The 144,179-nt window shown below is 36.1% G+C and overlaps 2 pseudogenes; one reads left to right on the forward strand and one right to left on the reverse strand.

The window, feature by feature from the left end:
• Positions 1–29,101: 29,101 nt before the first annotated feature.
• On the reverse strand, positions 29,102–29,551 carry LOC110215097 (jupiter microtubule associated homolog 1 pseudogene; annotated as a pseudogene).
• Positions 29,552–34,972: 5,421 nt separating this feature from the next.
• Positions 34,973–103,735, forward strand: LOC110215096 (phosphatidylinositol 3,4,5-trisphosphate 5-phosphatase 2 pseudogene; annotated as a pseudogene).
• Positions 103,736–144,179: the final 40,444 nt, after the last annotated feature.

Raw genomic sequence — 144,179 nt, forward strand, 5'->3', positions numbered from 1 at the left:
AAGTGGCACAGTTTGTATTTCAACCCAAATCTAACCCCCCAAATAAAGTATAAACTCTCAACTCAACCAGTACCCTGAAAACTAAAATTATGTAGTATCTTCCTCTTCTACTTTAAACATTTTAAGTTCAAGGTTTTGCTTCATCAAGCACAGTGCCTGGAATACAATAGATAAATAATTAATGCTTGTTGACTTTTATCCTGGGAAATCAAATTTATTAATATAAATCTTAATATGTGATGCCCAGTGTTGAATGAATTACTGCAGATATGATCTAACTAATGTGGAGAATATATCCATTATCTTAAGCTATGATTGCATAAGATTTCTTATTATTTTTTTAATATTTCCTACTGCAATATATTTTTTCACATCCAGGTTGATACACCTCTAACGGCAATAATTCATTCTACTTCAGTCTCTTTTTCCCCTCTACAATCCTCTTCGGGATCAATCAGTCAACAAATATTTATTTAGTGCTTTATTCCAGACAATAGTTTCTGAATATACAAGGCTATTATAGTATCACCTTTCCATTCTGCATGCTCACAAAATAATGAACTTTTCCTTGAGTGTTCCTTATACTTATTCTTATTATTGAAAATTCATTCTCTTCCAGAATACCTACATTCCATGAATCCTGTTCAAATGTTTTCCTCTCTACAGGTGTCCAACTGTACTTTAACCCTTCACATTCTTTGTAAAAATATCCCTCCTACTTCACTAGCACTGTCCTGATTATATAAAAGGACCGCTCACCATTTTTCATGTCCACACCTCTGAATTTCTCTGAATTTTTATAATTCCTCATGCTTCCCATCTATCTTAGACAAAAGAGCCAGCTCTCTTTCTTGACATCTGTTCCACCTGTTGTTTTGATCATATTCCTTTCTACATAGGATCATAGAATCTCAGTGTTGTGAAAGGAGCTGAAAAAACATGATTAGTACAAGCTACATATGAACAAGAATCTCTTCTGATATTCCAAGTACAACTATAGCATTCACTTGAAGAGCAATTTGCATTTTCCTAAGGCAATCCATTTCATTTAGTGTTAGCTTTAATTAAACAGACATTGTTCCTTGTATTGTGCTAGTTCTCCTTTCCAAGTTCTACTTTCTGGGAGGAAGCAGAGCACGTCTTATTCTTCTTCTAGAAAATTACACCTGTTTTTACAACACTTGAAGAAGCTATCATGTCATTATTGTCTTCTCTTCACTATGATACATATCTCTAGGTCATTAAAATGATTCTTATATAGAAAGGTTGCTAATTTCATCATCATTCAGCTTTTCTTCTAGACACAAAGCAAGTTATCACTGTCATTCTTCAAATATGTCCAGAATTGTAGAGATGGGCTAAATGTCATCTGATTAGGTGAGAATAACTAGATTTGAAAACAATCCTTATTCTGGACAATATATCTTTGTTATTATATCCTAAGTTTGTAGTAGTTTCCATGTCATGCTTTTGTCTCATATTGAGTTTACAATCCACTCAGATATCACTATTTTATGTGACCTGTTGCCAACTATCTCTGAATCATCATTGGATAAAAGGATTTGAACTAGAAAGAATCTCAAATTTCATATCCTTTATAAATAAGGAAATGGAATCCCAACATGATAAAGAGATTAGCTTAGGATCACACAAGTTATAAGTGGCAGCGTGAGGATTAAAACTGAGTTTTCTGACTATGATTCCAGGGGGATTTTCACTGTACCATGTAGTTACCCGTCCTTTTATAGATGCTTATTGAACTATAGATTTATCAGAAATTGATCCATCGCATTAGATTGAGTTCATCATTCTAGACTATTACAATTGATTTTTCTAGATTCTGTTATCTAATACATTACCTGCTCCTTTCTCCCAGGAATGTGTTATTTATAAATATCATAAATGTTTTGTGATTTGTTGCAATGTTGAATGCCATAGGATTCTAGCCAGAGCCTTGTAATACTGTATCAAAGAGACTTCTTGAGTTTGACAATGGTTTATTTATCAATATTTTTAGGGTCTAGTAGTTCAACCTATTCCAGATCTCCATAACTGAAAAATCTACATATTGTTTACAAGGATAATATGAGACATTGTCAAATGTATTATTAAAATCCAGGTGTATTTTTACAGAATTTTCATGACCTAACACTGTCAAAAATGCTGCCATAACCTATTCATGATAAACTAATTCTACTTCGTAATTGTCATTTTTTCTTTTTATGGGTGTATGGACTAGCACTGGGGTTTCATTGTTCTAGGGAACTCTCAGATGAGGAAACACCTTTTATTATTGTAGGTTAGTGGTGGTAGTAGTGGTGGTAGTAGTAGCAGTAGTGGTAGCAGTAGTAGTGGTAGTAGTAGTAGTAGTAGTAGTAGTAGTAGTAGTAGTAATAGTAGTAGTGGTAATAGTAGTAGTAATTGTCATTGTTGTTGAGTTGTCTCAGTGGTGTCTGACTCTTCATGATCCCATTTGGGAATTTCTTGGCAAAGATACTAGAGTGGCTTGCCATTTTTTCTCTAGCTCATTCTACAGATGAGGGACTAAGACAAAACGGGTTAAGTGACTTGAGCAGCGTCACAAAATTAGTAAGTGTGTGAGGCGAGATTTGAACTCAGAAAGATGAGTCTTCCTGATTTCAGGCTTAGCACTCTATCCACTGAGGTACCTGGGCTTCAGGCTACAGGCTGCCCCTGTAGACTAGCAACATCTTAGTAATTTATTGTCCAACAGAGCTATCTGATAAACTAAGAAGCTAAGTGAGAGTTGCACAGCCACTCTATTTTCAGGACAGGATTTGAACCTCAGTCTTTAACTCTGTATTTGCTATATCATCCCTTTCATCTTTTATTCTGGCATAATCACAGTCCATTGCATTCATATACCATTATTTGTTCAGTCATTTCCAAATTGATAAGCACTAATTTAGTTTCAATTTTTTTAACCACTGTAAAAAGAACTGCTAGAAATATTTTGTACATTTCCTTTTTTCTGTTTTTTTTAATCTCTTTGGTAAATAAACTTCATAGTTTTATTGCTACATCAAAAACATGTATGATTTAGTAACATTTGAGAAATAGTTCCAATTTATTTTCTAGAAAAGCTAGACCAGTAGGTAGATATTATTTTATCATGACCACCACAGCCAGCATCCCATCACTGTCATCGTCTTGACTATGTACCAGGAACTGTGCTAAATACTTAACAAACATGATCTCATTTGATTCTCACAATGACCTTGGTTGTTGTTAGGCATTATTGTTATTCTCATTTATTGTCTGAGGAAGCTATAGTAGACAGAGGTGCAGTGAATTGCTCGAGGTCACATACTTGTAAGTGTCTTGGGCTGAACTTCAATTTAGGGTTTTTTTTTGTTTTGTTTTTTTCTGACTCCAGGTCAAGCTCTCTATCCACTGGGCCCCCTAGCTGCCTCTAGGCATCTCCTAGCATCTTCAGTTTTGATTACCAGTGAAGCATTTGGATTTGTGCAATATTCTCCTTAATAGAAAAGTAGAAATGAATCAAATCATTTATTTTTTATATTTTATTAATTGTTATTGTGCAATTTATCTCCAAAAGCTTTCGGTTCCTTCCATAGTACTGAAAATAATCTATCTTTCAGTGATCATCAAGTGATCTTCCACTTGCCATGCCCAAAATTCTTCTTTTTATTCTCATTCTCCTTTGTCTTTGTGCAGCATTTAAGGAATGTACCATTCCTTCCTTCTTAACACCTTCTCATGCTATTTTCCTACCACATTAATAGCTACTCATTCTCCACATCTTTTATTGGCTTCCATTCTTATAATCTCCTAAAAGTAAGGAGTCTCCAAAGTTCTTTTCTCTCATCTATTCTCTTTTTGTTTTTAATTATTATTTTTATTGCAAACTTAATCATTAAAATATATAACATTCTAATATAAAAGAGTTTTGTATATGAAATCATGAACCTCTGTTATGTGCATTTTCCATTTTAAAAGTGTACATTAAAGTTAATGAGTTTATAACACAATTGTTTGCTTATATTCTCTTTTGAGCATCATTTTGTTTTAAACTGAGAATTTTTTTTTGTCTTATGATGCTGTTTTCTTTCCTTCTTTTCTTTTATTTCCTTCGCTTTCCACTGTAGCTCATCACCCATACCTTTCTCCCTCACTATGGAACATTCCAATACTAAAACAAACAAAACAACAAGTCAAACTAAACAAATTATGTAAATTGTTTCATTTCTGCATATTTCACTCCACATTAGTTAATAACTTCCACATTTTTTCTGAATCTTTCATATTTTTTATTGCTTATGGTATAATAATTGTGCATTGCATCCATTTGCTATAATTTGTTCATCCATTTCACAAGTGACAGTTAGTACCCCCAACTTCTTTACTACCAAAAAAAAAAAGTCTTACTTCTGTACCTATTAGTTTTTTCTTTCTGACTACTTCACAGAATTTCCATAATTGTACTTTTTTTCTCAGTCAAAGAATATGTACAGTTTATTTACTTTTGAGGCAGAGTTTTAAATTGTTTTCCAGACTGATTCATTGCTACATTAAAGGTACATTAGAATGTTTTGCCAGAGCCTCAACATTTTTTGTAACATTTTGTAACCTTTGTTAATCTGATTGGTGTGAAGTAAAAACTGAAAGCAAAAAGAAAATGCATTTCATTAATTGATGATTTGTATTCTTATGCCACATGGGTTGGCTCTCTTCTTTTTTTTTTCTTGGTGATCTCCTCCATCCAGTAATTTTCTTTATCCGCATAATTATTAATGTCACTGGAATGAACTTCTTTGAATTCCATGTCAACATTTATAAATGTCAACTGGATAGCCTACATATCCATAACAAAACTCATCAGTGATCTCTGAAATCACTTAAAATGCTGAATCCTACTCTATCCCCTTGACCCCTAAAATTTAACTCCTCCTCTTGTATTGTTCATTTCTATGAAATTATTCTACCAATTGCCTTTACATTAAACTTGCAAGTTATGTTTGACTGCATGCCCTTACACAATTGTATCTGTCTTATCCTATTCAACACCACTGCCTGACTCATCAACTTTTGTAATTATTTCCTTCGGAAATTGAAATAATTTCTTAAGAATTGTCTTTGTTTTCATAGGATTATAAGATATTTCAACATGGAAAGGACATTAAACAGCATTAAGTCCAAACTCCTCATTGTACACATAAAGAAACTTAGGCCGAGAGGTCACGTAACTTCTCCAGGGTCACAGAACTAGTAGGTATTTGAGACAGGATTGAAACTCAGGTTTTCCTGAATTCAAGTTTACCACAGTATCTATGAATCACCTACCTGACTTTTCTAATTTATTATACATATTGATTCTAAAATAATCTAAATGAAAAAATCTTATATAAGTCCACAAATTAAAAATTTTCAGTGATTTCGTAGTTGTGATTTTTCAGTGGTTTCTGACTCTTTGTGACCCCATTTGAGTTTTGTTTTGTTTTATTTTGTTTTGTTTGCAAGCATACTGGAGTGGCTTGACATTTCCTTCTCCAGCTCATTTTACAGATGTGGAAACTGAAGCAAATAGGGTTGTGTGAATTGGCCATGGTCACATAGCTTATAAGTGTCTAAAACTAGATTTTAATTCAGGTCTTCTTGACTGTATTTGGTGCTCTATCCTAGCTGCCCTAATTTCCTAGTGTATACCCAGTACATTCTAACCTTCTATCCTTGCTGCCTATGATTGCCAAATAACAAACCTATAAAACTTGGCTTCAAATAATTTTTTTTGAGTAAGTTCTGTTTTCCCATTCTATATTCCAGTCAAATAGAATTAATCTTTATAATTCTCCACATATATCCTGTGTTTTCCCATCATTTTGCCTCTACCCACACCTGGCATACTTTCCCCTCCAAGAACTAGATGAATTTCTTCCTTTTCCATGAATGGTTCCTAACTGTTTGTAGACAGAAATAATCTTTCCCATTTTAGCACTTTCAAGATTTTGCACTTTTCATATACTCATTAGATTCTCTTTTTCCCTTTCCATTATGTTTATACAGGTCATATATTTCTATTTGACAGAATACATGCTGAAGTCTATACAAGTTAATGTCATTTTCTATAACCACCTTAGCACTTTGCTTTATACAGAAAATAAATGTTTATTGAATCTTTTAACTGGCAACCACAACATCCTCATGTATATTGAGTTTGAAGTCAACTAAAGCCTTATTTTTCACAGACTTTGTTAATTCAGTTCTATTTTATCCCGGCTTCATGGAGTTTTGTTTCTTCATTTTTTTTTTGTTATTGTTGTTGTTTTTTTAATCTAAGTGTAGGACGTTGGATTTATCTTCAATAACTTTATTTGTTTGAACTCATTGTTCTAGTTTATGAAGGATTTAATTATCTTCATTCTATTATCTAATATATTTATCTTAACTATCCTTCCCTTTTTGGTGCAATTTGCACATAAACTCTTTTTGACAAGTAAATTATTTTACAACCTGACTCCTACCTACTTCTCCAAACTTGTTTCACAATATTCCCTTTCACACATACTAAAATATACCAAAATTCATCTTAATATTCCTCAGACATGGCAAACCATTTGTCATCTCTGCGTTTTGTCTTTGCCTCTCCTCCTACTCCATCCATCCTTTGAAGAACCTTTTTATTTCTGCCTCTAAAAATCCTTAGGTTCATTCAAGGCCTAGCTGAAACACCATTGTGACTTTCCCAAATCTGAACTTTCAAAGCCTAATCACACCCAAATTATCTTTTATATATTTTGTAAAAAAAAATGTAAACAAATAAAAAACAAACACAAAAACAAACACAAAGAAACATATCTACATGTGTTGTTTGTCTAGATTGTTTTAGTATCTTGGGTGCATGGCACTGTGTCTGGTAAATAGCAGATGCTTAAGAAATGGTTGTATGAAAGATTCAAGAATAAGGAAAGAGTCTCAAGAATATAAATAAAAAGTAGCTAGGTGAAGTAAAAGTATAAATTAATATGTAGATAAGAAAGTAATTAAATAACCTCATGTTAATTCTGACATGGTATGATATTTGTGGAAAATCACAACTTCTCTTGGTTTCAGCTTGCTTCCTTTTCAATGAGAAAATTGAGCTAGATAACCTGTAAGATCCCTAAGATGTAAACTTCGATTATTGAATCACTGCTAAGTAGATTTTCTGTAATATAGCCAACAGGAATATTATCTTTGAGGGATCAGCATCTGCTTTGGACTTTCATATTCATAAGTTTGTAAAATATCCCCACATGGATATATTCTATAGAGTCTGTGCATGATTAACAATATCCTAGTTAAACATGGCTGCCTTTAAAGTCAAAATGAAATACTGTTTCTGTGTCTGCTAAGCTGGAAGATTTTTTTAAAGGTTTCTAGGGAATAAGATGCATATGTGATTTCTAATGACTAGCTCATTACCTTTTTAAATTTTAAATTCAATTTAACCAATGTTTATTAAATGTCCTGTATTGATGACTTTGGGGTGTGGCTTAAGTATCAGTACTCCCATTCACACAATCTATAGTCCAAACAAACTAACCAGTATATCTTCTGTAAGTTTGACTTTGAACAGGCTTTTTAATCATGCTTAGCATGTGTTTCACTTTCACTTTTGCTTCTTAGAGGCCTTAGTTTGTTTCAAAGCTCTGGTCAAGTGTCACTATCTACACGAAGCTTTTCCTGATCTACTCTCTCCCCTGGCCAGTAGCTGCTCTTGTCTTAAATTATCTTTCATCAATTTGCTTTGAATGCATTTTTTGATGTACTTGTCACATCCAAGAGAATGTAAGCTCTATTTTTTAAAATTTTATTACCCAGAATCTAATTCATCTGGCACACAGTAGACACTTAATAAATGCTTATTGACTAACTTACTGAATAATGGCTATAAAAGCTTAAACATGATTTGAATTTGGGATGATAATTTTTTTTTTCCCTAATGATTTCCAAGTCCACCTTTTCCTCAGTGACCTCTAGTCTAAAACAGGGACAATAGTAGTGACCTACTTTTCAGAAGAAAGTACAGGTAGAGCAACAACATAAACATGTAAATGATTATGTTAAAATGATAAGACAGAGATTGGTTCAGTATAAATGCTAACTAGAAGAGGATGCAATACACTTCACACTATAGTTTCAGTGCAGAGGGAAACCTCAAAGTATTGATTACACCTCTCAGATGTGAAAAATAGATGAGAAGTAATTCTATGTGTGCAAATATAACAAAATGCTTGCTCAAAGCTCTTAATACTACATGTCTGCTTTAAGTACCAAAATGTTTATTTCAAAATTATGCCCAGAAGGCAAATGCAAATGGTGCATGTTTTAGAATTTATTAGGAAAAAAAATATTGAGAGAAGGCTGTAGTTACTTCTTTTTAAACAACTTTCTCTTCTTACTTCTTCACTCAGCCATTCCTAATGAAGGAATAAAGTTTATATTGGTAAATTAAAGCTTGTTTTTCATTCTTTCAGAGTATCATTAGTAATTATAATGTATATTCTACTCCTACCCCATACAACAAGTATGATTATAAAATCTCAGTAACCATTGCCCACAGCCTGTCAAATGTCATTATTAAGTGTAAGAAACATAATACAGGATGCTATTCATGTGATTATTTTAGATTTGTTTTCTCCTCCTTGTATGCCATTATTGGTTGTAGTATCAATTCTAAAACCCTTGTTTTGTTTTTGTTCTTTGTTTTGCTTCTTTTCTTCATCTTTGTTCCTAAGAACCAAGAATAATTTTACTTGCAGATAGGAACTTAATTTTTTCTAGATAATAATAATTTTTTAAAAAATAGATCATATGATCAAAATTTCCAACTGGGATAGACCTTATATTCTATTTAGTAAAATTCTACAAATATCGTCTTTTTATAGACAACAAAACAAGGGCCTAGACAGGTTAATTGAATATCCTGAGGTAATACAGGTAGTAACAAAGCTAGGATTTTATGTCACTGGTTATGAAATACCAGGTTTAAATATTGGCTTGTGAATATAAGATGGGAAATAAAGACAACTCTGGACTAGAAGAAAAGAGATGATAAAAGTCTCATGAGCAAATGAGATAATATTTGTAAAGCACATAGCACAGTGCATGGAATACAGTAGAGATTTCAATAAATGTTCCACTTTCAATCTTATGAAATCTTTCATTAATATATGACTTATTTGGTTTTATTACAAATAGGTTATTAGAACTACTATTATATCTCAGTGAATTATTGAAAAGAAGCTTAGTTTATTTTTCAACAAGATTGTTGTGAGGAGAAAAATGAGTTATTATTTATAATGTTCTATATAAATACTTATAAAATACTAGTTGTTATTATAATTGTTGTTGTTGATGTTATTATTTGTCATTCCATAGGATGTGATATACTTATGTGGTTCCATGATGAAATGTACTTTTATAATGTTAATTATTTAATAATCACAATTTCATTTCAGTTAAAATATTTTACTATCTAGAATATGCAAGGCACTTGAAATAGCCATTGAGTTAGCTTGGGTTTACAAAGTGATTTGCATAGCTTAACTTATTTGCTTGTTTTTCATGGAAGTGAGAGAATTAATTTCTCAGTATAAACAAACTAAAATTCTAACTATAAATCTTGATGGGCTATAAAATACATTGTATGACAGAATCAGATTCAGAAATATCTGGAGAAAGTGAAGACATGAGTAGAAACTCTACAATTAAACAGGAACATATTCAAAGCCCATCATGCATATAAAAATATCAAGAAATGAATTGAACAAAAATAGCACAAAAAGTCTCACAGTTGAATAGCAGTGCATGTTGGAAGGAATAGGAGATGAAAGGGTGTTTGTAAACCTAAAAGGCTATTTTAGCTAATGAATGAAAATGTACTAACCATTAAAGAAAGAGGATAGGCAAATTTTTAGTATGTGTGGAGAGATCTGCTCAATGGGATAGTTATGAATTGACAATCCATGATCATCCCTTGATACCTTAGCTGGAAAAATCCCTGGATCTAAGAAGGAGAAGAGCTTGGAGGGGTGGTCTTGTCCTGGATGGTCCACCTGGTTATATCTGAAGAAGCTCCTGGGAATTAAGATAGATATTCAAGAGGAAGGATGGTGGAGGCTTCTCTTGGCATAGGATAGCTGAAGAGGTCAGGGAAGGAAAGGGAGATTAGACAAAACCTAGGAAACAATGGTGGCATCTTGTACCAATGTGCTTACCTGGGCTTATCTGGCTAGAATGTTAAGAATGAGAAGGAAAATATTGTATGAGTAATTATCAAATGGTGCTGTAGGTTAGAGCTAAATTTTGAATGACTTTACATGCTAAAAAGGGGGTGTATATTTGATACTAGAAGTAGTATGGGATGACTAGAGTCTATCTGGGGTTATGCTTTGGGAGGAAAAAATCACTTTGGCAGTGATATGAAAGATGACTTGGAGAGTAAGAGAAGTATGAGTCAGGAAGACAAATTAAAATGTAGCCCTATGGGTGAAGAGAGGGACAGTAGATACAAAAGATGTTAGAGTAGTAGAACTGACAGGACTTGGCAGCTCTGCTTGATACAGAGAATAAATAAAAGTGAAGTTTAGGATAATTACAATAGAAATCTCAAATAATATGAGCAGCAGTCATTCCATTGACAGAAATAAAGAAGTTAAGAAGAGTGGTGGGATCTAGGGGGAAAATAAGAAATGCTATTTTGTACATGTTGAATAAAAAATACCTAAGGAATATCCAGTGGGAAATGTTCAATAAGCAGTTGGGGATACGGGACTGACAGTGATCAACTATGCTAGGATTCCATATTTAAAGTGAGAAGACATCTGTCTAGGGATGATAATTGAGTCCTTAGGATTTAATGAGATTGCCCAGGGAAAGAGAAGGAGAAAAAGATAAATGAAGGTCCAGAAAAGAGTCTTCAAGGATGCCAACAGTTAGAGGATAGCATAAAGATATGGCAAAAGGAAATAATAATGGCTGGGCAGCTAGATGGTACCATAAAGAGAGTGCCAGGGCTAGAGTCTCATCTTCTTGGGTTCAAATATGGCCTCAGATATTTATTATCTATGAGACCCTGGGGCAAATCACTTAACCCTGTTTACCTCAGATTCCTCATCTGTAAACTGAGCTGCAGAAGGAAATGGTAAATCACTCCAGTGTTTTTGCAAAAACAACAATAACAACAACAATGTGGTCATGGAGAGACAGACACAACTGAAAAACTCCCCCCCCAAAAAAAAAGGAAATTCAAAGGAAGACACACACACACACACACACACACACACATCACAAAGTTAAAAAAAAAAGATGGGATTGCCTCAGAGGAGATGTGCTGAACATTGTTAAAAGCTGTGGAGATGAGAAAAGAATGAAGGCTGAGAGAAGGCAATTTTAGTAATAGATGGTCAGTGACTTTGGAGAAAACACTAGCATTCGATAGATGAGATCAGAAACCATATTGCAGTGGTGTGAGAAGTGAGTAAGAAAAGAGAAGGGGAGGGCAGTAGTGTAGAAAGATTTTTCTGGGAGTTTGACTTTGAAATGGGAGAGTCATAAAGCTTGACAGCTTCATGGATTTGTAGTAGGGTGAAGTGAGTGTTTTTCAAGGATGGGGGGAAATTACATATTTTTTTGGTGGCATAGAAGGATTATAAGCAATGAGGGAGAGTCATATGCCTGGAGTTTAGAACAACTGGTAGTGAAAATCCAAATCTTAGGTTATCTGTCAAAGGTGCTAGTTCAGGTAAGGAGAAGTTCAGTGGTGGCAGATAGACATTGAGGTAGACAGTGTACCACTTGATAGTATGTTAGACTAAAACATGATTTGGGGTCTAGAGCTAGTCAGTAGATTGAGAGTGCTAAATGGGCTAGTTTGCTCACAATCATGACATAGTTTCTAGAGAACTTAAAGCACTCATCTTTGGAATATCTATCCTAGACCCCAACACAAATGATAGGTAAGTGAATATGTCTAAACTAGCCTTAACCCACTATATCTGCAACTGATCCTAGATGACAGATACTGTTTGAACTTGAAGTCCCATTTAGCCATTCACCCAGATAGCTTCAACATCTTCCTCACCCAACACAACTCAGTATAATCCTTTTCAGGGAAAATTGATGTTTAATGAAATAGATCACTTTCTAGAATTCCTGATGAAAAGACCAGAGCTGCATAGAAAATTTGACTTTCAAACATAAGATGCTAGAGGAAAATAAAAAAAAGTTAAACATGAAAGAGACTCACTCAACAAAGGCAAACTGTTTATATTCCTTTATTAAAAGATGATACATGCAATTCCTGAGAACTCTGTAATTTTTAGGGCATATAGAAGCAGTCTACATGGTCATGGTTGTTAGTTGACTATGTTGAGATGATCTTTAAAAAAAATGAAGTGAGAAAGAAGGATGCATTGGGAGAAGGTGGAAGGGAGAGGTAGAAAAATGGAAATTATCTCAAACAAAAGAAATGTGCAAGGAAAAGCTTTTACAGCAGAGGGGAAAATGAAAGTGGGGTGTTGCCAGTCAATGGTTTAATGCCACTCTCCATGGAATTGATTCAAAGAGAGAAGAATAGGGGGACAGAGTCAAGATGGAAGAGTAAAAGCAGGGACTTGCTTGAGCTCTCCCCCAAATCCCTACAAATACTTGTAAAAATGACCACACAAATTCTAGAGAAGTAGCACCAACAAAAAGACAGAATTAAACAAATTTCTGACCCAAGACAACCTGGATGGTCGATGGGAAAGGTCTATTACACCAGGCTGGAATAGGAGCATAGTTCAGTGTGGGCTGCACAGACAAAGACCAGACCTCAGCAAACCTGGAGAAGGCCACAGAAGACTGAATCAAGGGGAGTTGTGGCAGTTTCCAGACTTCTCCACCCACAAAAACTGAAGATAACTTAGAAGGTCAGAGGGAAACATCTCTCAGATCTGATTGAGAGAGAAACGTGGTTGGTCCCTAGCCCTAGCATAGCACCAGGGCAATGGCCACAACTGTGATTGCTTCTATAGGTTTTGAACCACAGATGGTGGGGGGATTGAGTGGCTGATCAGAGGAGGATGGCAGGGATCTCTTTGCTGACTATAAGGCAGGAATTTCTTACTTTGCCTATGGTTGGATCTGGGTTCAGTACTGAGAGGCAGTTTTGAGGCAAAGAGGAGTGCTGGAATGGCAGAACTTGTGGCAGCAGTGAAGAGGGAACCCTCCTCTAATTTCCAGGGCAGAAAAGAGTGCTTGTGTTAACTTACAGACCAGAGCACAGACCAAGAGAGGAGTAAACACCTCTTCTTAGATCATACCACCTTGGAAAAACTGAAAACTTACAGATCCATAGAAGTATCTCTGAAAACAGCTTCACAAAACACCTGCAGTTTGGGAAAGTATACCCTCCACATTAGAATCAGAGCTTACCTTACCAAAGAGTTAAAAAGTCAAGGAACTGGCTGGAAAGATGAGCAAACAGAAGGGAAAAATCAGAATATAGAATCTTACTTTGGTGTCAAGGAAAATCAAAACATACAACTGGAAGAAGATAACAAAGTCAAAACTCCTACATCCAGAGCCCCAAAGAAAAATGTGAATTGATCTCAGGCCATGGAAGAGCTCAAAAAGGATCTTGAAAGTCAAATAAGAGAAATAGAGGAAAAATTGGGAAGAGAAATGCGAGTGATGCAAGAAAATAATGAAAAACAAGTCAACAACTTGTTAAAGGAGACCCCCCCAAAAAAAAAATACTGCAGCAAATAATACCTTAAAAAATAGATTATGTCAAATGGAAAAAGAGGTCCAAAAAGGAAATGAGGAGAAGAATGCCTTGAAAAAACAGAATTGGGCAAATGGAAAATGAAGTCCAAAAGCTCACTGCAGAAAATTATTCTTTAAAAATTAAAATGGAACAAATGGAATCTAATAACTCTATGACAAATCAAGAAATTTTAAAATAAAATCAAAACAATGAAAAAAAAAAGAAGGTAATGTGAAATATCTCATTAGAAAAACAAGTGACCTGGAAAATAGATCCAGGAGAGATAATTTAAAAATTATTGGACTATCTAAAAACCATGATAAAATAAAAAGCCTAGATATCATCTTTCAAGAAATTATCAAAGAGAACTGCTCTGATATTCTAGAACCAGAGGGTAAAAAAGAAATTGAAAGAATCCACTGATCACCTCCTGAAAGAGATCCCCAAAGGAAAACTCCTAGGAATATTGTAGCCAAATTCCAGAGTTCCAGATCAAGGGAAAATATTGCAAGCAGCCAGAAAGGAACAATTCAGGTATTGTGGAAACACAATCAGGATAACACAGTATCTAACAGCTTCTACATTAAGGAATCAGAGTGCTTAGAATATGCTATTTCAGAGGTCAAAGGGGCTAGGATTACAACCAAGCATCACCTACCCAGCAAAATAGTGTAATCAATGAGGGGGAAATGTATATTCAATGATGTAGAGGAATTTAATGCATTCATGAGAAAGAAAAACAGAGGTAGATGGAAAAATTGACTATCAAATGAAAGACTCAAACATGAAAGGGTAAACAGAAAACAAAATCATAAGAGACTTATTAAAGTAGAACTATTTACATTACTACATTGAAAGATAATATTTGTAACTCAAGACCTTTCTCAGTATTAAGGTAGTGGGAGGGAATATGAATATATATATATATATATATATATATATATATATATATATATATATATATATATATATATATATATACATATATATATATATACACATATATATATATATGTATATATATATATATACATATATATATGTATATGTATATATATATATATGTATATATATATATATACATATATATATATATATATATATATACATATACATACAGAGAGAGAGAGAGAGAAGTCACAGGGTGAGTTGAATATAAAGGGATGATATCTAAAAAAAAATAGGTAAATTACTGGATGAGAGAGGAATGTACCAGGAGAAGGAGAAAGGGAAAGGTAGAATGGGGTAAACTATCTCATATAAAACTGGCAAGAAAAAGCTTTTACAGTGGAGGGGATGAGGGATGAGGTGAGAAGGAATGAATGAACTGTCCTATTATCAGATTTGGCTTAAGGGGGGAATAACATACACACTCAATTGGGTATGGAAATCTATCTTACCCTATAGGTAAGTAGGGGGGAAGGGGATAAGAGAGGGAGGAGTGGTAGAAGAGAGGGCAGATTGGGAGAGGGTGTAATCAGAAATAAACACTTTTGAGAAGGAACAGGGACAAAGGAGAGAGTAGAATAAATGAGAACTGGGATAGTGTGGAGGGAAATATAGTTAGTCTTTCACAACATGACTATTGTGGAAGTGTTTTGTACAACTATACACATGTGGCCCATGTCAAATTGCTTGCCTTCTCAATGAGTGTGGATGGGAAGGGAGGAAGGCAGGGAAATTTGGAACTCAAAGTTTTAGAAACAAATGTTAGAAATTGTTTCTATAAGCAACTGGGAAATAAGATGCATAGACAAAGGTGTATAAAAATCTATCTTACCCTCCAGGAAAATAGAAAGTAAATGGAATAAGAAGGTGGAGGGAGGAATAGAAGAAAGAACAGATTGGGTGAAGGTGGAATCAGAATTCAGGCCTTCATTGGGTGGGGAGTGGGGATGGATGGGGAGACAAATTTGGAATTCAAAATCATATACAAGTGAATTTTGAAAACTAAAAATAGGAGCCAAGATGGTGAAGTAAAAGCAGTGAGTTACTTAAGCTGTCCCCCAAACCACTCCAAATACCTATAAAATATGACTTTAAACAAATTGTAGAACAGCAAAACTCACAAAAAGACAGAGTGAAAGGAATTTCCATCCCAAGACAACCTGGATGGTTGATTTGAAAGGTCTATTGTGCTGGGCTGGGACAAGATTGCAGTTCAGAGTGAGTGTACAGGAAAAGACTAGGCCTCAGGAAACCTGGATCAGGCCTCAGAAGACTGAATCATAGGTAGCTGTGGTGGTTTCTGGGCTTCCCAACCCACAAATGCCAAAGACAACTTAGAGGGTCAGTAGGAAAGGTCTGTGACCACAATGATAGAGAAGCTCAGTCCCAGACCCATTCCTGGCACAGAGCTGTGGTGGTGGCTTCTTCCCAATCTCTTGACCCACAGATGGGGGCAGGGAATTGAGTAGATGATCAGAGGGGGATTGCAGGGATCTCTTTGCTGGTGCTGAGGCAGGAATCTCTTGCTTTGCCCATGCTTGGATCTGAGTCACAGTTCTTGGTGGTCCTCTGGCAAGGAGAAGCACTGGTGTGGTGGAGCTTGTGGTGGCTGTAAAGAGGGAGTCCTCCTCACAGTTCAAGGCAGAAAAGAGTGATTGTGGTCACTCACAGAGCAGAGCACAGGCCAGAAAAAGAGTTAACATCTCATCTTTGATCTTACCATGTTGGAAGAACTGAAAATTTATAGGTCCCTAGAAGTATCTCTGAAAACACCTGCACAATACATTCTCCACACTGGAAGCAGACCTCTACCATAAGATAGAGTTTAAAAGTTAAGTAATTGGCTGGGAACATGAGCAAACTGCACAAAAAAAATCAGACCATTGAATCTTACTTTGATGACAAAGATCAAAACATACAACCAGAATATAACAAAGTCAAAGTTCCTACATCCAAAGCATTTAAGAAAAATATGAATCAATCCAGGCCATGGAAGAGCTCAATAAGGATTTTGATAAGCAAGTAAGAGAAATGGAGGAAAAACTGGAAAGAGAAATGGAAGTGAGTGAAGGAAATCATGAAAATAAGTCAACAACTTGACAAGAAGACCCCCCAAAGATACTGAAGAAAATAACACCTTAAAAAATAGGCAAACCCAAATGGCAAAAGAGTTCCAAAATCCAGTGAGGAGAAGAATGCCTTCAAAAGCAGAACTGGCCAAATGGAAAAAGAAGCCCAAAAGCTTCCTGAAGGAAATACTTCCTTAAAAATTAGAATGGAGCAAATGGGATGTAATGACTTTATGAGAAATGAAGACATTGTAAAAAATATATATAAAATTAAAAGGAGACAATGTGAAATATCTCATTGGAAAAAATAGCTGACCTGGAAAATAGATCCAGGACAAAGAATTTTTTAAAAATTATTGGACTGGGGGCAGCTTAGTGGTGCAGTGGATAGAGTACTGGCCCTGAAGTCAGGAGTACCTGAGTTCAAATCCGGCCTCTGACCAAACACTTGACACTTACTAGCTGTGTGACCCTGGGCAAGTCACTTAACCCCAACTGCCTAAAAACAAACAAACAAACACACAAACAAATAAAAAATACTGGACTATCTGAAAGCCATGATAAAAAAAAAAAGCCTACATATAATCTCTCAAGAAATTGTCAAAGAAAAGTGCCCTGATATTCTAGAACCAGACAGTTAAATAGAAATGGAAAGAATCCACCAATCACCTCCTGAAAGAGATCCCCAAAGGAATACTCCTAGGAATATTGTAGCCAAATTCCAGAGTTCCCAGGTCAAGGAGAAAATATTGCAAGTAGCCAGATAGAAACAATTCAAGTAATGTGGGAACGCAATCAGGATAACACAGTATCTAACAGCTTCTACATTAGGTGACCTGAGGGCTTGGAATATAATACTCCAGGTAGTCAAAAGAGAATCACCTACCAAGAATCACCTACCCAGCAAAACTGAGTATAATTCTTCGGGGTAAAAAGGGACATTCAGTGAAATAGAGGACTTTCAAACATTCTTGATGAAAAGATCACAGCTGAATAGAAAATTTGACTTTCAAATATGACTCAGGAGAGACATAAAAAGGTAAACAGGAAAGACAAATCATGAGGGATTTATTAAATTTGAACTGTTTATATTCCTGCATGGAAAGATGATATTTGTAACTCATGAGATTGGGGGAGGGGGTAATCAGAAGCAAACACTTCTGAGGAGGGAGAGGGTCAAAAGAGGGAATAGTATAAACGGGGAATGTGATAGGATAAAGGGAAATATGGTTAATCTTTCACAACATGACTACTATAGAAGTGTTTTACATGACTACACATATATAACCTGTATCAAGTTGCTTGCCTTCTCAATGAGAGTGACTGGGGATGGAGGAAGGGAGAAAATTTCAAACCCAAAGTTTTCAAAACAAATGTTGAAACATTGTTTTCACATGCAAGTGGTAAATAAGATATACAGCCAATGGGGTATAGAAATATATCCTGCCTTACAGGAAAATAGTAGAGGAATGGGATAGGAGAAGGGAGGGAGATAGAAGAGAGGACAGATTAGGAGAAGGGGTATTCAAAATGCATGCCATCTTGGGGTAGGGGAGAGACAAGATGGGGAAAAATTTGGTACTCAAAATCTTGTGGAAGTGCATGTTGAAAGCTAAAAATAATTTGATGAAAACTGAAAATAAATAAATTGGTGGAATTATTAAAATAAATAAAATTTAAAAAAAGAGGGAAGAATACCCATATACATTTACTTGGGTATACAAATCTATCTTACCCTAAAAAGGAAATAGGAGGAGAAGAAGATTATAAGAGAAAGGCAGGGGAAGATGACAAAAGAGAGACCAGATTAAGGGAAGAAGTAATCAGAAGTAAAACAGAATTTTGACAAGAGACAGGATAAAAAGAAAGATGATAAAACAATAAATTAAGATACAAGGAAATACACATTTAGTAATCATAATTGTGAATGTAGAAAACAGAGCTCACTGATAAACTGGACATGTACATCATAATGGGTTAGAAACTAGAATCCAGCAGTTGCTTATGAGCAATCCATTTTTTTTTTTTTGGTTTACAAGAGATATACTTAAAACAGAAAGACACACAGAGTTAAAATAAGAGAATAGAGCAGAATCTATTATGGTTCAACTGAAGTTTAAGAAAAGGCAGGGGTATTAATCAAGATCTCAGACAAAGCAAATACAAAAAAAATGACCAAATAAAAGGAGACAATCAGAGAAACTGCATTTTGATAAAAAAAAAGTACCAGAGACAATGAAGTAATGTTTTTTAAAAAATACAATTTTCTCTGCTAAAGGGCTTTTTTCTTAAATACATAGGGAACTGAGTCTAACTAATAAAAATAAAAACTATGCCCCAATAGTCAAGGGATATGAACCAGCAGTTCTCAGAAGAAGAGATCAAAGCTATTTATAGTAAAATCAAAATTATCTAAATCATTCTTTATTGGAGAAATGTAGACCAAAACAACTTTGAAGTACCACCTCATACCTATCACAAATGACAAATCCTGGAAAAGATAATGGAAAATAGGTATACTAATCAATTGTTGATGAAGGAGTGAATGGGTCCAACCATTCTGGAGAACACTTTGGAATATGTCCAAAGTTCTGTACAGCTGTGTAGACCCTTTGACTCAGCAAACCACTACTAGGTCTGAAAAAAGGAAAGTGACTTCTACATAAAATAATATCTATAAGAAATATTGTTTATGGTGGCAAAGCATTGGGGGGGATGCTCAACGATTGAGTAATGACTAGACGAGTTATGGCATACAATTGTGATGGAGTATTCTTGTGGTATAAGAAATGATAAGGGGAAACACCAACACCTGGACCCTCCAAGTGCCTCACTGATGGCAAAGGAACTGGTGGCAACCAGCTCAGAAAACCACCAGGTGCCTGGGCATCATTCTACAGCAACCTGGCTCTTCCAGTGCCTCAGCAGAATTAAGTGAAGCCATGCTCCAAGGGGGCTCATGTAGATAAATACCCTACAATATCCATCTGAAAAGAGCTAAAGAAAGCAAAAGGAAAGAAAGGCTTGGGTGAGCAGAAAATCTCCAGGAGTCATCCTACTCAATCCTACCCTAGAGTTCCAGTATTGCTGATTCCAGCCCAACACCAGGTAAGCTGCCAGAATCCTGCAGCCTCCAACTGCCATCAGTGGAGGCCCCAGCACACAAAACCAGTGAACAGGCCCTAGGCTCCCAGCACAAGAAGCTTGGGTCAGTGCCCTTTACTGTCAAGCAGGAGAGCTCAATCTCTTTAGAAGCCAAAAAATAAGCAAACACCATGACCAAAAAGAAAAGTATGGTAGATTTTTATTACAGAAAGAGTGAAGATCAAGGCAGAAATTCTGAAGGGGAAATCATTGTCAACAAATGTACATCTAGAACCTCAAAAGGGAATATGAACTGGTCTGAAGCACAAAAAGCCTTCTTAGAAGAGCTTAAAAAGGAGTGTAAAAGTAAAATGGGAGAGGTAGAAGAAAAAATGGGAAAAGAAATGAGAGGTATGTAAGAGAGAATCAATAGCTTGGAAAAGGAAGTACAAAATTAACTATAGAAAACAAGTCCTTAAAAAATACAATTGGCCAACTAGAAAAAAAAATACAATGAAGAAAACAAGTCTCTAAAAACACAATTGGCCAAATGAGGAAGGAGGTACAAAATCTAATTGAAGAAAACAATTTGTTAAAAATTAAAATTGGGCAAATGGAAGCTAATGACTCTATGAGAGAGCAAGAATCAGTCAAACAGAAACAAAAGAATAAAAAAAAACATGGAAACATAAAATACCTCATTGGTAAAACAACTAACCTGGAAAATCGAAGCAGGAGGGACAATTAAAAACTTATTGGTCTACCTGAAAATCATGATGGAAAAAAGAGTCTGGTTAGTATCTGTCAGGAAATCATCAAGGGAAAACTGCCCTGAGGTCCTAGAACCAGAGGTTAAAATAGCCATGGAAAGAATTCACCTCCTGAAACAGATCTAAAATTGAAAACTCCAAGGAATATAGTATCCAAATTCCAAAATTACCAGGTCAAGGAGAAAATTCTGTAAGCAGCCAGAGTGAAACAATTTAAATATCAGTGAACCACAGTCTGGATTACACAGGACCTTTCAGCTTTTACATTAAAAGATATTAGGGTGTGGAATATGATATTCCACAAGGCAAAGGAGCTTGGATAAAAACCAAGGATCAACTACCCAGTGAAAATGAGCATGATCTTTTAGGGGAGGAGATGGATATTCAATAAAATAGGAGACTTCCATACCTTCCTGATAAAAAAGACCAGAGCTCAATAGAAAATTTGATCTTCAAATACAAGACTCAAGAAAGACATTAAAAGATAAATGGGTCAGAAAGAAACAGCATGTTATTAAAAAGGGCAAAGTGTTTACATCCCTACAAGTGAAAATAACACTTGTAACTCTTGAGAACTGTATTGTTATTACATCCATGTTAAAGAGGTATACATAAAGGGAGTGGGTATAAATTGACTTTGATGTAATGATAAAAAAAAAAACTTAATGAAGTGGGTTAAATGAATCCAAGTAAGTGGATTAATCTAATCTAACTAAAAAAATGTACTGAGAGAAAAAGAAAGGAGGAGGCAGACAAGGGTAAATTACATTACAGGAAAAGGCACAAAAACTTATTACAGCAGAGAGAAAGAAGGCAGGGAGATGAGCATTGTTTGAACCTTACTCTCATCAGATTTGGCTCAAGAAGTGAACAATATAATCAGTTAAGTATAGAAATCTAACATGCCCTATAGTCAGTAGGAAGGAAAAGGGTAAAGAAAAGGGAGGGGGATAGAAGGGAGGGAAGAAGTGGTAAGTATAAAGGGGAAGAAAAGGGAGGGGGCTAATAGAAGGGAGGTGGGACTGAGGGAGGCAGTGGTCAAAAGCAAAACAGTAATGATGAGGGAAAAGGAGAAAAGATAAAGAAAAGCATAGACAAGGGAAAAAGGATGGAGAGAAAGGCACAGAGCAAATCATAATTGTGAATGTGACATATGAATGTAATGGAATACTATTATGCTATAAGAAATGATGAACAGGCTGACTTCAGAACAACCTGGGAAGACTTGTATGGTCTGATGCTGAGTGAAGTGAGCAGAACCGAGAGAATGTTGTACAGAGTAACCGCCATGTTGTGCAATGACTAATATTGATACACAATCCTTCTCAGCAATACAAGGATCTAAGACATCTCCAAAGGCCTCATGATGGAAAATGCTATCCACATCTGAAGAAAGAACTATGGAGTTTGAATGAAGATTGAAGCATACTATTTGCTATGTTTTTTTTCTTCTGTTGTGTTTTGTTTCCTTTTTCTGGTGGTTCCTCCTATTAGTTCTAATTGTTACTTACAACATCACTAATACCAAAATATATTTAATAATAATGTGTATGTTTAGCCTATATCAGGTTGTGTGCCATCTTGGAGAGACAGGTAGGGAGGAAGGGGGAGAAAACTTAAAACTCAAAAGCTTATGGATGTGATTGTTGGAAAATCAAAATAAAATAATAAAAAAAAGGGGAAAATAAGCAAATAAAAGGAAAAAAATGCAATTGCCCAACTGGAAAAAAAGTACACTGAAGGAAACAAGTCCCTAACAAATACAATTGGCCAAATGGGGAAGGAGGTGCAAAATCTAATAGAAGAAAACAATTTGTTAAAAATTAAAATTGGTCAAATGGAAGCTAATGATTCTATGAGAGAGCAAGAATCAGTGAAGCAAAAACAAAAGAATGAAAAATAGATGGAAACGTAAAAATACTTTATGGGTATCTCATTTCCATTTGGACTCTGCAATGAACTTTTTGTTTTTTAATACCATTCCTGTTTTTCTATGTAGGAGATCTGGGATCTGTGTTTCATTCTAAATGTAGGGGTGTATTTGGAGAAGAAAAAAATATTTTTAATAAAATTCTTTATTATCTAAAAAAAAGAAATGACAAGAGGGATGGTTTTAGAAAAAAAACTTGGGAAGGTCCATATAAACTAATACAAAGTGCAATAATCAGAACCAGGAAATCATTGTACACAGTAAGAGCAATTTATTTTTTTTAAATAATGGTCAAGTATGAAAGACATAGCTATTCCAATCAAAACAATGATCTTTGGGAGATGATTCAGGGAATATGGCACTGTACTTAAGAAAATTACAAGTTCTCCAGATTTCCTCCAAAAATAAGACAAAATAACGCCTCAAGATGAACATAGAGAAATAAAAATAAACAAGTTGAGGCAGAATAGTGGTCCTCCTGGGATAACTGGAGAAGATCCAAGGTTTGGTCCCTGTGAAGGGTAAACACTTCCAGGCTAGTTCCACTGAAACAGCAAGCAGGCTGCCCTGGGTATAGCTGGGATGGGAGCTAGCCTCAACATAAGCCCCAGCCACAGGAATTTTTTACCTCCCAGACAGTGTGGGGAGTTAATGTCTAAGCAGGGGAAGATTAAAAGAACTTCTACTGATAAGAGACTGCAGGCCCAGCTGTGCTGCTTAGACATGGCCTTGGGCAAGAAGGATATAGACAATGATGCTGTAAGATTTTGAAAATTATTTTTCTCATTTCCTATATTCAAACTAGCGCATCATTGTTTCTGTATCTCAAGCTTCCTGAATGAGTTAGTTTTAACAACATAAGGATTAAAAGCGTTCTGAACCATAAAGTGAAAATAATAATTCACCAAATACTTATCAACATACTATTATGTATTGGACATTGTGGTATGGGTTGAGGTTCTGAAGGAAATACCCTCACATTCTATCAGAAATAAATTGAAATCAATACTCAGAAGCTATTTCAGTCTTAAAGTGACCTAACCTGTTGCTGAATTAAGTAATCTGTTTAGTCTGAAGATCAGTTTTTAACAGGGGAGTAGCAAATTGGTAGTCAACATGGTTAAGCCCCTGGGTAAATAGAATTGGAGACTCACATAATATAAAGAGAAAATTAATCTATAAATCAATAAATCAATAAACTATTAAATGTTCCTTATGTCCTAGGCACTGTGCTAACTCCTGGAGGGGAAAAAAAGAAAAAGTAAATTGGTTATTCTGCATCAATAATTCAACATTCTTGATTTCATGACTGTATGTCACCTCCTAGGTGGCACAGAGGGTAGAGCACTGGGCCTAGAGTCAGGAAGCCCTGAGTTCAAATCCAGGCTCACAAACTTACTAGCTGTGTAACCCCAACCAAGTCCTTAATCCTATTTGTCTGCTATAATACTCATAATACAATAGCCAACAGAGTACAATGATAAGAACCCTGCACTGGGGGTCACAGGGCTGGACTTCAAATCCCATCTCTGAAACTTTTTAACATGATCTTGGCAAGTCACTTCAACTATCTTATCTGTAAAATGATAGTGTTGGCTAGAGGCCTTTTAGCTCCCTCTCACCTCTAAAGCTATCATCTATGATCCAATCTAGTGATAAATCTTTCTGAATTTAGCTAAGCTAGACTTATAGTCAACTAGCAAGCATTTATCAAGCACCAGTTCTATGCCAGAGTTGGGATAAGTGCTGGAGATAGAAAGACAAAAAATAGTCCTTGCTCTCAAGGAGCTCAAAGTGTAATGAGAAAGAGAATATGCAAACAACTATGTGCAAGAAGCTATACACAGGATAATTGGAGGTGATCAACGGAGAGAAGACTGATGAGAGACACAGTCTAGATTGGGTCCATACTCAAAACCTTTACAAGTTAATAGGACCAGTCAGGGCTTCTCATCTGGTCCATTGACATCACCTCAGAGAATACAATAGAGAAATATAACAGAATATGATTGTATTGTGTAGGATTGAATTTGTAGGGTATTGGGGATAATGAATACAAAAGACCCAATAATCTGAAGCCATGTATCAAGTTATTATTTCTAACAGATCCAGTTGGGGAAACATTTGACTTACATTCACTTAATATTCAAAGCTTCAAATGTAGTAAAGATAAATGAGATATAAAGCCTAAAATTATTTTCTTTCTCTTTTTAGGCAACTGGGGTTAAGTGACTTGCCCAGGGTCACACAGCTAGTAAGTGTCAAGTGGTTGGTATGAGGCTGGATTTGAACTCAGATCCTCCTGACTTCAGGACCGGTGTTCTATCCACTGTCCCACTTAGCTGCCCCCTAAAGCCTATAATTAAATGATAATGTCAACTTGCTATCAATTCTTTATTTTGCTTATATTAATATTTTGCTAATGCACTTTCTTTTTTTTTATATTTCAGTCACTTCTCCCAAATCTGCTCCTCTTCCTCCTACCCCAGAGTATCCCCCCATTAGCTTTGTTAGCTAAAAGTTATTTCAGCAATGTGAAAAACTCCTGGTATAGAAATTTCCTTTTCTGTCTGAATTAGATGAGTGATTTATCACTGATTTATATTTTCAAAGGGATCCCTGAGTCACAGAGAAGTTCAATTATTTGGTGATATAGCTAGTGCTTGTTGGACATAAGACTCAAGTCCAGGTCTTCCTTGCTCCAAGTCTTTCGCATTAGACAATAGAGAATCAAAAAATTTTCAAGTTGAAAGCACCTCTGAAGTCATCCAGTCCAACACATTACTGAAAAGGAATTTCCTCTGTCTCTGTTCCAAGACCTGTCAAATGAAAGAACCAACTACATTCCAAACCAATCCATCAACATTTTTATAGCTTTAATTGTTAGGAAATTTTGTGTTCATTTTTTCCTGGTGTTCTCAATTTCCATCCATTGCTTGTTTGCTCGGTCCTCTAAGGCCAAGCAGAGTAAAAAATTTCATCCCTATTCCATGGGGCAGCTGGAGAGCTACTTGGACATAGCTATCAGATATTCACCTTGAGTCTTTTTCTCTCTAAGTTAAACATTTTAAAGTTTTCCAACTGAATTTTATAGGACAAGGCTCAAGACCCTTCAGTATCCTTCTTGCCCTTCTCTGTATACTCTTCAATTTATCAACATCTTTCCTAAATATTGGCCATGAGAACTTAACACTAGACTCCAAATAGAATGACACCAGGAGTTAGTACAGTAGTATTATTAATTATTTATCCCTGGAAGCTATGACTCTCTCAATATAGCACAAAATCCCATTAATTAGTTTGTTGTTTACGACATTATACTTATAACTCATATTGAGCTTCAAATCCATTGAAGTCCTCAGATCTTTTTTTCAAACTCCTATCTAATCATACCTCCCCTATTTTGAACATGTGAAGTTTATTTATAAACAGAAAAATAAAATTTTATATTTATGCCTATTAACAAGAATTAGACCAACACTTTAAATTTTTACAAAGCCTGGCCAGAGACACAATCTCCCATACGTCAGGACAAGAAGTTATTACAATAACAAGCTGCTATAAATTTAAAAGAAAACAAACAAACAAGCATAAATAGTCAAAGGAGAAGGAACCAAACCATAGAAAGTTACTATGGGAATACAAACTGAGGTTCATTTTCAGAGGAGAATACTGAGGAAAAAATCTCTCCTACCCCCAAGAGTAATGTCAAATCATCACCTGTCCAAAAAGAATTCATAGAAGTTAAAGAAAAAGACTTCAAAAATCAAATGAGAGAGACTGAGGAATTTTTTTTGGATAAAGTGATTTTTTTTCTTTTCCTTTTTTCCTTTTTCTAAAATAAATTCATTTATTTTTAGTTTTCAACATTTACTTCCACAAGATTTTGAGTTCCAAATTTTCACCCCATCTCACCCCTCCCCCTATCCCAAGATGTCATGCATTCTGAATACCCCTTCCCCTAGTCTGCCCTCTCTCCTATCTCACCCCCCTTCTTTTATCCCCTTCCCTTCTATTTTCCTGTAGGGCAGGATAGACTTCTGTACCCCATTCCCTGTATTTCTTATTTCCCAGTTGCATGTGAAAACATTTTTTTAAACATATGTTTTTAAAACTTTGGACTCCAAATTTTCTCCCTTCCTCCTTCCCCATCCACCCTCATTGAAAAGTCAAGCAACTCAATATAGGTTATACATGCGCAGTTATGCGAAACACTTCCATAGTAGACATGTTGTGAAAAACTTACTCTGTTTCCCTTAATCCTATCCTGCCCTCCCATTTATTCTATTCTTTCTTTTGACCTGGTCCCTCCTTGTAGAGGGCTAGGTCTGGAAGGTTGGAGGGCTTAGGCCGGTCCGGGTCTTACTTGTAGATGGTACTAAGCCCAACAGCTGTGAAACTCAGGATCTCGGCTCACCACCCCCTGTTCCGTCTCTTGAGAACAGGATGCAGGAAGGGAGGAAATAGATAGGGTGCAGGACAGGACGCAGGAAAGAAAGTAACAGACAAGGTACAAGGAAATAAGGAAATCACTTAATTAGGTTTGTACTTTACATGGAAAATAATGTGACTATTGCTTGATCCAGTACTACATAAGCCTGAGCCCTCAGATCAATAAACGGAGTTTGTTCTTCACGTCTCCCACCTGGCCCATGTTTCTTTCTCTCTTCACACTCTGCCAGCATCAGATCACAGCCACAGATGCAGGTGCTCCTGGCACCTCCTCAAAAGTATTTGCTTCTGATTACCCTGTTTCCAAATCTGCCGTCCTCTCTATCATCCCCCTTCTCTCTTGTCCCCTTCTCCCTCTATTTTCCTGTAGGGTGAGACAGATTTCCATACCCAATTGAATGTGTATGTTATTCCCTCTTGAAGCCAAATCCTGTAAGAATTAGATTCACTTATTACCTCTCACCTTCCTCTGTTTCCCCTCCCCTGTAAGAGACTTTTCTGGGTTTTTTTGAGGTAATTTACCCTGTTCCACCTCTCTCTTTCTTCTTCTTCCAGTATAATCCTCTCTCATCCCTTAATTTTGTTCTGAAGATATGACCCCTTCATCTTCAACTAATCCTGTGCCCCCACCCTCTCTCCATCTATCTATACATGCATATATAAATATATATATATATATATATATATATATATATATATATATATATATATATATATATATATATATATATATATATATATATATATATATATATATTTTTTTTTTCTCCCTCCAACTACCTTAATACTGACAAAGGTCTCATGAGTTATAAATATCATCTTTCCATGCAGGAATGTAAACAGTTCAACCTTAATAAGTCTCTTATGATTTCTCTTTCCTGTTTACCTCTTCATGTTTCTCTTGAGTCTTGTATTTGAAAGTCAAATTTTCTATTCAGCTCTGGTCTTTTCATCAAGAATGCTTGAAAGTCCTCTATTTCACTGAATGACCATTTTTTCCTCTGAAGGATTATACTCAGTTTTGCTGTGCACATGATTCTTGGCTGTAATCCTATCTCCTTTGCTCTCTGGAATATTATATTCCATGCCCTCCAGTCCCTTAATGTAGAAGTTGCTAAATCTTGTGTTATCCTGACTGTGTTTCCACAATTCTTGAATTGTTTCTTTCTGGCAGTTTGTAATATTTTTTTCCTTGAACTGGGAACTCTGGAATTTGGCTACAATATTCCTAGGAGCTTTCCTTTGGGTATCTCTTTCAGGAGGAGATAGGTGGATTCTTTAAATTTATATTTTGCCCTCTGGTTCTAAAATATCAGGGCAGTTTTCCTTAATAATTTCTTGAAAGATGATGTCTAGGCTTTTTTTTTTCATCATGACTTTCAGATAGTCCAACAATTTTTAAATTCTCTCTCCTGGATTTATTTTCCAGGGGTCAGTTATTTTTCCAATGAGATGTTGTATATTCTCTTCTACTTTTTCATTCTTTTGGATTTGTTTTACAGTGTCCTGATTTCTCATAAAGTCACTAGCCTCCAGTTGCTCTATTCTATTTATTAAGAAAGAAAGTATTTTCTTCAATAATCTCTTGGATTTCCTTTTCCATTTGTGCAAATTTTTCCTTTTAGGGCATTTTTCTCCTCATTGGCTTTTCGGACCTCTTTTGCCATTTGGGTTAGGCTATTGTTTAACATGTATTTTCTTCAGTACTCTTGGGTCTCCTTTAGCAAACTGCTTATTTGTTTTTCATGATTTTATTGCATCACTCTCATTTCTCTACCCAGCTTTTCCTCTATTTCTCTTACTTGCTTCTCAAAATCCCTTTTGAGCTCTTCCAAAGCCTGGGACTGATTCATATTTTTCTTGGAGGCTTTGGATGTAGGAGGTTTGACTTTGTTGTCTTCTTCTTGTTGTATGTTTTGATCTTCTTTGTCACCAAATTAAGATAACCTGGTCTGACTCTTTTTGACTGCTTGCTCATGGTTGCTTTTTTAATGAAAGAAAATTTATAGATATGTAGAGTCAGGCTTAAGTTGTGCAGTTCACAAAGAATGGAGGCCAGGAAAAAAAGTCATATTTAACTAAGGGCTAAGGTGGACTTGCCACCAGGTGGATTTCTTCTGGATGGTGCTGGTGCTGATGCAACTGGGCTGGGAACAGGTGCAACAGGCACAGATTTCTCTTCATTCTGTCCCAGGTCAATTTGGAAGTCTGCTTTCACATTTTTATGAATATCACCTTCTACCTTTGGACCTAAAATAGCTACAGAACTGGCTTCAGAAGAGTTTCTTCTTTAGAGTCCAGACAGATCAGAATTTTCCCTACTTGACTGAGACCCTGCTGACTTGGTCCAAGAAGGATGATTTTCTTCAGATGTTCCAAAAATATTAGATGCCATTTTGTTCTTTCTCACTGGTTGTTCTGTAGGCTCATCAAAGTCCAAAGTAAAATTAGACCCACCACCTGGAGGACATAACACCCGGAAACTATTCCTGCCATTGGGGTTGAAGGTGGTGGTTGTGGTCATGGCAATGTTGCAGCTGGATCATGGTGGGGGCGGATGGATGGGAGAACAGATGGAGAGCAGTGTGACTCTTGAATAAAGTACAACTCAGGAATTTTTTTTAAATAAGAATAATCCAAGAAAAAAAGAAGATTATGAAAGGAAGGTCAACCAACTAGAAAAGGAGATTGAGAATTTTAAGGAAGAAAATGACTACTTGAAAATTAGAATTGGGTAAGGGGAAGTCAGTGAAGTTATAAAGGATCAAGAAATAACACAATAAAAAAAATGAAGACTGAAAAAATAGAAGAGAAAATGAAATATCTCATAAGAAAAACAACCAATCTGGAGAACAGATCAAGAAAAGAACACATAAGAATAATCAAACTACCTGAAAGTTATGATAAAAAAAAAAGAATCTTGCTACAATAATACAAGAAATAATTTGCTTTAATTGTCTGGAAATGTTAGAATGGAGGGGAAAGTAGAAATAGGAAAAAACAATACACTAATCATCACATGAAAGACATCCTCTGAGGAAAACCTACAGGAATATCATAGCTTGATTCTGATTCTGTAACACCCACCTCAATGAGAAAATATTATCAGCAACAAGAAAAAAACACATTCAAACATGGTGGAGCTGCAATTAGAATCACACATGATCTAGAAGTGGCTGCAGTAAAAGACCAGAGGTCTTGGAACACTCTATATCAAAGAGCAAAAGAATTCAGTTTGCAGCCCAAAATAGCATCCTCAGCAAAGTATAATCCTGAATGAAAAAAAAAATTGGACATTTAATGAATTGACAGAATTTTAGGATTATGTCGCAAAAAGATCCAAAATCAATAGAAAATGTGACACAAGATCCAAGAGAAACATAAGGTAAACACCAAAGAAAAAGTATAAGGGACTCAATTAAGGACACACTATTTTTTAATCAAGGAAATATAAATCTTATGTCTAAGATTTTTATTAGTGATTAGGGAGTTCTAAAGAAAGATTGGGGTAGAACTGAGTATGATATTATAGCAAAAAGTAAACTGTCTAGAGAAAGGTAAAAAGAGTAATTGTGTTATATAACTGATATGTGAGAGGAAGAATTGACACAGAAGAAGTAGATGGGGAGGAGGGCTGTAGTTCTTCAACCCTACTATCATTGGGAATGGGTTAAAGAGGGAAGAATACATATGCATCTAAAAGGTCATAAGAGTATTCTAAATTCAAAAAGAAATAAAATTCTAAGGGGATAGGGAGCAGAGAGGGTAAAGGGGAGATATTTGATGGGAGTAGGTTAAGTAATATGAGGGTAAGGTAGAGGGTAAAAGCACAGTAAAGGAGTCAGGTGGGATAGGAAATAAAAGAAACATACATAAAATAAAGTTCAAGAGTAGAATCTGTTAGGGAAAAAAAGCAGTGGTAGTAATCATGATCTCAGACAAAGTTAGGTCTAAAATAAATTCAATCAAAAAAGAAAAATAGAGAAGCTACAATATGTCAGCCATATTAATAAATATCATTTTAGATTATTTAAAATGATGAGACAGTATAAGGGTGGAATATTGCTGTGGTATAGGAAGTGATGAGTTAGTGGACTTAGAAAAATGTGAAAAGTCTTGGACCTACGAAGGAAGATATTATCCACCTTCAGTGAAACAGAGGACAAACGTGTATAGCACAGTGTTACACAGATGCATATGAATGTATATGTCTATATAGAAGAAGATTATAGATATCTAAGCATATGTATGCATATACAGGTGTATATGTGTATGCGTGTATTTATGTATGCATATAAATGTTTGTGTGTATATGTATATAGTTGTTTACGCATGTATATAAATATATACACACATTTATATACATGCATACATGCCTACATATATGTATGCATACATATATGTCTCTGTTTACATGTAGCCTTCTGGGGGAGAAGGAAAGGGGAAATGAGAAAAAAGTAAAAAGTACACAACAAAGAACAAAAGAAAACTTACAAGGAAGTAAAGATGGACAACTTGTAGCACAGTGTGTACATTTATTATATTGGCTTTCTTGAAATGGAAATTTATTGCTGTATATTTTGAATCCTCACTCACATTCTGCTGTGCACATGGCAATGCTTTTTCCTCCGTTTTCTTGTTTGTATTTAAGTTTATAACACATTTCCTTTCTTCTCTTATTGTGTATTTAAGTTTTTTTTAAAAAAAGACGATGATGTGTGAAGACTCCAAAAGACTTATGATGAAAAATGACATCCCTCTTCAAAGAAAGAACTGATGAATGCTGAGTGCAAATTGAATATAGTTTTCTGTTTATTTTTCTTGTGATATGGATAATATGTAGATATATTTTGCATAATTTCAAATATATAATTTATATCATACTGTTTACCTTCTCAGTGGCTGGGACTGGGGCTAGTGAGATGAAGAGAATTTGGAAATAAAAATTTTTAAGGAATGAATGTTAAAAATAAATAAATAATATTTTGAAAACATTTAAAAATTTAAAAAAAAACTTTTGAGACTTATAGAATTTAATATACTTGATCAGGATAACCTGACTCAGACTATTAATATAAATTAATAAAGTTAGCATTTCAATCTGTTCTCTTACTCAAAATTCAGTCTTTTTTGTTCTAATAGAGCACCAAGCATTGTGCCTCTTCTCTTATGTTAAAAATATCAATCATGATATTTTATTACTTACTTATAATGCAACTTTTAAAAATTACATTTAATACCAAATGGAATTTGATATTAACCCTTAAGTAAATAATCGTTTTTCACACATTTCACAGATTTTTATGCATAAACACATCCTTTTTGTGTTTCCCTGAAAAAAATACATATTAGAAGAAAAAGTCATTGAAGGAATTTCCTAATGGACTTTTTAATAAAATGAATAAGTATTCAACAGGGCAACAAATCATTCCCCTCTCCCAATTTAACTTCTGTATGAATCTCAGTGTCACCATATCAGTTGGGTGAGTATAATGAATTCTTGGCTCATCTGTGAAGTATTACTTAATCAATAATGATTTAAGCATTTGATATCTATATGACACCAAGGTAAGTGTCTGAAAGTTGAAATACTTTTGACCTGCCTTCTTTATATTACTGGAGGAACATTTTTTTCCCCTTCAGAGAGCAAGTGATCCGTCTAATCCCCCACAAATCTGATCAAATGGACTATTGTAGTAATCCAAGGATATATCAGAATGGAGACTAAAGGGAAATAAACTAAAGAAATGAAAACAGAGAAACAGAGATAGAGGTTAAGGGTAAGAAATGATTAGGGCAGAACTGGATAAGATTATGAAAAGTTTTGGACACATCTGAGACTTGAATCCAGAGAGCTGGTGATTCAGTGGTTAGAGCACTGACTGAGCTCAAATTAAAAGTCAGATACTTCCTAGCTATGTGACCCTGGGCATGGCACTTAACCTATAATTACCTGACAAAAGGATGCACTGGATGCATTGGAGAAGGAAATGACAAGTTTCTTCAGTATCTTTCCTAAGAAAACTGTATGGACCACAGGGTGATAAAAATTGGACACAACTCATTGACTAAACAGCAGAGAGACTGCAATAAATAAAATAGTTTTTAGATAAAACTTAAATTATATTCATGAACTGAACACCTAGGTAGACAAAGAACAGGGTACCATTAAGGGATGTTATCTAGTATTTTGTATACCAAAATGGAAGAGTCTGAAAGAGATGTGGTAAGGAAAGATGGTATCTTACAGGAAGAAAGTTTCAGGTCAATTCCCCAACAGTTTCCTTCACTTTAGATGTGGGGGGAATCCATTTTTTTCACGTGTTACACTTCTCCTGAACAGTAGTGCATCAGAAGGAGTAAGCAAAATTATAATAGTAATAATAATTAATAGTAACCTAAAGCCCATGCCTCCCTCCCTCAAACTTAAAAAAAAAAAGTTGAATTCAGTGTAAGGTATAAACAAAGTATAGTCACAACCACAATAAAAACTCAACATTGTTTGTTTTAAATGTGGTTGAAAAGAAACATATTTAGAAACCAGCCACAAGGCAGTAAAATTGATTTCTGGTTTATCTGGTATAGCTTTGAGTCCCTCACTGAGCCAGGGAATAATTGATTGCTGGAAGCCTTGTAGCAGTAGTTAAAAATTGATAAATGCTAAAGCAGGCACAATGTTTTATAGGTTCTCAAGAGTTGTGGAGCCTCCATATTTCTCTCTTATCACCAGCTCCAGATCATGAGGTGAAATTTAAAAGGCTTTTCATCTTAGTCTTAGCAAATTACATCCCACATCTCAGAACCTTATTGCTGGAGGAAGCAAACCAAACCTTTTAGTTAGATGGGGCAGATTGGTAATTTATACATTTGGGGTATCATCAAAGGTATGATTTTTTTTTGGCTGTGTTTTAGTCTCACTGATTATAGCCAAGTTTGATTAAAGTTTCTAGAGGTATCGTGAACAACTAATACTACTAAAAAACAATTTTAGTCTTTAGGGTAAAAAGTACAGCATTAATGCTATTCAAAGCTTCAGACAACTTTATTTTAATCTCATAATTAAGAATCAAAGAATTCCAAATCTTAGTCTTGGAAAGAACCACAAGAAATCATAAGATCCAACTTCCTGCCTTTGCATCGGTAGATACAATTTACATTTAAATAATGCTTTATAGCCTTAAAATTTTTTATTGATGGGTGATACAAGAAGTAAGAGTAATATTTTACTTAGCATACATATGAAGTAACTGAGGAACAAACAGGTAGCTTGTTCAAGGTCACAGAGATTGAAGACATTTAAAAATTTTCCTTTTTAACATAAATATTAAAAAGATGAAAAAAAGAAAAATGAATGGTTAATATTATCTCCAACATGTTCCTTTCTCTTCCTTCTTTTCCTCTCCTATTTTTCCTCCTCCTCTGTGATTCTTTCTCCTCTTTCTTCCCTCCCTGTTTTCTTTTTCCCCATATACTGCTCCTTTAAATAATGATTCCCATTTTCCCTTAGATTATGGGTAATGTTCTGTATGCTAAGCTATTATGATAATTAATATACATTGAAATATGAAAACACATAGGACCACTTATGTCAAAGTCTATTTTGCTATTTTAAAAGTTAGCAGAACTAATAAGTTGCTCTCCTTTAAAATATCAAGCTTCTCACTTTTAGAACTAACAGACCCAGAACATTCATGACTTAGCAAATGAAAAGATATTTTATTTTCTGCTCTACATAATCAATTTATAATATGTCTTTCTTTAAGAAGTTTTTCAAAATATGTTTACTAGAATCTTACTTTTGTTCCCTATTTTTTACTGGACAAATTGACAACCTATGCTTTATGCACCTTGCTTCTAAACTTAAACCCTGAGCTTAGATTAGCCATATGAGAACAGACAAAAAGTTAACTGGTTTATCTCTATTTCATTTCTCTTGCTCGTTGAAATGTATCCAGCAGGTAAATGACCAGGCACAATGTGATTTCTATATCCCTTATCTCTTAATATGGTACCACCTCTCCTGCCAATTTCAAGATTTTTTTTTTTGTCAGACTAAAACCAAAGTGATGTCAATCAGCAAAAACTTATTAATTGCTTACTAAGTTCCAGGTGCTAGATAAGAGATATGAACAGTGGAAGCATAAAGAAACTTAACCCTTGCTCTCAAGGAGCTTACATTATCATAGGGGAAAATGGCATATTGAAGCTGACCTTTCTTGAAATGAAGGATCCAGAAGAAACTGACCAGTTAGTGGTCACAGAGGGGAAGAGTTTTCCAGACTGAGAAGACTGAAATCAAGGAAGTATTAAAAAGATGAGAAAATTGCTAGATCATGGTGGTAAAAGAATTTTCTCTATAAAGGATGGAGAAATGATGTATACAGCTTTGCAAAGCTCAGAGTAGTGCATAAAAGTTAGTGATTGCTGTCATTATGACCATATGATTATATAATCTATAAATTCTCCCAGTGAGAGAGGTGTCTAAGTATCAGAGAGGTTAAGTAACTTGCCCATCACATAGTTTCTAAGTATCAGGAGAAGTATTTGAAGCCAGGTCTTTTAATTAAAATATTAGCCTTCCATGCATTAAATATCAATCAAAACCATCATCATCACCACCACCACCACAGTCATCACCCTGATTTGCCTGTGTCCATTAGTGGAGCTTAACATAAAGGTAATAGGGACCATTTAAATAAAATTGGCAGGAGAGGGGCCAGAGGATATATTCTCAGGTAATACACAGGACAAATAAAAATTTCCATAATAAGTAACAAAGAAACTTTATATCTTTATATATATATATATGTATATATATATATACATGTATATATACATATATATACATATATATATATATATACACACACACAATATTATATGTTATAATATTATTTATTATAAATAATAAATCCAGGGACTAACCAGTAACTAACAGTTACTAACCACCTGCTATACAAATTCCCATTGAAGAAAAAGAAATATAAACCAAAGGGAAACAGAAGATACTGAAAATCAATGTCTCTTAAGAACATTGAGTTATTAAGTGCATTAAAATCATACAACTATATTTCTATCAGGTAGGCACACTAGCAATTAAAAATAAAACAAATTTTTCTCTCATAAGCTTAAAGAGATCATCAAATGTCTTTGTAAACATGAAGTAATATCCTTAACAATCATGAAGTTTTATGTAGATAGCCCATTGGGCTGGCAGTTAGACATTAATAAAGTATTTTTGTCAGCTCTGTTGACTTTCCAACCTGATTACCTTTTATTGTCCACCACACATTTTAGAACAGAGAAATTCTTGCCTACTTAGAGGTCCTGGAACACAACACTCCAACTTCCCTCCTTCCCTTAGTTCTGTATGCCTGAAATGCTCTGCTCACTCACTTCCACCCTTTGGTTTCATTGGCTTTCTTCAAAATGCCTTTCATATCTTATCTTCTGCAAGAGGACTTTTAAAATCTCCTTTCAGATTCCCCTCCATCTGTCTTTCTGTCTATTTATCTATATAGCAATGGAAAGGTCTGCGTATGAGGATGTGTGTGTGTGTGTGTGTGTGTGTCTGTGTGTGTGTGTGTGTGTGTGTGCACTCACATGCTGAGCTTTCTTCTATGCATACACATACATGAAAACACAACTTTACCTATACACATATACATATATTTATGCATGTATACATACATATATAGACATATTGACATATGTGTGTGTGTGTGTAATATATGCATGTGTATACCTACACAAACATATACACACTGAGACAAATATATTGTATGTACCTATGTATTTTCATGTTGTTTCCACAGTTATTCTCCTTAAGAGCAGGTTTTTGTGTTTCTTTGCATCTCCAGAGCTTTAGCACAATACCTGGAACATAATAAGTGCTTAATATATACTTGCTGGCTAATTGACTCCCAGGATCATATGGGGCAATGGGCAACCACTGGTTATGTCTATACAAATGTTAGCTGATGCTAGTGCTTGTATGTATTTGTGATCATACTGACATGGGTGTTCCTTTCAGGGATTCTGGCCACAGGCCATTCCTATCTATCCATCTTATATTCATGCCTTGTCCTTTTCCCCTAAGAAAATCCTCTACAGAGGACTTATATTTTTTGAGATGGACCTTCCTCTACTTCTCTTAATATTGTCTGGTTGCCAATAGAGGAACATGAACTTTCCATAAGTCGTTCCAAACAAAAGGGTATGAGGAAGACATTCCAAATTCATATTAGCTATGGTCTTTCTTCAAGAAAACATGCTGCAATGACTAATTATCATGGATTTGCAACAAATTAAACTAGATTGGAGATAAACCATGACAATCTTGTTGATAATGAGCTGCCATCAGAGCAGTACTAATAAAGCTTTTACCCTGGTATATATACATGTTCCTCACATATGAGTTAACATAACTATAGTCTGCCAAAGAAACTTTTATGACTAAGTTGTTTTCTGTGTGGTAGTATTTATAATATTATTTAAACAGTAATTAGTAGCAGTAGAAGTAGTAGTATCTTGTTAACATCTTTTTAGTGAGACATAAATGGCCCTGGAAGAAGTTACTCTCCTGCTTTAATCCTTTTCTAATTAATGTAGTTCTGACTATTACATAGGTAGATAAAATGTTTTGTTTGTTTAATGGAAGTCTAATGAACCAACAAAAATATTAGGATATGACCTCATTGTAAGCTCACTGAAAATATCCTTGCTCCATTCTTGGAAGCAGAAAAGGCAGAAGAGATAACATATAACTCATCTTTTCTAATGTTATTTTTATCTCCTTTGCTTGGTCTCTATATTTTGAAATCATTTTTCCCAAAAAAACTTGGAGATTAGTAATATTTATTGTGGTGTCATCTATTTATGGCATTGCTCTTCAGTTTTTATGGATCAGTTTTTAGGTATGAGAAATAATTTTGTCTATACAATGATCTGGTTCAATCCTTATTTATTGATTGTGTTCTCCAGGATATTTTGGGCTTTTATTTGTAGCATGAGTATTTACTATCCATCAGTCCATGAAAAGTAATCAGCTCATAACTTAAAATTCTATTGGTGGTCAGTTTGTGCCTGTGCCTATGGACCATAATAAAATCAATACTATCCATAGGGTTTTCTTGGCAAAGATATGGGAGTGGTTCACCACTTCCTTCTCCAGGAATGTCAAACTCTACCCACCGATTTAAGCTTTGCAAAGTATTAAGGAGGTGTGAAATCTCTAAAGTATATGGTGATGAACCTTTTCACAGCATTTACCTTTCCCTTGCAAAATCAATATCACTCATTGTCTGGTTTCTTATTCTTAGGTTATCTAAAAAGTTCCTCCAAAATAGCATGTGTCATGTGTCATTAGAAGGATAGGATCCTAGGTTTTTCAGCTGGCTGAAGCCAGCTCTCCATCTTCTACAAAATGCTACTTCTCTGCTTTAAAAAAAAAAAGTAACTTTGGATTAAAGGAGGCTATAAAAAGTAAGTGGTAGGGGTCGCTTGAATCTCCATAAGATTTTGACATGTTAAGATGGATTCTGATCTGATTGATATGATCTTTAGCAACCTTGATACATCATTCATTTCAGCAGCCTTTTCAGCAGAAGATATATTCATCAAAAAAGGCTGCCACTCAAGTCTTTGAACATTCATTACCTCACATGAATGCATACACAGAAAAAAAGGACCCCCACAGTTTTTATCAGCTTGTTCCTTCTTAGATGCAGAAGCACATCATTCTATTTGTAAAACATTCTGTTTGGAGTGTTTTGTTGTTCTTTACATGTATATTGTTGCCACCAATGTACAAATATTTTCCTTCTTTCTACTTATTTCTCATTGCATCAGTTCATATGTCTTCCCATGATACCTGTAGTGATAATATTCATTATGTCTTACAATACAGCAATAGTCAGTGTATGCCATTTTAAAACTGAATAAGAATTTCTGTGCAAAGCAAAATTCAAGCCCCTGTTTATCCATCTTAAAAAAAATAATGTGAAGAAACAGCAAGGGCAGAATAGAGTTCAGACGGTTTTATACTTACAGCTGTGAGAGATTGGATTATTTCCCCACTGTGAAAGTGAAAAACAAATTTAGAAAACTAACATTTGCAAGTTATGTTCTACTAATATATAGGGGGTTGTGTACCAATAATGTTTACTGATGAGGACCATGGCTGTCATGCAATTTTTTTTTACATTATCATTCCTTAGACGTATTCCGCAGATCAATTAAAAAAAAAAAAGCTAAGGAAAGTCAAAGTGCACTAATCTGGGGAATAAAAATATTATGTAATAACATTATTAAATGCCAATTATGGAATTGAGTTAATATTGTTAAATAAGTCAATTGTCCTTTGAAAAATGGCAATACCAACAAAATACCACAACTATGGGTTTATTCTGTTGTTAACAGACTTTAAAATTCCCCAGATGAAGTGGTATTGTGTGATTGCTCTCCTAGACTTGGCACTACTGTTTACCTTACACATGGTGTCGCGTTGACATAGCTACACAATCACTCAAGGCAAAGATGGTTGTCAATCCACTTTGGGCTTCTTTCTGAATGACAGAGGGAGCTTGATGATACAGTACTCATTTGTGCTTGCAATTGCCCAATAGCAATGACTTAAAATTAGATCAAGTCTCTTGGTGTTACAGGCAAATAAGTTGGAATTCAGTACGTGTCATATGCCATGAGGATATTCATCATAACTATTTTTTCTTTAACAGTATTTTATGTTTTCCAGTTGTATATGAAGATAGTTTTCAACATTCATTTTGTAAAATTTGGAGATCCAATTTTTTCTCCCTTCTTACCTTCTCTCCTTCCTCCCCAAGAAAGCAAGCAATCTGATGTAGGTGATACACGTACAATCATGTTAAATGTATTTACACGTTAGTCAAAGAAGAATGAGAACAAAAGAAAAGAAACACTAGAAAAAAAAATGAAAATAGTATGTTAAAATCTGCATTCAGATTCCATAGTCCTTTCTCTGGATGTGGTTAGCATTTTCCATCACAAGTCTTTTAGAATTGTCTTGGATCATTGTATTGCTTGAGAAGAGCTGTCTATCATAGTTAATCACCGCAAAATGTTACTGTTGCTGTATACAATGTTCTCCCGGTTCTGCTCACTTCACTCAGCATCAGTTCATGTAAGTCCAGGTGTTTCTGAAATCTGCCTGTTCATCATTTCACATAGCATGATAGTATTCCATTACATTCATATCCCACAACTTATTCAGGCATTCCCCAATTGGTGGGCATTCTCTCAATTTTTGATTTTTGCTACCACAAACAAAGAGTTGATATGAATATTTTTGTATATGTGGGTCCTCCCAGCTCTTTTTTATCTCTTTGGGATATAGACCTAGTAGAGTATGCAGTTTGGTTGCCATTTGTGCATAGTTCAAAATTGCTCTCCAGAATGGTTGGGTCAGTTCGCAACTCCACCAACAATGCATTAGTGTTCCGATTTTCCCACATCTTATCATTTTTCTTTTTTGTCATGTTAGCCAATCCTATAAATGTGAAGTCTCCAATATTTATCATGTTCCTGTTTTGTCATATTAGCTAATCTGATAGGTATGATGTGGTACCTCAGAGTTGTTTCAATTTGCATTTCTTAATCAATAATGATTTTGAGCATTCTTATATGATTATAGAAAGCTTTGATTTCTTCAATTGAAAACTGCCTGTTCATATTCTTTGACAATTTGTCAATTGGAGAATGACTTATATTCCTATAAACTTGTCTCAGTTCACTATATATATTTAGAAGTGAGGCTTTTATAAGAAATACTGGCTGTAAAAATTGTTTCCCAGCTTTCTTATCATTACTTTGAAGGGAGGCCTAAGTGACAGGAAAGATGGAATAATTTGGCGATCTACAAACTGACCAGGGCATTATCCCAGCTTTACTTTTGCATTTTTTTACACCTTTCTCTTGAGCTCAACTCTGCCTATAGAATAACAAACAAAAACTCATAATTGGGAGAGATATCAGAGGTATCTCATACAATCCACACCTGAAGCAAAATTGTCTTGTTTATACCTTATATGTCATCAACTATCCTTTTCTTGAGTGCCTCAGCTGAGGAACCAATGACTTTTCAAAGCACTGCATTCTGCTTTAGAGTACATTTTACTGTTAGATGATTTCCCTTTATATTTGATCACAAATTACCTTTTTCCAACATCTAATCACTTTTCCTAATTCTGTGTGGTGACCATGCAAAATTAATTCTTAACTCTCTTCCACAATATTTTGAATACTTAAAGACAACTATCATGCTCCCTTTTGTTTTCTATTCCACAGATTAAGCATCTCCTTCCATGGATCCTCATGTTGCATGGTCTTGAGTCTCTTTACTATCCTACCTATCCTCCATTGGACTCTACAGTTTATCAAAGTACCTCTTGAATTGTGACTAACAGAATATAACACAATACTCCAGATATATTCTGAATAAAGCAGAGTACAGTAGCACTCTACCTGTGCTAGTACTGAAAGCTATGCTTCTCTTTATGCAGCTTAAGAAATTACTTCTTTTTTGACCTAGCAATACTATTTCTAGGTCTGTATCCCAAAGAGATCACAAAAATGGGAAAAGGACCCACATATACAAAAATATTTATACTGGCTTTTTTGTGGTGGCCAAGAATTGGAAATTGAGGGGATGACCATCAATTGAGGAATGGATGGACATGTTGTGGTTTATGAATGCAGTGTAATACTATTTTGCTATAAGAAATGATGAGCAAGAGGGCTTCCAAGAAAATTGGAAAGACTTGTATGGACTGATGCTGAGTGAAAATGAGCAGAACCAGGAGAACCTTGTGCACAGTAATGACCACATTATGGGATGACTGACTCTTCACAGCAATGCAAAAATCTAAGACAACTCCAGAATATTCATGATAGAAATTGCTATTCACACCCAGCGAAAGAATTGATTCAGGGTGCAGATGGAAGCATAACATTTGCTCTTCTTTTCCTTTGTTATTTTTGTTTTATCGCTTCATTCTCACTGTTACTCCCATTTTTTCTAATTGTTCTTTACATCATGACTACTGGGAAAACATGCTTAATATGAATGTATGTGTGGAACCTATATTGGCTTATGCATTATCTGGGTGAGGGAAGAAGTGGGAGGAGGAGTAAATTGAAAACTCAAAATCTTATGGAAGTAAATGTTGAAAACTAAAAATAAATAAAAGAAAAAACACCAAAAAAAAAAGAAATTACTTCTTTGTTATATCACACAATTTAGTCACATGATTTTGTAGAACAATAAAATCCTCAGATTATGTTTAAAAAATTGCTGCCCAGTTTATCTTCTTCATTTTTTATTTGGAAATATTATATATATACACATATACATATATGTGTGTGTGTGTGTATCCTCATTAATATTAAATTACTATATTTGCCTCAGTGTTCTATAATGACGGTTTTTTCCTGTGTCATCTGCATGTGAGCTATCCCCTCTAACCTTGTGTCCTCTGTAAATCTGATAATGTATGCCATCTGTGTCTTACTCTTGGAATACTCTCACTATTCATCTCTGCTTTCTGGCTTCCCTAGTTTCCTTCAAATCTCAGTTAAAATCCACATTCTACAGGAAGAATTTCCCTATTCCTCTTAATCTTAGAGCCTTCTCTCTGTTGGTTATGTCTAATCCTGTTATGTTGCTTGGTTGTACATAGTTGTCTGCATTTTGTCTCCCCCATTAGGTGATAGTGAGACTAAACACCAGTTATGTGCCAGACACTGGCACATAGTAAATGTGATATAGAACATGATGCAAATATAACAAAAAGCAAGTCCTAGCCCTCAAGGAGTTTGTAATCTAGTGGGAAGAGACAGCATGAAAAAGGAAACTTAAAAGTGGATGAAGAGAAGGGAAAAGTTGGTACTTGGTACAGGCCTGTGGTGGAGAAATCCAAAGGAGTACATTCAAATGGGAAATGAAGAGATGGAGGTACTGGCAGGAGCTCTCTGCTCTACACTCAAATCACATGGGCCTCAGGAGCATAGGTCAATGATGAGGTGTGAGTTCCAGGGCTGATGTGTTCTTCCAGGATCTCTTGTTTGGAATTGAATGAAAGGATGAACACACTGACAATCCAGCTTGTGACACAGCAAGGCAGACACCTGTCAAATGAGCAAATTATGGGCTGTTGATTTCAGACTGTATCATTTCTGGTATCCTTGGCAAGTAATGCTGTGTTATAGCCTGAAAACTACATTCATCATTGTGCTACAACATTTAGTTTGTGTGAAGCTGCCAAATTTAAACAAAAGCAAAACAAAGCAAAACATAAAATTCTTCAACATTTTTTTTTTATTCCTTAAAGTTCTAACTAATGTTCCCTTCCCAAGAGTTTAATTCTTTTGGCCACCTGACTAAAAGTAGTTCTGCTGATCCATCACGTTCCCCTTAATTATCTCCTTCATGTTCTCTTAATTAATAAGTACATCTGTTAGTAGGTACATCTGGAGAGAGAGGAAAAGGGAGAGAGAGAGAGAGAGAGAGAGAGAGAGAGAGAGAGAGAGAGAGAGAGAGAGAGAGAGAGAGAGAGAGAGAGAATGTTGTTTCCTTGGAATGCAGTATTAGATTCTTACTTACCATCTGTTCTCATGTTCATCTCATGAAAGATGACTGTGAGTTCCCATGTAAGACATGTGTGTCCATAAAATATAACTACATGGTGGGATAGATAAATATCTCTGGAAACTGTCTTATGAATCTCTAAGAGATACTGTGATTCCTATCTCAAGGGGAATAGGAGAAGTATTGCAGTTGGGTTCTGTTTTCTCCCATCTCTGAGAGAAAATCCAGACTGAATATATCTATACATCCCTGCATATTACATCTCTCCCCTACAATTGCTGATGTACAGGTATAATAACAAAAGTTCCTTCCCTGATCACCAGTTTTTAATGGAAGAAGGTAGCCCCAAAATTATACTTGCCTGCTTGACCCCTTCCCACAAAATACAAGTTATATAAAAACAAATCACATATAGAAAATAGTGAATAAACTATGTCTCCATTAAAATAAGCAAACAAAAATTGTGGAACTTCTATTGATTATAATATACCAGCTCATACCACTTGTTGGGCCTGCATGTAGGAGTTTGAAAAAGAGATCATGGGATACCCTTCCTCTTTCATGAATTTAAACTCACTTCCCCCATTTTGCTGAACTTGACATCATAAAATCTTCATAAGAAAACCTGGACTCATTGGTCCCAGTAGATTAATTTATTTTTTTTATTCTGTAAAATAAATATAACTGGACTCTTTTATAGAACCCACTGGAAGACCCAACTCTGTTTCCCTATAGGAGAGCAATTCAATCAGGGATATGTCGCTAAGTTCTAGATGTTTCAGCTCATGTTGTCAACAATGCTGATTCATAGATGGAGAATTAAATAAAATGGAGTCATGTTGTAAATGCAGGGAAAAAATCAATATTTGCCAAATGGAAGAGAACAAATCAATAGAGAAAGGGATGTTACTGTCAAACTTCTGAAAGGACATCACAAACAATGGAGGAAAGAAAAAAACCCTGAAAAAATACATCTTCTTTGTGTTCATTTAGGATATTAGCTTAGAAGAGAAGTGAAATGTGTTTCCCAATTTGTGTTAAGGAGAACATGGAGAATCAAATGCAAAGAAGATAGCCCTGACTGGAATATTTAAAATATACCCTAGGGATTTATAGCTTTGCTGAAGACACTCAGTGCTACAATTTGTTTTTTGTTATTAAACCAATGTTTTCATTTCAGCTTTTATTTTTTTCTTAACTGGTAAAGGATATGATACCATAGGCCCTTTTGTCCAAAATATCTAGTCACCTATAGGTCAGAATTTCCTAAAACAGACTTAGAAGTTTAATTATATATTTATGGTACACTCTGAATAAACAGGTCTTTCATAAATGAAGAATGATTTACATTATAACATTGATACAAGATAACATGATTACAACATAAAATATGAACATTCTATGACTAAAATATAGTCTCTTAAAGGGAAATTATGGATAGAATAACACATGTCTAAAAAAGATAAAAGATTCACACCATTAATACCAATTCAGGCTGTGGCTTTCATATTCAACTACTGTTTCCTGAGCCTGGGCAGAGTTCAGGACACCAGATGAAGAGACCATTATTTTTCAAAACAATTTTATGGCTCTTTATTAATAAGACCAAATCCCCAAGTATAAGTAGTGTAGTCAAAAAAGCACTGCACTTACAGTAATATATATGTATATACATATATATATATATATAATATATATATATTTATATATATATATATATATATATATTATATATATGTATATATATATATATTATATATATATATATATACATACACATATATGCATATATATTATTCATATTCCTATTTGTAAAATAGAAAAAAAATACTTGCATTATCTATGTAAGTGTTTTTAGGAAGACAATATTACATAAGGAAGCTTAATCCACTGGAGAAGGAAGTGGAAAACTACTCCAGTATCTTTGTCAACCCCAAAAAAGGATGATAGTCATGATTAAAAATGATAAAGAACAACAACACCACATAAAATGTAAACCAATAATTATACTGAGTTTTTTAATACCAATGCCTCAAATTTTTTCAATACTTTGTATTTTTAAAATATTTTGTACATAGTTTTTACCTCTCCCAATGATTGGTATATCTTGGATTGGAATTGTTTTCTTCATTTTATTGATGAGGAAATAGTGACTGAGAGCTGCCAAGTGACTTATTCAAAGTCTTAAAGGAGCTTCATTTTTGCCCAGAGTCAGATTCCTGTTTCTTTAAGTAGTGCTTAGTACTCACTCTGCTACATTTACACTTTCTCTTTTGTTATATTTTCAACACCACCCCATGAGATTTTAATGTTAATCACACTGACATAATGATATTTTATTTTCTTAGCATTCAGACTGAAGTGAAATGAATCTAAATGCTGTCAATACCATTGGAGATACCACCTTAAAATCATAGTTTGGAAGAGACTTAAGAGGTATGATGTAGTCTGAATGCATTCTTTAACAGATAAGAAAAGAACCCATGGCCCAGAGACATTAAATGATACTTAAGGTCAAATGGTCAATTAGTTTGATCAGTCACAGACAGCAAGCTATAAATAATAGCTCACTGCCAGAATGTAGATAAACCTCTTAATGATCTATATTTACAGAGATTCAAAAGAGTCATAAGTAAGAGTAGGTCTTAGCTCAGGTACATTCATGTAAGTACTAAGAACTGCCCGTTTCGTGTTTCAGAAGTATATTTGTTGAAAGTGAAAGAAAATGAAATTTAGAAAAAGAAAAAGAACTTTTCAATAAATGACTAAATCAACTTCTAAACAATTTAAAGTAATACCTCTTCTGTATATGAATAGTTTAGTTCCCAAAAAAGTAGCAGGAAAAGAACTTTTGAGAACAAAAATGTATTTATGTAAAAAATATTTTTCCAATAAATATTAGAAAAGTGTTTATAAGTATTGAATAATTCTTCAGCTTCTTTGCATGTGACTTTTTTTTTTTAGAGTTCTAGAAGCTAAAATACACAAAGTGACAAATCAAACATCATGTTTGGAGACTCTAGGGTGATTAAATAAGCACTACTGATTTCACAACTGAGAGATTAAATTTTAAGAATTTTACCTCATAATGAATGATAAATCCCTGACCACCAAGAGGCTCTGAGTTGAGTCATTAGAGGCAGTTGAGAAACTAGCAGAAGAGCAAGTGCCTGTTAAGAAGATAACAGGAGCAGCAAAGAATATAGCATGAGCTGAGTGAGAAGATGCTACAAGGAACAGTAAACCAACAAGAAGGATGCAACTGTAGAATTTGGAAGCTTGCTGATTGCAGAAAAGAATCACCTTGTGGATTGCCTAAGGAAGAAAAAAAAAGAGACACAGCCTTCTGAACTCTGTTGCAATCTAAAATCTCTATTTAAGGAGGGAGCTCAGCTAAAAATATAGCATTTCTCACATGGCTACACCACTTTGAGGTTTCTAAGACTTTTCTTTTTCTTAATTAATTAATTTATTTTTAGTTTTCAACATTCACTTCCACAAGATTTTCAGTTCCAAATTTTCTCCCCATCTTGTCCCTCCCCTGACTCCAAGATGGCATGCATTCTGAGTACCTTTTCTCCTAATTTTCCCTGTCTTCTATCTTTCACTCCCTTCTTTTATCCCCTTCCCCTTCAATTTTCTTGTAGGTCAGGATCGATGTCTATACCCCATTTCCTGTATATCTTATTTCCCAGTTGCATATGAAAAAAATTTTTTTTAACTTTTGTTTGTAAAATTTTGAGTTCCAAATTTTCTTCCTTCCTCCCTCCCCACCCACCCTCATGGAGAAGGCAAGCTATTCAATACAGGTTATACGTGTATAGTCAGGTAAAACACTTCCATAGTAGTCATGTTGTGAAAAACTAAGTACATTTCCCTTCATCCTATCCTGCCCATCATTTATTCTTTTCTCTCTTTTGACCTTGTCCCTCCTTAGAAGTGTTTGCTTCTGATTACCCCCTCCCCCAATCTACTCCCCCTCTATAATCTTCCTGCTCTCTTCTCCCCTCCCCCACCATTTTCCTGTAGGGTAAGATAGATTTCCATACCCAATTGAGTTTGTTACTCTCCTTAAGCCAAAGCCAATGAGAATAGGATTCACTCATTCCCTCTCACCTTCCTCCATTTCCCCTCCACTGTAAAAGCCTTTTCTTGTCTGTTTTACATGAGATAATTTACCCCATTCTACCTCTCCCTTTCTCCTTCTCCCAGTATAATCCTCTCTTACCCCTTAATTTTATTCTCCAGATATCACCCCTTCATCTTCAACTCACCCTGTGCCATCTATCTATATCTATCTATCTATCTATCTATCTATCTATCTATCTATCCATATCATTTTTTCCCTCCAAGTACTCTAATACTGACAAAGGACTCACGAGTTACAAATACCATATTTCCATGCAGAATATAAACAGTTCAACCTTAATAAGTCTCTTATGATTTCTCTTTCCTGTTTACTTCTTCATGTTTCTCTTGAGTCTTGTATCTGAAAGTCAAATTTTCTATTCAGCTCTGGTCTTTTCATCAAGAATGCTTGAAAGTCCTCTATTTTACTGAATGTTTAATTTTTCCCCTGAAGGATTATACTCAGTTTTGCTGGGTAGGTGATTCTTGGTTGTAATCCAATCTCCTTTGCCCTCTGGAATATTATATTCCAAGCTCTGTGGTCCCTTAATGTAGAAGCTGCTAAATCTTCTGTTATCTTGGTTGTGTTTCCACAATACTGGAATTGTTTCTTTCTGGCTGCTTGCAATACTTTTTCCTTGACGTGGGAGCTCTGTAATTTGGCAACAATATTCCTAGGAGTTTTCCTTTGGGGATTTCTTTCAGGAGGTGTTCGGCGGATTCTTTCAATTTCTATTTTGCCCACTGGTTCTAAAATATCAGGGCTAATTTCTTGAAAGATGATGTCTAGACTCTTTTTTTCATCATGGCTTTCAGATAGTCCAATAAATCTTAAATTCTCTCTCCCGGATCTATTTTCCAGGTCAGTTGTTTTTTCCATTAAGATATTTTACATTCTTTTTCATTTTTTCATCATTTTGAATTTGTTTTACAATGTCTTGATTTCTCATAAAGTCACTAGCTTCCCGTTGCTCCATTCTAATTTTTAAGGAAGTATTTTCCTCAGTAAGCTTTTGGACTTCCTTTTCCGTTTGGCCAATTTTGCTTTTGAGGGCATTCTTCTCCTTATTGGCTTTTTGGACCTCTTTTGACCTTTGGGTTAGGCTATTTTTTTAAGGTATTATTTTCTTCAGTATTTTTTGGGATCTTTTTATGACTTTACTACCATGATTCAGGAAATTCATTATTGGGGAAAGCTCAACACCTTGAAAATATCATTAGCCTTGATACTCTACTTCATCACTACCATCTGTTTGGAGGGTAGTCATGAACTCCAAAACTTGAGCATTCAGCTCAGATCCTCTCCTCCTTTCTCACCTAACTACATTATTTTGGGACTTCTATGACTACATTGGGTACTCCCCCAGCTACCAACTTACTTCATTACCATTACCATCCCACCCCAACCTCTCCTTCACTGCTTCTTATTTTTTTCTTTTTTTGTCTTTCCCCATTAGATTGTAACCTCCTTGTAGTCAAGGGCTGCCTTTTTTCCTATTTGTATTCCTAGTGTTTATCATAGTGCCTATCATATAGTAGCCACTTAATAAATGTTTGTTGACTGACTGAATTTCAACTATCATTGTTTCTTAGAGCTCTTTATAATTTGATAAAGGTGAAATGCCTCAGACCTTCCTAATTACTTTCTGTTGCCCCTTTCAGATATGAGAGGCAAAACAGAGTGGAAAAGCCATGCTTTCACACTATTTGCTAAAAGTGAGGATTGAAGTTGATCTGGTACTGTGGAATGCAGTTGAGAGAGGAAGTGTCTAGGCTTGTCTGCATTGTCAAGAGAGACAACCTGATGAATTTTTCAATTCTCTGGCTTAAGGAAATCATTTGTCACTTTAATAAAGTAATGCTTTCACAATGCCCTTTTAAATTAGTAAACAAGATTGTCACTGACTCATCAGTTTAAGATTAGAAGAGGATTTGCTAGAGGAAAATAGTAAAGCCTAGAAAGTGAGCAGTTACCAGAGGTTTTAAATGAGACAGATTAATAATGAAGCTACCAATGACATCAGGACCTACATTCAAGAATTGTCAGTTGCCCAGCAACATGGGCTATCCTCCCTCATATGTCTCTCTGCTAGGTTTCATAAATAAATATCCACTTTTCCCAAGAGCTATTATGTGTGTTGAAAAGGTCATGTTCCTTTCCTAATTTTCATTTTTTCCACTTTCAACAAGCGTATTTCTCAATATGAAATGGGCTGTACTTTGTACTTACATGAATGAACTTCAGCTAGGATTTGCTTCATGACTTTAATGAATTTAGTTCTTCTCATCTCCCAATTTTAGCGTTTTATTGACTGTGTCACCTTGGGGTAACTAGATGGTGTCAATAGAATGTTAAGCCTGGAGACAAGAAGACTTGTCTTTCTGAATTAAACTCTGGCCTTAGACACTTACTAGCTATGTGACCTTGAGAAAGACACTTAACTCTGTTTGCCTCAGTTCCTCATTTGTAAAATGAGCTGGAGAAGGAGCTGTCAAACCACTCCATTATTTTTGCAAAGAAAACTCCAAATGGGGTCATGGAGAATTAAGTATGGCCAAAAACAATTGAACAACAAATTTTGTTGCCTCATGAAACTCCATTTGTTAATGATGATTGGTAATTTCTCTGCAATGTGTCGTTTTTGAGAGTTACCTATAACAATGAGTGGCTAAGTGATTTGTGCAGAGTCATAATATAGTAGGTTTATGATGTAGGATTTGAATCAAGGTCTGCCTGGCTCTGAGGCTGACTCTTTATCCCCTTGGTCATTCTCTCATGATTGATCTTAAACTGTAAAACTGTTCAGTAAATTTGACAAGAAAGGGTCTAAGCACATAGAAATGGCTGTAGTTGTGCCACCAAAATCCTGAGCAAACATCAAATCTAAACTGACAGCTCAGGGTCCTGTATCCTGCAGTCAGCATACTCAGGGCCTATGTGCAAGTGTAAATATTTTAAATTTAGATTGTTATTGCCAAGCACAGTCATACAATCAAAAACCCTATTTCATCAAAAAAGAGCAGAGTTGTGGAGGCAAATACATGCCATTTATTAGAAGTGCAGAGCTGCTTGCTTTCATTTTCACTGAGTAGTAGGGGTTATTTTTTTATAGAAAAAAAAGAGTGATTAATCTTTCTATTTACACAAACCTTTCCTTGAAGCATTTTTTTCTTTTGACTCGAAACCCAAAGCACTGTGGTGTGCCAGTAACAACATATTTTCATTATTTGACTTAAAGCATTGTCATATAATAGAAAAGAATCTTTCATTGTTGTATCTAATTCCTTTCTTTTGAATTTCAATTACTTTCTCTAAGTCATTACATGGTCTTTCCTGCAACTTCCACTATAAGCATTTTCCCCCTGGATAACTTACAAACATCCAAAACTTTGATAACTTTGTTCCTCAGGAAAGCAAGATAAATAGGGTCCGCCTTACATGGTTTTAATCTTCTTAATCTGAGGAATACAAAACTGTCTGCCATAGGGCTTTTGAAGCTGACAAATAGGGGGAAAAAACCTGATTAATCATGTTTCAAGAATATTAAATGCTAGCACATATAAGCTAAATTCTTTAGCACTGAGTTCTAGTAAAGAGCAATCTCATATTAATTGGGTTCAGCACAGATACTTTGTTTACCATGTACAATTTGTTCCAGGTAGTAAAAGGTGACCCCTCATAATTAAAAAATGGGGGCTTATGATTTGTATTAAAATCTCTCTGCAATTGGGTTTCAAAGGAGCTTTACACCTCCAAATTTCCTTCAAAAAGAAATTCACCGGATGGCCCATAGTAACCAGACACCCACAGAGCATCACCAAATTGTGGATGAACTAGAACCATGGTTACATAGATCACAGAGGATACTGAGTTCAACATGAATCCTCTCTCCGACATCCCCAATAAGTTGTTACCTAAAGTGCTGATGAGAGTGAACTCATAATAGAGCCTTTCATCAACTCATGCCCAGAATGTTACATAAGCTTACCGGTAGGTCTTCCAGCTCTGTGTTTCTCCCCACTCCAGTTGATTGATCCTCCATTTAGCTGTCAAATTGATATTAAAGTTCAGGTCTGACTATAATATTCCTTATTTAATATAATCCAGTGCCATTCTATTGCCCATAGTTTCACATATAAAATTGTATGCTTGCTAGTAAAAGCTCTTAGTAATCTAGACCCTTCCTTCCTTTGCAGCCTTTTTTATACATTACTTGCCTCCATGTACTGGACAATTCAGTGAAACTGACCTCCTTCCTGTTCCTCAAACCAGAAACACCATCACTAAATTCTGTGTGTCTTCACTGGCTGTGCTCCATGCCTGGCATAACTTGTCCTTGAACTGTTGACTCTGCCTAATTCTTGAATATTGAATATATGTTACACGCACACACAAACATATACATTATATATACATATATGTGTGTGTATGTATATATATATATATATATATAAATATATATATATATATACATATATACACATATATATACATACACACACACATATATATGTATATATATATATATATATATATATATATATATATATATGTACACATATATACACATACATTTATTTATTCTTTTAAACAGATTTATCTGTTTGGTTATCCAGTGGGTTGCTATTTCCTTCTCCAGCTCACTCACTTCATAGATAAGGAAATGTTGGCAAACAAGGTAAAGTGACTTGCCCAGAATCACCCAGAAAGTTTCTAAAGCAGTATTGAACTCTTCTACTTCCTAAAGAGATTAATGAAAAAGGAAAAGGATTTATATGTACAAAACATTTACAGAAGTTATTTTTTGTGGTGAAAAATAATTGGAAATTGAGGGGATGTCAATCCATTGTGGAATGACTGAACAGGTTGTGGCATATAATTGTGACAGAATACTGTTATTGTGCTATAAGAAATAATGACCATGATGGTTTCAGGAAAAAAAAAATGGGAAAGACATATTTACTGATGCAAAGTGAAGTAAGCAGGACCAGGAGAACCTTGTACACAGTAATAACACAGTAACAATAATCAAATGCAAATTAGCTACTCTGATTAATACAATGATCCAAGACAATTTGAAAGGACCTATGATGAAAAATATTATACACTTTCAAAGAGAGATCTGATGAACTCTGAATGCAGACTGAAGCATGCTATTTTTCTAATTGTCTGTTTCTCACATTTTAAAGTTTATTATTTTTCAGCATGGCTAATATGGTAATATATTTTGTAAGACTTTATGTGTATAATTGCTATCATATTGCTTGGCTTCTCAAGAGATAAGGTAGTTGGCAGGGGGAGAGGATTTGCAACTCATTTTTTTGAAAGTGTTAGACTATTGGAGTTAATTAATCTTACACATTTTTTTCATGCAACAACCTTTACATTTATAACAACAGCATCTAGATAGCTTTCAGTTAGTTTTCCTACAGGTGATAAAGGAAGAGGCACAATGGACATTTCATCATTGACCTCCAGTTTCCCAGTGCATAAAATTGACATTCATTTGCTTGAGCTAAGCAGGAAGGCTAAGTATGATCTAGGTTACCAAAATTAATCTATAAAGTATAAAATACACTTGTGAATAATTGAAGAAATTATTTTATTAAAGTTTTAATTTTTATTTTTAAATGAATTTCTAACCATTCAAGATCCACCTTGCCTTTCTCTAGTGCTTTTCTCACTTGATAATGAAAGAAAAAACGAATCTCTATTACAGATGTGTATTATAAAAAGAAAAAAATCCCCATATCAACCTTGTACACACACACACACACACACACACACACACACACACACACACCCCTCTCATTATCCACTCTGAGTCTTTCATCTCTCCATCAGGAGTTGGGTAGCATATTTCATTATTAATGCTGTTAATTGTTCTTGGTCCTTTTGTTAATCAGAGTTCCTAAGTCTTTTGAAGCTCTTTGTCTTTGCCCTTTTGTTGCCCATTGTATACATCATTCTCCTTATTCTACTCACTTCACTCTGCTCCAGTGGATGCAAATTATCCCAGATTTCTTTGAATCCATCCCCTTTGACATTTCTTACAACAAAATTGTATTCTATCACATTAATACATTCTAACTTGTTAAGCCAGTCCCCGATTTAGTAGACATGCCTCAGATTCACATAAGTACTTTTTTTGTTCAGATTTTTCTTAGGATAAATCTCTCCAAGATTATTGAGTATCATATGAATTAATTGATGTCAAGCACTTTATAATCCATAAACCATTAATTATATACATGTTAGTAGTGGTCGTGGTAGTAGCAGCAGCAGTGGTGGCAGTAGCAGTAGTAGTAACAAGCAGACGACATCTATTCCTCATGCCTAGAATGATCTCCCTCCTCATCTCTGCCGTCTGTCTTCCCTGGCTTTCTTTATGTCCCAACTAAAATATCTTGTTTTATAGTAGGCCTTTCCCAATCAATCTTAATGTTAATGACTTCCTTCTTTTAATTGTTTTATATTAATCCTGTATGTAGCTTACTTGTACACAGATGTTTGCATCTTGCCTTCCTGCATTAGACTATTATCTCCTTGAAGGCAGGGACTGTCTTTTGCCTCTTTTTATATCTCCAGAGATTATCATAGTATCTGGCATAGTAGGTACTTAATAAAGTTTATTGAAAATCGTCATCAATTCACCTAGCCTTCTCCAATATGGTAATTAATTAATTCCTTGAGCTTTTAAATGAGTACACACACACACACACACACACACACACACACACACACACACACACACACACATATACACACACATACACACACAGAAAGAGTTGGAAATTGCTGATAAATGCTTAAAGATAGGCTGTTGGTGGGGGGGGGAGTATATACAACCATTGCTGAGTTTAATCTGAATTATTAACATTTGCTTAAATTTAGACAATCAACAAAATGAAACAAAACCAAAAATCAAGGCTTGATTTGTAGGAATAGTCAATTGATGAGGTATAAGTGTTCACAAATGACTCTGGAACCGGTTAGAGCTGGCTGTCATACACCCCTGAAACCCTACTTCATTCTATAATCCACCTAATTCCTTCTTCCTCCTTTTTCCCTTTTCTTCTTAATTACTGAAATGTATCTCTATACTCAACTCTGTGTGTGTGTGTGTGTGTGTGTGTGTGTGTGTGTGTGTGTGTGTTCTTCCCTCATTTAACCAGTTCCACTAGGGATTAGAGATAAAGTGCAACTGCTCTACTTCTTCTGTGTTACTTCTTGTTTCTATAGATTTCTTCTACTTGCATATTCTGATTATTTGTGATAACTTTCTCTAACTTTATATTCCATTTCCCTCAATTATTGAACTTTTCATCTCTTTCCATTCTTTTCATCTCTTCAAGACATAAAAGAACCACTCAGACCTTCTATCTAACTAGCCTGACCTCAAATGATGTTATGTGTATATATGTATGTGTATAGCATATGTGTGTTTATATGTGTGTATATTTATGTGTATTTATATATACATATAAAAATATATATGTGTCTATATGTGTCTTTGTATATGTGAATATATGTAGCATATGTATGGATATGTATGTTTATGTACGTATATATAAATATGTGTATATATGCTTCTAAATGTATATATGTAAGTATGTGTGTATATGTATACACATATGAGTGCATATACATGTGTGTATGTATATACAGATAAAATATGGACATGTCTATACACATAATATACACATTTGTACATGCATATCATATACATATATACATACAATACGTACACATATACAGACACATAATGCATATCTACATACACATCTACATGCATATAACACAAATGCACATACATGTGCATACAATACATGCATATGCGTTTGCACATGCATTCACATGTATGCATATACAATAGTCATATGAAATATGCTTATACATGCACACCCACAATACACATATATATTTATGCATGCACATAAACATATACCACATGTCTATGTATATACATGTGTTATATGTTACATGTATATGTGTATATATAGACATACACATAATCATATATATACACATGCATACAGTCACATGCATATACATATGACACATGTATCTCCTCCCCGTATTAGAATGTAAACAATTTATCCTTTATTCCCAAATGATTATTCATTCAGGTTTACTTATTATCTTTCTCTTAACTCCTATGTTTGAACTTCAAAGCTTTGGTCTCTCTGATTCTTCATCATCTCCTCCTCTGTAAAATATAATAATGAATTAGATATGCCAAACTAATATTGCCTTCAGCTTGATATTATTCTGCTTTACAAGATAAACTTCATCAGGTTGAAGAAGTTTGCAGTCTTTTTTGGTGTTAGTGTGATTGATCTATCTAGTTTAAATTCATTAGGAAATGATATAGTTTGTGTTGATGCCTCTTTATCTTTTCTTTTTTTTCTGGTATCATGGCTTTTTACACAGGTCAAACTATAATTTCTTAATTCTTAGTTGTTTCCATATGCATTCTTTCTCTGAATTTGGTATTGAATGTACTATTTGCAATGGTTTAACTATACTCAGCTAATTTGGAAGTGACCCCCATCTCAGTAACCACTTGTTTCCTGTCTGGTAAAATTTTTAAAAAATCATTTTCTATGTTTTTTCGTTTGCTACTTCCCATATCTAATACCTTTTAAATGTATTTTTGAAGGAAGAATAGCAGAGCAATATTTTATTAAACCTGCAGATTCTTCCATATGGCTCTCAACTCTGCTTCTATTAACACCTTTGTCATACGCTCCATTCTAGTTAAACTAGTCTACTACTCTTTCTTCTCACATAACAATCCATCCTAACTCTGATTTTGCTTAGTCTATCACTCATGTCTGGAATGCTCTCATCTGTCAGGTGCGCCTCATGGAACACTTACCTCCCTTCAAAGCAGAGCTTATTGTACCTCATACAGAATACCCTTCCTGATGCCTTTTGTTTATGTGTGATCTACTTCATGAAATTACTTTGCAATTGTCATGTACATATTTTCTATTTATTTATTTGTGTACATTTCACTTCCTTCTACCATGCAAATATGATCTCTTTGAGAGTAAAGAAAGTCTTGTTTCCATCTTTGTGTTCTTAGTGTTTTTCCACAGTGTTCTCCACATATTAGGCACTGCATATATTATTAGATAACATTATGTTCTGCATTGACTTTCATTACCTCCCCATCTTCCACAAGAAATCTTGTGATAAAAGTTAAAATTATCTTTCTGATAGTCTTTTTTTAATCCTTATTGAGAGCATTGCCAGATGAGATGGTCAAATATTCCACGAAATGATGTTGCTTCTTGCCATTGGATACATGATAAAATACCCTTTATAACTTATTTGCCTCTGTATTCTTCAGCATTTCATTTTGACTCATTTATTTGTTGTCCAGTTTCTTTTACAGCAAGAATGGCTCAATTTTCTTCATTCAGATCTTCCAACGACATGTCCACTTCTTAGCCAATGGACAAGGATCTCAGAGGTTATCACTAATGAAATTATACGCTTATAGATGGTTTTACACTAGTGATTTTAGTGTCATTTGTTCTCTAATCTACCACTGTATTAGTGTTACTGCAAGTCAAGTTTATGTATAACAGTATAGATAGACAGACAGATAGATAGATAGATAGATAGATAGATAGATAGATAGATAGATAGATAGATAGATTTGTTAAGCTTTTATTACATCCTAGACACAATGCTATGTACTGGAAATACAAAGAAAGACAAAAACAGCACCTATCCCTCAAAAGCTCATAGCTTAGTGGAGGAGTCAATGAGCAAGCAAATATGAACAAATAAACTATATTAAAGGATAAATTAGACATAATCTCAGAGGAAATATAATAGCATGAAGAATAATTGGGCAAGTGTTCCTTCAGAAGGTGTTATTTTAGGGACAGCTAGGTGGCACAGTGGACAGAGCACTGGCCCTGGATTCAGGAGAACATTAGTTCAAATACAGCCTCAGACACATAACACTTACTAGCTGTGTGACCTTGCGCAAGTCACTTAACCCCATTGTCTAGCAAAACAATGAAATAAAATAAAATAAATTTTAAAAAGAAGGCTGGATTTCAGTTAAGACTTTAAGAATGCTAAACAAGAATATAAGAGGTAGCAATCAAGGGCACAGAATCCCTGGAGATGGAACAGGCAATAAAGATGCACAGAATACAAAGATGGAATATCTGGTGTGAGGAACAGCAAGGGAACCAATGTCACTAGATTGCAGTGCATCTGGAAGGGAGTAAGCTGTAGAAAGACTGGAAATATAGCAAAGATCCAGATTATGAAGGGCTTTAAATGGCAAGCAGAGGATTTTATAAACTATCCTGGAGGAAATTAGAAATAACTAGTGTTTATTGAATAGAAGAATAACATGTTCAACACTGTGCTTTAGTTAAGTGAAATACAGAATGGAGTGTGGACAGTCTTGAGGGAAGGATATCAACCAGAAAACTAGGAGAATTGTGATGAAGACCTGCATCAAGGTCACGGAAGTGTCAAAAGAGAGAAGGATGTATACAAAGGATGTTGCAAAAGCAGAATCATCAAGACCTAGTGATTAATTTCATCTAGGGGATTAGAGAGAGTGAGTAGTTAAAGAAGAGAACTAGTTTGCTAGCCTGAGTGACTGGGATGATGGTTCCACTGTTGCTGTAGAAGGCAGAATAGGATCATAAAGAATCAGAAAGACTTTTGTATTTTTTTTGGTAATTGTAAAGTATAAAAGAAATGGAAAGGAAAGGAAAGGAAAGGAAAGGAAAGGAAAGGAAAGGAAAGGAAAGGAAAGGAAAGGAAAGGAAAGGAAAGGAAAGGAAAGGAAAGGAAAGGAAAGGAAAGGAAAGGAAAGGAAAGGAAAGGAAAGGAAAGGAAAGGAAAGGAAAGGAAAGGAAAGGAAAGGAAAGGAAAGGAAAGGAAAGGAAAGGAGAGGGAAAGGAAAGGAAAGGAGAGGGAAAGGAAAAGGGAAAAAGAAAGGGCAAGGGAAAGGGAAAAAGAAAGAAAAAAGGACACCAGATGACCCTCTCCATACCTAATTAGCCTAGTCCTTGAAAAGCACACCTGTTCTATTGCCAAGCCAATTCTTAAAGCCTTTTCAAGGTGGTAAATCTTTCCAGAGCTAGTATTCCACTTTTGTACCCTCTAAAGATTCATCATTACCTTCATATCATGATATGGTATTGGAGTAGGATTTTGTGAAGCATCATGGAAAAGTTATTTTATTTTGTTTTCTCCTTCATTTTCAGAGGACCAATGACATTACAGGTAATGTCTTGACTTGCATGTGAATTGGATTTAAATGAGACAGAGTTGCACAAAGAGGTCAGTCTCATTCTCTCTTCCTTAGTCATTTTAGAAGTCCAGTGGCAGTATAAAAGTCCAAGTGACTAGCCCTGGCCCAGGATACAGTGGATGACCTTGGCATCTGCCTGCTTCAGCCACCTTCATAACTGCTGGAACAAATTGTTCTTATTTGCCCATTCCTCTATGGCAAGTCTTCACATGCCTGGGTAGAAATCCCCTTAACTCACTGACAAGTTTGAGGCTTGTCAACTACCTTCAACTTGGTCTGAGAGAGTTTACTGGAGTAAGTCTACTGTGTGTGCTACAGCTTCCTGGAGCCACAAGTGAGAGTTGAGTATATCAGCAGATCACCAAAGGTGGATGAGCAACCTGGAAAGGGCTCAGCAAGCCTGCACAGCCAGAGGTGCAAATCCTCTTAAATAGCCCATACACCCTCTATTAACTTATTGTACCAATGTAAAGCTCTATTAAAGCCCCTTCTACTCCTTCATTGAGAACTGGCCATGACTCTTAGTTATTGAAAATGATTGCTAATGGAACACATGTCCTGGCAAGTCCTACTAAGGAAAATCATGTCTTATATGGGATAATAGTGTCTATAACTATCTCATGTGAAGACCAGTTTACCGAGGTATCTATATAATTAGATGACTATGCAGTAAGGTTAGTTTTCTTCTCTCCTTGTAGCAACTCACAGAACTTTTTATTAAACTTTTTTTTTTGGTGAGTCAATTGGGCTTAAGTGACTTTCCTAAGGTCACACAGCTAGTAAGTGTCAAGTGCTGAGGCTGGATTTGAACTCAGATCCTCCTGACTCCAGGGCCAGTGCTCTATCCACTGCACCACCTAGCTGCCCCTAAATTTTCTGATAGCAGTATCTATAGGACTGAAAATCATGGATTCTTGAGATATTAGAAGCAACATTACACCCTGTTCAAGATGAGCAAACATGAGCTATTTTTCTATATTGTAAACAAAATAATTCTAGTTTTACATGGACTGTTAAACTTTTCTCAGGATTTAATATTTATGTTCTAGCATGTTTCAAAATGAAATTAAAAGTACCATATACAATCTAAAAATTGAAGAAAATTGTTATGTTGTTAATTTACCAAAAGCACTGGGAAAGTAACCTCAGTTGTATCTAATATATGTCTTATGTTTAGAAAAGCCCAGAAAAAAAAATAAAAGCAATGTGGCATGGTCTGATATTAGCTTCACCTCAGTAGCTCTATTGAAGTTTAATTTAATGAAGTAATAAATTCAGAATTATGTTTCTGTATGCATTTGTTTCATGGATTTATTGTATAAAAATATACTTACAAAATACATTAGGGTAAAAGGCCTATGCTGTAGAAAAATCTCAAGTAGTGAAACATGCATTATAGTCTGAATTACCAATAATTTATAAGAAGGAATTTAAAATCACTTCAATAATCATTAACAAAAGCAAGGCAGGCTAATTGCTGTAAAACATGCCAATATGATTATTATTAATTGTTCACACCCACAGTAAAAATAACTTGAAACAAAATTGTACATGGAAAGAGAGATATAATCTCTCCTTGACAGTGCTTCATATTTTTGTATTCTGTCATATTTTTATTACAAAACAAATACTTTTCTTGAAAACAAAAAAGTGGAAAATGAGGCTTACTTCTTAGTCATAATTTTGTCTTGATTTTTAGCTAGCTAAAGAACATTACACTGAAGCCATTGTTTTTACCCTTCAAATTTTACCCTGAACAAATAATATGGCTAAGCCTTCTAACATTGTTAAATGGGGGATAAAAAATAATTGTGCTAGTATGTCTCCAATTCCAAGTCCAGCTTTTGCCTTTGGTAGGTAATAGTATGAAAGGAAAGAAAGGTAGGTAAAGGAAAGAAATGGAGAAAGAAAGACACACAAAGTGAAAGAAAAAGAGAGATGGGGGAGGAAGGGAGGGAGGGAAGGAAAGGAGGGATAGAGGGAAAGAGAGGAAAGAAGAAGAAAGGAAGGTAGGAAGAGAAGTAAAGAGTAAAGGATGAGTAAGAAAGGAATTTTTTTTTATAATAACTCAATGAGGAAATTTACTCTTAGTTCATTTTATTTCCTTTATTTTTGTCTGTTGCCACCATTTACCACACATTCCTGAAAGCATTGTTAACCTTTCAGTTCAATGACTTAAAACAACAAAGGGGATAGTCCAGGGTTGGGGAACCTGTGGAAACTTTGTTCTGTGAAGTTTGGTTTCAGTCAAAGGGCCACACTTGAGGACCTGAAGGGCCACTTGTGGTCTTGAGGCTGTGGGTTGCCTGCCCCTGGATAGTCCCTAAATGAAAATTATTTTGAGTGATTTTTAAAGCCAATTGGAACATAGAAGTACATCCACAAATTCCACTATAATATCCCTGCCTATACTACTGAACTGTGGCTTCGATGGTAATTTTCTATTGCTTTGAAGTGTACCTAAAATAGGTATGGTCAATCAGGTTTTTATCTTTAACAAAGTTACATTTTCAGATGAAGAATCTGAGTTATCAGCCAGATAAAATGATGGGCCCAGCATCATAAAGCTAGTTCATACTGATTAGAGGCAATATCAGATAGAATCAGAGATTGATTTTAGGTCTCCTATTCCAAATCTAGCATCCATTCCCCTACACCATAACATAGAAATAAGTATTCAAGTTTTCCCAAGTCAGCAGCAGTAAGAGTTAATGTAAGGAAGCATTGATTCCTATGTCTATCCAGAAGCTCAGCAGGGACCTCTATGTGTCATTCCTTCTTTGATAAGCATTAGTTTCTCCAGATACAAAATATACTGAGTACTTGGCACTTAACATCTAGACAGCACTGGGGGTTTGTACAATAATAGATCTTTTATAATGTTACAAGAACCTGAAGATAGATGCCCATGAAGGAAAACCAATAAAGGTAAGTTGCAACTTCCTTTCGTAGTCCAAGGCCAAAGATTTTGTTTAGTTTTGTTTTGTGTTTTTTTTTTGGGGGGGGGGTTAACAAAGCTCTATATGAAAATACATGTTACTATTGCCAAATAGAAATGGAATAAAAACCATAACAGAATACTAATCTTGCTATGTAGGTCACCCACTGTGTTTGGCCTGTTAAAATTCTTCCTAGTAATTATTGTTAATATAATATGTTAACTCCTTATTTCCTGTTGTACATGTGCTTATATTTTTAGGGAAGCTTGGAATACGAGTATAAAACAATTACTAGTAAATAGAAGCAATTTATATCTTTAAAAAAATAGCATATTCCTGTAGAGAAGATGTTCTTAATCTCCATTCCAAGAACTCGTTTTTGCTTTTAAACACTTTGACAAATATATTTCTATATAATTATATTTTTCTTAGTACTATTTATTTTATTTTAAAATTCCTATTTTCACAAGGGGTCCATAGGCTACACCAGAGTGATCAAAGTGTATATAACACAAGAAAGGTTAAGAGCTCATGTTTTAGTGGGCTCAAGGTTGTTGACAAATGAAATTTGTCTCCCTACTGGGAGAATGTAAATTCCTCAATGGCCCTGATATTTTTCATCTTCTCCTTCTACTATATTATTTATTCTTATAACTTATCATACTGCTTCATACATAAAAGTCGATTAATAAATGTTCAATTAATTGAATTGAAGTTAATTGAATTGAAGTAATCTGAAGAGTCACACCGCAGTTCTATAATTTTACTACCTTCAGTCATGGGAGAATTCAGTTCATTTAGCCAAGATTTGCCTATAAGATATGTGATAGAACAATATGACCTATGATTATAAATCTACAAGACTCCATTCAGGGATTCTTGAAAAATGTCACATAACGAGATGCAAATATTTTATCCAGGTTTAAAATTCAGGTTTCTTATATAACCCCTGTCTTAAACCCATTGGTATGAGACTTACCCTTATTCTTGGAGATTAAAGCCTTGTCCTATTTGAATAACAAGGTAAAGTTGTTGAGAGGCGAGAACTTCAATTCTTGGACAGTTGCCCATTGGGCACTCTACAAGTAGGAGTCCCTCTTTAGGTATCTCTCTCTCTCTCTCTCTCTCTCTCTCTCTCTCTCTCTCTCTTTTGTTTAATCTTTTCTTATTGGCTTCTGACTTTTTGTGGTCAGTTCTTGGGCTGGAGGATTGGTTGAAGGTCAGCTCTTCTACAGTAACTTTTCCATAGAAAACTTGGATGGTATCATTGCATTATTTTCTTCAGCAACATTCAATTGGTTTTGTCTGGGTCTGACTCAGGTTGATCTTTAGAAGTTCAGAATTAATATTGGAATGAAATGAGGTACTTCTAGGTCGTTCAATAGTTACCAAAAGGTTATTTACTTAGCTGTATCAGAGCAAGGATATTCAATAAGGATATGCATCAGGGACAATAACCGTTGATTCAGGTGAGGTTTCTCTAGCTGAGCATTGGAGTGGTTCTGGAACTCCTTGTAGCTTTTTGTACTCAGGAGACCAGGAAGCGATGTCAATAGCCTGAATCTTTGGTCCTCTGAGACAATTAAGTCTCCAGGTCAGTTTCAATCCCTTTTAAAGAAAAAATAACCTAACTTGCATGAGGGCAACTATGGGATAGGATATTGCTCCCACCTTTACCCTTTTTTGGTAAGATCCTTAAGGTCTTTTAGAGAACCTTTCACCTCTTATATGACCTTAAGAATGTCACTGGTCAACCCCCTCCTTGGGTATGCAAGAAACCTGACATAGACATCATTGAAACAGAAAGAAAAAAGAATTGAAGCAAAACAAAATAAACATTGTAGTTATCCTCTGAAGAAGTGATCAAACATAGAAGAACAGAAAACAGAAATCTTGAACTTCACTCTCCCCCCAGAATTACTTAGTCCAAGACTTAAATAATTTAATATTTTTGTTCATATATGTTTTTGTTCATATATATTTTTATATATTTGTTTACATGTTGTCTCCCCCACTAGACTGTGAGCTTCTTGAGAATAGGAATTATCTTTTGCCTCTTTTGGTATCCCCAGTGCTTAGCACAGCATCTGGCACATAGTAGGTACTTTTAAAATGTTTCTTGATTGATTGATTGAGATGGAGGTGAACATGAGCAAGAGCATCATCTGGAACATAAGAGCTACAAGAAGAACGATTCCTCTTCCTGCATAATCACTGATCCTTATTATGGGTCAGGTAAAATTATCCTAGAACACCACTTAATTTGAATTCCTTGGTCCACTAGCCCAGACCTCCTCTTCCTTGGGGACCACAAAGGAGGGGGGAATGACAAATCTTTTCTTCATTACAGGCCTCTGAGGGACTTCTTCCTTGTTGTTTGGGGACCACTTCCCCTTGGTGTCTAAAAAGCAAGCCATTTCCCAGAAATCGCACCCATGATCCTCCACTCCCTTCCTAATGAGTTCTGTGTTATCACTTGGTATCAGTAACAATGAAGAAAGGCCAATCAATTCTAGATTACAGAAATCAAATGGGTACAGTAGGCCTTCTTTTGCCATTTCATATGCCAATGGCCATCCCTACTGGAGCCCTTGTCTCTACTCACTCTGCTGTCTACTCTGCCAGGGTTAAATTTTATCCCCTTTTCAGGGGCAAGATAACTGCTACTACCTGTGCCTGACTCTGCTTCTGTCTGCTGGGGAGAAGCATTATTGAAGGCCTGTACTCTCACTGCCCCACTTTACTAGAATAGGAACCCTCTGGCTGCTACTACTACTGAGGCTTGACTCTATTCCCCTATTCAGGTGTAGGATTCTGTCACTCTATGCCCACTCTACTCCCCTATTCTTAGCCATCTGTTGTAGACCAGAATGTCACTGTATTTGGCTGGTCCATCATTGTTGATAAAGCCAAGACCAACCACATGGGATGCTCCAGGCAATTCCTGGTCATTCTGGTCAATCGTGGCAGGGCTTGGGTTCTTCTTTCTGTTAGTGATTATGCTCTCCAATGCAGAAAATTATTCCTGCTGTTAGTCAGCCCCTAGTGAGAAACAGGAGATCCTGATACTTTGAAATTTCAAGGTTGCCACCAACTCAAGATCTAGGCCTTTTATAAATTTCTGGGTGAGTGTTATCCCATCAACAAGGAAAATATCTACTATGGGGGCACAGCTAGGTGTTGCAGTAGAGAAAGCACTAGCCCTGGATTCAGGAGGACCTGAGTTCAAATCCCACCTCAAACAAATAACACTTACTACCTGTATGACCCCAGGCAAGTCACTTAACCCCCATTGCCAAACCAAAAAAATCTACTATGCGTGTAGAACACTTTGTGGGTGTTGTTATCTTATCCTCTGACTGACACTGGCTCTATGTTGTTGTTCATCCTGTGTTCTCAAAGAGGACCTATGACATCAGGAGTTGATATCTGGACTCGCAAGTGAATTGGATTTGAATGAGGCAGACATGTGCAATGTCTTCAACCTCACTGTCTCCTCCAGAGTCATCATAGTCCAGTGGCAAGACCAAAGTCAAGATGACTGGTGATGGTGCCTCTTTAGGTCTCTTCAAAGCCACTAAATTTTGAATTCCTCTTTGGCATCCTTCATGACAATCCCTCATTTGGGAATACTCAATCTTCAAGTTTTCTTCCAGCATTAAGTTGGCCTCTAGCTTTGAGAGACAAGATGGAAGAAACCAACCCCACTTCACATTCCTGAAGGAAAAGACACTGGGAAGACAGAAGAGCAGCAAGCAGTTCCATTCTATCTCCATTCACAGTTTCTAGATACTTTAGAGAGTTACTCCTTGGGTAATATCTAGGACTCTCTCTCTTGGATGACTTGGGTTAGTTCTTTCACAATGGGAGAGCTCCTTCCTTCATTCTGTATTGTCTAGTATCTGGCAGGATAAGATAAGATACCAAACACTGAGGTGTGGCATTCTCCTATGTATAACTTCTCTGATTTCTGTTTTACTATAATTTGGAATGTTTTTTGTTTGTTTGTTTGTTTTGCCAATCACTATGTAAGTTCATTGTAGAACTGGTATTTTATAGGAACAGGGTCAAGCCTTGGATATAGAGCTAAGGTTCCCCCTCCCTCCTCAAATAGGAAAGCAATTAAAAGTTAGAAAGAACCCAAATCATATCCCCTAAATGAACAATATTTAAGGGAGAGGATAGAAAGTCTTGTCTGGTACCCTCTCTCTCTAAGGAGAACGAAAGTGATATCTATACCTTCCACCTCCTGTTTTCCCTCCTGGAAAGAATGAAAGTCTGCCTTGGAAAATGTTGGTGGGAAAAAAGGTTAGTGTTGTCTATTCTTCCTCCCTTTGAGCTACACATGAAGGCTCACTACACATGTAGAGCCAATTGCTCCACTCTTTTTATTGCTACACTTAAATAAAAAAAATATTTTTACAAAATTAGGAATTTTACTTTTTAAGAAAGTCATTTTCTTTGATTTGCATGGAAACAATAGTCTGAAGTTTTTTTTTAAAGTCAGGGAATAATTTAAGGCCTATTTCATCAAACTAGATGAGGCAACCATATATGAACTTTTCTGCCATCAATCTGTAAGCAATAGTATGCTTAAACTCATAGACCCCTGTTGAGAATTTCCTGCTGATTGATGACAGTATCATGCATAATAATTGGTCTTTAGAAATGGATGAGATTTGCACAGCTGACATATTGATGCTCATAAAGTCGTTGAATGATTTCAGCTAAGCTAAACTTCCATATATTCAATTACAAGGAAAAAAATTCTGTTTCATGATGCCTGTTAAGAATTGAGTCATACAAGTTCATTATAATGCATTTAGGTCCAAATAGCAAAGTTAAAATGTATTTCTGAAAAGCAAAGGAAATAAATTCACACAATCACACTCAAACACATCTCCACACAAAACACTCAAACACCACCTTCCAATAAATGTCACCATTCTGACTTGCCATTTATCAAGCCTAGGAAAAGTTTTGCCAATCTGTAGAGGTATCCTTCTCCTCAGAATATAGGTTTAATGTTATCTTATTCTATTACATTGTATTTTTCTTAAATATGATATAATGATCCTTTGGCCCTATTCTTACCACCCCCAGTTTAATTCACATTAGCAATGTACATTTGAATACAATCCAAATAAAACAAATCCATGCAGATGTCATATCCGTTGAGAATAATGTGAGGGGACTTCACATTATAATGAAATAGTCCTGGTGGGGATAACAGTTTTTCTGTTCTTTCCTAGAGGCATAAAAATACTCACCTGGTAAGACAAATGATCATCAGCACATGACCATTTTGCCAATGTGACATTAAAAATTTATCTGATCTGCAGTCAAAGGAGGTAGTTTCAAAACTTAGTTCTGTTTCTTGAAATGAGTCCTCTGGGCAAGTCATTTTGCTATTCTTAATTTTGGTTGAATCATCAACAAAATGATCGGGGTTGGGATGTTAAATGACTTTTGATATCATTTACAAATTGAAGTGTAGAAGCCTATGAGCATTTCCATTGACTAGATACCAAAATCACAAGGCAAACATTAGTCTGGTACCATGATTATTTTTCTGTCCTCTACTGCTATGATTCAAATATGGATTAAAGGGCTTTTTTTTTTTATCATAAATTCTACCCATCATCCAAGATTTTCCTGGTTTAATTTTTTAAATGGGTGACTACAGGTTAACTGGCTTTCCCTTCATAGAGCCTGTGGCATTTTCTTTATTATTTACAGTTTGCAAAAGCTCCTGACAGTGGAATATGGGTGTTACGTAAACAAAAGGCAGCCAGTCACTCAACAAGGGTGACTAATCCTTGGGGAAGTAGGGAAGATGGTGTGGGTGTTGAATTGCTTTCTCAAAGTCCTGGATTTCTAGAGCTATATGACTTCATTTCCACAAACCTATCATTGTGTCCTCATTCTTGGGGTTCATAGAGCTATTCCCAGGGACAAAATTATTTAGAAGTTACAATATTTTTAGTCAAATACCTTCATCTATCATCATCACTATCATTGTTATCAATAGTCATACGTAGTAGTAGTAGTGGCAGTAGTAGTAGTAGTAGTAGTAGTAGTAGTAGTAGTAGTAGTAGTAGTAATGGTAGTAGTAATATATAAAATTATAGTTTCATCACAGTGCAGAGCTTGTGGTAAGGAAATGTCTTCTATTAATTCGTATCAGAAGGGAAGGGAAGGAGGATATAACGTGCAACGAGTTTAGATGAGAAAGAATATGATTGCATTGTATTTTGAGGAGGAAGATGAATGAAAGTTCCATGAAGAAAGTTCGATAGGATGTAACCAAGGACTCTTTGTGTATCACTCTGGTCTTTCTGTATCTCTCTGTCTCTGTATATCTCTGTGTCTTTATGTCTGTATATCTGAATATTTTTTCTCTCATACAAAATGGATATATGACCATAATATTAAGTATCTTTCCTTTGTATTGGATGTATTCTTAACAAAAATGAAGAGACATTTAAAAAGATAAAATTGGTAATTTTGATTACTTATAATGAAATATTTGTTATACAAAATGACAAAACAATAATAAATACAGAGGAGTATTTAAATGAACTAATACAGACTAAAATAAGCAAGTGCAAGAAAACACTATGCACAGTGAGTACAACAATGTAAATAACAACCACCACAAAACAATTGAAAGTGAATGTTTCAGGATTAACAAGAAAAAAACCCCAACATTATCCCTAAAGAAAAAACACTGAGAAGACATCTCTCTCCTCATATTAGTAGAATTGGGAAGTTCATGAGTGTGAAACATTGCATATATTTTCATAATTTTTAATCTATTATTTGGTTTTGCTATTGTTTTTCTTCTTTTTTTATCTTTCTTAGAAAATATTATTTGCTTTATGAGATGGCTCTTACACAGGAAGGAAGGGAGGAAATATATTTGCAAAAGTCAAAACAACAAGATTTTTTTATGTGATTTTTATGTGCCAAGCACTATGCTAAATGTAAGAAATACAAATACTATAAAAAATAAAGCTATTTCCTGACTTCAAGGAGCTTAAATTCAAATGTAAGTAGATAGTGCATAAAGGAAGCTGAAAGATGGGGTCGGGGAGGGGAATGAAAATACTGGGCTTGGGGGTACAGGGAAGTCCAGAGAGTTAGCATACAGTTTGGAAAGGAGTGAAGACATAGTTGGCTTGTGCATTTTTCTTAAAACGGAAGTTCTGAGAGGTACCAGAAAGTTAGAAAAAGATGCCACAGGTGTGGAGGGTACTCCAATGTGATAAATCCAAGAGTAGAGTGAAACTTCCAGGGTAAAGAGGTTGGGGGGGGGGTATGTTAAAGAAAATCCAGAGTTAGGAATGTAGCTTGTAAACTAATGAGGGCATGTCTGGTCTGTGTGTCTTTCCTCATAGGAAGGTACTGGGAGAGGTCACAAGGGTAAAAGATACTTCCAATAGGGTAAAACATTTCAGGGGCTTGGTAAATAAAATGAAGAGAGTCAGAAGAGCAGCTTGGATAAAAATAAAGATGATGTATAAGCAAAAAAGATATCAATAAAATTTTATATTAAAAAAAAGAGAGCAGTATCTTGGGAAATTTTTTTCTACCACTGTAGAATGCTTTGTTTATGGCCTCAGCAAGGAAATGCATATCTAATTTCTCACTGCCATCTTTGCTATAGTAAAAGGAGACTCCTCAAGGAGTTGCTCATTGGATGATGATGAATAATGTCGACTGATTCTGCTAAAACCTAGGAGAATTATAATCTTCATCTCCTCCTATGCTGATGAAATTTCAGATCTACACTTTAAAAAGATTGTTAGTAGCAATATATAGGATGTATTGTTGTGGACAAAGAATGGAGGCAGAAGATAAGGTAGAAGATAATTACAAGAATAAAGAGAGGTGATGGAGCTTGAAATAGGGTGATGACAGAAGAGAGATGAGGATGACTTTGAAATATCTCAAAATTGACAAATGCAATTGGAAGATTGGACTTTAGACCCACTCTCTTTCAAATATTTCATATTATGAAAGAGGAATCTGAGGTCAGAGAGGAGAATTACTAGGAAATATTGGACTTCATTTCAGGGAGCAATTGGAGATCATTGAATTTACCACAGGCAATGCATCCTATGCCTCTTGAGGTATTCCTTCTCAATAATCTAAGTCCTATACCAATAAAAGTGACTTCATCATATATATTAGCTATTTAACCAAGGTAACACAGTGAACAGAATATGAGTAACAAAGGACAAGAAGACTTAAGTACAAATCTAGCCTCAGAAAGTTCCTGGCTGTGATACCTTGAGCAAATAATTTTACCGCTGTTTGACTCAGGCTCTTCATCAGTAAAATTGGAATAATGACAGCAACTACTCTCAAAGGTTATTGTGAATCTAAAATGAAATATTTATAGAAAATATTTTTTACAAACCTTAAAGGTTATATAAATACATGCTATGTTATCACCATCATCACCAACATCACCATCATTATCATCATGAACTGACTTGCACATAGGTACATTGTAGTGAGTAGAATGTTGTTATTCAAATCTAGATATTCCCACTCCAAATTCTTTGCTCTTTCATTTCACTACATTTCATATTGTCAAGACAGAAGTAATGGGATAATCTGAAATATGGAATTTTTACTCAACAAGTACATGAGTGATGGACATACAGATTGAGGAATCATCTAGGTAAAGACTATCATCAAATCAGTAGGAATGAAGGAAATAGTAGAGAGAAGAAAAGAGAGCCTAAGATGGACACTTGAGGGAGTTTCTATCTGAGGGAAAGGCTCTTTGGAACATCGTCCTTTGGTTATGACACAACAAATATATACTCATGGTTCTTATAGAGATGCAGAGAGCAATAATGGATAGAAGAATTAAGGAAGGTCTCCTTTCAAGTACTTTCTGTGGTACACATTCACTGTATAATCAGGTACAGATTACAAATTTCAGTGCTCCAGGCAATTTTCTAACATGTTTTACTCATAGATGAAATGAGAATCTCAAATCTAGACAAAAACAAGTGGAATGATGACAAATTATCTCTAAGGTCTCTACTGTCAAGATATTAGGAGACAGCCTGTTTTCCAGAGATAAGGTCCAGGAAGTAAGCTGTGCCCTGAGCTTGGCATAAAAACAATCCTTTGCATTCACCCTCTAGATGATCCCAGCCACAGCAAAATCCCAGAATTGTTTCATATAATTATTGTATTTCTTTGACCAGTACCAGATATTCTTTGAGCTCAGACAGGTATCTGCTGTATCCACATTCCAGTCATGAGGCCCTGATATGAATCAAACCTGTCCCATTGTTGCTGTTACCCCACATTGTCAGGACTACAGTTCACTGAGTAGCCATATGTGTAAGTATTGAGATCTGCCTGCATTAAAGCAGGTCCCCTCTGACTAGGGGTGGGGCCCTGGCACATGTCTTTGCTTGCAGGCCATTTCCCTCACTCTGAAACTAAATTTTCATTTGATTCCTGACTCTCCTGTCTTTAGGCTGCTCTGTTTAGTTTCAGTCACCCACAGGTTAGAGGACGGTTCCTCCCAGTTCACACTATGCATTCTGAAGTTACATCATTCTGTGATAAGATCAGAAAATGTTTCTTGTTACTATTATATACTTATATTACCATTAAAATAAGGTGTTCCATGATTAAGAACATCATTATCAGATTTGCAAATGACATAAAACCTTGAGCTAACTGGCTAAGAGATAAAAAGAAAATCTTGCCAGGCTAAAATATTGGACTGAATCTAAGATCATAATATTTAGTAGAATTAAATGTAAATTCTTATGCATGGGTTCAAAATATCAGCTTTAAAAGTAAAACATAAATCAGTTTTTAGTAGACATAGGCTTATTTGAAAAAAGAAAGACTTTGCTTTGAATGAACTACAAGTGCAGCGTGAGTCAATGACCATAGAGTAGTCCAAAAAGTAATATAGTCTTAGACCACATTTGCAACTACATGAAATAGCTTCCATGAGTAAAAACATCACCATCTTGGAGCATTTTGCCCATGGCAGATATTATCTTGAACATTGTGTTCAGTTTGTAGGGCCAAAATTTCAGCTGAAAGAAGGCAATGGAGTTCATTCAAGAAAGTGAAGGGCCTTAAACCCATGCCGTATGAGGGAATTGCTGTTTAGCCTGGAAAAAATAATATTCAGGAAAGAAATGATGTTGTCTTAAGGTGTCTACACAGCTGGCATGAGAAAGAAAGATTGGACATGTTGTCTTTAGTCCCAGACTTCAGAAAATTCCACTAATCAGTGGAATTTTCAAAGATGCAAAATTAAGTTTAATATGGGGGGGAAATGCAACTACAAAACTTCCTTTGTTGAAGTTGTCCAAAAGTGGAATGGGGTGTCTTAGGAAGCCCAAAGGGTTTTCCTTCCTGGAAATCTTCAAGGAAAGGCCCAGATGCACAGTGATCACAATGTCCCATTAGAAAGTACATTATTAATATTATTTTTCAGGTGTTTGGATGGTTTGCATAATACTAAATTACTATAATTCTGTGAATACCTATTTTCCATCTAAAAAGGTCTTGCTAACTATCCCTAAAGACTTATAGCTTGAGGAAATCAGCAGTAAGATTGACCCAGGAAAAGTCAAGAAAAAGACTCTGAAAGTATTACAAGGTAAGAAAAGGCAGATTGGAGACAGGCACTGAGATCATGGGTAGCACTAGCCAAGAGCTCTCACTGTGTAGAATACTAGAGTTGCTACCAACAAAAGGCATCTCAGCTTCAGGTAGGGAAAATAGCACTTCAGTCTCTGAAGCAGACCGTTCTTTTACATCCCTTTCATTCACAACCCCTCCCCTGCTGCCACTTTGTAATTTCAGTCCTTCTTCTCAGGTGGGTTTTCAGCTGGAAAGTTCTGCTGCCAAATGTCATCTTTTGTACTTTTACACTTTAATGACATGTAGGGAAGGGCATAGATGACCAAAACCTTTTTATAATGTTGAACTTCAAGGCATGGGGAAGGATTAGAAAACAACAGAAAAGGAATGACACTGAAAAGTGTGTTTGTGTATGCGTATACATGTTTCAAATTTGTCTGGCTTTGTTTTTTCTTTCAGATATGGTCACAATAAATCATTATGAGAAAACCTGGTAACTATATCTTCCATATTTAGAGAAAAGGAATTGTAGGGACTTTATACACAAGTCTCTTTGTCATTCTTTCATTTATGATAACATGCAGAGGTTAATCCCTGTTTACACCCTTCCATTTATAGTTTCAACTCTGCATTAAGAATAGAAGCATAGATTTAGAAATAGAGGTGACATAGAGGTGATGAAGTTCAACTGTCTTATTTTAGAGATGAGGAAAATAAGGTAGAGAATATTATCCTGGATAGTGCTTTGTTCAGTCATTTCAGTCATGTCTGACTCTTCATGACCCCACATGAGGTTTTCTTGACAAGATAGTGGATGATTTGCTATCTCCTTTTCTGGCTCATTTTACAGATGAGGAAACTGAGGCAAACAGGGTTAAGTGACTTGTCCAGGTTCACACAGCTAAAAGTGTTTGAGGCCAGATTTGAATTCAGGAAGATGAGTCTTCCTGACTCCAGGACCAGCACTCTACCCACTGCACCACTTCACTGCCCTGATAGAGCTTAAGGCTTCTTAAATCTTTTGTTCCTTTATTTATTCACCTGTCTCTTTATTTTCAGGCTAAAGAGATTAAGAAGAGAAACTCCAAGCCACTATTGAAATGACTGTCTAGCCAAATCATTTTTAAAATAAATCAATAATCTTTACTGTAGATTTGAGGCATTTAAGAGTAATTGTTTAATTGATGACAAGTGACAGTACCTAAAATCCACCAAATTTATTCCACATTCATATCTGCCTAATCATGATGTTTGTTGATATATGGAGATCTAGAGAAATTAATACAAAAAGACAGTTTTCTCTTGCTAGAAAAATGATGTCTAATGTTATATTCGCTTACATATTTTATTGAAGTGTCCAACTCATCATGACCCCATTTGAGATTTTCTTGACAAAGATACTGGAGTGATTTGCCATCTCCTTCTCCAGCTCATTTTACAGATAAGGAAACTGAGGCAAACAGGGTTAAGTGATTTGCCCAGGGTGACACAGCTAGTAAGTATCTGAAGCCAAATTTAAACTCAGGAAGATGAGTCTTCCAGTCTCCAGGCCTGGCACTCCATCCATTGTGCCACCTAGCTACCCTGTCATGTTCAAAAAGTTCCCCAAATAAAGGGAGCATAAAACCAAATTTGACTGCCTTGAAGATAATGAATCTATTAATAACACAGTTCTAAAGCCTGTTTATGAACAACCAGCAAGCCTTTATTAAGGCCTTATTATATGCAAAGGAGTTCTATGGAGCATTCCAAAAATCAAGGAGAATATTGTAGCACTGTGTAATTACATTAACCTGTATACATCCCAACCCAGCTATCTCACTGTTATTCCTCCCCTTTCCTTTTTGCAGTTCTCTTGTTTCAGATTATTTATTGTATTGGTGTTTGCTCTAAATCCTCAAATCTTTTTGCTTCCAATTCTGTCTGTGGGAATTCTACCTCCAATTTTCCTTCTTTTCATCATATTATGGTTCTTCTGAAACTTTATCAGTAAGCTAAATGTGTGGTAAAAGCTATGCTATTACTAGATCTAGTCACCATTGATTATAGGTTCTTACCCTTCGTGTGAAACACTTTGCAATCTGGTGAAGCTTATGGACCCCCTTTTCAGAACAATGGCTTGCTGCCTTTATTCATGAAGTCATAGTATTTTCCCTCATCTAAGTTCATAAATTTATTGAAATCTATCCATAATACAATGAGAGGTGGTGGACTACAGATTAAGAACCCCTACTATAGCTATAATTAAAAAAAGAGCAGCAGCTAATAAAAATTCTCCCCATTCTTGGGCTCAAACGTTACAGGATATTTGAGGGGATATTTGTTAGTTCTAGGAATTTAGTATTTGCAAGTGAAAAACTTTTCAGCAGTCCAGCCCATACAATGGGGAAATTATAGATTTCAGAGGAGATAATTCATTCTAAGGACATAAGAAGAAATCTGCTGAAGTTGCACACTGTAGCTAGACTCTCCCCATGCAACTGTGTCTGCTTGAAGGTTGAGGTGCTTTCTGAACCCTCCCAAACTCAAATGTATGTATATTTCCTCAGTTAACATATTTTTAGAATCTAAAGCTGGAGACATCTGAGCTTCTTGGGCTGATATTTTTAAATGTGCTATCACTCGAGATGTGCTCTCCCTCTCCAACTGTTCCAGCCTCCCTCGTACTTTCACACATCCAAATGCAAAAGAATCAAGAAAAATCACTTTCCAAAGGCATTTGTGACAGCACCATTTCGTTCAGAATGTGAAACTCAGAGCTTAGGAGCACAGTAATAGTTCCCTTGATGCCAGTGCTTGGAGTGGTTGGCATTCTTATGGCAGTTCAGTGGTCTGATTTACAGCACCATTTCAGGCTCATTGTTCATTGCAAGCCTAAAGGAAGAATACAGCAAAAGTCCAGCTGCTTTTTTACAATTTTTAAAGCAAGTTTTAAAAGGCTTATACAGTACAATAGGATTTTGTTGGCAAGGTGGAAAGTGTGAATCTACTCTATGCCATAATCAACAATGATTGGACCACAGGGATATAACCAGGCCTTTGTTCCAGTCACAGGGACATCTTTAGGGGACTTGCCAAAACCTCAGTGTAGAACAATGGCCCACATGCTGCACGTGACCCTGTACAAGCCAGAAAAAAAAAAAGAGTATGTTCTCCTGATTGAGAAATCATCCCAAATGTGGCACATCTGCAAAGAATGTACTTAAAGACCTAGAGTTGAAAAGAACCAGACCAGCTTGTCATAGGATCATACACAGACATGGAAAACACTAGAGGCTACTAGAAGTAAACACTTCACATTTTACCAACAGAGGAAACTAAGGCATAAAGATATGTAAGTGCCTCATTACAAGGTCATAATTTGTTAATTAATAGCACTTAGATTTGATATCAGGCCTTCAGAGTCTGAAATTTATGCCCTCTCCACTTTACCATAGCCACTATACCACCTTGTCCAAGATATATCCAAGATAAAGAATCCATATGTTTGGAGAAGATTTGACATTTGGCCTCTCCTTCCTCATCTCCATCTCCTGTCTTCCTTGACTTACTTCAATTTCCAGCTAAAATCCCACCTACTATAAAAAGTCCTTCCCTGAGTCCCTTAAATCTACTCTTCTTTGTGTTTTATCTAATTTATCATATATATTTGTATGTAGTTGTTTTGCCTCTACCTCCCTCACTAGAATGTGAGATCCTTGAGGAAAGTGACTAATTTTTTTTAACCTTTCTTTGTATCCACAGAGCTTAACATGATACTTGGCACATAGAAAGTTTTAATAACTGTTGACTTGATATGAAAAGTATACATTCCCATGGAAAGTGTGGAATAGGTCCATCTAAGAGAGAGAAAATTACAATGAGGTCAGATGGAGCTTTGGGATTATAGTATGAATAAGGAATGCATTCTGGTAGCCACAGACAGAGCAGTGTCTACTGGGAAACAGATGAGAATTTTTTGAGCCTTCAGACCTTGAAGACTGTGCTGAAGGCAAATAGGAAATATTAGGCTAAAGGCAGCAGAACCTGAGCTATGGAAGTGCATTCCCATAGAGCAGAATTATCACAGTACAGACCATGGGCAAAATTCAGCCCACCACTTCTTTTTATATTCTGTGCATAAAAAATAGGTTTTTTTTTCTTTTTTTTTACATTTTAAAATAAAGTATCATTGCATTCAAAATTTAAAGAAAAAGAAAACATTTCATCTAGCAGGTTACATAATTGTTGGACTATTCTTTGTTGACCCCTTTCCTAACTATGATATGAGTACTCAGAATAGCCATATCCAATATTCTCCCATTTCCACTCATAACTACAGATTTTTCTGCCACTTCCTGAGCAGCCTTCTTATCCTACAGATGCTTTTGCCTCTTTTGCCCCCTCTTGGTACAATCCTTGTAACACAGTAGACATGTGATAAATTTTGATTGATTTATTTTGAAACTAATGAGATTCTATTCTGACCATCATTTAAGGATATGCCAAAGACTTCCATGTTCATATCTCTCCTTCTTCTACTCCTGCCTTTCCAAAATATTCTACCACTCCTCTTCTTTCTTTTCCAGTGTATTTTATGGTGTTTTCTTCCACCACTAGGATATCAGCTTCCTTGATTATAGGACTATGATTTTCTTGTATTTGTATTTTTAGCACTTAACATAGCATATAACAAACACTTAATAATTTTCTTCTCTCTCTCAACTATTCTCCTTACATATATACATATATACATTTATATATATGTATAGAGGGCAGCTGATATTTTATGTATATATATATATGTGTGTGTGTGTGTATATATGTATATATATATATATATATATATATTTATACACACATACAAACACACACATATATAAATATATATACACACACACACATACATATATGTATGGAGGGCAGCTGGTATTGATAGATATGTATATCTATATCTATCATCTTTCTGTTTAGGGCAGGTGATTTTGTACTAGGTGTAGAGAAAGCAGGGCACAAGGCAGCAACTCAACCGATTGATGTCATAAGTTTTGCGAGAAACCCTGTAACTGAAGGGGACAGAATATCACATCAGAAGGTAGATTGTAATTATTCCCTTGCTATCTGGGATATAACATTAGTCCCTTTTCTGTTCAATTACATGCATTTTATTAAATCTATTATATGTTCCCCAGTTTGTTAGCTACATGCTTGTAGGAGAACTAAATACTAGCTAAGGGCTAAAAATGATTATTATTTACATGTTTCCAGGGAAATTTCAAAGTATGGGGAAATTGAGCTATACAGTTAGTGAAGTTTGAGCCAGGTCTATGAAAGCTTAACAGTTTGGAGAATTGGTCATTTGTTATATAAGTAAATGGGGATTTTCCTCTAAGAATTCCTTTATTTAATTTTCTGTAAGATTAATTACATTCTAGAAAAATAACCACTCTCCTATATACTTGTGGATTTGTACAGAAAATGTCTCTTCCATCTTTTAGTATGTATACAGAACTTAGATTAAAACACTGAGTTCAAACTATGCCCAAAGGGCTATAAAACTGTGTGTACCCTTTAATCCAATAATACCACTTCTAAGTCTGTATTGCAAAGAGATCATAAAAATTGGAAAATGACCCATATGCACAAAAATATTTATAGTAGCTCTTTCTGTGGTGGACAATAATTGGAAATTGAAGGGATGCCCATCAATTATGGAATGTCTGAACAAGTTATGGTGTATGAAGGTAGTGGACTACTATTGTTCCATAAGAAATGATGAGCAGGTGGACTTCAGAAAAATCTGGAAAGACTTGCATTAACTGATGCTGAGTGAATTGAGAAGTGCCAGGAAAACAATATACATGGTAATAACAACACTGTGTGATGACCAGTTTTGATAGATTTAGCCCTTCTGAACAATGCAATGATCTAAGACGACTCCAAAAAGATTCATGATGGAAAATGCTATCCATATCCAGAGAAAGAACTATGGAGTCTGAATACAGATCGAAGTACTCTATTTCTCCTTTTTTTTTTTTTGGGCTAGGCAATGGAGTTAAGTGACTTGCCCAGGGGAACACAGCTAGTAAGTGTTAAGTGTCTGAGGCCATTTGATTTCAGGTCCTTTTGAGTCAAGGGCCAGTGCTCTATTCACTGTGCCACTTAGCTGTCCTCTTTTTTTGTTTATTTTTTTGTTTTTTCTTTCTTGTGGCTTTTCCCCTTGGTTCTAATTCCTCTTTACGGCATGACAAATGTGGAGATATGTTTTTAAAATATGTATTTTAAACAGACTGTACCATAGTGTGTAGAAGGATATCATGGACTTTGGGTCAAGAAGATTGATTCAAATCATGCCTAAGACATTTAACAGCTGTGTAATCTTGGGAGAATCACTTTCTCCCTCAATGCCTCAATTTCCTAATTTGCAAAATAAGGGTGTTGGAAATGATTTCCTCGAAGGTCTCTTACAGTTTTAAATCTGTGACCCTGTAAGAATCAAGAAGATTGGTGGGGGGGAGCGGAGCCAAGATGTAGGAGTAAAAGCAGTGACTTGCTTGAGCTCTCCCCCAAACCCCTCCAAACAGCTGTAAAAAATGGCTTTAAACAAATTCTAAAGCAGCAGAAACCACAAAAAGATAGAGCAAAACAAATTTCCAGTCCAAAACAACCTGGATGGTTGATTGGAAAGGTATGTCGCCCCTGGCTGTCAGAGGAGCGAAGTTTGGGTGAGTGCACAGGCCACAGCAAACCTGGAGGAGGCCTTGGAAGATTGAATCAAGGGCAGCTGTGGCAGTTTCCAGACTTCTCAACCCATGAATGCTAAAGACAGCTAAGAAGGACAGTAAGAAAACTCTGTTTCTGCATTGGTGAGAGGGAAAAATGGCAGTGGTCCAGCCCCAGTCCCCAAGCATGACCCCAGGGTGGTGGCTGCATCCAGAGCTTCCAGGCCACAGGCTGAGGGGAAACTGAGTGCCTGTTCAGAGGGGGAATTGCAGGGATCTCTTTGATGGTGCTGAGGCAGGATTCTCTTGCTTTGCCTGTGCTTGGATCTGGGTCACAGTTCTGGGTGGCAGTCCCAGGGCAAGGAGGAACACTGCCTTGGTGGAGCCTGTAGTAGTGGTAAACAGGAAATCCACCTCACAGTTCCAAGACAAGAGTGTCTGTGGTCACAGCCCAGGAAAGGAGTAAACACCTTGCCAATGAACATGGCACCTTGGAAGAACTTAAAATTTTCAGGTCCCTAGAAATACTTCTGAAAAACCCCCAAAGCTTGGGACAATACATTCATTCTCCACACTGGAAGCAGATTCCTACCTTAATGCAGAGTTTATAACTCAAGTAATTGTTTGGGATCATGAGCAAGCAGCGCAAAAAGAATCAGACCATAGAACCTTTCTTTGGTAACAAAGAAGATCGAAACATACAACCAGAAGATGACAACAAAGTCAAAGCTCCCACATCCAAAGTCTCTAAGAAAAATATGAATTGGTTGTAGTCCATGGAAGAGCTCAAAAAGGATTTTGAGAAGCAAGTAAGAGAAGTAGAGGAAAAACTGAGAGTGATGCAAGAGAACCATGAAAAACAAGTGAATAGCTTGCTAAAGAAGACACAAAAAAATACTGAAGAAAATAACACTTTAAAAATAACCTAACCCAAGTGGCAAAAAAGTCCAAAAAGCCAATGAGGAGAACACCTTCAAAAGCAAAATTGGCCAAATGGAAAAGGAAGTCCAAAAGCTTACTGAAGAAAATAATTCCTTAAAAATTAGAATGGAGGAATTAGAAGTTAGTGACTTTATGAGAAATCAAGACACTGTAAAACAAATTAAAAATAATGAAAAAATAGAACAGAATGTGAAATATTTCATTGGAAAAACAAATGACCTGGGAAATAGATCCAGGAGAGAGAATTTAAAAATTATTGGACTATCTGAAAGCCATGATCAAAAAAAAAAAAAAGAGCCTACACATCATCTTTCAAGAAATTATCAGACCTCCTCTTCCAGAAGCTAAGATGGCAGAGTAAGAAGTGAGTCTCTCTTACCCTCCCATATTAACCCCTAAAAAACCCAGAAAATATCACCCCAGGAAAGGCCCTGGAACAGCTGAACCAGAAGAAAGATTGTGTGCAGCAGTCCAGTAGTCCAGGTATCTTGAGGAATTAACTGGAAAGGCCCCTCTTACCTTAGAGGAATTTGAGCAGTACTGAATGAAAGGCATCTCAGGAAGCTAGTGGAAAGCCCCACCTCAGCATACCAGGAAGAGATCCTGAAGCCTGGGTGGTAGAGCAGGCAAACACCAACACCTAGACCCCCAAGTGCCTCATTGAGGGCAGGGGAACTGGTGGAAACCAGCTTTGAAAACCACCAGGTGCCTCTGCATTCTACAGCAAATGACTCTCCCAGTGCCTCACCAAAACTAAGAGAAGCATCACTCCAAGGGGCCCCAGGTGGATAAACAACCTACAACATCCACCTGAAAGGAGCTGAAGAAAGCAAAATGAAGGAAAGGGCTGAGTGAGCAGGAAATCTCCAGGAGCCACACTACCCAATCTTACCCCTAGAGTTCTAGGGTTGCTGATTACAGTCCAACATCAGGTAAGCTGCTAGAATCCTACAGTCTCCAACTGCCAGCATTGGAGGTCCCAGCACACAAAGCCATCCACCAGGCCCTAGGATCCCCAGTAGGAGAGCCCAATCTCTTTAAAGGCCAGGGAATAAGCAAACACCATGAGCAAAAAGAAACATATGATAGATTCTTGTTATGGGGAGAGTGAAATCAAGGCAGAAATTCTGTCAACAAATCTGCATCTGGAACCTCAAAAGGGAATATGAACTGGTCAGATGCCCAAAAAGCCTTCTTAGAAGTTCTCAAGAAGGATTTTAAAAGTCAAATGAGAGAGGTAGAAGAAAAAATGGGACAAGAAATAAGAGGTATGCAAGAGAGAGTGAATAGCTTGGAAAAGGAAGGACAAAAATTAACTGTAGAAAAGAAGTCTATCAACAATATAATTGGCCAACTGGGAATAATGTACACTGAAGAAAACAAGTCCCTAAAACATAAAATTGGGCAAATGGGGAAGGAGGTACAAAATCTAACAGAAGAAAACAATTTGTTAAAAATTAGAATTGAGCAAATGGAAGGTAATGCCTCTATGAGAGAGCAAGAATCAGTCAAAAAAACCCCAAAAGAATGTAAAAATAGATGAAAACATAAAATACCTCATTGGTAAAATAACTGACCTGTAATATAGGTCCAGGAGAGATGATTTCACAATTATTGGTCTACCTGAAAATCACGATGAAAACAAGAGCCTGTACAGTATCTTTCAGGAAATCATAAAGGAAAACTACCCTGAGATCCTAGAACCGGAGGGTAAAATAGCCATGGAAAGAATTCATCAAACACCTCCTGAAAGAGATCCCAAATTGAAAATACAAAGGAATATATTAGCCAAATTCCAAAATTACCAGGTCAAAGAGAAAATACTGCAAGCAGCCAGAAAGAGACAATTTAAATATCATGGAACCACAGTCAGGATTACACAGAGCCTTGCAGCTTCTACATTAAAAGATCATAGGAGGTGGAACATGATATTCCATAAGGCAAAGGAGCTTGCATGACAATCAAGGATCAACTACCAAAAATGAGCATGATGTTTCAGGGGAGGAGATGGGTACTCAATGAAATAGGGGACTTCCATAACTTCCCAATAAAAAGACCACAGCTCAACACAAAATTTGATCTTCAAATACAAGACTCAAGACAGACGTAAAAAGGTAAACGGGACAGAAAGTAACAACATGTTATTAATGTGGGCAAAGTGTTTACATCCCTACAAGGGAAGATGACACTTGCAACTCTTGAGTATTGTATTGCTATTATGCCATGTTAAAGGGGCATACATAAAGGGGGTGGGTATAAATTGACTTTGATGTAATGATGAAAAAAAATCTAATCAAGTGGGTTAAATGGATCCAAGTAAGTGAATCAATCTACTCTAAGAAAGAAAATTTACCAGACAAGAGTAAATTATATCACAGGAAAAGGCACAAAAAGCTATCACAGCAGAGGGAAACAAGGGAGGGAAATGAACATTGTTTGAACCTTACTCTCATCTGATTTGCCTCAAGAAGGGAATAATATCAGTTAAGTATAGAAATCTAACATGCCCTATAGGCAGTAGGAGGGAAAGCAGGAAAGAAAAGGGAGGGGGCTAATAGAAGGGAGGTGGGACTGAGGGAGGCAGTGGTCAAAAGCAAAACATTAGTGAGGAGGGAAAAGGAGAAAAGAGAAAGAAAAGCATAAATTGGGGGAAGGATAGAGAGAAAGACACAGATAGTTATCATAACTGTGAATGTGATATATGAATGTAATGGAATACTATTGTGTTATAAGAAATAATGTGCAGGCATAAACCTGGAAAGACTTGTATGGTTTGATGCTGAGTGAAGTAAGCAGAACCAGGAGGATGTTTTACACAGTAATATCCACATTGAGTGATGACTGACTTTTATAGACTTAAGCCTCTCAACAATACAAGTATCTAAGTTATCTCCAAAAGCCTCATGATGGAAAATCCTATCCACATCCAAAGAAAGAACTATGGAGTTTGAATGCAGATCAAAGCATACTATTTGATATTTTTTTCTTCTGTTTTGTTTTGTTTCTTCTTTCTAGTGGTTCCTCCTATTAGTTCTAATTCTTACTTACAACATCACTAATGTGAAAATATGTTTAATAGGAATGTATATGTATAGTCTATATTAGATTGTATGCCTTCTTGGGGAGGGAGATGGGGAGAAAGGGGGAGGAAAATTTAAATCTCAAAAGCTTATAGAACTGATTGTTGATAAGTTAAAATAAATTAATAAAATAATTTAAAAAATTATCAAGGAAAACTAACCAGATATTTTAGAACCAGAGGGCAAAATTGAAATTGATAGAATCCACCAATCATCTCCTGAAAAAGATGCCCAAAGGAAAACTGCTAGGAATATTGTAGCCAAATTCCAGAGTTCCAGTTCAAGGAAAAAAATATTGCAAGCAGCCACAAAGAAACAATTCAAGTATTGTGGAAACACAATCAGGATAACACAAGATTTAGCAGCTTCTACATTAGGGACCACAGGGCTTGAAATATAATATTCCCAAAGGACAAAGGAGAAAGGATTACAACCAAGAATCACCAATCCAGTAAAAGTGAGCATAATCCTTCAGGGGAAAAAATGGTCATTCAGTGAAATAGAGGACTTTCAAAGATTCTTGATGGAAAGACCAGAGCTGAACAAAAAATTTGACTTTCAGATACAAGACTCAAGAGAAACATGAAGAGGTAAACAGGAAAGAGAAATCATAAGATTTCTTATTACGGTTGAACTGTTTACATTCTGCCTGGAAAGATGGTATTTGTAACTCATGAGTCCTTTGTCAGTATTAGAGTAGTTGGAGGGAAAAAAGATTATATGTAATTATAGATAGAGAGATAGATAGATAGATAGAGAGAGAGAGAGACAGACAGACAGACAGACAGACAGACAGATAAATAAAGTCCACAGGGTGAGTTGAAGATGAAACGGTGATATCTGGAGAATAAAATTAAGTGGTGAGAGAGGATTATAGCAGGAGAAGGAGAAAGGGAAAGGTAGATGGGGTAAATTATCTCACATAAAACAGAGAAGAAAAGGCTTTTACACTGGAGGGGAAATGGGGGGAAGGTGAGAGGGAATGAGTTAATCTTATTCTCACTGGATTTGGCTGAAGGAGAGAATAACACACATACACTCAACTGGGTATGGAAATCTATCTTACTCTACAGAAAATGGGGGGGAAGGGGATATCCTGCCCTATAGGAAAATTAAAGGGGAAGGGGATAAGAGAAGGGGCAGAGAGATAGAAGGGAGGGCAGATTAGGGGTACTTAGGATGAATGCCATTATGGGGTGGGGGCAGGGGCAAGATGGGGAGAAAATTTGGAACTCAAAATCTTGTGGAAGTGAATGTTGAAGACAAAAAATAAATAAATTAATAAAAAAAAAAAAGAATCAAGCAGACTGGTTCAAATCCTGCTCCTGACATATGCTAGCTTGTGATAAGGGATAATCCTTTGACCTCCCTTTGCCTCAGGTCATTGACTATAAATTAAATGCTAATCTTCAAGACTGGAGAGAATTTCAATACCAGAAATTCCCTGCACATTTGAAATTACAGGTCCAGACAAATATATATATATATAATATATATATATATATATATATATATATATATATATATATATATGTATATGACAGTGAGTCTAAGATAGGAACTCACTAACATAAAAGGTGGGAAGGGTCTAACACTAGGATGTTCTAGGTTAGGAAGTTTCAATTGATGTGGTCCATTGTTGAAGGAAAATCCAGTATAAGTAAGATTTTTCAGTCTGAAAGAAAGAAAGAGGCTGAGAGGTATAAGTCTAGAAAGGCCTCAGCATTAAATTTGCATGTCCTACCACCCCCTTTATCTGCAGGACAACTTTTGAACTTATAACATCTTATAACTTCTCATCATGTCATCAGCATCCGTGAATTATTCCTTCAGGAGAGTGGTAGATAGTGTCAGTGTCAGCATAGGGATTCAAGTAAAATTTGGAGAAAGAGTTATCATGCATGAAGGAGAACTTGATTATTCCCCAAATAGAAGAAAGGAACTTTTTGAAAGAAGGAGCTATAAGTCACTCCTTTGGTATATGTTCTCTTTACATGATTCCACTTTCCATTGCACTCTGTATTGACTCATGGGAGTATGTATCACAGCCTTTTGGGAGGATGTTTTATAACAACCCTTCTTAATGTACTAGTTTCTTAAATATTCCTTTTGAAGTGGCTTTAGACTGGGTGACAAATTTATTCTTAAAGGATAGTCGTGAGTGAAAACATTCAAGTGGAGAGTTGAGATAATGACATTAGCGTGTCAACCCCAACTCCTTAGAGGGAACCATCAAACGCTAATGGGAAACGCAGGCAAACTATGGGAATTCACCTAAGTGTGAGTGGGGGCTGGGATAAGAATCCTGTAAGCATTGACATGAATTACAGCAAGGCTTATAGAACTGGAGTCTAGAAACTATCAAAAAGGGAACAAATACCTTATTCCTACCCAAGTCCAATCTAGAAGAGAATTATTATCTGAATGTTACTTTGCTAATTAGTATCATTCTAGGAATTTGCTTATTCTGTAAAATCATAGGAGCAAATTTCATAATCTTTAAGAAACATTTCACTTGTAAAACCTAATTAATTGATTCCAGATAATGGGGGAAAGAGCTGCCACTCAATAGGTGAATAGAGGTGACAGATGCAACTTTTCAATCCATACCCTCAACTGTTCTCCTTGTAAGCTATATCATATTTCAATGATATTTCTGGCCATGAGCAGTTGAAGCTGAGTTTTCCTATAACATAAATTTGATTTTGTGAAGCACGGATTAAATATGTGACCTTGGATTTGTTAAAATAGAGATTAAACTGAATAAGCAAACTGTGCAAAGACCAGCTGGGCCAGTAGTACTTACAAGTTATGCATGAGGCTATAGCTAGTCTTTGGGGGGCAGGTTTAGAACTGTGAATCTGTATAATAATACCATGCAGACCAACTCATACAACTGTTCCTTCTGTATGATCAATCTACTCATGAAATAGCCTTGTCTATCTAACAAATCTGCTTCACGAAAGAGTATTAGAGAAGGCATTGGGGACCTACATTTTAATAGTTGATCTTCACTAAATACCTGTCTTGACCTCAATTCCCTAGTCTATTAAATCACAGGGTTGAAATGTCATGGCATTTAAATCTGTTTTCAGACACAATAGATATACTAGCTGTGTGACTCCAAGCAAGTCATTTAACCTCTATTTTCCTCAGTCTCCTCATTTGTAAAATAAGGATAATTACAGTACCTATCTCTAAGTTTGTATGCATGTGTGAAATAAAATATGATAATGTTTGTAAAGCACTGTGAAAACTTTATATCACCATATAAATGATATCTATGACTATGAATTTTAGTCCAAATATTACTCAGATTGGTGTGATTCTATGCTAGAATGAATCAGGAGTTGTAACATCTCAGAAACAACAACAGTAGCAACAATGAACTGGGCTGATAGGTTCCCAAATTATGCTAGTCTAAAGGTTTTGCAAAGTGACATCTCTCAAGGAGTAGCAATTTAGTGTTGTGTTCATAGTAAAAAAAAAAAAAAGGTTTTTTTTAAGATTTTCATTAATTTTTTGTGATTGATGGAGAGAGTCACCTTAGACTATTCCCAGAACAAGACAGTATTTTGCCAACATCCAAACCCTTTGAAAGATTTGTTTTCTTGGTGGATATTTCCAATCAACTAAGGCTTAATATAAATCCTTGATATCTAAGTCTGACCACAGCACTGTAATTTTCCAAGAGTCTTGCTGCCCCTTCTTCATGTGTGCACATTTCTTTAGGTCTATTCATGCAGAACAAATGTGTGGTCTTATTAGATCTGGTTTTGATGGGTAATCTATTCTTCTACTAATACATATCCTCTGGGGTGCTTATCTTCATAATACTCTAAATACCAGTGAGTCTTGGGGGAGAATGGACTGCCAGCTCTTCACGACTTGTCAGCATTTCAAGTGTGGTGGTACAGTATGATGAGGTCATTGCCTCATGGTCAGTCATCCTGTGCTCTCACAAACTGTCAGCAATTCAGTAGCTCATCTCCTGGGACCCATCAGTGACACCTTAGATAATTCCAAGGCTTCAGGGGGAGGGAGACCTTAGAACATAAGAAAAAGTGAATTATTTTGGTGTATTGGTTTTTAGGACAGTTATTACTGACTTTCAGAGACTTCTTTTGCTCGGCTTCTAGTCTAGGGCCTTAATTCAGGGCTTAGATTATTGGAAGATTGGCATCTGGATTAGTGAGTTATTACCAGGTGATGTATTCATATAAGTATGTGCTGTGAAACATTTTAAAATAGACAGAGTTTTGAAATAAAACCAAAACTTAAAAGAAATTGAGACTCCTAAAATGGGAATCTCTGCTTTTGATCTTTTTGTATAAAATCTTGCTTGTCTAGAAATTTTGAAAAACAAAATACCCTATCTCTCCCCATCCCATTGACTCAAGTCTACGATTTTAAGGCTCTCCTCCATTCCCATTTCTAGTTTTTTTTTTTGTTTCAAAGTACAAGGACACCTCTCCTCTTTTAAAGTCCCATTTGCCTTCTTTTTGAGTACTAAATTTAACTGAAGATCAAATTGTGTTGCATCATTGTTTTGAAGCCAACCTCTTTCCAATATGCTAAAATCCTTTCCAGCTACAAAATATACTGATTTTAGAGTCCCAAACTCTAAACCTAATCTATGAAAACCAATGTTAGTATCAAGTATTGTGCTAATGATTACCATTTTTTCTCTTTTGAGGCACATAGTCTCTATATAGGTTCTATATAAGACTCTGTTCACTTGTACTAAATATGGTTATGACTTCAATAGTATAGGAATGTATTATCAAATGAAAATGTGCAAATGTTTCAGTTCCTTGGAAGTAAAATTATTTTTCCAAGAAAACCTTAACTGGGGTTAGAAAGAGTTGGACATGCCTGAAACAAATCAACAACGAGAATATTGCATGGACCTGTACAATATGTACACGTACACACACACACAACACACACACACACACACACATGTGCACACACACACACGTGCATGTGTGTAGAGACAAACAGAAAGAGAAATATTAAATTAAATTTTAAAAAATTATAATTTTGAAATTTCTTACCTCCCAACAATGTTGTTCAGTAGGTCATATAAGTATTGGCAAAAAAATAATCTTGTAGATGAGGGAACAGAGGCTCAGAAGAAGTAAAGTGAGTTTTCCATGGTCATATAGCTAGTAGTTGACAATCTTAGGATTCCAACTGAAGTGTACATAAATCCTTTGTACTGTACTGATTTTCCTTACACTTTTTCTTTAAAGTACCTGTACTCTAGCAATTCTTATACCGTAACACTTTCCATTACTCTTCACAAAGATTTGCAATCATGTTTTACCTAATTGTAACTCCCATTTTGTAGGGACAAAGGAATTTTCACATTCTCTTGGCTCATATTTCTATCTTCTGCTAAAATGGGAAACTATACATAACAGAGTTTCCCATACACTGGGCCAAACTCCTCAGCTGCAAGCCTTCAAATCATAACATTACACAAATATTATCAAAAAGAGGAAAAGAAAACAAGAATCTTTAAATGAGTTACTATTAAAGAGATCAGTATAAATCCCTGGAGTCACTTATCATTCCATACACACACGCACCCCCCCCATATATATATGTACATATATATATACATATATATATACATATATATATGTGTGTATATATATATGTATATATGTATATATATATACCCGTACATACATACATACACATATATACACACATATATGCATATATATGTATATGCACATATATGTATGAATGTGTGTGTGTGTATGGTTATGTGTATATGTATATATGTATAGTTTACCCCCTGAGAGAAGACCTTTAACCTCTTTCTCTTACCCCCACCCCCAAATCTTGTCTTCTGTCACTGTACTCTACCTGTTGAAAAGGCTGTGTGGGTGTCACATCCTCCCTATTCCTGGTTTTCCAGCTTCTTGCTTTTCTTCATAACATCATAGATTTAGAAGTGGAAGGTCACTTTTCAACCACCTCATTGTACACTTGAAAAAAATAGTCCCTAAGAGAATTTTCTTGACAAAAGATGAAGGTTGTGGGTCACAATCTCCTAATTCTAAATCCAGAAATCTTTCCAGTGCTCTACTTCTCCAATATAGGGCAGATTCATTGTTTATGCAGTTTATCTGTTACAGTGAGTACAAATCTCTATATTCTGCTGTCTCCCTGTGCAAACTCTCCAAAGTCTACCACTCCCTGTACCCACAAGTCAAGCCAGTCTAATTGAAGCACTAAGGCATATTGAGGGTAACCACGCCAGGCAAGTAAACCATTACCACCACCTTGACCACCATCTATTCTCAGACCCTGGTAGAGATACCTTAGAACCCTAAAATCAAAAACTTAGGGAATTACATTGCTTCCAGCTCAGGGCCCTCAGTGATCAACCTGGGAAACAACACCTACAGTGATTCAGCCTGGCAACTGCTGAAGGTTCCATATCTACAACTGCTGAAGACCCAGGAAGTAAAATTATTCCACCCAGCATTTTGTCAATGAAAAAATAAACTGGATATATAACTGACTATCAAAATCCCCAGTGCTTAGCAAAGTACTATTCACAAAGTAAGCGCTTAATAAACCTTCATTCATGTATGTATTTATTCATTGTTTCACTCAGTTCCTTTTCCTTCTTTTTTCTTCCTCTCTCCATTTTTCATGCCTTCATTTCATTTCCAGAAATCAGAGAGAGAGGGAGAAAATCTGAAATCTGGATATATTTTACTTAAACACTTTCATTTAAAATTTTGCAGGTTGTTCGATGTTGTATATCTTGTTACAATATCTCTCAAGGACCAAACTGATTTTAAAATTCTTCTTTCCTTCCCTTCCTAGCCACATGTTTCAAAATTGAAGTTCCTTTAGTTTTTCTCTTTCCCTTATCAACTTCTCTCTCCTTATCTCTCACTTTCTTTCCCTTTCTGTTTCTATTTCCATAGTTCTTTCCTACTCCTCTAAGGGGCTGCTTGGGAAATGTGACTCATTCCTATTATTCTTATTACCATTATTGTTATTGTTATTGTTATCATTATTATACTTCAAATAGTATACAATGAAGATACCATTCCTGATGAATTCAAAGGTATTACCATTATTGACTGGTTGATTTTAATCAAAATTTCCCTAAATTCAGCTCCAGCTTATCATTAAAGTCAGTTTTTTGTGTGTTTTTTTGTTTTGCTCCAAGACTATTAATCTCCCCAAACACTCCTCGTTCCTCTACATTGCCATGTGCATTTCACCTCTGAATCCTTTGATCATGCCTGGAGTATTGTGTTCACCTTGTCCTGTCATTATCCATGAACTCAAAAGAGGGAAGATACATGAGTCCAGAAAGGGATAGTAAAGTCGGATTTCTATGGTATTTCTTAGTCAAGTAGGAAACAGGGTCAGAAATGTGACAGTGGGATAAAGTAGTCAAGGTTATGAATAGCATTAACAACCAGGAACTAGGCTGAGAACCTTTCATGCCCAAAAGACTGAGACTTTCTCATGCCCACTTATCCTTAAGGGCGTCACCTGGCCTTTATGTTTTATCACTAATAAAACTTTTCCTCTGGCTGGAAGAAGGCTTGAGTTGAATTCTTTCAGGAAGGCCCTGGCATTGCAATCTTGGGGCTTCCCAGCAGCACCCCAGAAACCTCTAGACTTCTTCATGTAGCTCCCTGACTGGGAAATAACTACCAAATCTCAAACTCTTCTTTAGCCATGACTGGCCCCTGCTCTAGAGGCTGCTTCTACTCAAGCCTTGAGCAAGGTCCTCGCCCCAGCCTCTACTTCAAAAAAGACCCCAGCTCAAGCTCGAGACGAGGTTCTCAACTCGGTGCCTCCTCCCCAGACCTCTACTTCTGATGGCACCCCTACTCAGGCTCCAGTCAAGGGTCTCGCTTTGACATGTCCTCCTCTGACCCCTCCTTCTCCTCCAGCATCAGGTAATCTTTCCCCTTGCCAGCTGGATTCCTTGGCCTTGCCAGTTCAGCTGGCACTTTCCAGTCCCTCACTCATGGGGAAGTGGGACTTCCTACCTCCCTCCCCCACAAGCCTCTGCTCCTGCAGGGCCTTCAGGGCTTTTTCCTTTAAGGGAAGTACCTGCCTCTCCTAATGGGACATTTAGGGTGCATGTTCCATTCTCCATTTCAAACCTCACCCAGATTAAGGAAAGGCTGGGTTGATACTCTGAAGATCCAAGTAAATTTACTGATGGCTTCAGAGATGTGTCCCTACAATTCGAACTTTCTTGGGGTGATTTTCATGTCCTCTTCTCCACCTGTTGTACCCCTGAGGAGAGGAAGAGAATCTGGGAAAAAGCCCAAAGCTTTGGGGATTGTTTTGCTAGCAATGACCCCACAAAGTACCCCCCAGGAACAGCTGCTGTTTCGGCTAGTGATCCAGGATAGTATTATCAGAAGAGTGAGTGTAGGGGAAGGAAAGACTACATGATAATTTGCCTGCTAGAAGGCCTAAAAACATCATTTCAAAAGCAAGTAAACTTTCAGAAGATTAAGGCAATTACTCAGGGAGAAAAGGAAAACCCTGCCCTTTTCCAAGATAGGTTAGTAAAAGCCATTAAAAAGTATATGAATTTAGATCCTGACTCTACAGAAGGGGCACCAATCCTTAGTATATATTTCATTAACCAATCTGCCCCAGATATTGGAGAAAAAATACAGAAATTGGCAATGGGACCTCAAACACCTCAGGTCCAGTTATTGAAGATTGCCTTTGGAATGTTTAACAACAAAGACCTAGTTGCAGCAGAAGAGAAAGAACTCAGGCAGAGGGCTAAAGACAAAGAACATGCTCTATTCTTGGCTTTTTCCATGGTCAGGAAAAGACCCAAGGGTGTCCCTGGCAAATTAGACAGTGGGAAAACCTGCTTTCGATGCCACCATGAGGGTCACTGGTGCAAGTAGTGCCCCTCCAGGGCATCCCCTTGGAGAAAGCCCCCACGACAGATACCTCCAGGACCTTGCCCAAGATATGACCAGGAGGGACATTGGAAGAAGGATTGTCCCCAAGGCAGAAGAAGTGGTAGAGCAGACCCCCAGTACCCTGTCCTCCAGTCTTCTCAAGACTGGGGAGGACAAGGAAGCCTGGGTCTGGGCAACACTCCCACTTTTTCCATCTCTCTCAGAAGCCCCGGGCAGAAATTGAGGCTGAAGTTAAGGTTACCCACTTTATCATGGCTGTGTTCTTTGCTTTAATCAATTACTCTGGCCCCATTTGCCCCTTGACCCACCCGGTCATGGGCTATGGAGGGAGAACTAAGGGATGTCTCCAGACATATCCCCTCCCCTGCCCATTTTGAGAATCTGTTGTTTAAACACTCCTTCTTTGTGGTCTCCTCTTGCCCTGCCCCCTCGTTGGGAAGGAACCTGATGGTGAAGTTAGGGAGCCAATTTTCTCTAGTCAAGCCTCCCATCTCCCTTTTCCTTCTGTGTGCCAGACCTCCCCATGCTCCCCTGGAAGTGTGGGGGAAAATATGGGATACTTTTGCCACCCCAGCTGTTGTTCACCTCCAACACACTAAAGTATTTTCCCATCACTGTATTTGTAGCTCCACCCAGGAGACCTCTTTGTCTTCTGCCTCAGGAGTGCTTAATTTCTTGGGAACTCAAGGCTATAGGGTCACTTTGAACAAAGTCCAGATAGCATGCCAGTCTCTAAAGTTTCTGGGCCATGAACTCCCAGTCCCAGCCACTAAGAAACAATTTGGAACTTTTCTAGGCATGGCTAGATTTTGTAGACTCTAGATTTCTAACAATAGTTTGATTGTTAATCCCCTTTATGATGCTCCTCTAGGCCCTGACTCACTCCCCCTAGAGTGGGGCCCTGACCAAGCTAAAACTTTTGTGATTTTAAAATCAAAAGTGAACTCCAAACCCCTGAGTTGAAGGCCTGCAAGCTTCCTGGCAGTGGCTACTATAGTCATTCTAATTGAGGAAGCCTCTACATTTACATTTGGCCCCTGAAAGTGGGGAAATTATTTCCCTAGTTAAACTGGGAAGATCTTTAGACCACTCACACCCATACAGTAACTCTCATCTCCACAAAGCCCCCCTTCCCAATATGACTTCCTCAGAAGTTTAAGCCACTCCATTTATGCTTGCCACTTCTCTATGGGCTACTCTTTCTATATCTACACCTTGCTTCTCCACAGGGGAATATTCCCATACTTGGGAGACAAGCTGTAAGGACACTAGACAAGTTAACACCCCTGTGGAGTGAGGGCTTGTAAGTGTTCCTGCTAATATTTTGACCTGAGCTACAGTCTGTGCAGATACCACTAGTGACAAGAATTTTGGTGAAAAGGTGAAACGAAGTGCCAACACATGGCAAGACCCCAGAACTACTGTGTCAATGTTTGACACCATACAAAGATTTTGGGATGTGCACTCTCAGATTTTTAGCACTTCCCTTCTCCATTTTCAAAGCCACATGGCCCACAGTCTCTAACTTAAGGGCAAAATATGGATTTTGGGGAAATGTCCTCTGGTCTCTTAAAAAGGGAGCAGACTATCTTATGCCCTGGTATAACTTACAACGTGAACATATTCTCTCTAACCTTACAGAGTCTATTTACCAGTTGGCAAATGTGACAGCTTATGGTCTCCAGGAAATCCAGCAATCTTTAGATTACTTAGCAAAAGTAGTTCTAGATAATAGAATAGCTCTAAACTACTTGCTGGCCTCCAGAGAGGGTGTATGTGCTTTAGCAAACACATCTTGTTGCATGTACATCAACACCTCTGGACAGAGAGAACTCCGCACTGAATGTGTTTTGGAAAAGGCTAGTTGGATGCAAGAAATTTAGAATAACTTCAGTGCTCCAAAATCTTTTTCATGGGAGTCCTGGTTTCTTTCTAGACTGGCCTCTATTCTCATTCCACTACTGATCATATTTCTCTACTGTTTGTTTGGTCCATGTGTACTAAATATTTTTGCCAGATTCCTTTCTTCTAGGGTTGGAGCCATCAACTTCTAGATGACTGCTCAGGCTGTATACCAACCCGAGGGCTCTAGCCTGCTGAACCTGATATCAGCTGGGTTTTGAAGTTTGACCCCTGGAACAGGATCTGGAGAGGCAGGGACAGCTCTACACCTCTTGCCAGCAGGGAGCAGTTTCAGAAGCCGAGACCTTCGCCCCTTTAACCAAAAGAATTTGTGTCCCATTTGTTTGAGGGTGGAATGATGGGGTGTGGCCCAAGCCTAGGTCTTAGCCCCTTGCCCCAAAGGGAATCTGGCTTCCATTTGTCTACAGGCCCCAGCTCCTCATTTCCCTGTGAAAGCCTTAGCCTTATCTTTTAATCTTATTCAGATGTACCTTTGCCCCTAGCCCTAAAAAGGAATCTGGCTCCCATTTTAGGTTACTTATCAACTTCCCTTGTCAGCTCCCCTTATTTCCCTTTGAAAGCCCTAGCCTCACCTTTTTGATCTCATTCAGATGCCTTCTAGTTCCCTTCCTCATCTATTCCCATCGTCTGTTCAATCTCCAAGAACTTCCAATAGGAATTCTCACCCACATCCTTTTCCCAGACCCTTCCCTGGTCACCCAAAGTCAGCTTAGTATATAAGATCTATTCTGGCCACCATTCAGATGCTGAGAACCTCTCATGCCCAAAAGGCTGAGACTTTCTCATGCCTGCTTGCCCTTACAGGAGTCACCTGGCCTATATGTTTTATCATTAATAAAACTTTTCCTCTGGCTTAAAAAAAAACAATCAGGAACTAGTAGTGGCAGAATTGGAAATCAAGGCATGCTCATCAATTGGGGAATAGCTGAATAAGTTGTGGCATATGATTGAGATATTATACTATAAGAAATGATGATTGGGATGGTTTCAAAAAACCCTGAGAAACTTACATGAACTCATGCAAATTGAAGTGAACAGAGCCAGGAGAACATTGTATACAATAATAGCAATATTATAAGGATAATCAACTGTGAGAGACTTAGCTTCTCTGATCACTGCAATGATCCAAGGCTTATGATGAAAAATACTTGCCATCTCCAGAGAGAGAACTGATAAACTCTGAATGCAGTTTGAAGCATATTTTTCGAATTTTCCTTATGATTATTTTATTATTTATGTTTCCTTTTGCAGCATGACTAATATAGAAATATATTTTGTTTGACCTCATATGTATAATTAGTATCAGATTACTTGCTTTCTCAAGGACGAGGGAGAGGGTGAAAAAATTCAGAACTAAATTAAAAAGTATATATTTTTAAAAATTTTAAATGTATAATTGGGAAATATTTAACAATGCAAATTAAAAATAAAAATAACAACAACAACCAGGAATTGAAAGTTCTATAGAACTATTATGCTGATATTTAGGACCCTCTGAACTCAAGAGCCTTAGGATAGCAATGCTCCCATAAATCTCTAGACCTGATTCCAGTCCAGCCCTTAAAATTGTTAGTGAGGAGATATATTTGTTATGGACTAATTCACCCAAGTGAATATTTTCCCACCATGTTTGTTTGGATAATACAATGTTTTGCTTCTCTGAATATCTGTCTACCTTTCATTAGAAGTCCTACCAACTATATAGAACCTCCTGCTCTTAGTTTTTAGTGAGCATACATTTTTCAGAACTTCTAGATCTCTTATAATAAGGAGGATCACATTTACCACTAAATTTACCCGGAACTCATTCCTGTTCCAAACTTCCCTATTTAATGAAGGTAACCCTAGCCTTCCAGACATCAAGGTTCTCAGATATGGAGTTTTCCTTGACTCTTCACTTTTCCTCACTCATATAAATAAATTATATTAATATCAATCAGTCACCAAGTCTCATCAATTTTATATCTTGCATCCCCTTCTCATCTGTCTAAACAAAAGACAATGGCTCTGGTGCAGACCTCCATCACTTTTTCCTATGATATTGGGATAACCTCTTATTTAGCATCCTTTTCTTCTAGTTTCTCCCCTCTCCAAGCCATGTTCCATCAGCTGGTAAAATAATCTTTCTAAAGCTACAGATATTACCATGAAATTTCCCTATTCAAAAACTTAGAGTTTCTTCCTATAACCTTTAGGATAGGATATTAAAAAAAATAAAAAAAAACCTTTTCAATTTGTCATGAAAAGCATCTGGAAATCATTCTAAACTTGTTTCACCTTCACTTTGTGTTATGGACAAACTTAGCAACTTGACAGCCTACAGACTTGCCATTCCATCTCCCACCTTTGTACATTTGTGAGGCTGCCCTCATACTTATAATGTGCTAACTCTTCTCTGTGTCTTAAAATCTTAAATGTCTTCATGGATTATTGAACTTGACACTACCTAAGAGAAGTCTTTCCTGAGCATTATGTTATAAGTATTCTTTCTCTGATTAAATTATCCTATTTATAATCAGGTGTTCATATGTTGCATTCTTTCAGTAGAATATAAGCTCTTTGTGGGCAAAAGTTACAGGATTTTTGAGTTTAAATGGACTCCAATGGACAGCTAGGTCAACCCATACCTGAGAGTAATTCCCATTATTATATTAATACACAATATGCATACAAGCACATATCCATATATATATATATATATATATATATACACACACACACACACACACACACACACACACAAATATATATACATACATATATGTGTGTATATGCATACACACATATTTGTGTATGTTTATGTGTATGTATGTATATTTATACATATGTGTATATATATTTGTATATATAATGTATACATACACATATACATATATAGATGCATGCACACATGCAAATACAAACACACACACGCACACACACGTATATATACCTCTCAAAGTGGTTATTTACCATTTCAGTGAAAAGTCCCAGTCTATTCCACTTTTGGACAACTAAAATTATTCAGATATTTTTGTTTTTCATCTGGCATAAAACCAAAATTAATCTCTTTGAAAAGCTGCTGATGGTTAATTTCCCCTGGTTCTGTTCCTTGGGAAAAAACATAGCAAGGTAATCTATCTTTGCTCTCTTAGCCCTTTAAATATTTGAACATAGCTACCATGTCTCCACAAATCTTCTGTTCTCCTGGATAGCATCCTCAGTTTTCTTTTAAGAATTCTAATATAACATACACATATAAGAATATTTAGTATGTTGGTTTTCTCTCTTTTGGATACTCTCCAAATTATAAATTTGTCTTTCTTTAATTGTGGCATCCAGGACTGAATGCAATCTGACAGATATGCTCTTATGCAGATGTAATGCAGAGGGACCATCACTTCTTTGCTCCTGGAATCTCTGCCTCTCTGAGTGTAGACAAGATCACATAATCTTCTTTGCTACTTTATCACCTTGCCAGCTAATATTGAGTTTACAATCTACTAAAACTGTCAGATATATATTTTTTTTCAGGCAAACTACTATGTAGGCACATCTCTGTAAATTAGGGCCTCTCTATTCAGCAACTAGAATGAGGACTCAAGTTTGAGTTGAAAATCAGGAGTCTTGATCAATTTATCCTACCTATTTAAATTATTTACTTTGGTAATAAATGCCTCTCCAAATGAATAAGTTTTTGGTTACCTTGTGTTCCCAGTAGGGGAGGGAAATAGAATGCCATGTACAACATTCACCCTTTCAAAAGAGATTTACTAAATGATATTCTTAACTGTTGGCTAGGGGTAGGACTAAGGGGCTGGAGGTTTCCTAATCTCCCTCCAGTTCAGAGTTATTAGATAGCAGTCTCTAGCTTTTGGTTTTTGGATAGGAAAATTCTTATTATTCTACCTTTGATGTGTATCATAGATGCTTCTGAATTTGAGTTGGGGGGGGAAGGGGCTTTTTAGGACCCTGAATGATTATAATAATATCAATAGCTACCATTTATTTGGAACTTAATAGGTGCCAGATGCTGTGCTTAGGGCATTACAATTAATATCTCATTTTATCTTCACAAAACCCTGCAAGGTAAATGCTATTATTATTCCTGTCTTTCAGGTGAAGAAATGGAGATAAATGGAGGTTAAGTGACCAACTCACATTCACTGAGCTCACAAGTGTCTGAGGCTGGATTTAAGTTCAGGTCCTCATAACTCCAGGCCTGGCAATCCATCCACTGCCCTGCAAGTTATTTCCTAATATTGCTTCTAAATGTATGTGTTAGACTATTTGAATATTGTCATTTGTTAAAAGGGATAAGAGTGAGGGGATGCAATTTTGTCCTTGTTGTTGTTGTTGTTTGTTTGTTTGTTTTTTAATTTACTTGAAGCTGGTTTACACACAGGAGGAGGAAAGCCTTAGGTTTTCTGTCCAGGTGCTATGACTCCCTCTAGGCACACATGGACACTTAACTAAAATATTACTGGGAAAAGAAAAAAAAAGACCTTCTTGGTTGGCTTGATTTGTAAAATAAAAAGAAAAAAGAATTAAAAAAAAGAATTAACAAAAAAGAATGTCAATTAACATATGAAGGTTAAGTATCAATTATTTAGAAAGTGCCAGGAGAAAAGTCTTGGGTTATTTTCTCAAGTTAGGGATAATAAACGTTGCAGAGGTACTTGTCCTCACTTGTCACCTATACCATCTTAAGATTATACTTGTAAAATATTAACTTACTTTTCCGAAGGGGAGGGAGAAGAAAACTTCCTATATTCAAAGATCCTAACAAGGGGATATAGATCTTACTTATTAATATTGATGTGTATGAATCTGTACATCCACACATATTCTATAGCAAGAAATATCAACAATTTATACTCCTTAAAGGGAGAAAGGATAGCACTTTCAATTACAAAATTCTAAAAAGCAAAAAAATATATATTTTTATATACATGCTATTTTTAAAAGGGTGAAAGAAATGAAAGATCTCAGTTATTAGCGAAAGCAGTGGTTCTGCCCCACTACTCCATTTTCTACTGATATTTCATATCTAAGTGTAAGACTTTACATGGATTACTACTGAATTTGGTCTTATTCAATTCATCGCAAATCTTTCACCTAATCTTTTTGATAAGCTTGTCATCTCTGCCTTTTTCCAAGACATTCATAAAACTATTTAAACAGCTTAGTACCAATCACACATCCCCAAGGCATTCCACAAGAGGCCTTTGGCCAAGACACAGAGTACTCTGTGAGTCTGGCCTTTCACCTAGTTCCAAATACATCTAATTATAATAAAATCTAGCCCATGTTTCTTAATCTTTACCAAAAGAATAGTATGAGGCACATTTTCAAATAATTTGCTAAAATCTAAGCAAATATAGTGTACCATATTCCCTTCAATTAATTTAGGAGCTATAATTTTTAAAAGGGAAATAATATTAATATAGCAGGGCTTCTTCCAGATGAAGCCATGCAGGCTTTTTTGCAAAATATAGCTTCCTTGTCTAGGTATTTAGTAATCATTTATGACCTAATCTAGGTATTTGTCAAAAGTATTTTTTTTCCTTTTCTATCTTTAAATCTAGGACTTAGAATAATGCTTTTCAGATAGAAAACTCTAAATAAATGTGAGATTGACTTCAGATGGATTTTGCAAAGACTCGTCTTAGGTCCCAATACTTCCATATAACCTTATCTAACTAGCTATTGCCCTCAATAATCATTCCCTGCTCTGAACTTTTGGGTTCATTATTCAGTTCCAATTATTTAGCACTTAGTAAGCACTACCTTAATTGATATACATCTTTTATCTACATGTCTCATTTCTCACATTAGATAGTGTGACTTCCCAGAAGAAGGATCATCTGTTACAGATACAAATATAACTATAGATAGATATCTAGATATCTATATCTATATGGGTATGTGTTCATGTGTGCACATGTGTATGTCAGTGGGTCAATAAACATGTAAAAAGCTCCTACTATGTACCATACACTGTGTTAAGTCCCTGTAATATAAAGAAAAAAAAAACAGAAACCAAAATATAGCCCCTCCCCTTGAGAAGCTCACAGTCTAATGGAGTGGAAGGACAACATGCAAATAGATATGTACAAACTAGCTATTTACACAATAAATAGGAACTAATTAACAGAAAGAAGGTGCTAGAATTGAGAGGAATTGTTTAAAACTCCTTACTGAAGGTAAGGTTTTAGGTGGAATTTAGGTGGTGCAGTTGATAGAGCACTGGGCCTGTAATTAGGAAGATTCATATTCCCAAGTTCAAATCTGGACTCAGACACTTACTAGCTGTGTGATTCTCGGCAAGTCACTTAACCCAGTTTATCTCAGTTTCCTCATCTGTAAAATGAGCTGGACAAAGAAATGGCAAACTACCTCCAGCATCTTGGCCAAGAAAACTTCAAAATGAGTTCATGAAGAGTTAAGCACAACTGAAATGACTGAATAACAACAAAACCAAGCCAGGGAAGATAGAGGCAGAGATGAAGAGGGAGAACATTCTATGGATGGGGGATAGCCATTGAAAATGACTGGAATTAGGAGATGGAATGTGGTGCCTGACCAGCATCAAGAATTCTATAGTCATTGGATCAAACATGTGTTAAGGGGAAGAGGGTAAGATATAAGAAGAATGGAAACAAGGAAGGAGGATGTTAGGTAATGAAGTACTTTTAATGCCAAACATACTATTTCATATTTGATCTTGGAGGTGATAGAAAACTACTGGAATTTGCTGAGTAGTGAGGTGACATGGACTCATCTGCCCTTTAGTGAAATCACTTTGGCATCTGAGTGAAAAACAGCCTGGAATGAGAAAAGGTTTATGGTTAGCAGACCTACCAACAGGCTATGACAGTAATCCAGGTATAAGAAGATGAGGTCTTATAACAGGGCATTGTCATTATTAGAAGAGAGGAAGATACGTATTGGAAGATTACAAAGGTAAAATCATCTAATCTCAGTAACAAATTGTATATGAGGTAGGGGGAAGGGGGAAGATAGTGAGGAGTCAATTATGACTTCTAGATTGCAGTTCTGGGAGACTGGGAAAGTTGGTGGTATCATTGATAATAACAGAAAAGTTCCAAAGGGGGAAATGTTTGAGGGAAAAGACAATGAGTTTAGTGTTAAATGTGTTGAATTGAAGATGTCTATAGGAAATCCAGTTTCAGATATTCAATAGGCAGTTGGAGATATAAGATAGGATGGCAGCAAAGAAGGTAAGGCTGGAAAATTGTGTTTGAGAATTACCAGCATAGAAGGGATAATTGCATCCACAGGACCTGGTGAGATCATCAAAGTGTTGCAGAGGGAATATGGCCTTGGACAGAGCCCTACAGGACACCCACAGCTAGCAGGTGTGATCTGGCTGTGTTGTTGCTGTTCACTCATGTCTGACTCTGTTTGACTCCATGGATGTTGCCCATGGGCTTTTCTTGGTAAAGATACTGGAGTGGAATGGCATTTCCTTCTCCTAGGGGGAAACAGATCCTAAATGTGAGATATCCTTGGGCTGCTGTCCCTGGGTGACCAACAGCTTAGTGCATTTGACATGTCTCTGTGCTTCACCCATCTCTTCTGGTTTGGAGACCTCAACTACTGGCTGGACATGGATATTCAGGAGAGTCTGCTTTGGGTGGATCAGCTCAACCTTGAGCATGAGAAGCACAAGGTTTTCCTGAAATTCAGTGAGAAAGAGATCTCTTTTTCCCCCACATACCGCTATGAGCATAACTCCCGGGACACCTACGTTTGGCACAAACACAAACAAACTGGGGTCGAGACCAATGTACCCTCTTGGTGTGATTGCATCCTCTGGAAATCTTATCCTGAGACACATATCAAATGCAATTCTTATGGTGGCACAGATGACATCGTCACTAGTGACCACTCTCCAGTGTTTGGAGCCTTTGAAGTTGGGGTGACCTCCCAGTTTGTCTCCAAGAAAGGGCTCTCCAAGTCATCAGATCAGGCTTACATTGAATTTGAGAGTGTGGAAGGTATACTCAAAACTGCCAGTCTCACCAAGTTCTTCATTAAATTTTACTCTGCTTGCCTAGAAGAATACAAAAAGAGTTTTGTGAATGATGCCCAAGCAGTGACAACATCAACTTCCTCAAGGTTCAGTGGTCCTCTAGGCAATGGCCCACGCTGAAACCAACACTGAGATTGAATATTTGCAAGACCAGCACCTGTTGCTGACTGTTAAGTCCCTGGATGGCTACGAGTCCTATGGTAAGTGTGTGATCGCACTCAAGTCCATGATTGGCAGCACTGCTCAACAGTTCTTGACTTTCCTATCCAACCATGGGGAAGAAACTGAGAACATCAGAGGCTCCATGAAGGTGTGGTTGCTGAACAGATAGGCACCCAAGAGGGGCTCTATGAGTGGAGCAGTGTGGACAAGGATGAAGCAGGAGCAAAGGGGAAACCACCATCTGTGTCCCGAGGCAGCCAGAACTACAGGTCTTGGAGGTGAAAGCCAGGTCCTGCTGAGGCCTCCTGCCCTCTTCCGTCTAAGCTATTTGATGAGACCAAGAAGCCACCTCCAAAAGGAAAGCCTTCAGCCCCACCTCATGGAGCACCTCATGAGGTTCCTCCGCCTGCTTCCAGGTCAAAGCCAGAAGTTGGCTCCAGAACCAGAGGGGATAATAGCCCCGCCGATGAAGAATAGTTTCAGTAATCTAGTCTGCTATGTCCTGGAAGGGGTCCCACATCAGCTGTTGCCCCTGGACCCTCAGGCCCCCACCCCTCCTGCCAAGGTTCCCACTCCTTCAGCTACAAAGAACAAGGTGGCCATCACAGTGCCTCCCCTGCAATGACGGCCCCCTTGAGTGGGAGAGGGGAGCTCATCAGATGAAGAGGGTGGCACCTTGCCTCCACCTGACTTCCCTCCTCCACCACTGCCCAACTCAGCTAGCCTGGATATGCCAGTGGTGGGCCCTGGGGGCTGGGGCTCTGGGGAGGGGTTGAGATTCAGGGGCCACTGAATCCTAAAACCCACCTGGGGCCCTACTGCCTCCAAGCTCCTCACCAGTCAGTGCCTTCTTAGAGGAGGTGAGCAGTGGGAATGACTGATCCTGCTCCATGCTACAGGTAGCCAAGACACTGAGTGAGGCTGATTATGCTGCTGGACTGGCCAAAGGGGGCCTGATTGGGAGCCCCTTAGACCTGCCTCCTCAGGCTCTTCCCCCAGACTATGGCTGTCCCCTTGGCTTTTCCCCACTCCGAATCCAAGAGAGCATTCAGGAAGACCTCCATGCCCACAGGGTAGACAGGCAGGCATCCTAGGTGAGGGGAACATGGGTGCCTGGCTTCGGGCCCTCGGCATGGAGTGCTATGAGGAGGGACTGGTACATAACGGATGGGATGACCTGGAGTCCCTCAGTGACATCACTGAGGAGAACTTGTAGGAGGCCTGAGTCCAGCACCCAGCTCACATACTCCTCCTGCTGGACTCATTGCAGCACAGCAAGTGACCTTCCAGTATAAAGGGCTCGGGCTAGGAGGGCCCTCATCCAGACTGTGAGGGCCTAGACCCCCCAGTGTGTCCTCTTTTAACCCCTCTCCCCAAGTTTGGAGGGACTATCCCTCCAAATCCCCATCATGAAAGAACTTGCCCATTCTGCCTTACCCAGTGCTGAGGATGGTTGCCATAGTTACTACTGTCTCCCTCTGCCTATTTATTGGGGAGGCTCCAGCCTCAGGGGAGGAATTTCCCACCCCACTCTTCTTCTTACCCAATGGAACACCTCTTGCTCCATCCTTGTCGGCCAATCAGTGTCCCTCTACTCCTATATTGGTTCACTGCCTTCCCCATTAGAGTTTGAGGTTAAGTAGCTCTTCTGCTTGCTCTAGGGATGGTATTGGTCCAAGATTTTGTCCCCCAAATCCCCACCTCTCACTGGGGCTGCTGAAGGGGGACTGACTTCTACTCAGGCCCTCATGTCTCCAGCGGAGAAAGGGCACCAGTACAAGGGGGTCCTTGTTACATTTCATACTTTTCCCCTCCTCATCTCAGGGACTCCCTGAGCCACAGGGAGTACTCAGTCAGGTACCCACCAAGACTGGCATCCCATCCAGAAAAGGAGGGGCAATCCCTTTCCTCTGTTTTGGCTGGGCTGGGGTCCCCACTGCCGTGGGGGGAAGGGTAGGGAGATTTCTGTGTTAATTCAATTATCTGGGTGGTGGGAGGGAGGAGGTGTGTGGACACTTTAGTGCTATTTTATGAGGGAGTGGAGTTAGGGCATGTTTTGAGACCCAGTCCTAACTCCTTCAGCAATAAAGGACCTGTTTCCTTAAAAAAAAAAAGTGCTTGAAACTGGATTGAAACTCAAATCCTTCTGACTCCAGGCCAATGCTACCTACTTATATCCACTGACTCACAGAGCTGCCTGGATATTGACCCAGCAAAGGAAAGTGAGAGGCAGTTGTCCAATAGGTAGGAGGAGAAACAGGAAATAATGGTATCTCAAAGTTAGAGACAAAAGAATAGCAAGGAAAGAGGATGATTAATAGTGTCAAAGGCTAAAGACAGGCTAAAAAGGATGAAAGCTGAGAAAAGGCCACTAGATTTGTTAACTGCAGCTTAAAGCTGCACTAAACTTTTCAACCACAAAGTTCTTCTAGACCTTTTTCATACAAAATATTGTCTAAGCTTGACTTGACCTTCTTGTGCTCATGTGGTTTTTTTTTAATATCCAAGTTTAAGACAACATTTTCCTCTATAACATTCCATGTTTTTGGATTGAGATGAATATTTTAGCTTTATCAAGACCCTTTTGGTTTCTGATTATGTCAGCCTTGCCAAAGAAAACAGAAGCAAAAATCAGATTTAAATAGTTGTACTTTCTCTTTTACCTCTATCATAGTCCTTTTCAACCCAAGAAATAAAACTATTTCTTCTTCCACCTCTTTTCCCTTCCTCATCATAACTAAGACAAAGACCAAACCTCCATGACCTTCTCATTCACCACAGAGCAATTAATATTATTTTAGGAAAGAACAAATACTCAATACATAGGTGTTGACTTGAAAGTTTATATTATGAATTCAAAGATTTTTAAATAAACATTTCTTACATATTCAATAATGGTTGGAATGATTGACTTAGCTCCCTGCCCATAGTTAAAATTTTTTCAAGATGCAAAATGGTATAGTGTAAAGAGCCCTAAACTGCATAGAGAGGAATCCCTCTTTAAATGACCATGTATTTATCTGTTTATATGTATCACCAAGAATATTCGCTTCTTCAGGTAAGGACTTTTTTTCTTTTTCTTTTTTTTCATCTTCAACTCCTTACATAGTTTCTGACACATAATACATGCAACTAGGGATAGAAAGATGATAGAGAAAGAATTTATTAAGTTTTTATAACATGCCGGCACTGTGCTAAGCACTGGAAATAGAAATTAAATTGAAGGTAATGAAAGAAAAACAATCTCGTGCCTCAAAAACTTACATACTAAAGAAGGGAAAAAAGCCAAAAGCTTGAATACTAATGGAGGAAAAAGACACACACAAACAAAAAAAGAGAGCCAAAAATGTTGCAGGATGGTGGGGTAGGGGTTGGGGGTGAATTACTCAAAACAATGCATGGTCCAGAATAAATATAGGGAAAGTTGGTTGAAACAGTTTTGGAGTGAGCATGACTGCTTCTTCAAATTCAGGTGTCAATGATGACCTCATCAATCAAAGGAGGAGTCTGTAGAGAAGGAAGCAGTGGTTGCTGGGGTTTAGGCCCAAAAAGAATACAGAGAATCGTGGGCTGAAATACATTTAGAGATAATTGTTGAATTAGAATTTATTAAACATTAAAGCACCATATAAAGTTAGCTATTTTCATCTCCTTGTCCTTGCTACCTGGAAATATTTAATAATATTTCAAGTTCACCTTCCTTTAGGCTTTAGAAATAATTTTGCATGTGGTCAAAGGAATTTAAAGACTCATAGACCAATAATTCAGATATTCAACACTATTTCATGACTTACATTGTTTACATACACTAATTCATTTAATTTCATCTTGGTCTTGGTCTCCTCACTCCCAAACCCATGACTCACCCTCTCTCTCAATTTTATGTCTAGCATGCCAGTTCCTTTGGGGTTGAGTTCCTACTGGAATAAGTAGTACACTCAACATTTGTTAATATTATTTTGGGAATTGCCTCATGAGTCCCCCCATGAATTTGATTTGTGTACTTGAATCACAGCTGCTAACTACCGGACTTTCCTTTTGGCACAAACTTCTAGAACCTCTACTCATCAACTGCCCTCATGATTCTTTCTGAACTCTTGATTTCAACTCATTTCCGGTTGGCATCCTCCCACAGTTTATCAGTTTGTGGCATCTAATGTTTATATGTTATAATAATTTTGGAGGCTACAGAACAGACCAGTGAAATTTCAGCAATGCAAAATTGTATCATCATAAACTCAGTGGAAATTTTACAGTGAAGGACTCAGGCAAGCATTCCAGATGAATAGATTGTAGACATTTATTTATAAGGAGTGTGTCTTTGACTCTCATGAATGCTCTGCATGTGAATATATAGCCTCCCACATATGCTTAATGTTCAAAGGGCTACACACAGTATGCTTCTTAAGTACATGCAAATTCTGAACAATGCTTCCTTGTTTGTTCTCTATTGATCTTCATCTAAAGAGATATTTTCATTGTCTTATCTCCTTGTTCTTGCTTAGGTTTCCATTGTTTAAATACGTTTGTTGTTGTTTGTTTGTTTTTTCTGTGAACTACCTTGAGTTTTCCAGAATTCAGGTTCTACAAACAGCTAATTCACATACTTCCAAAACAAATAGTGGTGAAATATGCAAGAAATGGAGGAAATATTTATTTTCCCCAATGATTATTTCTCCCATTCCTTTGAAGTTATGTAGTATTGAATGATTGGTTATTATTGTTATTATTTTTAAAAGGACCTTTCTCAGTAGTAAAATGGGATATTAGGGATAAAAAATATTTCATATCTTGTCAAACCATGTGGTCATGTCAACTCATTTTGCTTATGTGTTTTTCTTTGTTACAAGGGAAGAAAAGAGGAGACAGGAGATATATTGTGAAATGACTCTAGTGTAAAAAGGAAAATGAAAATACAACTTTTTAAAAAAGCCTTATCTGCAGGAGCAAATATTTTAACAACACCACCTGTGGTCACTGCTAGGTGTCTATTAAAATAAATTAACATATATTGTATTACTTCTTTTTAATTTAAAATAAAATAGCATAAATTTTATTTTTTCTGAAATAAAGTTTGCTCATATATCCTGAGAAGCTGAGATATTGCTATTGTGTTGATTCTGTAATGCTGCTTATCAAAAGCTCTGAAGCAGGAATTGGGCCAAAATTTCTCATTACCCTTTGACTAATAGCTCCTGTTTCTTGCTTTCCCAGGGTGAAGTTAATGCCATCTAATAGAATGTGACTCTCACATCCCCAGAAACCTCAATTGTGATGTTAAAACCATGTCCTTATCAGATATTTTAGCTGTTTTCTGAAAACATTTTATAAATATGAGCAGGGATATAATCATCATATTATATGCCCTGCTGAAGGTAATATACTCACTTGCATGCGTGCACGCATACACACATACATACATCTATAAGCATATATACATGTGTAAGTATATATATATGTATACACACACATACACACACACATATGTGCATGCAAATGTGTATTTATTTGCCACCTTTGGTAAGCAGGATTCCCTGTATATTAAAACAGTGTTGTTATAATGTTGGGAATCATAGCAAAGGCCAAATGTATTTTAAAGTGAAAAACATATATCTCATAGTAAGCATCAAAGGCAATGAAATTCCTTAGCAGTAACATGTATTTATGACTGTCCTAGGAATTTATATGAGAAGACATGGACCAGAAGTATTGCTCCTTAACTTTAAACTGAGAGGTCAAAGATGCCCAGCATATGCCAATTGATGAACTATTTGTAGGGAGGTAATAATACCAAAATGTTATATGTTGATCAGATCACATCAAGAGTATAGAATTCAGTCATAGGCAACAGCTTTCAGAAACAGCACAGACAAATTAGACCACTTTTAAGAAAACTTTGAAGACTATCATAATATGTCATGTGAAAGTGAGTAGAGAGAGCCATTCATTTTTAGCTTGGAGAAAAGAAGGTATGAAGAAATGAGATTCACCAAACATATGAAGTATGATCCTTTGGAAGAGGGATTGTTAGAATGTACAATGTGGCTTTGTATGGCAGAGTGCAGAGCAAAAATGGCATGGATACAGCTTTTGGATGAAAAGTAAGGGGAAAAATTATAATTGACTTCTCATGACTTATTGACTTCACCAGTATCAGAAATGTTCTAACAGAAGTCAGATGACCAATTGCAGAGCACATGGAAAAATGAATAGCTAATGAAATGGGAGGTTAGACTATCTGGCCACTGATATCCAAGACAAGGTTTAAAAAAAAAGCCTTTTCAAAAGCAAAATCTATCATATTTGGTTCAGGCATAATAGAGATTTGTATTCAAACATACACTGTCTACATGAAATCAATACAATATGAATTGCCAAGAAGCGTAAGAATACACTGATCAGTTTTTTTTTAAGTTAGCTTTCAAGGAAATTAAGAGAACATAGGATAGTTAATTTGTCAGATCTATAGATAATGGAAAAATTTAGAACCAGAGAGAGCATTACAAAACACAAAATAGATAATTTTGTATTATATAAAATTTTAAAAAAGTGTTGGGTTTTTTTTTGTACAAACAAAACCAATGTAACCAAAATTTTAAAAAAGCAGAAAACTGGGGAGAAATTTCAATAACTATCTCTGATAAAGGCTTCATTTCTTAAATATATAGAGAACTGAGTCAATACTATTAAAATGCAAGTTATTCTCCAATTGATAAATGGTCAAAGGATATGAACAGGAAGTTTTCAGATGAAAAAATTATCTAATTAGATATCTATAGCCATATGAAAAATGCTCTAAATCACTATTTATTAAAAAAAATACAAATTAAAACAACTCTGTTGTACCATACCACACCTATCAGATTGGCTAATATGACAAAAAAGGAAAATGATAAATATTGGAAGGGATGTAGGAAAACTGGGACACTAATACACTGTTGGTTAGAGTTGTGAACTGATCTAACCATTCCAGAGAGCAATTTGGAACTATGCTCAAAAAGCTATAAAATTTTGCATAGCCTTTAATCTAGCAGTAACATTGCCAGGTCTACATCCCAAAGACATAAAAAGAAAAGGGAAAAGGACATATTTGTATAAAAATATTTATAGCAGCTCTTTTTGGGATGGGTAAGAATTGGAAATTGGAAATTACAAATTCAATTGGGGAATGGCTAAGCAAGTGGTGAAATAGCATTGTAGTGGAATATTGTGCCATAAGAAATGACAAGTGGGATGATTTCAGAAAAAATCTAGAAAGACTTGCATGAACTGATGCAAAGTGAAGTGAGCATAACTAGTAGAATATTGTGCACAGTAACAGCAATATCGTAGATGAAGAATTGTGAATGACTTAGCTATTCTCAGCAATACAATGATCCAATATACACCCAAAGAATTAATGATGAAGTATACCATCTGCGCCAGAGAAAGAACTTATATGTCTGAATACAGACTGAAGCAGGCTATTTTTTTTCATTTTCTTTATTTGTCTTCTTGTACAAAATAACTTCTACAGAAATGTTTTATATGGTTGCACATGTATTACCTATACCTGATTACTTACCATCTTAGGCAGGGGGGAAGGAGGGATATAATTTGGATCTCAAAACTTAAAAAAAACCCAGATGTTTAAAAACTCTTTTCACATGTAATTGTGGAAAAATAAGATATGTGTTAAATCTGAGTGTATGCAGTAGTCTACATTGTCCTCTAACTCCTCAAAAGGAGTAAGCGTTATTCTTCTATCTCTTAAAAAACAAGTTAATTAACAGTTGAGATTTCTTAATTCTTTATATTTATAATTGTATCACCTAGCAAAGTGCCCCACCCATGTTGCTAAGGTGTTTCAGTCATGTCTAACTGTTCATGACCCCATTTAGAAATTTCTTGGTAAAGATACTAGAGAGTGGTTTGCTGTTGCCTTCTCCAGCTCATTTTATAGATGAAGAAACTGAGGCAAACGGAATTAAGTAACTTGCCCAGGACCATACAGATAAGGAGTGCCTGAAGCTAAATTTGAATCTAAGTCTTCTGGACTTTAGGTCCAGTGCTCTATCCATATGCAATGTAGCTACCCTAACCAGCACATATTAGGCATTTAATATATACTTTATGATGAAACTCTTAATGATGAGCCTTATTCATGACATAAAAGAAATTTTATATTTTGCTCTTGTTCCAACTATTTTTATTTTTCTTAATAACATGTATATGCTTTTCCCCATCCTGTTTACTTCTCTTTGTACCAGTTCCTTAAAGTTTCCCTGTACCTCATTGTATACTCTGTATATTCATAATTTCTTTTTTAATCATTTTCTTTTATATTAATTTATTTTAATTTATCTACTATCATTCCCGTAAGCTTTTGAGTTTAAAATTTTTCTCTGCCTCCTTCCCTACCTCCCTTCCCAAAAAATAAACAGGAAAGAAACTAAGAATGTAAATAGAATATTAGAAAAAGTTAGATATGATAGACTTTGGAGAAAAATGAATGGGAACAGAAAGGAATATACTTTTTTTTCTCACCAGCACATGGCACCTACACAAAAACTGACCATGTATTAGGGCATAAAAACCTCAAAATCAAACATAAAAAGGCAGAAATATTAAATGCATTTTTTTTCAGATAGCAATGTTATAAAAACTGCATTTAGCAAAGGGAAGTGGAAAGATACATTTAAAAAAAATTGGAAACCAAATAATCTAATCCAAAAGAATGAGTAGCTCAAACAATAAATCATAGGAACAATCAATAATTTCATGAAAGAGCATTTTAACAATGAGACAACATACAAAAATTTATGGGATAGAGCCAAAGTGGTAGTTAGGGGAAAATTTGTTTCTCTAAGTTCTTACATCAAAAAAAAAAAAAAGAAAAAAGAAAGTAACAGATGAATTTAAAAAAAATAACTAGAGAAAGAATAAATTTAAAATCTGCAATTGAGCACCAAATTGAAAGTCCTAAAAATCCAATGTGAGAAAAATAATACTGAAAGAAAAAAAATCTTTTACTAATAAATCTAAGAGCTGCTTTTATGAAAAAAAATAAGATAGGTAAACCATCATTAATTTGATTTAAAAAAAAGGAAGGAAACCAAAACATCCAGTATCAAAAATACAAAGGATGAAATTACCACCAATGAAGAAGAAATTATAGTAATTATTAGGAAATATTTTGCCTAACTATATACCAGTAAATCTGACAATCTGAGTAAAATCAATAAATATTTATGAAAATACAAATTACCCAGATTAACAGATCAGGAAATAGAATGCCTAAATAACCCTACCTTAGTAAAAGAAATTGAACAAGCCATTAATGAACTCTCTAATAAAAAATAACCAAGGCCATATGGGTTCACAAGTGAATTCTACCAAACATTTAAAGAATAACCAATTCCAATACTATATAAACTATTTGGAAAAATAGGCAGAGTCCTACCAAACTCCTTTTATGACACAAATCTGGTGCTGACAGCTAAACTTGGAAGAGCTAAAACAGAGTAAGAGAATTATAGACCAATTTCTCTAATGAATATTGACAGAAAAATTTGAATAAATTACTAAGTATGCATTCACAGCAATATATTACAAGGATTATACACTATGACCAGGTAGGATATGTATGAGGAATACAGGGTTGGTTCAATATTAGGAAAGCTATCAACATAATTGACCATATCAATAATAGAACAGAAAGCATATGATTTTCTCAATAATTGTTGAAAATTTTTTGAAAAAAATACAGCACCCATTCCTATTAAAAACACTAGAAAGCATAGGAATAAAGGGAGGGTTCCTTACCACAATAAGCAGAATCTATCTAAAATCATGATAAATCATTATCTTTAAGGGAGTGAGCTAGTACCTTCACAATAGATCCTAATAAAATTCAATATAGTACTAGAAATGTTAGCTATAGCAATAAGACAAGAAAAAGAAATCAAATTAATTAGAATAGGCAATGAGGAAACAAAACTATCACTCTTTGCAGATGATATGATGGTATACTTAGGGAATCCTAAAGAATCGAAAACTATTTGAAATAATTAACAATTTCAGCAAATTTGTAAGATATAAGATAAACCCACAATAATCATCTGCACTTCTTTACAAGAGAGCCAGGCAGCAAGAGACAGAGAAATTCAATTTAAAATAACTGTCAGCAGTATAAAATACCTTTTTGGGATGAGAACTGACTATTTCAGAAAAACTGCTTTGAAAACTGGAAAACAACAGGACATAAAAAATATATAGACCAACATCACACACTGTATACCAAGGTCAAAATGGGTGTGTGATTTAAATGTAAATGGTGACACCACAAGCAAATTAGAAGAGCAAGGAATTGTCTACCTGTCAGATCTATGGGGAAGCAAAGAATTCATGACCAAAAGAGAGAGCGTTATAAAATGTAAAATAGATTATTTCAATTATATCAAAATAAAAAACTCTTGTACAAACAAAACCAATGAAACATTAGAAGGAAAGCAGAAAGCTGAGAAATAATCTGTAAAGCAAATGTCTCTGACAAAGGCCTCATTTATCAAATATATAGAGAACTGAGTCAAATTTATAAGAATACAAGCCATTCCCCAACTCATAAATGGACTAAGCATAAAACAGGAAGGTTTCAGATGAATAAATTAAATCTACCTGTAAGGATATGAAGAAATGCTCTAAATCACTTTTGATTAGAGAAATCAAATTAAAACCTCTCTGAGGTGCCACCTCACACCTATCAGATATTCTAATATGATGGTAAAGGAAAACAGTAAATGTTGGAGAGGATGTGGGAAAATTGGGACATTAACACACTGTTGGCGGAGTTTTAAACAGAGGCAACCATTCTGGAGAGCAATTTGGAGCTATGCCCAAAGGGCAAGGAAATTGAGCAATACCATTACTAGGTCTGTAACGCAAAGAGATCATAAAAAAAGAAAAGGACATACATGTGCACAATCATTAATAGCAGCCCTTTTGTGGTGGAAAAAAATATTGGGAACTGAGGAGATGTCCATCAAGGGGGGAATGACTGAACAAGCTGTGGTATATGAATATAATGGAATGCTGCTGTGCAATAAGAAATGATGAACAGGCAGATTTCAGAAAAACCTGGAATTACTTATATGAATAGAAGAAAAGTGAAAAGAACAGAACCAGGAAAATATAGTAAACAGTATCAGCAATATTGTTTGATGATGAACTATGAATGACTTAGCTCTGCACAACAACACAATAATCCAAGACAAGTACAAAGATTTCAGGAAAGAAAATGCTATTCACTTCCAGATGAAGAACTGATGGACTCTGAATGCAAATGAAAGCATATATTTTTTAAAATTTTACTCTTTTTTTGTGTTTTTTTCATTAAATCTGTTTTTTTCTTTCATAACTATGAATAATATGGAATTTTTTTTTACATTATAACACAAATATAACCTATATCAAATTGCCTAAGATTTTTGGAAGAGGGGAGGGAAGGAGAAAATTTTGGAACTCAAAATTTTGTAAAAATGAATGCTAAAAATTGTCTTGCCATGTATTTGGGGGAAAAATACTATTAAAAGAAGAAGAAGATAGTCCTTACATTTGGATTTTAAATCTGAAACAGCTGTAACTATCTCCTTAATAAATATCTAAAAAGAAATCTGCTTAATTTATAAAAAGAAATATAAAATGAACAAATAACTAAATGCTTTGTGGTGTAATCAAAAAGTACTCCATTTCTAGTTATCTCTTTCCCACCTGGCTGCACTCCTCTGTGTTTCTCTACATGCCCAAGAAGCCTCTTCATCCTACAAGATTACTACAGCCCTGAAAGTTATGCCTCAGAAGTACTTTCTTCCCTTGAGGCTTTCTGCTCTGATTTGAGGATAACTTCTTTAGGGAAAGTATTCCCAAATATTAACAATGAGGTCCATAGTGAAAGAATACATTGATGATACATTAAATCAAACTGCAAGTTGTAATTGCCTAGAGACATAACAGGCAGTTAGGTAGTACAGTGAAGAGTACTAGGCTAGTGAGCATTAGTGAAGAAAACTCATCTTCCTGAGTTCAAAATGCCCTCACTTACTAGTTATTTGACCCTAGGCAAGTCATTTAACCCTGTTTGCCTCAGTTTCCTCATTTGTAAAATGAACTGGAGAAGGAAATGACAACCACTCTAGTATCTTTGCCAAGAAAACAACAAGTTGGGTCAGAAAGTATTGGACATGACTGAAAAAAAAATGACTAAACAAAAGCAAAGTAAACATACATCTTTAAATCGTACTGAATTCTTCATAGACTCCCCATTATGGTCACTAAAAATGTGCGAAGGATTACAACCAATGTTCTGATAAATGCCTCATTTCTAAAATATATATGAACTAAGTCTAATTTATAAGAATACAAGTCATCCCCAATTGATAAACCGTCAAAGCATACGAATAGGCTGTTTTTAGAAGAAAAAATTAAAACTATCTATTGTCATTTAAAAAAATGCTCAATCAGTATTGATTAGAGAAATATAAATTGAAACAACTCTTTGGAAGCACATTATTTGCTCTCCTTTTCCTTTATTGTTTGTTTTATTGCTTCATTCTCGTGGTTCCTCCCATTACTTCTAATTGTTCTTTACATCATGACTAATGGGAAAATATGCTTAACATGAATGTATATGTACAGCCTATATCTGATTGTACACCATCTTGGGGGTGGGGGGATGAAGTGGGAGGGGGAGAAAATTTATAACTCAAAATCTTATGGAAGTGAATGTTGAAAACTAAAAATAAATAAATTAAATTTAAAAATAATGGCTAAAGAGAACACTCAAGAAATTTAACATGGCCCCTATGACAAGTATTCAATGAAGTTTAAGTAGAAAGCCTAAACAAAGTTTAACAGCTTTCTGTTACACTTTTGTTAGGTTTTCTAGGGAATAGAAGAAAGTGCTATAGTGTTCTGAAAGATTAAATGTGAGAGACCTTGACAAGTTTCACTTCTCACTGCACAAAGAAACTATTTAAGACAGTAAATTACAAATGAGATCCCAATACTCATTGAAATAGGTAGTTCCCAATACATAAACTGAGTCCAAAAGTATAATGAAAGAAGACAACAATGACAAAAATTTTTGAAATGGAGCTTGCCAAATTACAAAGGTTCAGTTGGGCCCCAAAGAAGAAATATAAGAAGCAATATTCACCCCATTTGTTTCTTGTCTCTAATCTGTGTGTGTGTGTGTGTGTGTGTGTGTGTGTGTGTGTGTGTTGGGGACTGGTAACCCATAGATGTGAAAAATTACATATTTTGTCAGAATTTTTCAACATATTTATCAGGTTTGATTATTTTTTCTCATTTTTCTTTTTTCATTAAGAAAATTATGTATTTTAGGGTATATTTAATGCTATAAAGACGAAAAAATCAATAAAAATTTTATTGTAAAATTTTTATAAAGAGGTTGGAAGCTCCTCATGCCAATACAATCACAGACTTAATTAAAACAAAACAAACAGGGAATACAAATTTACACATGCAGTGTCCAGATGGAGAAGTAGTAAAAGAAATCATGGACTGACTTAGGTTTGAAGTAAGCAAAGAGCTTGTCTAGGTGCTTCCTCAAAAATGAAGGCTCCAGGGAGAATACACTAATGAGAAGATAGGGCCAAAGAGGTAAAAGTATCTTCCAGGGTGAGAAGGTCAAAGAGGCAGAGATATTTTCTAGGGAAATTGGAGGGCAGGAGAATATGACAGATAAGGAAGAGATGGACAACTGATCATTTGGAGCTATATATAATAGGTATGAATGTCTATTTATAGTGGAGGGAGCTGGCAGGTCTCTAGAGGAAACAGCTTTTTTTTTGCTACAAGAAATGATGACAGAGACCCACAAATATCACTGGAAATTATATAGAAAGAACACTGGATTGAATGAGGTCTGAGAAATCCAAAGAGAAATTTCAGTAAGATTATTTATCTGGCCAAGGCTACATGAAATGATAAGTAGAATCTGCAGAAATGGGAAGAGGAGTCCTGCCAGAGAAACCAGGAGTATAGGTAAAAGACCAGAAGCATTCTGTGGCGCTGATTGTAATTGGAAATAAAATGAGAGCTCCACAGCAATGAAATAAGACCTGTATAGGAAAAATTAGAAAGAGAATAATTAGTTTAATAAAGCAAGTACAAATTTTTACCCAAGTAGCAGACTCCCTGAAAATTAGGATGGATCAGAGAGAAATCAATGACTCTATGAGACAAGAACTATGAGAACAAAAATCAAAAAAACTGAAAAATGAGAAGACAATGTAAGATATCTCATCTTAACAACTGACCTGAAAAACAGATCAAGGAGAAGAAATTGACTACCATACTTCATGAAAGCAGGGATGAAAAATGCCTAGATCTATTAGAACCAGAGGACAAAGTGAAATAAAGAATGAATTAACAAGTTATATCATGAAAGAAACCCCAAATGAAAACTTCCAAGAACATCATGGAAAAAGTGAAATTTTCCAGGCCAAAGTAAAAATACTGTAACCAGCTAAAGAGAAAGAATTCAAATCCAAAGTAATCAGTTAGTATCTCACAAGACCTGGTTTGTTGCTGTTCTGTCATTTCAGTTTTGTACAACTCTTCATGACCCCATTTGGGGTTTTGTTGGCAAAGATACTAAAACAGTTTGTCATTTCCTTTTCCAGATCATTTTGTGGATGAGGAAACTGAGGCAAAGAGTGTTAAGTGACTTGCCCCTGATAGATACCACTAAGAAGTTGGGAATGTAATATTCCAAAGAGAAAACATAAAGTCTCATGACCGAGAATAACTTGCCCAACAGAAATTTATATAATATTACAGAGGAAAACAATTGGACTTTATTTTCCAGAATATTCCAACAGAATTTTCCAATATTTCCTGATTAGAAGACCAGAGCTAAAATACAGACATAGGATTCAAAAGAAACACGGGGAGGTAAATACATTTGGGAGAGAATATATAATGATGAAAATGATGAAGTGATAACAGTTGAAAAAATATGCCCATACTTTTCTAATGCAACCAAAACAGTATTCAGGATGAAATTTATAACACAATCTTTTCATCAGCACAAAAGGAAAGAATATATCAATAAATTAGTCATGCAACTACAAATACTAGACAAGCAGCAAATAAAAGAAAAAAAAACTCAAACAACATACAAAGCAGAAATTCTTAAAATCCAAGAAGAGACAAGGAAAACTGAGTGGAAAAAAAATAATGAATTAAGAAAATTAGCTGTTTTTTAAAACTAATAACAGCTAATCTAATTTAAAAAGAAGCAAATTGACAATATTTTCTTCAAAGTCCTTTAATTGATTATGATTTTATTTAATTGTCAAAGGATGTAGTTAATGTAAAAAAAGCAAAACAAACAAATGTATGAACAAATGAACAAATAAATATATATAATGTTAATATCCTCATACATAAATATATAGATAACACATGCATGTAAATGGGAAAGGGCAACTTTTGATTTTAATTGGAAGGAGGAATTTCCTTACTGAAACTATTCTATACCATTGAAATTACAGGTCTCATTAAAATACAAAACAAACAATAACTGCCATACTTCTGATAGATAAAGTTGTAGTTGGAACTAGAAAGTTGTGAATAGCAGTTGCAGTAACAAAATATAGCAGTTTTCATTCATTCATATCATGGTGGTGATCATGTTATCATGTCACCTGTGTCCATGGAGAGCAACACTCTCAGTCACATGAACTGCAAACATGGAGGTTAGCAATATATATTGGGCAGAAGTAGAAACAGGGCTAAATGTTCAAGATAAGTACAACAGCATTTTTCAAAACTGTATGTAAGAAGAAGAGCAACCAGGAGAAAATGTACTGTGTCTGATTATAGGTGTAAAAAATGGAAATTTATCAGGTAAGGAATATGAGAAACCATTTGTGGCTCTAAAAGGCTCCATCACCACTGAAGCAAGAAAAAAGTTTGACATAGCAAATGGTTTGCTTCACCTAATAAAATGGTATTCACTCACACTGATAGAGACTCATCTCTCTCAGCTGCACCCATTTCAGGGTCATTCCACAGAAAAATAATCTCAAAGATGTACAACTGTGATACAGAGTGCTTTCTTGGCAAAATGTCATTCTTCATATTCATGGATGACTTCAGCAAAGAACTGGTTAGAGTAACCGAAGCCAAAAGAATGTAGTTTACAGATACATAGTAATTCACATAAAATCTAAATCTGAAAGCTTTAGGAAAGGCTATATTAAAAAATAAAAACAAGTAACCCCATGTTACACTCTCAGGTGTACTGTCATATTGTCTTCCCTTCACATTCTAAAGATACACTTGAATAGGATAGCACTGAAATGTCTCACCTGGTAATAATTGTTTTTCCAGAATGGGCTGAAGTGTTTCTGGGCAAGAAGATTCTGTACCTTGTGAAAAGATCATAATACATCTGGTACATTTCATATATGATAGAGATTCCCACTACAATATATCCAACAAGTGGTCATCCGTTTTCTTCTTGAATACCTCCAAGAAGATGAAACCCACCACTTTCTGAAATAGCCCATTCCATTTTGAAGAGCTTACTTTTTTAGGAAGTATTTCTTGACATTAAGTACAAGTTGGGACATTTACAACTTCCACTCATTATACCTGATTCTGTTCCTTGGGGACAAATAGAACAAGTCTCATCTTCCTTGTATGTGACAATTCTTCAAATACTTTATCATTTTTCTTATGTTTTCTCTAAGCTTTTTCTTCTGTAGGCTAAATATAAGAAGTTCCTTCAGTCAGTCCACATAATATGTGGACTCAAATATTTTCCTCATCTAGGTGCTCTCCTTTGGGCATTCACCAGGTTATGTATGCACTTTTTAAACAATGGATCCCAGAATATAATAGAGTACTCCAGAAGAGGTGAAACCAAGAGGGACTATGACTTTCTATTCCTGAAAGCGATACCTCAACTCACTTAATGTAGGCCAGACACATTAGCTTTTTTAATGACTGCTTCACAGTACTGAACATTATTGAGTTTGTCGTCCACTTAATACCCCAGATATGTAATAAGCCAAGAGAAACGCAAGATATGCAAACTTAGAGAATCCACCCCAAAGGTTCACAAGGAGTATTTATACTGAGCAGTGGTAGAACGTTCTGAGCTCATATTGGTCTGATCAGTCAAACACACTACAACTTGACTCTCGCATTATGGTGTGATTTTGGTCCTCTTCAAAAATGGACAACAATCTTACGGTGTAAGTTTCTTTTTTCCCTCCTCAGAATTACTGCTGCCTAGCTCATGCCCAACTTATCTTCTGTTTAGGCAACTGATTATGTTGTTGTTGTTATTGTTATTTAACAAAGTGTAAGAATTTACAAAGATCCCTGTTGGATTTTATTTTATCAGATTCAGGGCAATGTCCTTTTAGATCTTGATTCTGTTCTTCATTGTGTAAGTTAGTCTTACCAGCTTTGTGCAAAATGCAAATAAATAAAAATATCACCTAGATCTTTATCCAAGTCACTGATAAATGTTAAATAGCACAGGTACAAGATCATACCCCTGACAGTATTCTCCTGAGGACTTCCTTCCACACAGACATTAAGTCATTAGCAACTACTCTTTTAGTCTGGCTATCCACCCACTTCTAAATCCATCTATTCAGATTATAATATAGTCCCTATATCTCCAGTTTTACCACAAAAATATTACACAATACTTTATCTAGCAATTTGACAACATCTAAATAAACAATATACTCAGCATTCTGCTCACATACAATTTTAGCAATCCTGTCTAAAAAGAAAATGAGGTTATTTTGGTGTTACCTGTTCCACATTAACCAATTCTCTCTAATTATCCATTCCAGGATTTTCCTAAATATGAAAGTCATTTTCATTGGCACATATTTTCCAATTTCTGTTCATTCTTCTTTTTTGAAAACTAGGAATTAGTGTTTGCCTTTTACTAATCCTGTGGTAATAAAATAATAAATATGATGAAATAATAAAATGATCTTTAAAATATAATAGATCTGAGATCTGAATTTTAGGTCTTTCTAATACAACCTAATCTGAAACCATGATTGCAATTACATCTACTCTGGGTTTATCTGCTTTCTTCATATCACCTTAAAATATCTCATGGAGAAGCACACATGGACTTCAGTTCTTATTTTGTTTCATTTTATTTATATTTTTCGAGCAGCACAGGAAGGAAGAACATCCCAATTAAAAAACTCTCAACAGATATGTGGGAGTTAGAGGCAAGATGACAGAGTAATTGGAAGTGATGTAGCCAGGCTCATCTCCATAAACTCCTCCTAACCAGTGTAGTAAAGTCACTAAAAGAGTCCTGATGGTTAAATTCAGAGAAAGTCAGAGTGATTACTTTTTGCAGCCCAATTAGGCACAGGGAGATAGATAGGCAGGTCTTGGGACACAAGACGCAGAGGTTAGGCCATGAATGCGCTAGGCACAGAATACTCTAGGACCCAGCAGGAGAATAGAGGCAAAAGAAAGTCACATAACCATAACATAGTAACCCCAGAAAAATGCTGGGGCACTGCAGAGCGGAAAGGGAGCAAATGGTAGCTTTGTCCTTCATTACTCAGTCCTAAGGTCCAGATGCAAAGCAGCGTGAGTAGGGAACCTGTGCATTGCAGTAAAGTTACCTCATAGGGAGGTGGTATATGGAGAGAGATGGTTGTTCAGAAACAGTAGCAGCAGCAGCAACAGCATTAGCAATAGCAGCAGCAGTAATGGCTGATACCTCATGCGCAAAGCAGGGTCTCATTTCTAATGTCTAGATACATAGAAGAATAAACGGTGAGAATCTCAGGTCCATTTCCTTTCCAATTATTTATACTTAGACATAGATGAAATATGTCTAGAAACTTCAATTACGTAACATCCTTCTACTTTTTTTCTTATAAACAACCTACAGTTGAACATGTATTTTCTGCCTCAATAGTAGACCCTTTGATGAAGAAAGTACTTTAGCATTTAAGGTAAAAGGAAGATACTGGAAAAAAAATTACAGAATTGTCAAAGTTCTTATCAAGAACAAATCTTACTTCTGAAATATAGTCATTTGGAAGGATTATGTTTGACATTAATAATAGCAATGAGTTATCTGTTTCTCAAGCATAATTAATTAATATCTACATTCTTTTGGAAATTTTAATTTATTTCCATGCATGGTCAAGACAATAATTTAAAAAAAACACACAATACATGTACTCATTTAAAAACAAAATGAAACAAAACAAAACAACTGACCTATAGTTTTTAAGTAGGCTAAGTATCTATCTACAGTAAAATGAAAGACTTTTGCTTGCATTCCTTTATGTGAAATACAAAATTCAAAATAAAACTTAAAAGGAGAAGAACCCATCACATATTTCATTTATTCATTTTGGGCAACATTATGTCTAACTAAATTGAACCATAAATGATTCAGTGTCCTCTTGGAATAACGTTTTCAGTGAAGTGCCCCAGCCATACTTGACCCTGTGCTGCTTATCATGAAATCGAGTTGAAAAAAAGTTAATAAGTTTCCATTATGAGTCAGACCCTGTGCTAACACACCAGGGAAACAAAGAGAGACCATTCTCTGCTATTAAAAAACTCACACTCTCACTATGCTGGAATCAAGTTCTAGTGTCTTTGACTGTGGCTGATTAGACCAACATGATCTCAGAATGTTCTACCACATATCAGGCACAAATAGTCCTTTTGAACCTTTGGGGTGGATTCTCTAAGTTTGCATACCTTGCATTTTTCTTGAGCTATTTCAATTCTGCTTTGCTCATACAGCACAATACCTTCCCTGATGTGGGCATGCCGTGCTAAATGGTCCTGTACCAGTGTCTCCCATGTCTCAATATCAAAATTCCAAAGTTCTTAAAAAAGACCTTGAGAGTGTCCTTGTGTCACTTCTTCTGACCACCATGTAAAGGCTTGTCTGTGTGAGTTCTCCATAAAATAGTCTTTTTGGCAAGAGTGCATTTTGCATTTGAACAACGTGGCCCATCCATTGGAATTGCACTCTCTGAAGCAGAGTTTCAATGCTTGGCAGTTTAGTTCAAGAAAGGATCTCAGTATCTGTTATCTTATCCTGCCAGTAATTTTCAGAATCTTCTTAAGATAATTCAGATGGAAGAAATTCAGTTTCCTGGCATGGTGCTGCTGTACTGTCCAGGTTTCACAGGCATACAACAATGAGGTCAGCACAATGGCTCTGTAGACCATTAGTATGGTAGTCAGTCTAATACCTCTTCCCTCTTATGTTTTCCTTTGGAGCCTCCCAAACACCAGCTAGCTCTGGAAATATGTGTGCCAACCTCATTATTAATGTGTTCATCCCTAGAAAGTACACTACCAAGTCAAGTAAACTTATCCACAGCATTCAAAACTTCTCAATTTGCTGTAACCAATGGTCCCACATATGGATGGTGCAGTGCAGGTTGATGGAGCACCCCTCTTTTCTTGGTGTTAATTGTTAGGCCAAAATTAGCACAAGCAGCAGAGAATCAAACCATACTTTGTTGCATCTCAACTTCAGAGGCTGCATTGAGTGCACAATCATCTGCAAACCGACAACCATGCACCAACAGTCCCTGCATTTTGGTCTTGGTTTGTACTCTTTTCAAGTTGAAGAACTTATCATCAGTGTGGTTGCTGACCATGATGCCATGTTCACCCTCACTGAAAGCATTTGACAATATGGCTGAAAACATCATACTAAAAAGCATGGGAGCAAGCACACAGCCTTGTTTCTGCATTGGTGACTGGGAAAGCATGAGAGCATTGTCCATTATCCAGAACCCAGGCAAGCATGACATCATGAAATTGACGTACAATGCTGATAAACTTCTCTGGGGAACCAAATTTTGACATAATTTTCCATAAGCCCTCACAACTGGCAGGATCGAAGTCCTTGGTCAGATATAAAAATTGCAGACAGGCCTTTGTTCTGCTCCTGGCATTTCTCCTGGAATTGTTGGGCAGCAAACAACCTATCAATTCCTCAACCATTTCTGAAACCACACTGGCTCTCAGGTAGATGACCATCTTCCAGGTACAAGATCAGCCTATTAAAGCCTCTGGCAAGAATCTTGCCAGCAATGACTAAGACAGAGACCCCCTTGTGACTGACACAGTACAATTTATTTTCTTTACCTTTATAGATATGGACAATGGAGGCATCCTTGAACTCTGGTGGATGACCTCCTGTTGCCATAAAACCTAGAAAATTTCATTCAGCTTTTGTATGAGCAATGGACCCCTTACCTTATAAATCTCAACTGTACTAGAATCAGTACCAAGTGATTTGCCACATGAAAGGAGATGAATAGCATTCAAAACCTCCTCTTCAGTTGGAACTTCAGCTAGGGAGGGCTTGATTTCAACCTGAGGTAAACAGTCAATGGTTTCAGTGTTGATTGATGATGGTCTGTTGAGAACATTATGGAAGTGTTTAGCCCATCTCTCTAGGATCATGTCCTTATTACTAATCAATGTGACTCCATCAGTGCTGATTAGTTGAGATGCACCATAGGTCTTTGACCAATAAATAGCCTTCAGGGCATCATAAAAGTTCTTCGGATTGTTACTATCAGCATAAAACTGAATTTCATCTATCTTCTTACTAAGCAAAGTATCCTGTATCTCTCTGAGCTTTACTTGTACTTTACTTTTGATGGGATTAAATGCTGCCTTCTTAGAGATGGATGAACCATCCTGCTGGTTAACCTTGTGGAGTTCTCATTTTTCATTTAGCAGCTTCTGAATTTCCCCATCATTTTCATCAAACCAGTCTAAATGTTTGCAAATGTTCTGACCCAGATGAGTAAATGCAGTGCCATACACCAAATTTATTCAAGCCGCCCACTGCTTTTCTGCTCCATTGTTGCCAACTGTACATTGGCTCAACTTCCTTTCCAAGTTAGCAACAAACACTTCCCACTCAGAGAAGAGCTCTAATCTGTTGACGTTGATTCTTCTGGTAGTCATATCACCTTGCAGCCATCGCTTTTGTTGAAAGGGAATATTTAGCTTGGAGAGCATAAGGCTAGGGTCAGTCCAGCACTCTGTGCCATAATTGCCTTCATCACACTCATAGACTATCTTTTCTCCTTAAAATCACAGTCTATTAAATGCTAATGTTTGCTTTGAGGGTGTATCCACAAAGTTTTATTGTATTTAGGTAAATGGAAGACAGTGTTGGTGATGAAAACATCATGAGGTGCACAAGTCTTCAGTAGTAAGTGACCATTGCTATTGCTATTTCCAACTCTATTCCTCCCTAGGATTCCCTGCCAAGTCTGGTAGTCTGAGCCTACTCTAGCATTAAAGTCATCCAGAGTTGTAAGCTTGTCCACTTTTGGCAGATACATGAAAAGGGTCTCCAGGTCTTCATAAAAATTTTTGTTAACTGCATCAAGGTTCATCGTGGTGGCATGATGGGCACTGATGATGGTGGTGTGACGTTTTCCTGCAAGTGGCATTCATATTTTCATGAGCATGTGGTTCACTCCTTTTGGTAGGCATACAAGCTTGTTGACTAGATTATTTTTGATTGTAAAACCTACACCAGCTTCATGGCACTCCCTTCACTGTGGCCACTCCAGAAAAATGTGTAACCAGTTCCAACTTTGGTAAACTGACCTTCATTTTCCAACCTTGTTTCACTCAGGTCTGTCATTTGCATGTGACATCTGCTGAGTTTTCTTGCAACAAGAAGTGTTCATCTTTCAGGTCTACTAGATTTTGTGTTGTCTATGTGCCAGTGGTGAGTGAAATTATCTTTGCAGACATTTGTACGTTTTTTTGTATTTCAACCACAGAGTGGGATTCCCCACCTGCCGTGGTATCAGGCTGGGGTTGGGTAAATAGATAATTTTGTGGACACCTTTTTTAGCCCCTTCCTCACACTAGGAGGTAAGCATTGTGATCCTTAAAAGGCTGCTTAGATGCCCAGGGTGGCTGCCAAATCCTACTGCTGCTTCCATTGAGAAATGATTCTATGGCCTGGGCTGCCTTATGCAGGGTTGTTACTACAGCTCCTAGTGTGTCTGCACCTGTTGCTTCATCACTTGCCTGTCACCAGAGGAGTTTGAGATAGGTAAAATGATAAAATGATATGGGTGATGTCCTTTGATTCATGCATAAATTGGATTTAAGTGAGGCAGAGTTGCACAAAGTCCTTGGCCTCACTCTTTCTTCCAGAGTCATCACAGTCCAGTTGAAGATAGAACCAAGATGAATGGTGATGGCTCAAGATGCAGTGGATGACCTTGGCATCTTTGATGTCTAACCAAGCTCTAAGCTCTCCCACAGTGCCTACTTCAGCTGCCTTCATGGCCATTGAAACAAATTGTTCTCATCCACCCATTCCACCAGGGGAAGTCTTTGCATGCTTGGGGTAGACACCCTCCTAACTCCCAATGGGATTGAGATCCCTTGGTTACCCTCCACCTGGTTTAACCCTTCTGTGGAAGTGGTTTACCAGGGTGTGGCTGCTGTGCACGTTACTGCTTTTTGGAGCCATAGGTGAGAGTTAGGTGGAACAGTTGGACACCAAAGGTAGAAAGCAGCCCTGAAAAGGCTAGCACACTCTAAGGAAGGAGACATTGTGTATATGACTATATACAAACAAGAAATGGGGTGAATAGCAGATAATCTTAGAGGAATGACACTAAGGTTGACGGGGAATCAGGAAAGGCTTGTTGTAGAAGTAAGGTTTTAGCTAAAACTTGAAGAAAATCATGGGGCTGAGGTGACAAGTGAGACTCTCCCAGGGATGGGGGGCATCCAGTGCAAATGCAGTCAGGAGATGAAGTATCTTATTTGAACAAAAACAACTCTTACTGGATTGTAGAGTACATGAAGGGGGAAAAAAGTCTAAAAAGACTTGCAAAAGTAAAAAGGGATCAGAATATGTAGGGCTTTAAATGCCAAAGAAATTATTTTACATTTGATCCTGGAAGTAATAGGGAGTCACTGCAATTTACTGTATAAGGGGATATGACTGAACTTGGACTTTAGAAAAAAACAATTTGACAGCTGAGTGGAAGATAGATTGCAGTTCAGAAACAGGTGAGGCAGGAAAACCAAACAGGAGGCTGTTTTAATGTGTCATATGTAAAGTAATATATCTGTTCATCAAAGCAGTGGCACTGTCAAAGAAAAGGAGGTTCTGTGTATAGGAGATATGTTTAAAAAAAATAGAATCCAAAGGACCTGTCAAATGACCTGTTTACCATGTTCAGCAATGGATGGGATAATTGCATAGGTAGCACACTTATGAAAGTTATAAATGGGCAAAACTGGGACTGATAATCCACTGAATGACAATATCAGGATCCACAAAGACCATAATAGGTGAAAATACTGGACTAACATTAATAAATTAAATTTAAAAGGGATAAATATATAGTTGTACACTTAAATTTTTTAAAAACATCACTATTTCAAGTTCACCAAAGGAGTTTTGTTTTGTTTTGTTTTTCTAAAAAAAAAAGATCAATATGAGTCAACTGGGTAATATAATAGGTACCTCTGCTCCACCCCGTCACCCCCTCTCAAAAATGTTCTTCAGGTTACACTAAAAGGAGCGTATTATTCAGGATTTGGAAGGTGGTAATTGCACAAAAGTAATCTGGTCTGACCAAATCTGGTGTTTTGTGTTTACTTTTGGGCAACAGCTTTTGGTAAGGATACTGATAAACCTGAGAGAGGCCAAAGGAAGTCAATCAGAATGATTAAGGGCTTTCGGTTCATGCAGAATCATGATCAGTTGAACAAATGGGGCTTTTAGCTGAGAGAAGAGAAGACAGTAAGAGCTGTGTATGTACACATACACATATATGCATACATACATATGTTAAAATTCTCTGTGCATATGTATATGAGTGTGTGTCATATCCATACCTATATGTATAGATACATATGTTAGAATCCTTCATCTATATTTAAAATGGATCCCCTATCCCCAATAATTTAGAATTGACTCTCATTTTGTGACATTTTTGTCTAAAAAAATTCAAAATTTAGAATATTGACCTTTGTTGTTAAATGTTAGTTGACAACAGATCCCAAAATCTAAAATCATTTTAGGATTTCATTAGATTATTTCAAAAAGGAGAGCCAGAAAAAGATGTGGCTCTCTCCTTGATTCTCTGGGAGGTTACAGCGTATAGAAGTCAAACAAGGGTATAAGGACATTTAGCTGATGGGCCAAAGGTAGCCAATAGGATAATTTGAAATGTGTATCAGCACATAAGTATAAACATTCAAATTTGGATTCCTCAAAATCAAAACCTGAGTGGAATCAAGAATTCCCTGCAGCTATTTGGCTTCCCAGAAGTGTCTCTTGACATCAGCCTGAACTCTACCTTAAGCATTGGGTTAGAAAATGTTTTAGTCACATGAAGTTAGTGTCAAACTAATCATGAATATATAAATTATAATGATAAATAATTTGATGCTTTCTTTTACCTTAAGAAGTCCCTAAGGGTTTAGAATAAAAGTCATTTTGCCTAAATTCTTCTTAAGCACTGTGGGACTGCCCCTCTAACATAGAGATGAGTCCATTTAACTTAGTAGAAGTACTGTGAGATCTGTAAAGACTAACTGCTTTTTTAGTGAGTCTGAACTAATAGTAAAACCTCTTCACTACATGATTTGAATTACAAAGAGGAAAACATAATGGAGATGAAGTCCATTAACTTAAACCTTTTCATGTATTTCCAGGACAGACAAAGCAAGTGCTGCAACTTCAGCTGATAAACAATTTAAATGGATAGCATCTTCTCTTCCCCTGCCTCCCACCCTAGGCATATTTAGGTTCATTACCTAATTCTCCTTAAGGTCTTAGTGAAGGGCATATAAGAGGATGAGAAGAGACCTGGGTAGGCCATGAAGGCCAGTAGAAAGTTTCCTTTAGGAGATTAACTGAGCATGCTCCAAAATAGCATCAAGCTCAAAATAAAAGGAAATAGTGTGGGGTTTTCATCCCCCCGTAGTGCTAGGGAATCTGGAAGCCTGAAATAATTGTTAAGTTTTGCAGGAGTAAGGGAAGGCTTTAAAAGTAACTTGGTGTCAAGGGATATAATTAAATTTAGTTCCTTCCTTCACCTCCCTCAACAGATTTTCATAGTCAAAATAAAGGGACTTACTATTTCTGACAGTAGAAATGCAGACTTGCCAAAGTCACCTAGGGTGAATATTTTTTCCTTAGAGGATTCTCATTCAAGGTGTCCGCAATTGATGAGATTAAAGAGTAGTCAGTGGGAGGCCCATTACCTCAAGTACCACTTGAAGCCACTTTAAGAGACAATAAGATTTAAGGAGTTTGGTCCAGGAAATACTCAAACTAAGGGCCATGGCCTACTCCCCAACCCCCACAATGGAATAATAATAATAATAGTAATAATAATAATAATAATAATAATAACAACAATAATAACAACAACAACAACAACAGATAATGACTGAAACTCTGAAGTACTATCCCTGGTTACTTCATCTTCCTGCCCATGGCAGGTTTTCCTCTATAAGAATCCCTAGCCCCTCCTGGCTAGTGGGCTTCTTCCTTAATCTGAGGGCATCCCCCTTAAGTGGGGTGGCATCTTCTTCAAGTGGGGGGACATCCCCCTTACTTGGGCATCTCCCTTAAGGAGTTGTCTCCTTGAAGTGGTCCTCTCCCTTAGGGGGTCCCCCTCTCTCTTAAAGGGCTGACTCCCTTAGGGGGCTGCCACCCCCCCTTAAGCTTCATCTCCCTTGAAGGATGGAAGAGCCTGCTTGGTGTGTTGCATTATCCTTAATAAATGCCTTTACTTGATTTGGAGACAGCCTGAGTGAATTATTTCCAGATGTCCTTGCACCCCAACATTTTGGGGTGACCCTAACCTCAACACAATGACCTGAGGACCCATAGAATTTTGGGACTTTCATCTTTGATAAGCTCACTATACAAATATAGGAAAACAGCATGGTACAGTTGGAAGAACACTGACTCTGGAATGGACAGGGCCCTAATGATGGACCCCTAAAAGACCCTGGACTTTTCCACATGGCCCAGGCCCTGGCATTTGCCTGGGGCATTCAGCCATTCTAGGTCCTTCTCGGTTACCTCCCAGTCACCTAAGCTAATGGCCACTCCTTGGCCACTGTATATAAGTGTCCGACTTGCCCCCATTAAATTGCTTACATTCCTTAAGAGTCTGGCATGTTTGTATTGGCATCACAAAGGCCCAGGTTCCTTAAGAGTCTGGCCTGCTTCTATTGGTGATATAACAAACCTTGCCTGTGCTCAGATTTTTAAAATCTGGCCAATAAGGTGGATTCTTAAAATCTTGCCACCCCAACCAGTGTTTGAATAAACCTTGTCTCTTGCTGAAAAGAAGGCTTGGGTCAAATTAATTTGAGGCAGAACTTGCATCATTTGCCCTTGAATTTTGGAGTTCCCAGAACCCTAGACCTCAACAGAATCAGAGGAACTGGAGCCAAATTCCTGCCTGTGTTATGACCTGCATGACTTTGGACAGCTCATTTGATCTCCTAGAGTCTCCGTTGCTTCATTTATAGAATAAGAAGGATTGGAATAATTCTCAGAGGCCCTTTCCAACTGTGAATGTATGATACCACATAATTATGTTTAGGGGGAAAAAATAACATGGAAAATTCAGGTGGTTTCATTCATTAATACATCAAAGATGAACAATTTTAGATTCAATTTTTCATGCCCTATACTACCTGAATCCATCATTTGTTACTCACTCCACCCCCAGATACAGGGCGATTCAGTCTTCTCTTTGTTTATTGGTAACATTTCATGATGAAAATGCTTTTTACTCTGAAATGAAACAATCTTACATCACAAAGTTAATATGAACCCATAATAAAGATTACATCCCTCACGATACTCAAGTTCTAAGTTGTAAGATTACATTTAAGATGGAAGTGTCTGAGTTCTTCATCATTATGAAGAATTATGATAATAACTGAACTGCTCCAGACCAATTCACTGTCTATTGTGCTATTCTGAGGCTTCTCTCATATAGGACTTATTCTCCAAGAAGACATTCAGAGGATGGTAATTTTATGAAAACTGCATGTAGATCTTATAATAAGATGTAAGAAGCATGGTGATAGTTCAGGCTGGCAGGTGGGTAAGCATCAGGGGTCTTTTGAATTGTTCATTTAAAATGTCAATATCTGGAGGAAAATAAAAGTTAGTCTCAAACCAAACAATCAAAGTCCAAAAAATGAAAGTCATGAATACAGGCTTGATATGCAATTATTTTTATGTAATTTTAAAAAATCCTATAAAACTCTTTCTTGGAGTATTATTGATAAGAATATATTTCTAGATACTCTAAGTGCCTGACTTATTTCATTTATTTTTAAATTAAATTTAAAATTCAATTGAATTCAGATGGGATGAATCTACAATGATAATTCCAATCTATTTGCTTTCACAAGAATCTTTTTTTTACACAAATATTCTCTTGGTGATGATAGATGGCTGAAAATCATGGAGGATCTCACCTCAGTATTAGGAAAAAATAAAAATTTTAATTGACTAAAAAGGGAATGAAAAGATATATGATAAGTGTATTACAAACTGAGGCAAAATGAATAATCTGTAGGGTTCTACAACTGGGTCTAATTGTCTTCTATAACATTCCTTCCTCAGTGACTGTTATACTATTCTCCACACCACTATTGCTCTCTCCCTTAACTGAATTTTCCCTGTAGTTACTGTTGTCCAGTCATTTCAGTCACGTCCAACTCTTCATGACCCCATTTGGCTTTTTCTTGAAAAAATACTGAATTGGTTTGCCATTTTTTTTCTCCAGCCCCTTTTCTGGATAAGGAAACTTAAGTAAACAGGGTTAAATGACTTGCCTATGTTCAGTCAGCTAATGTCTGAGGCCAGATTTGAATTCAGATTTTCCTGACTTAAAGCCTAGTGCTCTATCCACTGGACCATCTAGTTGCCCACTACGAGTGACCCTGATGCAGGATTATCAAGTATAGACACATATGGCAAGAAAAATGAAAAAGAACATATATGATCAGAAGAGGAAGTGGGCCTGCACCAGGATGTTGAAACAACAAGATAGCCAAAGTCATGCATTAGTATTAATGAAATAATAATAATAATAATAATAATAATAATAATAATAATAATGATGATGATGATGAAAGGAGCATAGTGCTTTGGGTAAAATTTATCAATTAAATTTACAAAGATCACATAATATGAGAAGTAGAAAGTTTGTGATATATAGATGTTGAAGGAATTTCCATATATCCATTAAAAATTAAGAAAAAGATGTGAATTATGTTCCTCATTGTCTGGGTGGGGATATTGAAGGAAATACAGTTTGGGTGTCCAACCTAAAGATGGAAAGTACAACAAAACTGAGGTGGAGGTAAATCCTGTCTGTCCAGACATTCTACCCATTGAAATATGCATAAAAAAATGTTTCTATTAAAACAGTTAAATTTTAAATTTTATTTATAATAGCTTTTTTTTTTGGTGGTGGCAAAGAATTGGAAATTGAAGAGATGCTCATCAATTGGGGAAAGGCTGAATGAGTGTGGTATGTGATTATGAAAATATTACTGAACTATAAGAAATCATGAGCAAGCTGTTCTCAGAGAAATCTGGAAAGTCTTCTATGAATTGATGCAAAATGAAGTGAGCAGAATTAAGAGAAGACTATACATAGTAACAGCAACATTGTAAAAATGATCAATTGTGTAAGACTTACCTAATCTGATCAATGCAATGATCTGAGAAAATTCAAAAAGATCCATGATGAAAATGCTATCCATTTCCAGACAGGGAAGTGATGAACTCTGAGTGCAGATTGAATCATACTATTTTTTTTATTTTTAAATTTTTTCTTGTTTTCTTTTTGTGTGTTTTATTTACAATATGGCTAATATTGAAGTATGTTTTGCCTGACTTCACATGTGTAATCTATATCATATTGTTTCTATTCTCAAGGCATGGGGGGAAGGAAGGAAAAAATTTGGAACACAAAATTTTTTTAAAAAAATGTTAAAATTGTATATGTAATTGGAAAATATTTAATAAAAGAAAAATATATTTTAAAAAGAAAGAATAAGGGCACAAGACAGATGAAACATTGAAATGCATACTTAGGAAAGAGTCAATTTTTTAACATGTTACTTTCTTTTCATCCCATTTTTTTTGAGTAACAAATAATACATCTAACATTTTGCCATTACATAAGAAGTGTATTTTTCTTTAGTGCCCTATATGGGAAGATGATACATGTAATTCCTAAGAATTTTAACATTATTAGGGCTTCCACATAAACAGAGTTCGTGGGGGTGAATTGATTATCTTGGTATGATCATTAAAAAGAAAAGGAAAGGGTTCAAAAAGGGATTCAACAGGAGAAGGTAGAAGGGAGAGGAAGAAGGAAAATTATCTCACACCAAACAGATACACACAGAAGAGCTGTTACAATGGAGGGGGGAATAAGAGGGTGGCAAGCAATGCTTGAACCCCCCTTTCATCAGGAGTATTTCGATGAGGGAAGGATTTGCTAGCATCTCTACTCCCTGAGGTTCCTCTATTATGAGATTATAGGCTGTGAAACTAAAGGTATCTGGTGTAATGGAGTATTTTAGCTATCTTCATCTTCTTTTTTCTTTTTTTTACATGTGTAGTCATGCAAAACACTTCCATAGTAGTCATGTTGTGAAAAACTAAGTATATATTCCTTGATCATATCTCGCCACTCATTTATTCTAATCTCTCTTTCAACCCTGTCTCTCCTCAGAAGTGTTTGCTTCTGATTACCCCCTCCCCCAATCTGCCCTCCTCTCTATCATCCCCCCTGCTCTCTTGTCCCCTTCCCCTTATTCTCCAGTAGGGTAAGATAGATTTCCACAACCAATTGAGTGTGTATGTTATTCCCTCCTTAAGCCAAATCCAATGAAAACAAGATTCATTCATTGCCTCTCACTTTCCCCTGTTTCCTCTTCACTGTAAAAGCCTTTCCTTGTCTGTTTTATGTGAACAATTTACCCCATCTTACCTCTCCCTTTCTCTTTCTCCCAGTATAATCCTCTTTCACCCCTTAATTTTATTTTCCTGATATCACCCCTTCATCTTCAACTCACAATGTGCCATCTATCTATCTATCTGTCTATCTATCTATACATATATATGTGTGTGTGTGTGTGTGTGTGTGTATATATATATATATATATATATACATATATATGTAGATGTGTACACACACACACACACATACACACACACACACACACACATATATATATATATATATATATATGTATATATATATATTTATATATAAATTTCCCCCTCTAACTACCCAAATACTGACAAATGAGTTACAAATATAATCTTTCCTTCAGGAATGTGAACAGTTCAACCTTTATAAGTCTTTTACGAGTTCTCTTTCATGTTTACCTCTTCATGTTTCACTAGAGTCTTGTATTTGAAAGTCAGAGTTTCTATTCAGCTCTGGTCTTTTCATCAAAAATGCTTGAAAATCCCCTTTTTACTGAATGACCATTTTTCCCCTGAAGGATTATATTCAGTTTTGGTGGGTAGGTGATTCTTGGTTTTAAGCCTATCTCCTTTGCCCTTCAGGAATATTATATTCCATGCCCTGTGGTCCTTTAATGTGGAAGCTGCTAAATCTTGTGTTATCCTAATTGTGTTTCCACAATACTTGAATTGTTTTTTTCTGGCTGCTTGCAAAATTTTCTCCTTGACCTGGGAACTCAGGAATTTGGCTACAATATTCCTAGGAGTTTTCTTTTGGGGTTCTCTTTCAGGAGGTGATCTGTGGATTCTTTCAATTCTATTTTGCCCTCTGGTTCTAAAATATCAGGGCAGTGTTCCTTAATAATTTCTTGAAAGATGATGTCTAGGCTCTTTTTTTGATTATGGCTTTCAGATAGTCCAATAATTTTTAAATTCTTTCTCCTGGATCTATTTTGCAGGTCAGTTGTCTTTCCAATGAGATATTTCACACTGTGTTCTAATTTTTTCGTTCTTTCGGATTTGTTTTACAGTGTCTTGATTTCTCATAAAGTTACTGGCTTCTAATTGCTCTATTCCGATTTTTAAGGACATATTTTCTTCAGTGAGCTTTTGGACTTTTTTGTCCATTTGACCAATTTTGCTTTTTTAGGGTGTTCTTCTCTTCAGCACTCAGTGGTCAATCTCCTTTCAACATGCATTTACACAAAATAATCCTCTTCACTAATTTCTGTCCATTCTGATCCATGATTCTCAGAATCATTAAATTCCTTAAAAATGTACTCAGGTGTTGACTCCTCTGGTAAGTCTTCCCTGATCCTCTCCAGTTAGTTTTCTTTACATTTCAATTTTCCTGATGCTATACATTCTAATTGCATGGTATATTTCCTAGTAAACTGAAAAATATTAGAGAACAAGGGCTGTTTAGATTTTGTATTCATAATCTGAGTACCAAACACAGTGGAAATTTTTTTTTTTAATTGAATTCAATTTGTTTCCAAGTCCAGAGCTATTTTTACTTCATTAGAATGCCTTCTTCACCTAGGAATCTTGGCTTATGTGTTCTTTTTCTCTATCTCTCCATCTCTCCTCTCTGTCTGTCTCTTTGCATTTCTGTTTCTGCGTCTACCTTTCATCTTATCTGTGTGATTGCCTGTCTGCCTGCTTACCAATCCCTCTGTTTTTCTGCCTCTGCCTACCTGTCTGAATGCTTGTCTGTCTGTGTCTGTCTGTTGTCTGTCTCTCTATCTCTATTTCCCTCCCTCTCTCTCTTTTCCTTCCTCTCTCTCTCCTTTTCTCTCCTCTCCTCTACTTTTATCTTCCTCCTCCTCTTTCTCCTTTCTTTTTATACATGTATTTGGCTAATGTGTTTTCTGAAGCCAATGTGCATGCATTCTTCAATGACATGTTCTTGATTTATTTTAAAATGAAACAATTCTATGTAAAAAACCAAATCAAATCCTACAGCCTAGACTGTTCAAAGTGCAAAATTCTGATTTCTGAGGAAATTTCCCCTTGGTCAAACATACGTGTGCACACGCACACACACACACACACACACACACACACACACATTTATTTATTTAAAGGACAAATTCTGAGGTAGTGCCTCAAATTAATGTTCTGAAGTGTCTTCTGGGATGCAAAATAACTCTCAAAATATAATTCTGTGATTATGAATTAAATGATTGGAAATAGAATAGTATTTTGCTTTTAAAACATACCTTTTTAGTATTTAATGGAAAGTACATATATAAAGACAACCAAAACACTGAACTTGATATAAATTCAAATGTTCACAAACTTCTGTTATACTCTTTGGCAAGAAAGGAGGTGAATATTTTACTTATTTTCAGAAATCCTTGGTCTCTGCTGGCTTCCTGGGGCAATCACCTGCCTTACCCCTGTTTAATTTGCTCACCAGCAGGGAGTGGTTACAATTCTGTTTTATAGTTTGAAGTAACATTGCAATGGAAATTGTCACAGCCCCTAAGAGTCTAAATAAAAGTAGTCTGGGCCTAAAATGAAGTAGGCTCTGGTCAGATTTTGAGAAAAGTTCAAAATAAAACTGGGCTTGTTATGCTCCTGGTTCTCAGTGGCCACTTCTCTGCTAATTGGGTGAAGGAAACACTTTGCTTTTAATTTCCTGAATATCATAAATAAAGTAATAATTGTTACCAGCTTAATTGGAAACCCTAAAGTTAATCAGATTCCCATAGTATCAGCAAGATCTTTGTGGCAACATACATTGTATTTTGTAGAATTGTGATTTCATTAGTAAGGGGGAATTCTCGATGTATAGTAGTAGTAGTAGTAGTAGTAGTAGTAGTAGTAGTAGTGTAGTAGTAGTGGTGGTAGTGATTGTGGTGGTGGTGGTGGTGGTAATTATCTAGCATTTATAAAGCATTTTGCAAAGTACTTTACAAGTATTATATAATTTTATCCTTCTAACAACCCTGAGACGTAGGTGCTATTATTACTGTCATTTTACAGAAGAAACTGATGCGAACAAAAGTTAAATGACTTGCCTAAGATCAAATAGCTATTAAGCTTTTGAAACTGAATTTGAATTCAGGTCTTCTGATTTCAGTTCAGCACTCTATCAAATTTGCCATCTAAAAATAATAATAGCAGCTTGTATATGTATATCTTTAAAGTTTGGAATGACATATGTTATCATTTGGCTACCATGACAACCCTGTGACACAGGTACTATTATTAGTCCCATTTTAGAGATAAGGTAACTGAGGCGGATAGAAATTAAGTGCCTTACCCTGGTCACGCATTCAGTAAAATGCCTGAAGGTGTATGAGGTGTTAAGGGAGAATTAGTGCTTCTGATTGAGGGCTTGCCAATCCTTTTCAAGGCTGCCCATACATCTTTGTTGTCCACCTTTCACCCAGCTCTCACCTGTGGATCCAAGAAGCATGTGCAGTGGCCAAATCCTGGTAATACCATCTCAGCAGAAAGGCTAAACCAGGTTTAGGTAACTGACAGGCTTAAAATCCGTATGTGAGTTAGGAGGATGTCTATCCCAAGCATGTGAAAACTTCTTTTGGTGGAATGGGTGGATGAGAACAATTTGTTCCAAGGGCCAGGAAAGCAGCTGAAGTAGGCACTATGGAGCCCTTAGAATGTGGTCAGATATCAAAGACACCAACATCATCCATTGAATCCTGAACCATTAGAAGTCATCTTGACTTTTGTCTAGCACTGTACTTCAATGACTCAGGAAGAGAGATTGAGGTTGATGACTTTGTACAAATCTGCCTAACTTAATTCCAGTTCAGTGATAGACAATACATCACCAGTGACATCACTGGTCCTCTTTCAAAAGGAAGGACAAACAACTACAAAATGCCTGAGGCAGGATTTGAATTTAGGACTTCCTGAATCCAAGATCCAAGTTGAGTGTTGTATCCACTGAATCACTTAGCTCCACTGAGGGTATAAACTCTCTCTCTCTCCCTTTAAACAGAGTTTTTAAAAGGTTAAGAATGTATTCATAAATGAAGAGAGAGTGCTAGAGGAATGAAATGGAAAACTAAAGTGAGCTATGGAATTGGAAAAGGAATTAACTGTTTTGCACATGAGATACAAAACCTTGCCCAAGAAACAAACTCTTCAAAAATTAGAATGAACCAAATAGAAGACAAGGAATCCAGGAAGCAACAAGAAAATTTTAAAACAGTTAAAAGGCTGAAAATATAGATAAGGTAATGTTTCTCATTAAAAAAAAAACAAGCAAAAAAGAAACAAAAAGCAATTTCCCTAGAAAACAGATCTAGGAGAGAAAATTAATAATCATTGGATTACCTGAAAGCTATGATTAAAAAAAAACTAGCATAAACAAGTTAAATCAAAAAATCTTAAACTGCTCATTTGTTTTTTTGTTTGTTTGTTTTGTTTTTTGTTTTTTTAACCAGAGGACAAAATAGAAATAGAAATAACCTATTGGTCAACTCCTCAAAGAAACACCAGAATTTAAATTCCCAAGAACATTATAGCCACAATTCAGAGTTTCCAAGTGAAGTGTGTGTGTGTGTGTGTGTGTGCACACGTGAGCACATGTGTGTGTATGTGTGTGTTTGTGTGTGTGTCAGCTAGGAAGAAATGGAAATAATTCAAGTACTGAGTAAACATAACACAAAACAATATGCCAGAAGTTATAGGATATAGGCTTGTAGTCAAAAATGTTACTCAGTAAACCAGTGTAATTTTGCACGGGGGGCCAGAAAAGAATGTTAATGAAATAGGGAACTTTCAAGCGTTGCTGTTGAAAAGAACAGAGCTCCTTAGAAAGAGAAAGACAGAAAGGTAATGAAAAATTATAAAAAATGTAGTGATTATCTTAAGAGAACAGAAAAAGAAGGAAAGAGGAATGCACTAAGGGTTGGTGATGAGGGGAAAAAAAGATTAGGGGAAATCATCTCACATAACTGGGGTGCAAAAGCAGAAATGTGTATACACAAGATGAAGCAGGTTAGAGGCATCAGCTGTCAAAAATCTCACTCTCATCTAAACTGGTCAAAAGAAGGAAGAATACACAGCTATAAACATATACACACACACTTTCACCAAAGCTAGTCACAGAAATAAATTTCACTCAACAGGGAAAGAGGAGAGAAAGTGGAAAAGGAGGTAGGAGGGAGAATTAGACTTAGGCAAGGGAGTAAGTAGTCCTAAGCAAACAAATTCTGTCAAAAAATGGGAATTTGAGGGAGTGCCCATTAACTAGGGAATATCTGAATAATTTATGGTATATAAATGTGATAGAGTAGTGTTATGCTATAAAAAATAATAAAGAGAATGGTTTCAGAGAAACCTATGAAAATTTGTATGAACTAATAGAGAATGAACTGAAGAGAAGAGTCAAACAATTTATGCAATGAGGACAATGTGGTAAATATGAATATCTTTGGAAGAACTAGGAACTTTTGTCAACATAATGATTAACCTTGATTCTGGAGAGCTAAAAATAAAACATTCTACCCAACTCCTGATAGAAAGGAAAAAAAGATTCAGGGAAAAGATTAGATTGAAGAAGGAGGTAATTTTTTTTTTGAACCAGGTAATTATAGAAATTTCTTTTCATTGACTATATAAAAAAAGGTATGCTTGCAGACCCTTTCATTGATCTTTCCTGAAATCAGTCAACAATCAAATGATTCCCCAAAAATGTGTTTTCTTCAGAAATATTGATTTTTGTTCCTTTAAATTCTGTGAACACATTTTCCCCTCTTTTTTCAGTTTTATTGTTATCTTTGCTCTTTTGCACCATTGTTCATCATGACCCCATACTGAACTCTCCCATGTGACAATGAAAAGATTTCACAGGAAACATACCAACAAACCCAGTGCATTGATAATGTATACAGTCTATAATCATTTTACCCAACATTTTTGACAAGAGAAGGAAAATGATTAACAGTATGATGAAGATAATTAAATACGTTTTTGCAACTAATCAGAGCTTCTCTTATTATTGTTGATACTTTAAAATATCTAATGAGTCATAATGAAAATACCTAGGTGCCACATACCAATTTATCTTGTTTCTATGCACAAGTAACCTTAGAACTCAGAAACAGAAAGGTAGATGATGTTATTGGTGTATAAAATGCAAAAATAGCAGGGAATAAGGTAACATTGCCATAAATGTTAAATTGTAAAATTAAAATACTCTCATGGTGGCCTAGGTGATAGAATGTGGGACCTGATTAAGGAAACCCTGAATTTGATACCTACTAGTGCCATTTATTAATTGTAAAAGACCAATTTAATCTTTTGTAACCTTCATTTACTCATATGGAAAAATGGGGATAATAATAATATCTACTCCAATGGTCTTTCTGAAGAATCAATTGAGATATTGTATGCAAAGTGACATATATATAAATTTTGTACTGCCACTATATAAATGACAGTTACAGTTGTTATTGATAAAATTTACCCCAACAGATGATCCATAAACATTTATGGTCACACCAAAAGAAACAAGTGCTCCTTATTGAGATATGAAAAACACTGAACTGAGGTATCTCATTGAAAGGAAAAGGCATTTTTTTAATGTGAGAATAATTTTATTTTGCAGATGTTGACTTCTTTGCCATCTTTAAATGACTACATTCTCAGAAGAATATAGATATCATGGGAGCACAGTACAAGGGAATATTCCAATTTTGGGATTAACAGAAATCTAAGTGATCTTTCTTTTTAAAAGCTTTCTGCTACTTCCCAGGCAAGTTGGCATTTTCCTATAGCATGATACTGTGGGGGGAAAAAAGAATTTTACTTTAGAAAATACAGGATTTCCAAGAATTGCTAATTTTACTTTTGAGGAGCTAAAGAATTGATTGTTGGAATCTCTGTACTGCAGAAGTCAGGAATATTTAATAATATCTGAAAAGAGAATTCCTGTACAGTAAATTTCACAGTTAAGAGAGCAGAAAAAAAAATACCTCACAGATAAATTTGAGATAATGTGAAGTTGTCTAACAGAATATTTCACAGAATGAGATCCCTCCCAAAAAAAATGGCTCCTTCCATAATACAACATCCAAGAAATTTTTAAAAATAGTATGATAAAAAGATTAACTAGGCTTAATTATGGTTGATAAACAAAAGACTAAATGATTATCAGAGACTAGAGAGCTAAAGAGGTTAGAATATGGTAATTTTTGTACTTTTATTTTTTGTACTTTTAATTTTTCTACTTAAAAGTATTTCATTTTTTTCCAATTATAAGTAAGATAGCTTACATCATTCACTTTTATAAGGTTTTGAGTCCCAAATGTTTTTTCTCCCTTTCTCCTTCTACCTCCTCTCCAAAATAGCAATCAATCTGATATAGGCTACAAATGTACAATCATATTAAACATATGTCCACATTAGTCATTATGTGAAAAAAAATCAGAATAAAAGGGATAAAGCATGAGAAAAAAAAGAGAAAAAATGGCATGCTTCAATCTGCAATCAGATGCCATAATTCTTTCTCTGGATATGAATAACATTTGCATCATGAGGCTTGGAATCATCTTAGATCATTGGATGTCTAAGAGCTAAATATCAAAGTTGGTTATTGCACGTTTCTATTACTGTGTAGTGTTTTTCTAGATCTGCTCACTTCACTCAGCATCAATCCATGTAAGTCTTTCTAAATTTTTCTGAAATATACCTGCTCATCATTTCTCACAGAATAACAGTATTCCATTACACTCATATACCACAACTTGTTCAGTCATTCCCAAATTAATGGGCATTCCCTAAATTTCCAATTCTTGGCCACCACAAAAAGAGCTGGTATAAATATTTTTGTACATGTAGGTCCTTTTCCTTTTTATAAAATTATACTTTGTGTTTTATTTTTCCCCAGTTACATATAAAAACAAGTTTTAACATTAATTTTTAAAACTTTGAGTTCCAAATTCTCTCCCTTCCTACCTACCTATTTCCACCATCACCCCCATTGAGAAGGCAAGCATTTTGATACAGGTTATATGCAAAACATTTCCATAATGGTCATGTTGTAAAAGACTAACTATGCTACCCACCATCCTATCTCTCCTGCCATTTATTCTAATCTCTCCTTTCAACCTATACCTCCTCAAAAGTGTTTGTTTCTAATTACTCCCTCCCCTAATCTGCCCCCCTCTTTATCACACCCACCCTTTATTTTCTTTTACTATTTTTATGACCCCTTCATGATACAGGCCTAGTAATGGTACTGCTGAATCAAAGGGTATACACAGTTTTATAGTCCTTTGGGCATAGTTCCACATTGTTCTCCAAAATGGTTGGATCAGTTCACAACTACATCAAGAAAGAATTAATGTTCTAATTTTCCCACATCTTCTCCAATATTTATCATTTTCCTTTTATGCAATATTAGCCAATCAGTAATTTTTGAAATGGTACCTCAGAGTTGTTTTAATTTGCATTTCTCTAATCAAAAGTGATTTAGAGCACTTTCTCATATATCTATAGTTAGCTTTGATTTCTTCATCTGAAATGCCTGTTCATATCCTTTGATTATTTATCAATTGGGGAATGACTTGTATTCTTTCTCTACATATTTTAGAAATGAGGCCTTTATTGGAGACACTGCCTGTAAAATATTTTTTCTGCACCTTTTGGCTTTCCTTCTAATATTGTTTGCATTGGCTTTGTGCAAACCTTTTTTAATTTAATATAATAAAAATTATCCATTTTGCATTTCATAATGTTCTCTCTCACTTATTTGGTTATAAATGCTTCTATTCTCTGTTGATCTGATATGTAAATAATTCTTTGCTCTCTTAATTTACTTATGGTATAATCCCTTATGGCTAAATCATGTACCCATTTCAACTTTATCTTGGTATGGGGTGTGAGATTTTGTTCTATGCATAGTATCTGCCATACTATTTTCCAGTTTTCCCAGCAATTTTTGTCAAGTAGCGAATTCTTATCCCACAATTCATTTGTAAATCCATCTGGCCCTGGAGTTTTTTTTTTCCCTGTTTATTTACTTTTCATTTTTATTTTTTTTACTTTAAATATTTTTTTTATTTTAAAAATTAATTAATTTATTTTTCGTTTTCAACATTCACAAGATTTTGAGTTCCAAATTTTCTCCCTATCTCATTTCTCCCCCCACCCAGAGTTGGCATGCATTCTGAATACCCCTTCCCTTAATCTGACCTCCCTTCTATCTCTCCCCAGCACTTCTCTTATCACCTTCCCCTTCAGTTTTACTGTAGGGCAGGATAAATTTCTATTCCCCATTTCTTGTATATATATTTCCCAGTTGCATATGAAAACAGTTTTTTTCAACATTTATTTTTAAAACATTGGATTTCAAATTTTGTCCCTTCCTACCTCCCCACCAACCCTCATTGAGAAGGCAAGTAACTGGATTCAGGTTATACATGTGTGGTTATGCAAAACACTTCCATCATTGTCATGTTGTGAAAAACTAAGTGTATTTCCCTTAATCCTATCCCACCCCTCATTTATTCTATTCTCTCTTTTGATGCTGTCCCTTCTTAAAAGTGTTTGCTTCTGATTACCCCCTCCCCTAATCCATCACCCCAATTCTCTCTTGTCCCCTCCCCCCCATTTTCTTATAGGGTAAGATAGGTTTCCATACCCAATTAAGTGTGTATGTTATTCCCTCCTTAAGCCAAATAAGATGAGAATAAGATTCTCTCCTTCCCTTTCACCTTTCCCCATTTCCCCTCCACTGTAAAAGCCTTTTCCTGAGTTTCATGTGAGATAATTCAGCCCATTCTATGTCTCCCTTTCTCATTCTCTCAGTATAATCCTCTTTGACCCCTTAATTTTATTCTCCAGATGTCACCCCTTCATTTTCAACTTCCCCTGTGCCCTCTATCTATCTACCTATCTATCTATCTATCTATCTATCTATCTATCTATCTATCTATCTATCTATCACATACATAGAATTTTTTTCCCCCTCTAATTACCCTAATACTGACAAAGTTCTCATGAGTTTCAAATGTCATCTTTCTATGCAGGAATGTAAAAATTTCAACCCTAAAAACTCCCTTATGAGTTCTCTTTCCTGTTTACCTCTTCATGTTTCACTTGAGTCTTGTATCTGAAAGTCAAAATTTCTATTCAGCTCTGGTCTTTTCATCGAGAATGCTTGAAAGTCCTCTGTTTCACTGAAAATCCATATTTCCCCAGAAGGGTTATACTCAGTTTTGCTGGGTAGGTGATTCTTGGTTGTAATCCTATCTCCTTTGCCCTCTAGAATAATATATTCTAAGCTGTGTGATCCCTTAATGTATAAAGTGCTAAATCTTGTACTGTCCTGATTGTGTTTCCATAATAATTGAATTGTCTCTTTGTGGCTACTTGCAATATTTTTTCTGTCAACTGGGAACTCTGGAATTGGGCCACAATATTCCCAGGAGTTTTCTTTAGGGGATCTCTTTCAGGAAGTGATTGGTGGACTCTTTCAATTTCTATTTCATCCTCTGCTTCTAGAATATCGGGGTAGTTTTCCTTGATTATTTCTTAAAAGATGATGTCTAGGCTCTTTTTTTTTTTATCATGTCTTTCAGATACTCCAATAATTTTTTTTTAAGTTATCTCTCCTGCATCTATTTTCCAGGTCTGTTGTTTTTCCAATGAGATA

Source organism: Phascolarctos cinereus, unplaced genomic scaffold, assembly GCF_003287225.1.
Source record: "Phascolarctos cinereus isolate Bilbo 61053 unplaced genomic scaffold, phaCin_HiC Scaffold_2;HRSCAF=192, whole genome shotgun sequence".
Lineage (NCBI taxonomy): Eukaryota > Metazoa > Chordata > Mammalia > Diprotodontia > Phascolarctidae > Phascolarctos > Phascolarctos cinereus.